Raw genomic sequence first — 121,896 nt, forward strand, 5'->3', positions numbered from 1 at the left:
CTCGGTCCTCCTTTTCCTGTAGTCCACAATCATCTCCTTTGTCTTGATCACATTGAGGGAGAGGTTGTTGGCTTGGCACCACACGGCCAGGTCTCTGACCTCCTCCCTATATGCTGTCTCGTCGTTGTTGTGTCATCTGCAAAATGAATGATGGTGTTGGAGTCATGCCTGGCCATGCAGGCAGTCATGAGTGATCAGGGAGTACAGGAAAGGACTGAGCAATACCTTTACCACCTGGGGGTGGCCCATCAGGAAGTACAAGATCCAGTTGTAGAGGGAGGTGTTTAGTCCCAGGGTCCTTGGCTTAGTGATGAGCTTTGAGGGCAATATGGTGCTGAACGCTAAGCTCTAGTCAATGAATAGCATTCTCACATAAGTGTTCCTTTTGTCCAGGTGGGAACAGGCAGTGTGTAGTGCAATAGAGATTGCATCATCTGTGGATCTGTTGGGGCAGTATGCAAATTGGAGTGGGTCTAGGGTTTCTGGGATAATGGTGTTGATGTGAGCCATGACCATCCTTTCAAAGCACTTCATGTCTATAGATGTGAGTGCTACGGGTCGGTGTCATTTAGGCAGGTTACCTTACTGTTCTTGGGCACAGGGACTATGGTGGTCTGCTTGAAACATGTTGGTATTACAGACTTAGACAGGGAGAGGTTGAAAATGTCAGTGAAGACACTTGCCAGTTGGTCAGCACATGCTCGGGGTACACTTCCTGGTAATCCATCTGGCCCTGAGGCCTTGTGAATGTTGACCTGTTTAAAGGTCTTACTCACATCGGCTGCGGAGAGCGTGATTACACAGTCATCCGGAACAGCTGATGCTCTCATGCATGTTTCAGTGTTAATTGCCTCGAAGCGAGCATAGAAGTAAGTTAGCTCGTCTGGTAGGCTCGTGTAACTGGGCAGCTCCCGGTTGGGCTTCCTTTTGTAATCTGTAATAGTTTGCAAGCCCTGCCACATCCGACAAGCGTTGGAGCCGGTGTAGTATGATTCAATTGTAGTCCTGTATTGATGCTTTGCCTGTTTGATGGTTCGTCGGAGGGCATAGCAGGATTTCTTATAAGCTTCTGGGTTAGAGCCCCGCTCCTTGAAAGCAGCAGCTCTACCCTTTAGCTCAGTGCAGATGTTGCCTGTAATCCATGGCTTCTGGTTGAGGTATGTACGTACAGTCACTGTGGGGACGACGTCATCAATGAATTTATTGATGAAGCCAGTGACTGATGTGGTATACACCTCAGTGCCATCGGAAGAATCCCGGAACATATTCCAGTCTGTGCTAGCAAAACAGTCATGTAGCTTAGCATCTGCTTCATCTGACCACTTTTTTATTGACCGAGTCACTGGTGCTTCTGCTTTAATTGTTGCTTGTAAGCAAGAATCAGGAGGATAGAATTATGGTCAGATTTGCCAAATGGAGGGCGAGGGAGAGCTTTGTACGAGTCTCTGTGTGTGGAGTAAAGGTGGTCTGGAGTTTTTCCCCCTCTGGTTGCACGTTTAACATGCTGGTAGAAATGAGGTCAAACGGATGTAAGTTTCCCTGCATTAAAGTCCCCGGCCTCTAGGAGCGCCACCTTTGGATGAGCATTTTCCTGTTTGCTTATGGCGGTATACAGAGAACAAGAGAAAGGTAGTGAAAATAGTTATTTAATCAACATTTAATCAACATTTATATTCATGAAGGCCCCATCCCATATGTGCTCTGCCCATGTCACATGGGCAGGGGCGGACTTGGTGATTTGGAGGACCCAGGTAGAGACCCCCCCAATGTCAAAATGTATTACCTTTTAATGTCAGTCTGATCCCCTCTCCCCCAGAGCTGTTCGGAACTGCCTCGGAGGATATTGAAAACGCAGACTGAAAAGACTTGAAATACCCTTCACTAGTAAAAGTCTTTGCATCGCCACATAGAAGACGAGGCAGTACAATAGACAAGAGGAGACAGACTATTATTCTTTTGAATTAATTTGATTTGTTTCATATGATTAATACTATTAATACATATGATATTTATTGGCTGGTCCTCTCTTAGGATCCTCTTAAGTGCTGCTTGGTGTGTGTGCTTTGCTGCCTGAGTGGTGATCTTCATCAGGTCTGTGTCCTGCAACCAATCAAGATAGAGAGGGAGAGGGCAGAAGGTACTTGACAAGTAAGAAACAGAGATTATTCCCTCCACTTCTGATATTTACCCCTTATACGTATCTTCCCTCATATTTTTTTTATTGAAGTTACTTTACTCTAAAGTTGAGAGATATAGACAGAGATATACAGAGAGTGCGATACAGGTGGCAGGTAACCTAGCGGTTAAATGCGTTGGCCCGTAGGCAAAAGGCTCCTGGTTGGAATCACTGATTGTCCACAAGAATACAATAATCCTTACACATTTTTTTATAATAGTTATTTTCCTTTACTCCTAAAGTTTTGAGTTTTATGGGTCCTAAGGGTTGAGAAGAGGGCAGAGGAGGAGGAGGGAGACAACAATTCAAAGACAGGATGAGGTGGGATGAATGAGTACTCACCCTGGTCAGTGAGCAGATGCAGCAAGTCAGTGGAGTAGCTGAACTCTAGGAAAGCAGTGTGAGGGTCACCTTCACAGGCTGAAAGGTCATGGAGAGGCCCTGGACAATCTTGGCCATTAGGCTCTCCTCCACCAGGGTCTTGTTGGCAGTGACCTCATCAGGGAGGAACACAACCATACTGACATCCTCCTGCATCTGAAAAATCTGCAGAGAGAAGGAGGGAAGGAAAAAGAGGCAGGGAGAAAATGGAGAAGGGGAGAGATCAATTGCAAAGTCTTTTAAACTTTTTATACCAGACTGAAAACAAATTTAATGTGTACTTACTGTGGAACCCTGGTCTGAGTTGATGCCCAATTTCACTGGGTCCTGGGTCATAATAGCAATGCTGGTGAGCTCTTACCTATCTAGCTGGATGTCCTCCATCCCTCTACTTTGACTGAACCAAGTTATCTATATATAAACATATATATATGCATCATCACTCACGTCATCATCACTCACGTTCTGTAGTAGGTCCACGTGCCGATCTCTTTGTGACTCAAGCAGAGAATGGGTGGGCCTGAAGCAGAGATATTTTATTTTACATTTTTATGCCCAGCTTATGAGGCACATTGATGATGTGAGGCCTGAGGAAGTTGCCTCTTCTGCCTAATGGTAAGTCCACCACTGCACTTGTGTGTTTGAATTTGCATCTATGTTTGGTACCTATCCAAACCTTGTGCTGTGAAGAGAACTTTGATGTGATTTATTTGGATGTATGATATTTCATATATCTGTGGTAATTTGTGTTTTTCCACAATGAACCTCTATTGTACTCAGGTTACCCCCGCAGGTTATCACACTAGGTCTTTGAGGAAGTTGGTTGGTTTGATATGATTGGATATATTGGTTGGTTTCGGTCTCTGTGGTTGGTCAGCTCTGGTTTCAATAAGTCACACCTCCGGATGGTTATAATAAAGATTAATTTATACTGCAGAGACGCAGGGATGATTGTCCCAGCTCTGATACCTCTAAAAATGTTCCCCACATGGCCGACATGCATTTTATACCGGTGCGATGGTCACTGACTTGAATTCTAAAGAATTTAGAATTTAAATACTTGTTTCCCAGGTAGCCTAACAAGTAAAGCATCACAAAAGGGATGAATTTCAATCAAATTAAATTCAAGTTCAATTTAATTAAAATCACTTTTATTTGCTGAGGGAACTTCATTTATGGAATTACATTTAATTGGAATTCAATGTTTTTACATTTCCCAGTTAACGGAAGGAATGCACTTAGTATCAACATGGACTGAAGGATTTGTTTTTAATAATTTCAACTTGTATTTCCAGTATGGCTAGGCTGTCTGAACAGTGACATGATCAGACTGAAAGCCTGAGGGAATTTAATTCAAATTGGAATTTGTGGAATTGTTTGGTATAATATTGAATTCGGAATTTAATTATTGGAATTTACCTTACGTTGCAATTGAAAGGAATTTAATTATCTCTGAATTCAAAGACTGACCTGGAACTCACTCTCTCAAACGTGTGATCTGTGTCATTGCACACAGGAAGTTGATAGGCTATAAAATAGACCCACATTAATTTTAGAGACAGTCAACTACAGACCCAGCAAAATGGAGTGCACTTCATAGGGTGCGCTACTCAGTACCATATGGTTTAATATTTCTGGTATATCCTTTGCATATGTACACTATTTTGTGTTGAGTGCTGAATATCCTGGTACACTCTAGACTCACTAAATGTGATAGTATATTTCTATACAATAATTTGAGTTTACAGTATATACATTAATTATGCTTCATTTTCACCCCTCATCTTCTCCAAATTTCCTTTATGCTTCTTTCCACATTCATTATTGCCTCCATCTTTTTCCTTTCAGACAAAATCTATTAGCAAGTCTTTACAGTAAGGATACATTAATCAACATGTGTTCATGAAGTAGTTAGCATGAATATATCAATTAATCAATTTACAAAGCATTAATCAATGTTTACTGCACTATTAACAAAGACACTCTCACAAACTACCAGTGTTAATTTAAAGTGAAGTGTCACCTTTTCTTCTCACTTTACTAATGGCTTATTGATATATGTATTCATTAATGGTATTTCAGAATTAAATCATTAACTTTTTGGACCCTATAGTAAAGTTGGACACATTCATCTTATCTAAAAAAAAAAAAGGGGCAGTGCAGTCAAAAATGTGGTTTCCTTTTGTTTTATTTTCTAAACAATAGAATGACATGTTTGGAGTTTAACTATGTTACCTCCAAATAAATGAATTAATAGTTCATTAAACAGAAAATACATACCAACCCCAATCACAGTAAACACACATTTTGTAGTAAGAATATAGGCCTAATGGAATATAACAAAATACAAATAATATTTTCCCCACACAACTTGTGTCACGGGAACGTGTGGAAACGCTGTCATATATTTAAAAAAAAAGTTATATTTTGAAACAGACCGCAAGCCTATGCTTTATTTTTTTTTACTCCCGTCATCTCCCCAATTGCGATCCAATTTCAATCTCGTCTCATCGCTGCAACTCCCTAACGGGCTCGAGAGAGAGAGACGAAGGTCAGTCCCCCGAAACACGACCTGTCTAACCTCGCTTCTTAAATCAAATCAAATTTATTTATATAGCCCTTCGTACATCAGCTGAAATCTCAAAGTGCTGTAGAGAAACCCAGCCTAAAACCCCAAACAGCAAGCAATGCAGGTGTTGATGCAGGTTGGCTAGGAAAAACTCCTAAGAAAGGCCAAAACCTAGGAAGAAACTTAGAGAGGAACCTGGCTATGAGGGGTGGCCAGTCCTCTTCTGGCTGTGCCGGGTGGAGATTATAACAGAACATGGCCAAGATGTTCAAATGTTCATAGATGACCAGCATGGTCAAATAATAGGTCTGGGACAGGTAGCACGTCCGGCGAACAGGTCAGGATTCCATAGCCGCAGGTAGAACAGTTGAAACTGGAGCAGCAGCATGGCCAGGTGGACTGGGGACAGCAAGGAGTCATCATGCTAGGTAGTCCTGAGGCATAGTCCTAGGGCTCAAGTCCTCCGAGAGAGAGAAATAGAGAATTAGAGAGAGCATACTTGAATTCACACAGGACACAGGAGAAGTACTCCAGATATAACAAACTGACCCTAGCCCCCCGACACAAACTACTGCAACATAAATACTGGAGGCTGAGACAGGAGGGGTCAGGAGACACTGTGGCCCCATCCGATGACACCCCGGACAGGGCCAAACAGGAAGGATATAACCCCACCCACTTTGCCAAAGCACAGCCCCCACACCACTAGAGGGATATCTTCAACCACCAACTTACCATCCTGAGACAAGGCTGAGTAGAGCCCACAAAGATCTCCGCCACGGCACAACCCAAGAGGGGGGGCCAACCCAGACAGGAAGATCACATCAGTGACTCAACCCACTCAAGTGACGCACCCCTCCTAGGGACGGTATGAAAGAGCCCCAGTAAGCCAGTGACTCAGCCCCTGTAATAGGGTTAGAGGCAGAGAATCCCAGTGGAAAGAGGGGAACCGGCCAGGCAGAGACAGCAAGGGCGGTTCGTTGCTCCAGAGCCTTTCCGTTCACCTTCACACTCCTGGGCCAGACTACACTCAATCATATGACCCACTGAAGAGATGAGTCTTCAGTAAAGACGTAAAGGTTGAGACCGAGTTTGCGGCTCTCACATGGGTAGGCAGACCATTCCATAAAAATGGAGCTCTATAGGAGAAAGCCCTGCCTCCAGCTGTTTGCTTAGAAATTCTAGGGACAATTAGGAGGCCTGCGTCTTGTGACCGTAGTGTACGTGTAGGTATGTACGGCAGGACCAAATCAGAGAGATAGGTAGGAGCAAGCCCATGTAATGCTTTGTAGGTTAGCAGTAAAACCTTGAAATCAGCCCTTGCCTTGACAAGAAGCCAGTGTAGGGAGGCTAGCACTGGAGTAATATGATCAAATGTTTTGGTTCTAGTCAGGATTCTAGCAGCCATATTTAGCACTAACTGAAGTTCATTTAGTGCTTTAGCCGGAAGTAGAGCATTGCAGTAGTCTAACCTAGAAGTAACAAAAGCATGGATTAATTTCTGCATCATTTTTGGACAGAAAGTTTCTGATTTTTGCAATGTTACTTAGATGGAAAAAAGCTGTCATTGAAAGAGTCTTGATATGTTTGTCAAAAGAGAGATCAGGGTCCAGAGTAACACCGAGGTCCTTCACAGTTATTTGAGACGACTGTACAACCAAGATTAATTGTCAGATTCAACAGAAGATCTTTGTTTGTTGGGACCTAGAACTAGCATCTCTGTTTTGTCCGAGTTTAAAAGTAGAACATTTGCCGCCATCCACTTCCTTATGTCAGAAACACAGGCTTCTAGGGAGGGCAATGTTGGGGCTTCACAAGGTTTCATTGAAATGTACAGCTGTGTGTTGTCCGCACAGCAGTGACTGTTAACACTATGTTTACGAATGACATCACCAAGAGGTAAAATATATAGTGAAAACAATAGTGGTCCTAAAACAGAGCCTTGAGGAACATCGAAATTTACAGTTGATTTGTCAGAGGACAAACCATCCACAGAGAAACTGATATATTTCCAACAGATAAGATCTAAAACAGGCCAGCACTTGTCTGTGTAGACCAATTTGGGTTTCCAATCTCTCCAAAAGAATGTGGTGATCAATGGTATAAAAAGCAGCACTAAGGTCTAGGAGCACGAGGACAGATGCAGAGCCTCGGTCTGACGCCATTAAAAGGTCATTTACCACCTTCTCAAGTGCAGTCTCAGTGCTATGAAGGGGTCTAAAACCAGACTGAAGCGTTTCGTATGCATTGTTTGTCTTAAGGAAGGCAGTGAGCTGCTGCGCAACAGCGTTTCAAACATTTCGGAGAGGAATGGGAGACTTAATATAGACCAATAGATTTTTAAAATATTTTCTGCGTCACGGTTTGGCTTTTTCAAGAGAGGCTTAATCACTGCCACTTTTGAGGAAAAACATTAAGATCCACAACATTTATTCCACGGGACAAAACTAGGTCCAGAGTATGACTGTGGCAGTGAGTAGGTCCGTAGACATGGACAAAACCCACTCAGTCGATGATGGCTCCGAAAGCCTTTTGGAGTGTGTCTGTGGACATTTCCATGGGAATATTAAAGTTACCAAAAATTTGAACAGTATCTGCCATGACTACAAGGTCTGATTGGAACTCAGTGAGGAACGCTGTACATGGCCCAGGAGGCCTGTAAACAGTAGCTATAAAAAGTGATTGAGTAGGCTGCATAGATTTCATGAATAGAAGGTCAAAAGACAAAAACTTCAGTTTTTTTTTTTGTAAATTGAAATTTGCTGTCATAAATGTTAGCGTCACCTCCGCCTTTGCGGTATGGTCACTATTGTAACCAGGAGGTGAGGCCTCATTTAACACAGTAAATTCATCAGGCTTACTACACTGACTGTGCTAGTGGCAGACTCCCCTAAGCTGGCAGGCTGGCTAACAGCCTGCTGCCTGGCCTGCACCCTCTCTCATTGTGGAGCTTGGGAATGTAGAGCCCTGTTCGTAGATAAGATGAGAGCACCTCTCCAGGTACTCATCAGCAGGCCAGGCTTGGTCCGGTTTGTGGGCGAGTCCCAAAAGAGGGCCAATTATCTACAAATTCTATATTTTGGGAGGGGCAGAAAACAGTTTTCAACCAGCGATTGAGTTGTGAGACTGCTGTAGAATTCATCACTCCCCCTAACTGGGAGGGGGCCAGAGACAATTACTTGATGCCTACACATCTGTCTAGCTGATTTACACGCTGAAGCTATGTTGCGCTTGGTGACCACTGACTGTTTCATCCTACGGAACCCAAGCGCTATCGTGCATAAATTTATTTTGCCCCCCCACACCAAACACGATCATGACACGCAGGTTAAAATATCAAAACAACCTCTGAACCAATGACATTAATTTGGGGACAGGTCGAAAAGCATTAAACATGTATGGCAATTTAGCTTGCACTTGCTAGCTAACGTCAATTTGTCCTATTTAGCTAGCTTGCTGTTGCTAGCTAATTTGTCCTGGGATATAAACATTGAGTTGTTATTTTACCTGAAAAGCACAAGGTCCTCTACTCCGCCAATTAATCCACACATAAAACGATCAACTGAATCGGTTCTAGTCATCTCACTTCCTTCCACGCCTTTCTTCTCTTGACTTTATATTGCGGTTGGCAACTTTCATAAATTAGGGGCATTACCGCCACTGACCTCATTCGTCTTTCAGTCATAACCGATGAGGAGATGGCACGTGGGTACCTGCTTCTATAAACCAATGAGGAGATGGGAGAGGCAGGACTTGCAGCAAGATCTGCGTCAGAAATAGAACTGATTCTATTTTAGCCCTTGCAACGCAGACCCTCCTTGACTCAATAATTGAATAACATAGATTTCACTGCGTAGTCAGTCTAACATCGTTGGTGCCGCCGTGGATAACAATATCCCTATACTCGCCAGTTTTAGCTATAGCCAGCACCATCTTCAGATTAGCCTTAACGTCTTTACCCCTGCCCCATGGTAAACAGTGTATGATCGCTGGATGATTTGTTTTAAGTCTAATACTGCCGGTAATGGAGTCGCCAATGACTATGGTTGGTTTTCAATTTGTCAGAGCTAATGGTGGGATGCTTCGGTGTCTCAGACCCCGTAACGGGAGGATTAGAGACCAGAGAAGGCTTGGCCTCTGACCGTTGCTTAATGGGGAGAACCGGTCGTAAGTTTCTGTCGGCTGAATGAGCGACACCGGTTGAGAATTCCTACAGCATTTCCTTCCAAAAGCCATGAGAAAATTGTCTGGCTGCAGGGACTGTGCGAGCGGATTTATACTACTATCTGTACATATTGGTGGCACAGACGCTGTTTCATCCCTTCCTACACTTAAATGACCCTTGCCTAACGATTGCGTCTGAAGCTGGGCTTGCAGCAAAGCTATCCTCGCTATAAGGTGATCGTTCTCCTGCATATTATGAGCACAGAAACTGCAATTAGAAGGCATAATGTTAATGCTACTACTTAGCTGCGGCTGGTGGAGGTCCTGACGAACCCTGTCCAGATGAAGCGTCCGGGGTGAAAAAGTTGAATGAAAAAAGTAAAGTGAGGGAAAAAATAAAAATATAAAACGGTAATTAAAAAGTAAAAAAACATAAAGTTGGCAGGTAGCAAAGTAAGGTTAGCAACAAACCGCACTGCAGCACGTAAAGAAGTCTACAAGTTGTGACCGGAAATTACGTCAAGCCAATAAAGTTAAATAAAGGTTCAATTAAAACAACAAAAACCACCCCAAATTCATACAAGCAGTACACCTAGGCTACTTAACACAGTAAGGTTTGACCCCTCTTTGAGGGGACTTGGTTGTGGTTTGATCTGATTGGATATATGGTTGGTTTCTGTCTGTGGTTGGTCAACTCTGGTTTGAAAAAGTCTAACCTTTAGATGGGTAAAGATGCAATGAAAGTCTTTATTGCTCTTCTTTATTGCTCTTCCAATCGAGAATCTGTGGAAAGAACTGAAAACTGCTGTTCACAAATGCTCTCCATCCAACCTCACTGAGCTCGAGCTGTTTTGCAAGGAGGAATGGGAAAAAATGTCAGTCTCTCGATGTGCAAAACTGATAGAGACATACCCCAAGCGACTTACAGCTGTAATCGCAGCAAAAGGTGGCGCTACAAAGTATTAACTTAAGGGGGCTGAATAATTTTGCACGCCCAATTTTTCAGTTTTTGATTTGTTCAAAAAGTTTGAAATATCCAATAAATGTCGTTCCACTTCATGATTGTGTCCCACTTGTTGATTCTTCACAAAAAAATACAGTTTTATATCTTTATGTTTGAAGCCTGAAATGTGGCAAAAGGTCGCAAAGTTCAAGGGGGCCGAATACTTTCGCAAGGCACTGTATATCAATGGTTCATTTTCTACCCCTCGTGTTAAACTGTGGAATACCGCAGGGCAGCTGCCTTGGGCCACTTCTTCATTTAATATATACCAATGACTTTCCCTATGCCTTAGCTGAAACTCAAGCTACTATATTTGCAGATTATACTACAATTTATGCAGCAAGACAATCGGTTCAACAGGTACAGCAAGCTTTACAAGGAGATTTGGAGAATATTAGGGAGTGGGTTTGCCAGAACAAACTTGTTTTAAACACCAAGAAAACCAAAGTTATGTTCGTCTGTTCCACTAGGAAAAGGCCAAAAAAGCATGGGATACAATTAAGTATGGGAGGAGTACAAATTGAAGAAGTGGCAGAAACCAAACTATTGGGAGTGCTACTAGACATCTGCTTATCATGGTTGTCTCAAATAATTAATCTATGTAAAAACAAATCTTAATACAGTATGCATAATCAGAAGGATGGCTAAATATTTACCAGGAAAAATTCTTAAGCAAATAACACAAGCATTAATTGAGAGTCAGGTGAACTACTGTTCTGTGGTCTGGGGAGATGCAACATCAAGTGAAGTTAGGCTGCAGATTGCACATAACAATGCAGCAAGGATTGTTTTAAGGTGGAGATATGGTTATTCTGTTGCAGTCATGCTCAATGTTCTTGGTTGGTCATCAATCGACAAGATAATTGAAAAAAAAATGCTTATTTTTTTCATAATATACATAATTTAAAACGGCCAAGTTCTATTCACAACGGTATTCAGTTGGTAAGAGACAGACGTTCCGTAAATACTATGAATAGATTGTCCACCATCTATGCGTTATCCAGACAGAAAAGAGAAATAGGCTAAATAACATTTTGATTTAGAGCAATAAAGAAATTGAATAAATTAACTGAGCAAACCAGAAACCTTTCAATATATAAATGTAAACATTATTTTAAGACCATTTAAATATAATACATAGAAATGTTGTGGGACTATAGTAGATGAAGAATCAATATTTTTTAGATTGAGTATTTATTAGGTCATTATGGTAGTATATTGTGTATGTTTGTATGTATGTATGTTTGTTTTTTGTGAAAATGTGTTTGTATTATTGTATTGTATATTGTATTTTAATGTTTAAGGACTCTTGGAAGATTAGTCCAAATGGGGACTAAAAGAGATCCAAATCAAATCTAATCAAACATAGGCCGGGTGGCGCAGTGGTTGCTGTACTGCAGCGCCAGCTGTGCCATCAGAGTCCCTGGGTTCGCGCCCAGGCTCTGTCGTAACCGGCCGCGACCGGGAGGTCCGTGGGGCGACGCACAATTGGCCTAGCGTCGTCCGGGTTAGGGAGGGCTTGGTCGGTAGGGATGTCCTTGTCTCATCGCGCACCAGCGACTCCTGTGGCGGGCCGGGCGCAGTGCGCGCTAACCAAGGTTGCCAGGTGCACGGCCTCCGACACATTGGCTTCCGGGTTGGATGCGCGCTGTGTTAAGAAGCAGTGCGGCTGGTTGGGTTGTGTATCGGAGGACGCATGACTTTCAACCTTCGTCTCTTCCGAGCCCGTACGGGAGTTGTAGCGATGAGACAAGATAGCTACTACAACGATTGGATACCACGAAATTGGGGAGAAAAAGGGGTAAAAAATAAAAATAACATTCTAATCAAACATAAGGCATAAAGGGCCACTCACCTCTGCAGCAGGCAGAGTGCTCGTTTAGGCTGCTGGTCAAGAGCAGCCATTGCCCATTGTGTGGGCTCCTGTGGAATTCTGGGTCGGGTTGATGGACCTGGAAAAAAAGCACAACGGGGTGTGTTTGAGCAGTAAGGTTAACGAAGTCAACTGTAGACCAAAGTCGGCGAGTGAAGTCGGGGAAGGGTGCATCTCTGACAGTCAAAAGTCGGACAATGTAGTGGTTTTCCAACAGTAAGGCTCAGATCAACATGGCAGTGTCGACGCTACACCTGCTCGAAGAATATCTCATTCCAAAATCATGGGTTGGAGTTGGTCCCTGTTTGCTGCTATAACAGCTCCACTCTTCTGGGAAGGCTTTCCACTAGATGTTGGATCATTGCTGAGGTGACAAGAGCTTTAGTGAGGTTGGGCACTGATGTTGGGCGATTAGGCCTGGCTCACAGTCTGCGATCCAATTCATCCTTAAGGTGTAAGATGGGGTTGAGGTCAGGGCTCTGTGCAGGCCAGTCAAGTTCTTCCACACCAATCTTGACAAACCATTTCTTTATGGACCTCACTTTGTGTACAGGGGCAGTGTCATGCTGAAACAGGAAAGGGCCTTCCCCAAACTGTTGCCACAAAGTTGGAAGCACAGAATCTAGAATGTCATTGAATGCTGTAGCGGTAAGATTTGTGTGGCCTACCACTTTGCGGCTGAGCCGTTGTTGTTCCTAGATGTTTCCACTTCACAATAACAACACTCACAGTTGACTGGGGCAGCTCTAGCAGGGCAGAAATTTTACGAACTGACTTGTTGGTAAGGTGGCATCCTATTACGGTGCCACGTTGAAAGTCACTGAGCTCTTCCGTAAAGCCATTCGACTGCCAATGTTTTGTCTATGGAGATTGCACGGCTTTGCGCTCGGTTTTATACTCCTGTCAGCAACTGGTGTGGCTGAAATAGCCGGAATCCACACATTTGAAGGGGTGCTCACATACTTTTGAATATATAGTGTAGCTGCTATTGTTTATAACGGTTTGTCTTTATAAATATCAAAATAAACTTTTCTATACCCCCATATCACACACTCTCAAACTGAAAGCATAACGTGTGTACAATTAATAGTTTAATAGTTTAGAGAGAGGTCTCAAATATCACTTGAATTAGTATCCCCTGTAGCTAGCTTTAGAATCACTGCATAGTTGGTTCCTGTTTCAGTCACATCTTTGGACACTTTTGTGTGGGTCAACCAAAACACTAATGATTGGTTGACAAATAGTCCCACAATGCAGGTGATGGCTGTATGGTGCAGTTGGTGAGAACAAAGATGATATATTATATTGACAAGATAGTCGAGTGACCGTTCTAACAATGGAAATACATAACCTCAAAAATGGAATACAGGTGGGAGGAAGTGAGATCAGGTGGGACTAGGGCTGTGGCGGTCACGATTGTCAAGCCAATAACTGCGGTCTCACGGTAATTGACCGTTAATGAACATAAACACATTTAGCATCTCCTGGCTTTCACACATAGTGAAGTATAATAAATACCTGTATTATAGCCTACACCTTCATAATAAATCCATTAATTATTTTACACAGGTCTAAAGAAGTATGATATCAAGAAAATGTAGTCTATTTCAGCAGAAAAGAATAGCATACTCTGTTGTCTTTATGTTAGGTCCTGATTATGTTAGGTCCTGATGTGGCTATGTTAAATGGCTGTGGGTTGCACTAGTTTATTTAGCAGACAAGATTTGCTTATAATTCCGTGGTATTATTTTATATTATGAAGAATACAATTGAACATATGGGAATTTGGGGAAAGGGGGTTAGTGGTATAAATATAAATATAAATATTTTCCCCAAACGATTTAAGGGAGTGCGCACATGCGGCTATTCTGTGTTGAGCGGTTAACAAAGAAATAGGTACTCTTATATGCTTAATTTAGAGTTAATGTAACTTTAGTTGTTCTTCAACCGTTGGGCTATATGTTTTGATTTTTAATATATTTTAAGGCTGCATGATGACACTCTAATGATGATTTGAAAAAAATAGCTTGAAAGGCATGAGCTCTGCTTTGTTTGTTTTTTGCAAGCTATACACACTACAGTAGTCTCTCATTCACAATATGACAAGTACTTGGTAATACCTTGAATTTCACGTAGGCATCCCCTTTGTGGCCGTAGTGCACCCTAAAAAAATCCATGCATTTTGTGGGCGGGAGTGCTGCTTTGTGACCTTCTCCCTGAGTGTGCTGTGCAATCCGAAGTGTCTCTCACTCACACTGCTCGCCATCATGTGATTGGGTCTTTCTCACAGCGCATCCTTATCCAATTCTGAGGTGCATATTGAAGGTATTGGATGAACTGTCCACACTTACTTTATGTCAGCCAACAAGATGAGTAGGCCTAACGAACAGCAAAAGCACTAGCCTATGTCAATCTACTATCCCCCATAGTACAAAAGTCGACCTATTCTATTCTGTGCAATAAATAAATATTCCAAACAGTCTGGGACAGTTGTGGGGTGCAATAGATCCCAAATGAATACAACCACTAGCGTTTTATGCAATGTGGCTAACAACAGATCAGAACATTTAGCTTAAAATGTTGATAAACTATTAGGATATTTCTTCACATTATAAGGGCAGCAATGCACACAATGCAGTAGGCTAATTAGCGAAAAACACCATTATTAAAAGTGACCACAAATGCAATTATGCATGTAATGCTTTTATTATAAAGGTGAATTTTTATGATGAAACTGATCTTCCCCAAATGTGATTATGCATGTAATGCTTTTATTATAAAGGTGCATTTTTATGGGGAAATGATCTTCCCCAAACTTGAAACTCACACGCTGCTTATGTATGCCAGTTAGGCTCTACACCCCTTGTAAAGCGGATTAATGTGCTTAATTTTAATAAGTTATTTGGACACTTTAGTTGTGATACAAACCTTATTAAAACATATAGGCATATGGGCCAGACTACATGAGGTGTGTTTTTGCTGAGAGACAGGACTTTGTTAAGTACTTTGTAGCTGCTGCTTTTAAGGTATGTGTCCCCATAGGAGTCAGTGTTTCTAATTACTGAAATGGTTTTGTATTCTGTTTTTGTTCCCAGGGGGGTAGGGAAAGTGCTTAGGCAAGAGGCCCGCGGGCATACATAACCCGTCGTATTCACTGTCTAAGCACACTAGGTTAGACCTGGGTGGACCACCCCTGTATTTTGGTTAGCGCACCAGGTGGTGCTAAGTTAGGGTAGTGGTGGGTAGGCAGGTAAGGTAGGATAGGGGCCTTTGACATGTACTTTTTTTGCTTTGGTTCCGTCCAGCCCCCTTTCCCCAAACTACCGTGGGACAGAACAAATTCCCAGTAAACGGTAATTCTCTGGTTTTGTCATCCTTACATGCACCTACAATCCCATACCTCTTTCGCTCCACAGGGAGCTGAGTTGTAGCAGGGTGTTGTGTTCCCTCTTCCTAGAGGCGTACGTAACACCATGGAACACCTTGAGGCATGAGCACAAGTGTTTACTAGGAAGTAAGGTATGCATGGCATCTTGGAAGTTATAGTTTTTATGGACTTGGTCTGGTTTTAGATAGCCAAAATTGTTTAAACTCTCAGGAACCACATCAGTATCATAGCAATCTATTGATGTGTGCATGCAGAATTCTATATCAATGTGATTCCTGAGAAGTGGAACTTACACAATGGCAACATGGGCAAGGCGTTGTTGAGACTCTTATGTGAACACGGGAGTGGTAGGTAGGTGCAAGGAAAGGGTCTAGGCTAGGGACCAAAGTCCAACCAACCATTGCAACTGACATGCATGTGGGTTAGAGCAGTGGAATCCTAACCAGGAGTACTAGGAACCTGGGGGTACTTAAGAAAACCCATGAGGAAAAGGCGGATACCTAGTCAGTTGTACAACTGAACGCATTCAACTGAAATGTGTCTTCCGCATTTAACAACTGAACGCATTCAACTGAAATGTGTTTTCCGCATTTAACCCAACTTATTGTGGGAAGCTTGTGGAAGGCTACCCAAAATGTTTGACCCAAGTTAAACAATTTAAAGGCAGTACACTCAATTAGTATTTGGTAGCATGTGAACTTCTGACCCACTGGGAGTGTGATGAAAGAAATAATGCTGAAATAATTAATTCTCTGTACTATTATTCTGACATTTCACATTCTTAAAATAAAGTGGTGATCCTAACTGACCTAAGATGGATTTTTTACTAGGATTAAACCTTTGGCTAAGGTGTATGTAAACTTCGACTTCAACTGTATGTATTCCTCTTGTTCAGATGGGATAGGGCAGTGTGATGGCAATTGCTTCGTTTGTGAACCTTTTTGGGGCGGTATGCAAACTGAAGTGGGTCAAGAGTGGCAAGTAAGGTGGTGATATGATCCTTGACTAGTCTCCTAAGCACTTCATGATGATAGAAGTGAGTGCTATGGGGCGAAAGTAATTTAGTTCAGTTATCTTTTCCTTCTTTGGTACAGGAACAATGGTGGCCATCTTGAAGTATGTGGGGACAGCAGACTGGGACTGGGAGGGATTAAATATGTCCATAAACACACCAGCCAGCTGGTCTGCGCAAGCTCTGAGGACACGGCTAGGGATGCCGTCTGGATCAGCAGCCTTGCGAGGGTTAACATGTTTAAATGTCTTACGTCTGCCACGTAGAAGGGGGAGGGCACGGTCCTTGGTAGCACTGTATTATCCTAAAAGCGGGCAAAGGTGTTCAGTATGCATTTGTGTGAAATGGCTAGCTAGTTAGCAGTGCGCTTGTAGAGTTTAAAGTAGTTATTTAAGGGCCGCGGCTTTTGTGGAGTGATAATTATTCATGGGAAGCAGTTGACGTGCCATCAAACTGTAATATCTTATCTTTCACGGAATCGTGGCTGAATGACGACATGGATATTCAGCTAGCGGGATATACGCTGCACCGGCAAGATAGAACAGCACACTCCGGTAGGGGGGGGGGTCTGTGCATATTTGTAAACTGCTGGTGCACAAAATCTAAGTCTCTAGGTTTTGCTTGCCTGAAGTAGAGTATATAGTGATAAATTGCAGGCCACACTACCTTGCATAGAGAGTTTTCAGCTATACTTTTTGTGGCTGTTTATTTACCACCACAGACAGATGCTGGCAGGAAGACCACACTCAGTCAGCTGTATAAGGAAATAAGCAAACAGGAAACCACTCACCCAGAGGTGGCGCTTCTAGTGGCCGGAGACTTTAATGCAGAGAAACTCAAATCAGTTCTACCAAATTTCTATCAACATGTTAAATGTGCAATCAAAGGGAAAGAAATTCTAGATCACCTGTACTCCACACACAGAGACACGTACAAAGCTCTCCCTTGCCCTCTAATTGGTAAATCCGACCACAACTCTATCCTCCTGATTCCTGCTTACAAGCAAAAATTAAAGCAGGAAGCACCAGTGACTCGGTCTATAAAAAAGTGGTCAGATGAAGCAGATGCTAAACTACAGGACTGTTTTTCTATCACAGACTGGAACATGTTCCGGTATTCTTCCGATGGCATTGAGGAGTACACCACATCGGTCACTGGCTTTATCAATAAGTGCATCGAGGGCATTGTCCCCACAGTGATTGTACATATATACCCCAACCAGAAGCCATGGATTATAGGCAACATTCGCACTGAGCTAAAGGGTAGAGCTGCCGCTTTCAAGGTGCGGGACTCTAACCCGGTATAGGGATTGATTGAATATGTCCGTAAACACACCGGCCAGCTGGTCTGCGCATGCTCTGAGGGCGCGGCTGGGGATGCCGTCTGGGCCTGCAGCCTTGCGAGGGTTAACACGTTTAAATGTCTTACTCACCTCGGCTGCAGTGAAGGAGAGACCGCATGTTTTCGTTGCCGGCCGTGTCAGTGGCACTGTATTGTCCTCAAAGCGGGCAAAAAAGTTGTTTAGTCTGCCTGGGAGCAGGACATCCTGGTCCGTGACTGGGCTGGATTTCTTCCTGTAGTCCGTGATTGACTGTAGACCCTGCCACATGCCTCTTGTGTCTGAGCCGTTGAATTGAGATTCTACTTTGTCTCTGTACTGACGCTTAGCTTGTTTGATAGCCTTGCGGAGGGAATAGCTGCACTGTTTGTATTCGGTCATGTTACCAGACACCTTCCCCTGATTAAAAGCAGTGGTTCGCGCTTTCAGTTTCACGCGAATGCTGCCATCAATCCACGGTTTCTGGTTAGGGAATGTTTTAATCGTTGCTATGGGAACGACATCTTCAACGCACGTTCTAATGAACTCACACACCGAATCAGCGTATTCGTCAATGTTGTTGTCTGAAGCTTAAAAGAAATCCTGCTATGCCCTGCGACAAACCATCAAACAGGCAAAGCGTCAATACAGGGCTAAGATTGAATCATACTACACCGGCTCCGACGCTCGTCTTATGTGGCGGGGCTTAAAACTATTACAGACTACAAAGGGAAGCACAGCCAGGAGCTGCCCAGTCACACAAGCCTACCAGACAAGCTAAATCACTTCTATGCTCGCTTCGAGGCAAGCAACACTGAGGCATGCATGAGAGAATCAGCTGTTCCCAGACGACTGTGTGATCACGCTCTCCGTAGCCGACGTGAGTAAGACCTTTAAACAGGTTAACATACAAAAGGCTGCGGGGCCAGACGGATTACCAGGACGTGTGCTCCGGGCATGTGCTAACCAACTGGCATGTGTCTTCACTGACATTTTCAACATTTCCCTGATTGAGTCTGTAATACCAACAGGTGCCATTAATGCAGGTAACGAGTGGAGGACAGAGGAGCCTCTTAAAGAAGAAGTTACAGGTCTGTGAGAGCCAGAAATCCTGCTTGTTTGTAGGTGACCAAATACTTATTTTCCACCATAATTTGCAAATAAATTCATAAAAAATCCTACAATGTGATTTTCTGGATTTTTCTTCTCATTTTGTCTGTCATAGTTGAAGTGTACCTATGATGAAAATTACAGGCCTCTCTCATCTTTTTAAGTGGGAGAACTTGCACAATTGGTGGCTGACTAAATACTTTTTTGCCCCACTGTACATACTACCTCAATTGGCCCGACCAAACAGTGCTCCCATACATTGGCTAACCGGGCTATCAGCATTGTGTCTCGCTACCCCCTCTTTATGCTACTGCTATTCTCTGTTCATCATATATGCATAGTCACTTTAACCATATCTACATATACATACTACCTCAATCAGCCTGACTAACCGGTGTCTGTATTTAACCTGTCTTTGTTTTTATTTTACTTACAGATTGTTCACCCAATACCTTTTTTGCACTATTGGTTAGAGCCTGTAAGTAAGCATTTCACTGTAAGGTCTACTACACCTGTCGTATTCAGCGCACGTGACAAACTTTGTGTTTATATGGTCCCTGATTCAAGCCCGGGTTGGTTGCAGAAGCAAGACTATTACACACTCATTAGCTGTAGAGGGTGCTGTGAGCCAACTATTCAACTACACAGACAGATTGAGGTGCGCTGAGCCTGCCATCGGCTGCATTTAGACAGACAGCCCAATTCTAATATGTTTCCTCTCATGAATTGGTCTTTTGACCAATCAGATCAGCTTTGAAAATGATGTGATGTGAAAAGATCAGATGTGATTGGTCAAAAGACCAATATCACAATTGGGCTGCCTGTCTAGACAGTCCATCATGACCTAGAATGAGTTGTGAATACACGTCATGAATAAATGTTACTACTTAAACCTTTAATATGCATGTCTTATTGGTTTAAGTTACCACATGTATTGTCCATTGCAAATTAGATGAACCTCCAGTCAGTCCATTGTCATGGATACCTGGAGTGATGTCACAGGACGGTGTGAGTTTAACCTGTTTTGTCAGGTGAACAATGCTTGGGTGTATAAGCACGTGTAAAACCACATGTATGCATGAGTGCTTGTGCATGTTGGCATGTAGTGTCAAGGGTGGCAGAAAAATACTAATATTAGTCCAAAATCATCACAAGAAAGAAATTGAGGCCATCATTGTTGAAGGATGTCGTCGTTTCACCACAGCATTTATTTTATTAGCAAAATAATGGAAATTAGTCCACTATTAGTCCCCATCCAATGGAAACAGAAGGGTTGGGGGTTAGGGGGATTTGTAACCTGAAACCATTATGAAACTTATCGTCAACATCATAACAGTGCAAATACACCCATTCGCCTCCCTTTGTCCCCCTCGTCTGCTACAAGGCTGTAGTTGTCATCCTCTTTTCAAAGTTTCTCTTTAAAATAATGATTTGGTGTAGGAATGTTACCACATGTCACACCAACCATGTGACGTCGCATTAAATGTGCCTTTTTGGTACATGTTCCAGAAAACCAGACTGAAAGAGGATGACAAGTAAAAAGAGTCCCTTTGTATTTATATCCACACATTCATGCATGCTACTCACTCACTCAAGCATACAGTCATGCAGCAAAGGCACTCACACACAGTCATGCACAAAGACACACATACAGCTCTCAGTATGTAAGAGTGAGTTGGTCTATCGAGAGCAAGTTGGTTAATCGAGAGCTTAATTGGTCTATTCCATCATTTCCATGGATGCAATAATTCTGGGATGTCAGTCATGGAAACCATATTTGGAACCAAATAGAGATAATATTTGGAGGGTGGTGTAATTAATTATAACATCTAAATACATCTATTACAATTTAGCTAACAAAAACAAACACACTGCAACTAAGGCATGCAAAGGCACAAGTACCTACAAATAGAAACAAAAGTGTCCATTCCTCTCCTAGAATGAGAAGAAACAGAATGCAAAGGCCCCCCTTTAAAAAAAAATAAAACCTTGACCTCTTAAAAGAAAAACATTTTAAAAACAGTGAAAAACTCCGGCCTTAGTGACAGTTGTACAAATATTTTACACAAACGTTTTCTACAAGGCATTTTTAAAACCTTTCAGAGATCAACATAAGGTAAGAGGTTAAAAGAGACGTCCTTTACAAAGTGTCCATGATCCGCCCCCCTCCAGTCACAGACGTCCCCAAGAAAGTCACTGAGCGCACTCTGGCCACCACACTGCCTGTACAGAAAGAGGGTAAAACAAAATGTTTAGATAACACCTCTGATATGCTAGGTGCCTTGTCATAATGCCGATACAATCCCTTCAGACATACACACCAGGTTAGGGGGGGGTTTATTTGGGTATCTGGGCAACTGAGCATCTGTCCAGGCCTGACTCCAGAAAGTCTTAAGGTCCCGAAGTTATTCCGATTCCCATGTAAAATAGCATTTTGAGTGACTGAAACAATCATCCAAAATATTTTTCCCAATAAAAATACTCACATTTTTTTAAATATATATTTTTTAAATGACTTTCTCGTATGTCAAATTACCAGGAAGTCTGAAAAGAAAGACTGAGTGGGCGGGGAGCTAAAAGGCTGAGAGCTCACCTTCTCTGACAGTTCTTTGAAAACACCTATGGTGAGCAGTATTGCAGTGAGATTATTTCAAGCAAATTTGCTGATACACAAAGCAACAAACATTACAATTGCATACATCATCCAATCCTGTCATACATCACATAAGGTTTAACACATGATTTGTTTATCCAACTGTTTGGTTATTCTAACAGCATCAATATAGACAAAATGTTGGCTATATCATTTTGCTAGGTAGCCCAAATGGAATTGTCAGCACTGTTTATCATGCTAGCTAGCTCGTCTTGGACAATTTTAGTTGAAAATTTGCAGGGTGAAGTCAGGGTACATGACATATATACAGTATATTGACTGTCAGACAATATTAAGATATACCGATTATTGGAGGACCAAAAAAGCCGATACCGATTAAATCGGTCAATTATATATATATTTTTTTGTTGTAATAATGACAATTACAACAATACTGAATGAACACTTATTTTAACTTAATATAATACATCAATAAAATCAATTTAGCCTCAAGTAAATAATGAAACGTTCAATTTGGTTTAAATAATGCAAAAACAAAGGGAGTTGGAGAAGAAAGTAAAAGTGCAATATGTGCTATGCAAGAAAGCTAACGTTTCAGTTCCTTGCTCAGAACATATGAAAGCTGGTGGTTCCTTTTAACATGAGTCTTCAATATTCCCAGGTAAGAAGATTTAGGTTGTAGTTATTATAGGAATTATAGGACTATTTCCCTCTATACCATTTGTATTTCATTAACCTTTGACTATTGGATGTTCTTATAGGCACTTTAGTATTGCCAGTGTAACAGTATAGCTTCCGTCCCCCTCCTCGCTCCTCCCTGGGCTCGAACCAGCAACACAACGACAACAGCCACCATCGAAGCAGCGTTACCCATGCAGAGCAAGGGAAACAACCACCCCAAGGCTCAGAGCGAGTGACGTTTGAAATGCTATTAGCACGCGCTAACTAGCTAGCCATTTCACTTCGGTTACACCAGCCTCATCTCGGGAGTTGATAGGCTTGAAGTCATAAACAGCGCAATGCTTGACGCACAACGAAGAGCTGCTGGCAAAACGCACTAAAGTGCAGTTGAATGAATGTTTACGCGCCTGCCTCTGTCTACCACCGCTCAGTCAGATACTTGTATGCTCAGTCAGATTACAGGGTACGCTAGATAATATCTAGTAATATCATCAACCATGTGTCGTTAACTAGTGATTGATTGATTGTTTTTTATAAGATAAGTTTAATGCTAGCTAGCAACTTACCCTGGCTTACTGCATTCGCGTAACAGGCAGTCAGTCTCCTTGTGGAGTGAAACGAGAGAGAGGCAGGTCGTTATTGCGTTGGACTAGTTAACTGTAAGGTTGCAAGATTGTATCCCCCGAGCTGACAAGGTGAAAATCTGTCGTTCTGCCCCTGAGCAAGGCAGTTAACCCAACGTTCCTAGAAACTCTTCCCCCGCTTTTGTTCCATGCAGGCTGAAGACCTAGCTAGCCAATAACTAGCGAACACCTGACCCAGATGAAAGTGGAACCCTAAAAGTATTCATGGTGCAGCGGTCTAAGGCACTGCATCGCAGTGCTAGATGCATCACTACAGACCCGGGTTTGATCCCAGGCTGTGTCGCAGCCGGCCGCGACCAGAAGACTCATGAGGATGCGCACAAATCGGCTCAGCGTTGTCTGAATTAGGGGAGGGTTTGGCCAGCCAGGTTGTCCTTGTCCCATCGCACTCTAGCGATGGCGGGCGCAGTGCATGCAGACTTCGGTCGCCAGTGTACTGTGTATCCTCTGAGAAATTGGTGCGGCTGGTTTCCGGGTTAAGTGAGCAGGGTGTCAAGAAGCAGTGCGGCTTGGCAGGGTCATGTTTTGTAGGATGCATGGCTTTCGACCTTTGCCTCTCCCTAGTCCGTACGGGATTTACAGCGATGGGACAAGACTATCTACCATATTTGATAACACGAAATTGGGGAGAAATAGGGGGTAAAAAGTACAACAATGTGTTGTTACAGCCTAAATTCTAAATGGAATACATTGTATTTTTTTCTCACCCATTACTGGAAATTTTCCAGTACATATGTGCCCATTATACATTTTGTAGTAGTCAGCAGGATAAGTGCACTCTGTGTGTGTGTGTGTCTAGGTCATTAGACGACACCATTGGACATGCACCTGTCTGGGGAGTGGGCATGTCTGTTTATGTTTGTACCATTGCTATGGCATGTTTCTATGCCCTAATGTGAAACCAAACTACAATTTGTGCAAGGCAAAAAGATAATGGTGGCTAAATCATTAACATAAAGAAGAGTTACTATGTGTGAGACGTAAGGATGAAACCTGTATAAAGTGTGTGCCAAGGCTGGAAAGGGAGTTACTTCATGAACCTGCTCGGCTTGTAATACTTTATACATTTATAAATTAATTGAGGACAGCTCAGACAAGAAAATAAATCTGTGGTTACTGCTTTATAAATTAATTGTAAATTGATGTGGCGCTCTGCAAAATCCCCGGATGTTTTGGAATTACTGAACATAACGCGCCAAAGTAAACTCAGATTTTTGGATATAAATATGAACTTTACCGAACAAAAAATACATGTATTGTGTAACATACATGAGTGTCATCTGATGAAGATCATCAAAGGTTAGTGATTCATTTTATCTCTATTTCTGCTTTTTGTGACTCCTCTCTTTGGCTGGAAAAATGGCTGTTTTTCTGTGACTTGGCTCTGACCTAACAATCGTTTGGTTTGCTTTCGCCGTAAATCCTTTTTGAAATCGGACACTGTGGCTGGATTTACAACAAGTGTATCTTTAAAATGGTGTAAAATACATGTATGTTTGAGGAATTTTAATTATGGGATTTCTGTTGTTTTGAATTTGGCGCCCTGTAGTTTCATTGGCTGTTGATGAGGTGGGACGCTACCGTCCCATGTACCCTAGAGAGGTTAATACTTATGTTTTGTATTTCTCATTGCTTTGCAAGTCTTGTGCTATCACTCTCTTGGGAACCAGAAGGAGAAAGCGGAGAAACTAAAGGCAGCTCAGCTGAAGTGAAGGAAGTCACCAGCTTCAGATGGAATATCATTCTGTTGTTTGATGAGAGATATAAATAAGATTGTTCTATGATCACACCATACAGAGGCCATAAGTCAGTTTTTAAACCTCACGGAAAGAAGGTGAAAACCTGAACAAAGACGAGAGGTTCACGGTCCGGTGATCCCAGGGGACCAGGTCTACATCCGAGTGTTCCAGAGGAAGTGGAACAAGCCAAGGCGAGAGGGTCCCTACAAGGTGGTCCTAGCAACACGAATAGGTGGAAGGAAGCACCACGTGGTAACATCTAAACCACTGCACCAAAGCTCCAGGGGTGATCGAACAACCATTGAGCCCGGAGGGAACGGAAGGAGAAGATGCTAATACACCTTATCACAGCCATTAAACTCTAACTGTTTTAAAGTCACCATTGGCCTCATGGGAATATCATTGAGCAGTTTCCTTCCTTTCTGGCAACTGAGTTAGGAAGGACACCTGTATCTTTGTAGTGACTGGGTGTATGATACACCATCTAAAGTGTAATTAAATGCATCACCATGCTCAAAGGGCTATTCAATGTATGCTTTTTAAAAAACCCATCTACCAATAGGTGCCTTTCTTTGCGAGGCATTGGAAAACCTCCCTGGTCTTCGTGGTTGAATCTGTGTTTGAAATTCACTGCTCGACTGAGGGACTTTACAGGCAATTCTGTGTGGGGTATAGAAAAAGTCATTCAAAAATTATGTTAAAACACTATTATTTCACACAGAAACTTATGTGACTTGTTAAGCAAATTTGACTCAAGACATTTCCGCTGTACATTTGTTAATTTGTACAAATTTCTAAAAACATCATTCCACTTTGACATTATGGGGCATGTGTGTGTTGGCCAATGACACAAAATCTAAATGTAATTCAGGCTGTAGTAACAAAATAAGGAAAAAGTAAAGAGGTGTGAATACTTTCTGAAGGTAATCTACTGTAGATGAGTAGAGGAAACCTTATAATTATATTTACTGACACGCTAAAGTTATGTAAACCAAGGCCCTTTGCGAACACGCCTTCTGTGATGTTGGTTACAAGGCGGTACTTATTCCAAGTGTTTGACATGGGGTAGGGAACCAGTAACTTTATGATCAAACTTTATCAGTGTAGAAGCATGTTAAGGGAATTTTTATCTATAATGACTAATTATGTATACATTTCAAATCAGGATGTACTAATCAGAATACAATTATGGTACTGTATATGTACTAATCAAAATACTAAATGTTACTGTATATGTATGAATGTTCTTATCTGATCCCAGTACTGAAGTGAATGTAGTCAGGAGTTTAGTAACAATGACAGTCTGTTCATTGGTACAAATGAATCAGACTGGCTAGAATGCTTATCTACACAAGAAAACGTAAATTATATTAAATTGGTAGGGAGACGGATGTGGGAAGGCTTGAGACACAGCCTTGGTACTGGAACGGAGGTGTGTGAACGTGGGCAAAAGTTGGAACAATGACGGTCTGTTCCTTTGTACAAATGAATGAACTATCTCCAGACTGTCTAGAATGCTTATCTACACTGACTGACCTTGGCTCTAGGCGAGGAGGGAAGGCTTGAGATCTATAGAGCCTTTCTACCAGTGTCAAGAAGAGACGGAACATTTAGAAAACGCTGACGTCATTTTCAGTTTATAACCTGTGGTAAAATGTGTATGAACGAGTACTCTCTTGAATTAAAGGCTGTTACCTGACTTTTGAGACCGGGGCTCTGTCCATTCTTATAAAATATAGGGTCTTACAAACCCTTAATGCATTGACAGAGTGTTTAATTTTGATTGGGAATTAAAACAGAGGAATTTAGAATTCCTTCAACAAAGCAACAGTAATTGCTCATACTTTGATCTGGTGTCTTCCAAGTATCATCAAATATCATGAAAAATATATTGACTGTTCGGGACCTTTATTACAACCTTTCTGTTATTACTGCACGTAATGAATTGCCTTTTATGAACAGAGTATTTATAACATTACGTTATACACGCTAAGTTATATTTAAGCAATAAGGCACCTCGGGGGTTTGTGGTATACAGTGGGGCAAAAAAGTATTTAATCAGCCACCAATTGTGCAAGTTCTCCCTCTTAAAAAGATGAGAGAGGCCAGTAATTTTCATCATAGGTACACTTCAACTATGACAGACAAAATTAGAAAAAAAAAAAGAGAATCACATTGTAGGATTTTTAATGAATTTATTTGCTAATTATGGTGGAAAATAAGTATTTGGTCAATAACAAAAGTTTATCTCAATACTTTGTTATATACCCTTTGTTGGCAATGCCAGAGGTCAAACTTTTTCTGTAAGTCTTCACAAGGTTTTCACACACTGTTGCTGGTATTTTGGCCCATTCTTCCATGCAGATCTCCTCTAGAGCAGTGATGTTTTGGGGCTGTTGCTGGGCAACACGGACTTTCAACTCCCTCCAAAGATTTTCTATGGGGTTGAGATCTGGAGACTGGCTAGGCCACTCCAGGACCTTGAAATGCTTCTTACGAAGCCACTCCTTCGTTGCCCGGGCGGTGTGTTTGGGATCATTGTCATGCTGAAAGACCCAGCCACGTTTCATCTTCAATGCCCTTGCTGATGGAAGGAGGTTTTCACTCAAAATCTTACGATACATGGCCCCATTCATTCTTTCCTTTACACGGATCAGTCGTCCTGGTCCCTTTGCAGAAAAACAGCCCCAAAGCATGATGTTTCCACCCCCATGCTTCACAGTAGGTATGGTGTTCTTTGGATGCAATTCAGCATTCTTTGTCCTCCAAACACAACGAGTTGAGTTTTTACCAAAAAGTTATATTTTGGTTTCATCTGACCATATCAAATTCTCCCAATCTTCTTCTGGATCATCCAAATGCTCTCTAGCAAACTTCAGACGGGCCTGGACATGTACTGGCTTAAGCAGGGGGACACATCTGGCACTGCAGGATTTGAGTCCCTGGCGGCGTAGTGTGTTACTGATGGTAGGCTTTGTTACTTTGGTCCCAGCTCTCTGCAGGTCATTCACTAGGTCCCCCCGTGTGGTTTTGGGATTTTTGCTCACCGTTCTTGTGATCATTTTGACCCCATGGGGTGAGATCTTGCATGGAGCCCCATATCGAGGGAGATTATCAGTGGCCTTGTATGTCTTCCATTTCCTAATAATTGCTCCCACAGTTGATTCCTTCAAACCAAGCTGCTTACCTATTGCAGATTCAGTCTTCCCAGCCTGGTGCAGGTCTACAATTTTGTTTCTGGTGTCCTTTGACAGCTCTTTGGTCTTGGCCATAGTGGAGTTTGGAGTGTGACTGTTTGAGGTTGTGGACAGGTGTCTTTTATACTGATAACAAGTTCAAACAGGTGCCATTAATACAGGTAACGAGGAGGACAGAAGAGCCTCTTAAAGAAGAAGTTACAGGTCTGTGAGAGCCAGAAATCTTGCTTGTTTGTAGGTGACCAAATACTTATTTTCCACCATAATTTGCAAATAAATTCATAAAAAATCCTACAATGTGATTTTCTGGATTTTTTTTCTCATTTTGTCTGTCATAGTTGAAGTGTACCTATGATGAAAATTACAGGCCTCTCTCATATTTTTAAGTGTGAGAACTTGCACAATTGGTGGCTGACTAAATACTTTTTTGCCCCACTGTATAGTCAATATACCACGGTTAAGGGCTATTCTTAGGCACGACGCATCACGTCCCGAATGTTATAAATGCCTTATTGCAATTAAAAACTGGTTACCAAAGTAATTAGAGCAGTAAAAATAAATATTTTGTCATACCCGTGGTATACGGTCTGATATATGGCTTTCAGCCAATCAGCATTCAGGGCCGAACCACCCAGTTAATAATTATGTTTTGCCTACCCTAGAAGAGGCCACAGTCCTTCAGGTTGTTCTTGATGATGACGTCGGTGACTGCGTCGAAGACAAACTGCACATTCTTGGTGTCGGTGGCACAGGTGAAGTGGGTGTAGATCTCCTTGGTGTCCTTCCTCTTGTTCAGGTCCTCAAACTGACACTGGATGTAGGCCGCCGCCTCCTCGTACGTGTTGGAACCTGGGAGAGACGGGGCAAGGAGAGAGGGGGATGTACTGTCTGTTTTTCCTTAACCATTAGGAGTTCCTGAGATGTTAAACACTTTTCCAGGTGTTGCAAGATCTAATAATCTGCACAACGCGACTGCAATTAAAACAACTTGGAACGCGCTGTGTTCGAGTCGATTGACCCGAGCAAGACTTCTGATTCACCAGAATTTGGAATTCAAGATGATTTGTAGATAGGGTAACAGATGGTGTGTGTGTGTCTCTTACCTGCGTACTCCGGGTAACAGATAGTAAGAGGACTCTTCTTGATCTTCTCCTCGAACAGATCCTTCTTGTTGAGGAAGAGGATAATGGAGGTGTCTGTGAACCACTTGTTGTTGCAGATGGAGTCAAACAGCTTCATGCTCTCATGCATCCGGTTCTGAGGGACAGAAAGACAGGCACACAATGCTTTTAGTTACATGTTCAGTGATCCCATTATAGCCTGGTCCCAGATCTGTTTGAACCGACTTGCTGGGAAAATGACCATTGTATTGGCAAGACAGCACAAACAGATCTGGGACCAGGCAGGCTAGTCTAGGCTTGGATGGTGTACCGTATACAGTGGCTTGCGAAAGTATTCACCCCCCTTGGCATTTTTCCTATTTTATTTCCTTACAACCTGGAATTAAAAAGGATTTGTTGGGGGTCTATTTCATTTGATTTACACAACATGCCAACCACTGTAGAGAGTATAGAGATATTGTTATCCACGTCGGCACCAACGATGTTAGGATGAAACAGTCAGAGGTCACCAAGTGCAACATAGCTTCAGCGTGTAAATAATCTAGAAAGATGTGTCAGCATCAAATAATTGTCTATGGCCCCCTCCCAGTTAGGGGGAGTGATGAGCTCAACAGCAGAGTCTCACAACTCAGTCGCTGGTTGAAAACTGTTTTCTGCCCCTCGCAGAATTTGTAGATAATTTGCCCTCTTTCTGGGACTCACCCACAAACAGGACCAAGCCTGGCCTGCTGAGGAGTGACGGACTCCATCCTAGCTGGAGGGGTGCTCTCATCTTATCTACCAACATAGACAGGGCTCTAACTCCTCTTGCTCCACAATGAAATAGGGTGCAGGCCAGGCAGCAGGCTGTTAGCCAGCTTGCCAGCTTAGTGGAGTCTGCCACTAGCACAGTCAGTGTAGTCAGCTCAGCTATCCCCATTGAGACCGTGTCTGTGCCTCGACCTAGGCTGGGCAAAACTAAACACGGCGGTGTTCGCCTTAGCAATCTCACTAGGATAAAGACCTCCTCCATTCCTGTCATTATTGAAAGAGATCGTAATACCTCACATCTCAAAATAGGGCTACTTAATGTTAGATCCCTCACTTCCAAGACAATGATAGTCAATGAACTAATCACTGATCATAATCTTGATGTGATTGGCCTGACTGAAACATGGCTTAAGCCTGATGAATTTACCGTGTTAAATGAGGCCTCACCTCCTGGTTACACTAGTGACCATATTCCCCGTGCATCCCGCAAAGGCGGAGGTGTTGCTAACATTTACGATAGCAAATTTCAATTTACAAAAAAAAAATGACGTTTTCGTCTTTCGAGCTTCTAGTCATGAAATCTATGCAGCCTACTCAATCACTTTTTATAGCTACTGTTTACAGGCCTCCTGGGCCATTGAGTTCCCTGAATTCCTATCGAACCTTGTAGTCATAGCAGATAATATTCAAATTTTTGGTGACTAATATTCACATGGAAAAGTCCACAGACCCACTCCAAAAGGCTTTCGGAGCCATCATCGACTGGGTTTTGTCCAACATGTCTCTAGACCTACTCACTGTCACAGTCATACTCTGGACCTAGTTTTGTCCCATGGAATAAATGTTGTGGATCTTAATGTTTTTCCTCATAATCCTGGACTATCAGATCACCATTTTATTAGGTTTGCAATTGCAACAAATAATCTGCTCAGACCCCAACCTAGGAGCATCAAAAGTCATGCTATAAATTCACAGACAACACAAAGATTCCTTGATGCCCTTCCAGACTCCCTCTGCCTACCCAAGGACGTCAGAGGACAAAAATCTGAGGAACTCAATTTAACCTTGCGCAATACCCTAGATGCAGTTGCACCCCTAAAAACATTTATCATAAGAAACTAGCTCCATGGTATACAGAAAATACCCGAGCTCTGAAGCAAGCTTCCAGAAAATTGGAACGGAAATGGCGCCACACCAAACTGGAAGTCTTCCGACTAGCTTGGAAAGACAGTACCGTGCAGTATCGAAGAGCCCTTATTGCTGCTCGATCATCCTATTTTTCCAACTTAATTGAGGAAAATAAGAACAATCCGAAATTCCTTTTTGATACTGTCGCAAAGCTAACTAAAAAGCAGCATTCCCCAAGTGAGGATGGCGTTCACTTCAGCAGTAATAAATTCATGAACTTCTTTGAGGAAAAGATCATGATTATTAGAAAGCAAATTACGGACTCCTCTTTAAATCTGCATATTCCTTCAAAGCTCAGTTGTCCTGAGTCTGCACAACTCTGCCAGGACCTAAGATCAAAAGAGACAGTCAAGTGTTTTAGTACTATATCTCTTGACACAATGATGAAAATAATCACGGCCTCTAAACCTTCAAGCTGCATACTGGACCCTATTCCAACTAAACTACTGAAAGACCTGCTTCCTATGCTTGGCCCTCCTATGTTGAACATAATAAACGTCTCTCTATCCACTGGATGTGTACCAAACCCTGGATCATTGTTATTCTAACTTCCGCGATGCATAAGGCCCTCCCCCCGCCCTCCTTTCGGAAAAGCTGACCACAACTCCATTTTGTTGCTCCCAACCTACAGACAGAAACTAAAACAAGAAGCTCCCACGCTCAGGTCTGTTCAACGCTGGTCCAACCAATCTGATTCCACACATCAAGACTGCTTCGATCACGTGGATTGGGATATGTTCCTCATTGAGTCCAACAACAACAACATTGACGAATACGCTGATTCGGTGAGCGAGTTCATTAGAAAGTGCATTGACGATGTCGTACCCATAGCAACGATTAAAACATTCCCAAACCAGAAACCGTGGATTGATGGCAGCATTCGCGTGAAACTGAAAGCGCAAACCACTGCTTTTAACCAGGGCAAGGTGACCGGAAACATGACCGAATACAAACAGGTCAGCTATTCCCTCCGCAAGGCAATCAAACAAGCTAAGCATCAGTATAGAGACAAAGTAGAGTCGCAATTCAATGGCTCAGACACAAGAGGTATGTGGCAGGGTCTACAGTTAATCACGGATTACAAAAAGAAAACGAGCCCCGTCGCGGACCAGGATGTCTTGCTCCCAAGACAGACTAAATAACTTCTTTGCTCGCTTTGAGGACAATACAGTGCCACTGACACAGCCCGCAACCAAAACCTGCGGACTCTCCTTCACTGCAGCCGACGTGAGCGTGTTAACCCTCGCAAGACTGCAGGCCCAGACGGCATCCCCAGCCACGTGCTCAGAGCATGCGCAGACCAGCTGGCTGGTGTGTTTACGGACATATTCAATCAATCCTTATCCTAGTCTGCTGTTCCCACATGCTTCAAGAGGGCCACCACTGTCCCTGTTCCCAAGAAAGCTAAGGAAACTGAGCTAAACGACTACCGCCCCGCAGCACTCACTTCCGTCATCATGAAGTGCTTTGAGAGACTAGTCAAGGACCATATCACCTCCACCCTACCTGACACCCTAGACCCACTCCAAATTGCTTACCGCCCAAATAGGTCCACAGACGACGCAATCGCAACCACACTGCCCTAACCCATCCTGACAAGAGGAATGCCTATGTGAGAATGCTGTTCATCAACCACAGCTCAGCATTTAACACCATAGTACCCTCCAAACTCGTCATCAAGCTCGAGACCCTGGGTCTCGACCCCGCCCTGTGCAACTGGGTACTGGACTTCCTGACGGGCCGCCCCCAGGTGGTGAGGGTAGGTAACAACATCTCCACCCCGCTGATCCTCAACACTGGGGCCTCACAAGGGTGCGTTATGAGCCCTCTCCTGTACTCCCTGTTCACCCACGAATGCGTGGCCATGCACGCCTCCAACTCAATCATCAAGTTTGCGGACGACACTACAGTGGTAGGCTTGATTACCAACAACGACGAGACGGCCTACAAGGAGGAGGTGAGGGGCCTCGGAGTGTGGCGCCAGGAAAATAACCTCACACTCAACGTCAACAAAACAAAGGAGATGATTGTGGACGTAAGGAAACAGCAGAGGGAGCACCCCTCTATCCACATCGATGGGACAGTAGTGGAGAGGGTAGTAAGTTCCTCTGCGTACACATCACGGACAAACTGAATTGGTCCACCCACACAGACAGCGTCGTGAAGAAGGCGCAGCAATGCCTCTTCAACCTCAGGAGGCTGAAGAAATTTGTCTTGTCACCAAAAGCACTCACAAACTTCTACAGATGCACAATCGAGAGCATCCTGTCGGGCTGTATCACCGCCTGGTATGGCAACTGCTCCGCACACAACCGTAAGGCTCTCCAGAGGGTAGTGAGGTCTGCACAACGCATCACCGGGGGCAAACTACCTGCCCTCCAGGACACCTACACCACCCGATGTCACAGGAAGGCCATAAAGATAATCAAGGACAACAACCACCGAGCCACTGCCTGTTCACACCGCAATCATCCAGGAGGTGAGGTCAGTACAGGTACATCAAAGCAGGGACCGAGAGATTGAAAAACAGATTCTATCTCAAGGCCATCAGACTGTTAAACAGGCACCACTAACATTGAGTGGCTGCTGCCAACATACTGACTCAACTCCAGCCACTTTAATAATGGAATTGATGGAAATTGATGTAAAAATATAAATCACTAGCCACTTTAAACAATGCTACTTAATATAATGTTTACATACCCTACATTACTCATCTCATATGTATATACTGTACTCGATTCCATCTACTGCATCTTGCCTATGCCGTTCTCTACCATCACTAATTCATATATCTTTATGTACATATTATTTATCCCTTTACACTTGTGTGTATAAGGTAGTAGTTTTGGAATTGTTAGGTTAGATTACTCGTTGGTTATTACTGCATCGTCGGTACTAGAAGCACAAGCATTTTGCTACACTCGCTATAACATCTGCTAACCATGTGTATGTGACAAATAAAAGTTGCTTTGAACTCACTAAAAGTGGCAGTAATAAAGCCTCTCTTGAAAAAGCCAAACCTTGACCCAGGAAATATAAAAAACTAAAAATCGGCCTATATTGAATCTTCCATTCCTCTCAATTTTTAGAAAAGGCTGTTGCGCAGCAACTCACTGCCTTCCTGAAGACAAATATTGTATACAAAATGCTTCAGTCTGGTTTTAGACCCCTTCATAGCACTGAGACTGCACTTGTGAAGGTGGTAAATTACCTTTTATAGGCAACAGACCGAGGCTCTGCATCTGTCCTCGTGCTCCTAGACCTTAGTGCTGCTTTTTTTTTTATACCATCGATCACCACATTCTTTTGGAGAGATTGGAAACCCAGATTGGTCTACACGGACAAGTTCTGGCCTGGTTTAGATCTTATCTGTCAGAAAGATATCAGTTTGTCTCTGTGAATGGTTTGTCCTCTGGCAAATCAACTGTAAATTTCGGTGTGTCTCAAGGTTCCGTTTTAGGACCACTATTGTTTGCACTATATATTTTACCTCTTGGGGATGTCATTCGAAACATAATGTTAACTTTCACTGCTATGCGGATGACACACAGCTGTACATTTCAATGAAACATGGTGAAGCCCCAAAATTGCCCTCACTAGAAGCATCTCTTTCAGACATTAGGAGGTGGATGGCTGCAAACTTTCTACTTTTAAACTCTGACAAAACAGAGAAGATTGTTCTAGGTCCCAAGAAACAAAGAGATCTTCTGTTGAATCTGACAATTAATCTTAATGGTTGTACAGTCGTCTCAAATAAAACTGAAGGACCTCGGCGTTACTCTGGACCCTGATCTCTCTTTTGACGAACATATCAAGACTCTTTCAAGTACAGCTTTTTTACATCTACGTAACATTGAGAAAATCTGAAACTTTCTGTCCAAAAATGATGCAGAAAAATGAATCCATGCTTTTGTTACTTCTAGGTTAGACTACTGCAATGCTCTACTTTCCGGCTACCCGGATAAAGCACTAAATAAACTTCAGTTAGTGCTAAATACGGCTGCTAGAATCCTGACTAGAACCAAAACATTTGATCATATTACTCCAGTAATAGCCTCCCTACACTGTCTTCCTGTCAAGGCAAGGGCTGATTTCAAGGTTTTACTGCTAACCTACAAAGCATTACATGGGCTTGCTCCTACCTATCTCTCTGATTTGGTCCTGCCGTACATACCTACATGTACGCTACGGTCACAAGATGCAGGCCTCGGTCTCAACCTTTAAGTCTTTACTGAAGACTCATCTCTTCAGTGGGTCATATGATTGAGTGTAGTCTGGCCCAGGAGTGTGAAGGTGAACGAAAGGCTCTGGAGCAACGAACCGCCCTTGCTGTCTCTGCCTGGCCGGTTCCCCTCTTTCCACTGGGATTCTCTGCCTCTAACCCTATTACAGGGGCTGAGTCACTGGCTTACTGGTTCTCTTCCATGCCGTCCCTAGGAGGGGTGCGTCACTTGAGTGGGTTGAGTCACTGATGTGATCTTCCTGTCTGGGTTGGCCCCCCCTCTTGGGTTGTGCCGTGGCGGAGATCTTTGTGGGCTATACTCGGCCTTGTCTCAGGATGGTAAGTTGGTGGTTGAAGATATCCCTCTAGTGGTGTGGGGGCTGTGCTTTGGCAAAGTGGGTGGGGTTATATCCTTTCTGTTTGGCCCTGTCCGGGGGTATCATCGGATGGGGCCACAGTGTCTCTTGACCCCTCCTGTCTCAGCCTCCAGTATTTATGCTGCAGTAGTTTATGTGTCGGGGGGCTAGGGTCAGTCTGTTATATCTGGAGTATTTCTCCAGTCTTATCCGGTGTCCTGTGTGAATTTAAGTATGCTCTCTCTAATTCTCTCTTTCTTTCTCTCTCTCGGAGGACCTGAGCCCTAGGACCATGCCTCAGGACTACCTGGCATGATGACTCCTTGCTGTCCCCAGTCCACCTGGCCGTGCTGCTGCTCCAGTTTCAACTGTTCTGCCTGTGGCTATGGAATCCTGACCTGTTCACCAGACGTGCTACCTGTCCCAGACCGATTATTTGACCATACTGGTCATTTATGAACATTTGAACATCTTGGCCATGTTCTGTTATAATCTCCACCCGGCACAGCCAGAAGAGGACTGGCCACCTCTCATAGCCTGGTTTCTTCCAAGGTTTTTGCCTTTCCTAGCCAACATGCTTCAACACCTGCATTGCTTGCTGTTTGCGGTTTTAGGCTAGGTTTCTGTACAGCACTTTGAGATATCAGCTGATGTATGAAGGGCTATATAAATACATTTGATTTGATTTGTTCAGGGGAAGAACGACACATTTTTACCTTGGAAGCTCAGGGATTTGATCCAGCAACCTTTCGTTTACTTGCCCAACGCTCCTACCCGCCAGTAAGAGATGACAAATGTGCAAAGCATGAGAGAGTGTAGGAGGGGGATGAGGAAAGGATGAAAATGAACAAGGATGACAGAGTGCACAATAACAATGACTGATGCGCAGGGGCTGAGAGAGAGAGATAGAATGAGGGCGAGGGAGGGATGAATCTCACCATCTCCTCGTCCTCGGCCAGCACCAGGTCGTAGTCACTCAGCGCCACACAGAAGATGATGGCAGTGACTCCCTCAAAGCAGTGGATCCACTTCTTCCTCTCGGACCTCTGACCCCCCACATCAAACATCCTGGGGAGAAAATATAAATACAGACTTAGCATGTACGCGCAAACACACATGAAAATTCAAAGTATTTTCAAACATCACACTACTCATTAACACTACTGCCAGCAAACTTCAGCCCTGAATTGAACACTCTTGACTATAGAGGGTGACACACCCAGAGGGTGTTGTGAGTTGGCTTAGACTATTGAGATAGACCCTTAGAGTGGGTACACTAGAGACTGTGTCTCACTTGAAGTGGAGGTCTTTGAAGGTGAAGTGCGTCTCCACAATGCCGGTGGTCTTCACCCTGGTCCTCAGCACATCCTGCTGGGTGGGTACGTACGCTCCGTGGGCTATCCTGTCCAGGTCATTCAGATAACTGAGAGAGAAAAGGCGGAAGGAGAGAGTGGGAGTGAGATGAGGGGGGGATAGGGAGGTCTGTCTGTTGTAGTTGTATGAAGGATGTTAGTGTACTCTGAAGCAGGAGTGTGTGCGCAAGGTTCTCCCCAAAGAATGTAAGAGGGGCACAACAACTCATTGTGGACTTGGCTGCGCCACCATGTAAAAACCTACCCTCTGAAAAAGATAATGTCCGAAAGTGCCCTGCATTTCTAACATACAGTACCAGTCAAAAGTTTGGACACACCTACTCATTCAAGGGTTTTCCTTTATTTTTACTATTTTCTACATTGTATAATAATAGTGAAGACATCAAAACTATGAAATAACATATGGAATCAAGTAGTACCCAAAAAGTGTTAACCAAAACAAAATATATTTTATATATTTGAGATTCTTCAGTAGCCACCCTTTTGCCTTGGTGACAGCTTTGCACACTCTTGGCATTCTCTCAACCAGCTTCATGAGGAATGCTTCTACAACAGTCTTGAATGAGTTCCAACACGTTGAGCACTTGTTGGCTGCTTTTCCTTCACTCTGCGGTCCAACTCATCCCAAACCATAGCACTTGGGTCGAGGTTGGGTGATTGTGGAGGCCAGGTCACCTGATGCAGCACCATCACTCTCTTTCTTCGTCAAAAAGCTCATACACAGCCTCAAGGTGTGTTTTGGGTAATTGTCCTGCTGAAAAGCAAATGATAGTGTGACTAAGTGCAAACCAGATGGGATGGAGTATCGCTGCATAATACTGTGGTAGCCATGCTGGTTAAGTGTGCCTTGAATACTAAATAAATCACATAATGTGTCACCATCAAAGCACACCACACCATCTCATCCATGCTTCACGGTGGGAACAACACATGTGGAGATCATCCGTTCACCTGCTCTGCATCTTGCAAAGATTTGGACTGGGCTTATGTCCATTCCTCATGTTTCTTAGCCCACACAACTCACTTCTTCTTATTGGTGTTCTTTAGTAGTGGTTTCTTTGCAGAAATTTGACCATGAAGGCCTGGTTCACACAGTCTCCTCTGAACAGTTGATGTTGAGATGTGTCGGTTACTTAAACTCTGAAGCATTTATGTGGGCTGCAATCTGAGGTGCAGTTAACCTCTGGGGTCGGGGCAAGTATTTTGACATCCGGATGATAAGCGTACCCAAAGTAAACTGCCTGTTACTCAGGCCCAGAAGCTAGGATATGCATATAATTGGTAGATTTATATAGAATTCTGTCTGTGAGTATAACAGAACTGTTTTGGCAAGCGAAACCCCGAGTACAAACCATCCCCCAAAAAATAAACATTTCAGTTTACCACTATTTTCAATGGCTAGTACTATAATTATAAGCCCAAGTCCTCCCAAATTGCAGTTCCTAAGGCTTCCACTAGATGTCAGTCTTTAGAAAGAGTTTCAGGCTGGTTTTTGGAAAAATGACCCAGAAATTGCAGTTTTTCTCGGTGGCTCCCATTTTGGCTGTAGTGTTTCCAAGCGCGTGGAGGAAAGCGCGTTCTTTCTTATTTATCTCCGGTAATGAACATACTATTCTCAGTCTTAAACTTTATAGTTTATTTGCGTATTAGGATACCTAAGGTTTGATTATAAACGAAGTTTGAAAAAGTTTATTAGTATTGTTTGGGATTAATTTTGTATGCATTTTGATGGAGGAAAACAGTGGATTATTGACTGAAGCACACCAGCTAAACAGTTTATGGATATAAAGAAGGACATTATCGAACAAAATGACCATTTGTGTTGTAACTGGGACCTTTTGGAGTGCCAACAGAAGAAGATCAAAGGTAAGGCATTTTTTATATCGCTATTTCTGACTTTTGTGTCGCACCTGCCTGGTTGAAATATGATTTTCATGTGTTTGTATGCGGGGTGCTGTCCTCAGATAATCGCATGGTTTGCGTTTTCATTTAAATGCATTCCAGGAGACCACCTCATGAAGCTGGTTGAGAGAATGCCAGAAGTGTGCAAAGCTGTCATCAAGGCAAAGGGTGGCTACTTTGAAGAATCTCAAATATAAAATCTATTTTGATTTGTTTAACACTTTCTTGGTTACTACATGATTCCATGTGTGTTATTTCATAGTTTTGATGTCTTCACTATTATTCTACAATGTAGAAAATGGTAAAAAAAAAAAAAAAAAGAAAACTCTTGAATGAGCAGGTGTCCAAACTTGACTGGTTGTGTGTATGTATATAAAAACAAGACATATGAAATTACAATATAGTGCAGTCGGAAAATATTCAGACCTCCTGACTTTTCCCACATTGTTACGTAAGAGCCTTATTCTAAAATTGATGAAATTGTTTCCCCTCAATCTACACACAATACCCCATAATGACAAAGCAAAAAACAGGTTTAGTAATTTTTGCAAAAAATATACATGAAGCAATATGGAATATCACATTTACATAAGTATTCAGACCCTTTACTCAGTACTTTGTTGAAGCACCTTTGGCAGTGATTACAGCCTCAAATCTTCTTGGGTATGACGCTACAAGCTTGGAACAAATGTATTTGGGGAGTTTCTCCCATTCTTCTCTGCAGATCCTCTCAAGCTCTGTCAGGTTGGATGGGGAATATCGCTAAATAGCTATTTTCAGATCTCTCCAGAGATGTTTGATTGGGTTCAAGTCCAGGCTCTGGCGGGGCCACTCAAGGAAAATCAGAGACTTGTCCTGAAGCCACTCATGTGTGCTTAGGGTTGTTGTCCTCCTGGAACATGAACCTTCGCCCCAGTCTGAACTCCTGAGCGTCATGGAGCAGGTTTTCATCAAGGATCTGTCTGTACTTTTCTCCATTCATCTTTCCCTCGATCTTAGGACTAGTCTTCCAGTCCCTGAATAACATCCCCACAGCATGATGCTGCCACCACCATGCTTCACCGTAGGGATGGTGCCAAGTTTCCTACAGACGTGACACTTGGCATTCAGGCCAAAGAGTTCAATATTGGTTTCATCCGACCAGAGAATCTTGTTTCTCATGGTCAGAGTCCTTTAGGTGCCTTTTGGCAAACTCCAACCGGGCTGTCATGTACTTTTTATTGAAAAGTGGCTTCCGTGTGGCCACTCTACCATGAAGGCCTGATTGGTGGAGTGCTGCAGAGATGCTTGTCCTTCTGGAAGGTTCTCCATATAGGTACTCTAGAGCTCTGTCAGAGTGACCATCGGGTTCTTGGTCACCTCCCTGACCAAGGCCCTTCCCCCCCCGATTGCTCAGTTGGCCAGGCAGCCAGCACTAGGAAGAGCCTTGGTGGTACCAAACTTATTCCATTTAAGAATGATGGAGGCCACGTTGTTCTTGGGGACCTTCAATGTTGCAGAATTGTTTTGCTACCCTTCTCCAGATCTGTGCCTCGACACAATCCTGTCAATGAGCTCCACGGACAATTCCTTTGACCTCATGGCTTGGTTGTTGCTAAACTATGGGACCTTATATAGATTGGTGTGTGCCTTTCCAAATCATGTCCAATCAATTGAATTTACCATAGGTGGATTCCAATCAAGGTTGTAAAAACTTCAAGGATGATCAATGGAAACAGGATGCACCGGAGCTCAATTTCGAATCTCATTGCAAAGGGTCTGAATGCGTACGTAAATAAGGTATCTTTCTTTGTAAATATGCAAAAATGTCTACAAACCTGTTTTTGCTTTGTAATTATGGGGTATTGTGTGTAGATTTCTGAGAAAAAAATGTATTTAATGCATTTTAGAATAAGGCTGTAATGTAATGAAATGTGGAAAAAGTCAAGGGATCTGAATATTTTCCAAATGCACTGTATATAAACAAATGTGGACACCCCTTCAAATTTGTGGATTCGGATATTTCAGTCACACCCATTGCTGACAGGTGTATAACAATTGAGCACACAGCCATGCAATCTCCATAGACAAACTTTGGCAGTAGAATGACCTTACTGAAGCGCTAATCCAAAATGTTATACTGAAACAGGAAAGGGCCTTCCCCAAACCGTTGCCACAAAGTCGGAAGCACAGAATCGTCTAGAATGTCATTGTATGCTGTAGCATTAAGATTCCCCTTCACTGGAACTAAGGGGCCTAGCCGAACCATGAAAAACAGCCCCAGACCATTATGTACACTACCGTTCAAACATTTGGGGTCAGTTTGAAATGTGTTTTTCTTTCAAAAACAAGGACATTATTTGTCCATTAAATTAACATCAAATTGATCAGAAATACATTTCAGACATAGTTAATGTTGTAAATGACTATTGTAGCTGGAAATGGCAGATTTTATATGGAATATCTACAGAGGCCTATTATCAGCAACCATCACTCCTGTGTTCCAATGGCACGTTGTGTTAGCTAACCCAAGTTCATAATTTAAAAAAGGCTAATTGATCATTTGAAAACCCTTTTGCAATTATGTTAGCACACCTGAAAGACACCTCAAGTCCTCAACTGGCAACTTCATTAAATGGTACCCGCAAAACACCAGTCTCAACGTCAACAGTGAAGAGGCGAACCTGGGATGCTGGCCGGCTTCATCAATAAGTGCATCGACGAAGTCATCTCACAGTGACCGTACGTACATATCCCAACCAGATGCCATGGATGAAAGGCAACATTCACACCGAGCTAAAGGCTAGGGCTGCCGCTTTCAAGGAGCGGGAGACTAATCTGGAAGCTAATAAGAAATCCCACTATGCCCTCAGACAAACCATCAAACAGGCAAAGCGTCAATACAGGCTTAAGATTGAACTACAAAACTACACCAGCTCTGAAGCTCGTCGGATTTGGCAGTGCTTGCAAATTATTATGGACTACAAATGGAAACCCAGCCACGTGCAGCCCAGTGACACAAGCCTACAAGACGAGCTAAATGCCTTTTATGCTTGCTTCGAGGCAAGCAACACTGAAGCACGCATGAGAGCAAAAGATCTAACGGACGACTGTGTGATCACGCTCTCCGCAGCCGATGGAAGCAAGACCTTTAAACTGGTCAACATTCACAAGGCTGCAGGGCCAGATGGATTACCAGGATGTGTACTTGGAGCATGCGCGGACCAACTGGCAAGTGCCTACACTGACATGTCCAACCTCTCCCTGACGGAGTCTAATACCAACATGTTTCAAGCAGACCACCATAGTCCCTGTGCCCAAGGAAGTGAAGGTAACCAGCATAAATGACTACCACCCCGTAGCACTCATGTCGGTAGCCAGTCAAGGCTGGTCATGGCTCACATCAACACCATTATCCCAGAAACCCTAGACGCACTTCAATTCGCATACCGCCCCAACAGATCCACAGATGACACAATCTCAATCGTACTCCACACATGGACAAAAGGAACACTTACAGTTGAAGTCGTAAGTTTACATACACTTAGGTTGGAGTCATTAAAACTTGTTTTTCAACCACTCCACAAATTTCTTGTTAACAAACTATAGTTTTGGCAAGTCGGTTAGGCCATTTACTTTGTGCATGACAAGTAATTTTTCCAACAATGGTTTACAGACAGATTATTTCACTGTATCATAATTCCAGTGGGTCAGATGTTTACATACACTTAATTGACTAACTTTAAACAGCTTAGATTCCAGAAAATGATGTCATGGCTTCAGAAGTTTCTGATTGGCTAATTGGCATCATTTGAGTTAACTGGAGGTGTACCTGTGGATGTATTTCAAGGCCTACCTTCAAACTCAGTGCCTCTTTGCATGACACCATGGGAAAATAAAAAGGAATCAGCCCAAATTTTTTTTTTTTTTTGTAGACCTCCACTTGTCTGGTTCATTATTGGTTACAAGTTCAACGCTCTAACCACTAGGCTACCTGCCACACCAACGACAATGAGGTCTACACCAGTTGTATTCAGCGCATTTTTGATTGGATTAGTTTTCTTTATTTAACCAGGTAGGCCAGTTGAGAACAAGTTCTCACTGCGACCTGGCCAAGATAAAGCAAAGCAGTGCAACAAAAACAGAGAGTTACACAAACAAACGTACAGTCAATAACAAAATAGAAAAATCTATGTACAGAGTGTACAAATGTAAAAGATTAGGAGGTAAGGCAATAAATAAGCCATAGAGGTGAAATAAGAGGTGAAATAATTACAATTTAGCATTAACACTGGAGTGATAGATGTGCAGATGATGATGTGTAAGAGAGAGATACTGGGGTGCAAAAGAGCAAAAATATAAAAATCAATACGGGGTTGAGGTAGTTGGGTGTGCTATTTACAGATTGGCTGTGTACAGGTAAGCTGCTCTGACAGCTGATGCTTAAAGTTAGAGAGGGAGATATACAGTGGGGCAAAAAAGTATTTAGTCAGCCACCAATTGTGCAAGTTCTCCCACTTAAAAAGATGAGAGGCCTGTAACTTTCATCATAGGTACACTTCAACTATGACAGACAAAATGAGATGGGAAAAAAATCCAGAAAATCACATTGTAGGATTTTTAAATAATTTATTTGGAAATTATGATGGAAAATAAGTATTTGGTCAATAACAAAAGTTTCTCAATACTTTGTTATATACCCTTTGTTGGCAATGACAGAGGTCAAACGTTTTCTGTAAGTGATCACAAGGTTCACACACTGTTGCTGGTATTTTGGCCCATTCCTCCATGCAGATCTCCTCTGGAGCAGTGATGTTTTGGGGCTGTTGCTGGGCAACACAGACTTTCAACTCCCTCCAAAGATTTTCTATGGGGTTGAGATCTGGAGACTGGCTAGGCCACTCCAGGACCTTGAAATGCTTCTTACGAAGCCACACCTTCGTTGCCCGGGCGGGTGCGTTTGGGATCATGCTGAAAGACCCAGCCACGTTTCATCTTCAATGCCCTTGCTGATGGAAGGAGGTTTTCACTCAAAATCTCACGATACATGGCCCCATTCATTCTTTCCTTTACACGGATCAGTCGTCCTGGTCCCTTTGCAGAAAAACAGCCCCAAAGCATGATGTTTCCACCCCCATGCTTCACAGTAGGTATGGTGTTCTTTGGATGCAACTCAGCATTCTTTGTCCTCCAAACACAACGAGTTGAGTTTTTACCAAAAAGTTATATTTTGGTTTCATCTGACCATATGACATTCTCCCAATCTTCTTCTGGATCATCCAAATGCGCTCTAGTAAACTTCAGACGGGCCTGGACATTTACTGGCTTAAGCAGGGGGACACATCTGGCACTGCAGGATTTGAGTCCCTGGCGGCGTAGTGTGTTACTGATGGTAGGCTTTGTTACTTTGGTCCCAGCTCTCTGCAGGTCATTCACTAGGTCCCCCCGTGTGGTTTTGGGATTTTTGCTCACCGTTCTTGTGATCATTTTGACCCCACGGGGTGAGATCTTGTGTGGAACCCCAGATCGAAGGAGATAAGTGGTCTTGTATGTCTTCCATTTCCTAATAATTGCTCCCACAGTTGATTTCTTCAAACCAAGCTGCTTACCTATTGCAGATTCAGTCTTCCCAGCCTGGTGCAGGTCTACAATTTTGTTTCTGGTGTCCTTTGACAGCTCTTTGGTCTTGGCCATAGTGGAGTTTGGAGTGTGACTGTTTGAGGTTGTGGACAGGTGTCTTTTATACTGATAACAAGTTCAAACAGGTGCCATTAATACAGGTAACGAGTGGAGGACAGAGGAGCCTCTTAAAGAAGAAGTTACAGGTCTGTGAGAACCAAAAATCTTGCTTGTTTGTAGGTGACCAAATACTTATTTTCCACCACCATTTGCAAATAAATTCATAAAAAATCCTACAATGTGACTTTCTGGATTTTTTTTCCATCTCATTTTGTCTGTCATAGTTGAAGTGTACCTATGATAAATTACAGGCCTCTCATATTTTTAAGTGGGAGAACTTGCACAATTGGTGGCTGACTAAATACTTTTTTGCCCCACTGTATATGGGGCTTTGGTGACAAAACGGATGACACTGTGATAGACTACATCCATTTTGCTGAGCAGAGTGTTGGAGTCTATTTTGTAAATGATGTCACCAAAGTCAAGGATCAATAGGATAGTCAGTTTTACGAGGGTGTGTTTGACAGCATGAGTGAAGGATGCTTTGTTGTGAAATCGGAAGCTGATTCTAAATTTAATTAAGGATTGGAGATGCTTAATGTGAGTTTGGAAGGTGTGTTTACAGTCTAACCAAACACAGAGCTATTTGTAGTTGTCTACATATTGTAAGTCAGAACCGTCCAGAGTAGTGATGCTAGCAATCGGTTGAAGAGCATGCATTTAGTTTTACTAGCATTTAAAAGCAGTTGGAGGCCACGGAAGGAGTGTTGTATGGCATTGAAGCTTGTTTGGAGGTTTGTTATCACAGTGTCCAAGGAAGGGCCAGGTGTATACAGAACGGTGTCGTATGAAGTTTCATATGAAGTGTGTGACTGACTGCCTTGCTCAGTTAGCAAGCTAGCCAACTAACAAGCTAATGCACATTATTAAACCTAACAAAAAAATGTTTTTATTCAAGCACAAAACTCTTTAGCTAGATGTAAAATATGTAAAGACTTGCTACAGAAGCTTTTAAGGTAAAACAAATCAATTGTTTACATTTAAAAAAATTATATTTGATATTCAAATTAGTAGTTAGTCTTGTCCCATTGCTGTAACTCCCGTACCGACTGGGGAGAGCCATGAGTCCTCCGAAACACATCCCCTGCCAAGCCACACTGCTTCTTGACACAGCTTGCGTAACCCAGAAGCCAGCAGGACCATGCATGCACCCAGCTGGCCACAGGAGTCGCTAGAGCGCAATGGGACTAGGCCATCCCGGCCGGCCAAACCCTCCCCTAACCCAGACAATGCTGGGCCAATTGTGCACCACCTCATGGATTTCCCGGTTGCGGCCGGCTTAAGAATAGCCCGGGATTGAACCAGTGGCTTAGACCGCTGCGCTAGTCGGGAGGCCCCAAGTTCCAACAATTCTGATGTCGGCTCCCCAATTGGCTGAAAGTCAAGTTGTCGTCCACTGCTGACTGCATTGCGATTCTACAGGTAGAAATGCAGCAGTAAATATTTCGTTCTAGCAAGATATTTAATTGCCTCCTATGATAAGTACCTATCAGCAGTCAGATTTTCTGTCTCACACTTAAGGAATGGAACACAAAAAGAATTTCCACACGTTTTTCTTAACAGAACATGGTTTTTCTTTGCCCGAATCAACGTAATTGGCTATTTAAAAAAAAATAAAAATGTATATACTGTGGAAAATATTTCAATAAAGAAATTAAATAATGTATTTGCACTTAATCACTGTTTGCTACTTTATTTGTTATCATTTAAGGCTTTAGGTTACAGGAAATGGCAGTTACAGGTGTTCATTTACACTTTAGTTTCTCTTATCTTGCATTTGTCAAGTGCAAGTGTTGGTTTAGGAGAGGAGGGTTAGGAAGGGGATTATTTAAGATACTCTTTGAAGAGATAGGGTTTCAGGTGCTTTGGAATGGGAAGGGACTGCTGTCCTAGCTTCAGGGGGAAGCTGGTTCCACCATTGGCGTGCCAGGACTTAGAAGAGGTTGGGCTGAGCGTGAGCTGCCCTCTCGTAGGGGTGGTAGGGCCAAGAGACCAAAGGTGGCAGAACAAAGTGCTCGGGTTGGGGTGTAAGATTTGAGCACAGCCTGAAGGTAGGAAGGGGCAGTTCCTCTTGCTGCCCATAGGCAAGCACCATGGTCTTGTAGTGGATGCAAGCTTCGACTGGAAGCCAATTGAGTGTGCGGAGGAGAGTGACATGGGAGAACTTGGGAAGGTTGAAAACCAGGCGGGCTGCAGTGTTCTGGATAAGTTGCAGGGGTTTGATGGCACAAGCGAAGAGCCAATCCAACAGCGAGATGCAGTAGTCCAGACAGGATGTTGTAGAGCTGGAACCTGCAGGAGCGAGTTATTGATTTGATGTTTGCAGAGAACGACAGGGTGGTGTCTAAGGTTTTTCCCGGCAAAAAATATATATTGTCGACAGAACGTTCCTTGTTCTTTTGACCAATCGATTTGATTTAAATTTTTTAAAACTTGGATTTTTCCATATATAAAACACACCCTTTGTGTTTTAATAAAATAAACTATATGCATTGAGCTCGTCTGATGCTTTACACACACTGATGAAATAAGTCTCAAATGGTCTCTGGCTCCCTCCTTGAGTCAAGACAACCAGAAGAAAAAAACCTTAACCTGACCCTCTTCCTCTTGGCTTTTGTAGATTCTGCCGTTACGCTCCTGAAGTTGCCGGCAACAGGTTACACGAGGAGTCTGCAACATTTCATGTGGAATGCCAATTTATCTTACCATTTCTACCGATCTGAGTTCCAGTAATAGTTTTCATATGCACATTTTTCACTTGAATTTATAATATCATCTTAATATCTCAAAATCATTGTCAGGTGGTTAATCAATATATAAATGAAAATGATACAAACCTAAAAAGTAACTTCTATTGTCAACTATGTAAAAATAGCCAAAAATGACAAGAAATAAAAACATTGCAGCCTGCGGCTAGAATATATCCTAATAAAAATAAATATCCTATAAATTACATTGGCTAATCATGGCCTGTCCGCAACGAACTTGAAACATTGTATCAACTATTAATTTGGGCCTGGGCCCTCAGAGTTTCCAGCGCCAGTGAGCTCGGGACAGACACAGCCGTAGGCAACTTGCGCAAGTAATCAGGTAGGCCTATTTTATGACGTTTCCACTGGATCAGAGCATGACATTTTTCCCCTTTTACGCTGAGTGGTTATCGAAAGGGAGAGAGCTGGAAATATTTTTCAAATACATTGAGGAGCAATTGTCATTCTCAATGGATGTAAAAACAGACTTTGCCTCATACATCAAGTATGAGCAAAGTAAACACAGCTCATTAGTACTGGTGCGTTAAGCCAATCAGAAATACTATCAGATCCCCAAATGGGCACATTTATATGCCTACATTTGTGAGCAGGCCATGCAGCCTATAGGCCTACTTCTATACGCAATCCTTACTCAACATTGATAGGAGCGCTCCAAACGAAAGACAATGACTAAATTCACAAAACTCATAAATGGAATGAAATAAACCAAAACTTGTTTTCACAAGTGTTAGCATACGTTCTGCAAACAATGTGTCCACTCCGACAATGAGATTGGTAAAAGACTGGAATAATAATATATTGAATGCATTAACAGAAATGACCGTAACAAAACAAACATTGTAGATTAGAAATTAAAGAAATGAACGGTAAATATACTACTACTGATGTGTGTAATTAGGAAATTGATTGACTAACAATCAAACAATTCACACAAGGAAGTTACAAAAAAAATGTATGTGCACAAATTGGTGGGAGAGAGCGAATTCTGGAGAGAGATATGCATTGTGCATTTTAGCCACACTTCCTTTCTTCTTGGACTGTGCCATCCCGTGGTCTCCGGCAATGGATTAGTTAAGTGAGATGGATTCGAATAAGACAGGTGTCTCGTGTGCCATAAAATATATAAATGTTCTGCTGGACAAAAATATAAATTCTAAAAAATATTTTGGCCAACAGCCTATCGACTAATTAGGGTCAGCCCTACCAGGGTCACACCAAGGTTCTTCGCACTCTGGGAGGGCGGCACTGGAGTTGTCAACAATGATGGAGGTCTTTGGGTGGGCAGGCCTTCCGAGAGGAAGAGCAGCTCTGTCTTGTTGCAGATGAGCTTGAGGTGGTGGGCCGACATCCAAGCTGAGATATCTGCCAGGCACACAGAGATGTGTGTCGCCACCTGGGTGTCAGAAGGGGGGGGACAAAAGTAGTTGAGTGTCATCCGCATAGCAATGATAGGAGAGACCATGTGAGGATATGACTGAGCCGAGTGACCTGGTGTATAGAGCGAAGAAGAGAAGGCCTAGATTTGAGCCCTGGGAGACACCAGTAGTGAGAGTATGTGGTGCAGACACACATCCAGGAAATTAGCTTATCAAAGTGTCAAGCTCATTGAGGAACTCTCCAAGGGCAACTAGTGGGCAATAGATGACAAAGTTGAGAGTGGAGAAGTGACATCATGGAATTCAAATGAGGATGGACAGGTGAGAGTGAGATGAGAAAATCTCCAGTTAAGAGAAATGAGTAGCCCTGTGCCACCACTGCGACGACCACATGCTCTTGGACTATGAGAGAAAACGTAGTCAAATGGAGAGCAGATGGAGTAGCAGTGTTCTCTGGGGTGATCCAGGTCTCCGTCAAGGGACAATGGCAGCATAGGCTGAGATGAACTCAGTGTTCTTCACCGCAGATCGGCAGTTCCAAACGCTGCCAGAGATACGGAATTCCACTGGAGTTGTGCGTGCAGAGTACATTAAATTAGAAGGGTTGCAGCCAAGGCATGGGGAGTGTCTGTAAAGCCTACAAGGAGGAGTAAACAGGTATTGAAAAACAGTTGCCAAAGCTACAAAAGAGCTAAATTAGATAAAAAAAATAACTAGGTAAGATACTGGTGTGGTGCCTTTCTCAAAGAACAACTTGTCAGAACAGTCTTAGTTTTGGCGAGAAGACCGCCACTGACGTGACCGCCACGACTGCTGCTGAAAAACCAGGGGAGACTGAAGTACTAATACTAATTGCCTAGCAGAGGTGAAGAGGACACCTCCCTGTACTTATTGTTGATTGCCTAGGAGAGGAGAAACCACTCCCCCTCCTAAACAGCCACTGATAACCCAAACAAGTCACAAATTGCCCTGCCCCTTAATCCTGGTTGATGTGTCAATCATCTGCAAGTTATGAGCAGTAAGTAGTCCACACACCCAGTAGGCCTCTAGGAAGACAGGCAGCACATAACGTAGACGGACCTAGCAGGCAAAAAGATAAGTACCATCACTCATCAGGGGTCCTCTAGTTATAGAATGGTTCAAAAACGCGCTGCCCCCCACCTCGTTACTCATCTTCACCACCTTGTTAAAGAACCTTGGGGCAGAACTCTGTTGTGTGTGTGTGTGTGTGTGTGTGTGTGTGGTACTCACTAGGCGGCGGAGTCGTTAAGCTGGTACTCTCGTGACCGGCTGAAGCAGGATTGGACCCCCCCGTCCTTCCAGAGGCGCTGGATGACTCCGGCCAGTTCGCCGGTCATGAAGCCCTCCTCTGCCGATCCCGCCAGCACAAACAGCTGACGAGCATCATCCTGGTGGGGGACAGGAGACACAACCAACGGTTAGGAGGCAAAAGCAGTAAGGTAGGGTTTATTCTGACATTCTCACTATTGTTTTAAACCTAATATGACTTGCAGAGCCTCTCCCACCCTAACTGGATGAAGTTTGGGCTATTCAACTATATTCGTAGAGGGGCTAGTTTTTAAAATGGTTATTAACTGGGGGGCCCAGACACTTTCTACATGGGATTACACTTCCTAAAACCGGTATATAAAACAATGCACAAATTACAATCTTATAAAGCACTTTTATTAAAATTAAATGTTGCTATAAGTGCTTTACAATTAGCCTAATTCTGTGCATCAAATTGTTTAAATAGTGGAACACATTTGTACTGATGACACACTTGACCTGTATCACATCACATGTCTGTTTTACATAACTTAATCTAAGTTTTTATTTACACACAGGAAACCTTTAACGCATGACATTTCTCAGTTGACCAGCATCATATCTGGCCGTGATTGGGAGTCCCATAGGGCATCGCACAATTGGCCCAGTGTTGTCCGGGTTTGGCCATCATTGTAAATAAGAATGTTCTTAATTAACTGGACTTGCCTAGTTAAATAAAAAGGTAATAGAAAAAAAAGTATATAAAAAAAATATGTATTTCTTTTACACAGAAACCTTTTATGCGTTGCATATCTCAACTGACTAGCTTTTGCAGAGAAGTCTCTCGCCCCCCACATCAGTAGAGAACGGGTCCCTATAAACAAACTGCACCACCTCTGTGGGGATTTAAACTGAAAGCTAACTTTGCAACAAGATTTGATGAGTTTATCTAAAAAAAACTCTGACATCACGGGAGTGATCTGTACTGATGGCTGAATATAGTTGTAAGGAAATTCAGTATTGTTTGGGCTCAAATCAGAGGAGAAAATAACATTTGTTTTTCAATCATGTCAATAACCGTTTTAAACTTCCCCTGTAGTCCATTCAATTGATTGAAAATGTCACTAAAAAATAAAACATCTGATACAAACTCATCAAGCATTTGCTAGATATGCATTGGCTGTCTTTTGGCGGCAATTGCGGAGAAAAGCATCTCCTCCCTAAGCTCACATAGGCTGCTCTCGAAAGCATTATTACCCTTGCTTAGCCACTGAACATTATGTAAAGGTAGATCATGATGCTCAGCAGACTACAAAACAAGCAATGTTGAAGGCTAGATGGTGTTTATAATAAACTGTGTCCAATCAACATGGAATCAGTTATGGCTAACTCACCACTGAGTAAAGTGTAAAGAACACTCTGGTATCAAGCAGTGTAGTGATCTCATCTGCGGTGAAAGAGCCAATAGGCAGGCAGACAGACCCTGTACACCTGTTAGCAGTTCTTATTGGCTGTAACTGGTATGTTGAGTGATACTGATTGTTGCACTTAAATGGGTGGGACTACAGGAAAACATCTATTTTTAAATTCATGTTTTATGATGTTGATCAAGGGCCATTCTATTCTGGATAGAGTCAATTTGCGCTGTTCTGTGAAGGGAATAGTACACAGCGTTCAAATCAAATCAAATTTTATTTGTCACATTCACATGGTTAGCAGATGTTAATGCGAGTGTAGGGAAATACTTGTGCTTCTAGTTCCGACAATGCAGTAATAACCAACGAGTAATCTAACCAATGAGTAATCTAACCTAACAATTTCACAACAGCTACCTTATACACACACAAGTGTAAAGGGATGAAGAATATGTACATAAAGATATATGAATGAGTGATGGAACAGAACGGCATAGGAAAGATGCAGTAGATGGTATCAAGTACAGTATATACAGTGGGGCAAAAAAGTATTTAGTAAGCCACCACTTGTGCAAGTTCTCCCACTTAAAAAGATGAGGAATGTAATTTTCATCATAGGTACACTTCAACTATGACAGACAAAATGAGAAGAAAAAAAATCCAGAAAATCACATTGTAGGATTTTTAATGAATTTATTTGCAAATTATGGTAGAAAATACATATTTGGTCACCTACAAACAAGCAAGATTTCTGGCTCTCACAGACCTGTAACTTCTTATTTAAGAGGCTCCTCTGTCCTCCACTTGTTACCTGTATTAATGGCACCTGTTTGAACTTGTTATCAGTATAAAAGACACCTGTCCACAACCTCAAACAGTCACACTCCAAACTCCACTATGGCCAAGACTAAAGAGCTGTCAAAGGACACCAGAAACAAAATTGTAAAATTGCATTGTTTAAAGTGGCTAGTGATGCATTTGTTTTTACATGTATGGCAGCAGCCACTCAATTTTAGTGGTGGCTGTTTAACAGTCTGATGGCCTTGTACGAGATATTCCGTTTCTCTGCAATTTCTCACATGGAATAGCCTTCATTTCTCAGAACAAGAATAGACTGTCCAGTTTCAGAAGAAAGTTATTTGTTTCTGGCCATTTTGAGCCTGTAATCAAACCCACAAATGCTGATGCTCCAGATACTCAACTAGTCTAAAAACAACAGTTTTCAGCTGTGCTAACATAATTGCAAAAGGGCTTTCTAATGATCAATGAGCCTTTTAAAATGATAAACTTGGATTAACTAACACAACGTGACAGGAGTGATGGTTGCTGATAATGGGCCTCTGTACGCCTATGTATATATTCCATTTAAAAAAAAATGCCGTTTCCAGCTACAATAGTCATTTACAACATTAACAATGTCTACACTGGATTTCTGATCAATTTGACGTTATTTTAAAATGGGCATTTTTTGGGGCTTTTCTTTCAAAAACAAGGACATTTCTAAGTGACCCCAAACGTTTGAATGGTAGTGTATGTGTTGCCACCCTAGGGTCACACACTACTCAAAGCAAATGTAGAACGTTTATTAAATCAAAAACATGTCAAACCGTCAAAAATACCATATGATTTATGTTGGCCATATCGCCCTAATCAACCCTACCCCATGCCGTTTAACCACATTGACTCACAACATCCTCGACTCCCAGTCACAGATCTAGGATCAGCTTTCCCCTCACTAAATCTTAACTAGGGCCAGAACGATACCAGTATCGCGATACTTGTTTGTATCATGGCGAGGAAACAAAACACGAAGTGGATTAACTTCTTTAGGAAAACAGCCCTAATGTTGGAAACCAACATCATTATGTTGTCATCCAGAGTCACATGTATTTATTTTCCATACTATAGCACACAATTTTATATACAGAAGGTTTTTTTAAAAGGACCAAAGAGTTTGGAAGGACCAAAGAGGGGTCTGCTTCATGGTTTTCATTTTAGCCATGGGAGAAATATTGCGATACTGGCATCTGCTCTTGGATCAGTGCTAGAACTCCCAGTGTCCTACTCCACTCACCGCTCTGGCTGCATCAGAGAAATCGATCTTGAGGCGCCCCATGGCTCTGATGATGGCGATTATGGACTGGATGGTGTTGCTGTACACCACCGCTTTGTACTGCTTACACTCTTCCTCTGAATAGCCCGCCTCATGGATGATCCTGGGAGGGAGGGGGGGGGGGGTTTGGCTCTGTACTCAAGCATTTTGGATTTGAAAATGCTACAATGACTATAAGGTTATTAAGGTGCAGACTGTCAGCTTTAACTTGAGGGTATTTTAATCCATATTTGGTGAACTGTTAAGAAAATACAGCACGTTTTGTACATAGTCTCCCCATTTTTAGGATACTAAAAGTATTGGGACAAATTCACTTGTGTATTAAAGTAGTCAAAAGTTTAGTATTTGGTCCCATATTCATAGCATGCAATGATTACATCAAGCTTGAGTCTACGAACTTGCTCGAAGCATTTGCTGTTTGTTTTGGTTGTGTTTCAGATTATTTTGTGCCCAATATAAATTAAATAGTATATAGTGAGTCATTTTAGAGTCACTTACATTGTTAATAAGAATTGATGTTTAAACACTTCTACATTAATGTTGACTCTACCACGATAACAGATAATCCTGAATGACTCGTGAAAAAAAAATAATAATCATACCCCCAAGACATGTTTACCTCTCACCATTAAAATAAACTTGAGAGGTTAGCATTTTTGGGGGGTGATATTTGTGCGTTTAACTTTCCTCACTCATTATTCAGGATTCATTCAGGATTATCTGTAATCATGGTAGATTGCACATTAATGTAGAAGTGTTTACAAATATATTATATTCTTATTTACAATAAAAGTACCTACAAAATAACAATTTATGATGTGTGAATGTCCCAATACTTTGTGTAGATAACGAGAAACTTACTTCATCTGTTTGACAATTGTACTCTTCCCTGACTCCCCAGCACCTGAGAGAGTGAAAGAGGCCAATTAGTGAGTGATAGGCAGACATTACACATTTAACACATTCATTCATCGTTGTTTTGACTTGAGAAATTGGGCTGATCATAACTTGTTGTAGGCCTAACTCACATTTTACACAATGCCCTACGGGAGTTACCTGCCCAGATACTGAGTAGCTAAAGCTATACAACGTTGAGAAACCAAGTGTCTGATCAGCTCTTATACAGGCATTAGTTTAAATTGGATTAATCAACTGGATCCTCCCACCAATGAGATTATAGCTCCAGCGTGGCAGACCTAAACTGATTTCACGTAGGATTTACGGTATTTTGTCGTGAAAAAAAATTGCCAATGTTTATATGACCACCTTACAAACCGGCCCAGTTTTACCACATTCTTGCCTGCATACGCCTTTAATACCTCTTTTATATCTCCCATACGGATGCTGGTGATGAGTGGTAGTAGTGGTGTGCAGATGTGGGTGTGCATCTATTTTAATAAATCCAGTGAATATACACCATCAAAAATAAATCCATTATTAATTTGTTTAGGCATGTCCTAAAACAAGACTAATAATGAAATCAATGGTTCATTAAAAAGAGACAAGACACACATACCCTGAACACACATTTTATAGTATGAATATAACACAAATATGTGTCACAGGAACATGTGGAACTGGTGTCATATAAAAGTGATATTTTGAAACAGAGCTCAAACACATGCTTTTTCGATCCACCTTTCCTCACTTCCCTTTGTAAGGGAGCAGGCTTAGGGTCTTACATTGAGAGTATCCTCATCATGACACTGTTAGAAAATAATAGCAATCCTATTTTCAAAAGCATGTGAGTCTCATGTACAACTAGCCTTGCACATCTTGGGGAATATTCAGAGGTGGAAACTTGCCATGGGAATTAACAGGAAAATATGCAAATTAATATTAATACCATTTTAAATGTAGATGTTTTTTGCAATGGATATATTTACCATAACATATGGAGACAAAAACCTTTCACATTATCATAAGTAGAGAATTGCAAATGATTAAATCCTTCCAATAGGAACAACAAAACAATTTAGTTACAAATTGAACTTTAATTAAACGAGTTGACTCTTCACATGGGATGATTTCACTGAACAACAAAAGGGACTATTGAATGATCCATCGCATCTCCCAAAAACGTTTTCAACATACATCTGTAAAATGACAGTCTAGAAGCTAAAGCTTTGGTAGTCCATGTCTTGTCCCTGGACCTCCTCAATGTCCATCTCTTGAACATTAGACTGAGGCCTCATCTTCACTGTCACTTTCCAACCTTGTTGAGGATGGCTCGTTATCAGGCTCAAAAAGCCTCAAATTTGCCCAGATGGCCCCCAATTTTTCAACCCTTGTATTGGTCAGCCTGTTGCGTGCCTTGGTGTGTGTGTTCCCGAACAATGACCATCTGCGCTCTGAGGTGGCTGATGTTGGGATTTGGAGGATGGAGGCAACAGGGGAAAGAACCTCAGATCCACAAGTCCCTTACCCAAGTGGCCAAATTGGTGAAGGTATACATTTTGAAACAAATAACTATATACAAAATACCAAAATGCTATTCTAACACACCCCCCCCCAAAAAATCATTGTGGGAAAAAAATGGGAAAAAATATAATTATTGATAAAAAAAATATGAAAAAAATATATAATAATAATAATAATAATAATAATAATACATATTTTGTAAATAACATGGGTAACTATTTACACACTTTCAATATTTGGAAGACCCTCAGTCCTCTATCAAATCTACGACTGCCTTCAGCTCATCTGCAATGTAAAGACCGTTGCCACTTGTGTCTGTGTGCTTGTAGAATACTGGTTAAGGGGTGAAGATGATGTAGTTAATTATTCTTTGCCCAAACATTCGACCACCCATCGGAGATGATTGCAATATAGTCTGCTTTATCTGATTTCCTTGACCTTCACTTGTACTCTGTTGAACTCTGCATCCACATCGATGGAACAGTAGTGGAGAGGGTAGTAAGTTTTAAGTTCCTCGGCGTACACGTCACAGACAAACTGAATTGGTCCACCCACACAGACAGCGTCGTGAAGAAGGCGCAGCAGCGCCTCTTCAACCTCAGGAGGCTGAAGAAATTCGGCTTGTCACCAAAAGCACTCACAAACTTCTACAGATGCACAATCGAGAGCATCCTGTCGGGCTGTATCACCGCCTGGTACGGCAACTGCTCCGCCCACAACCGTAAGGCTCTCCAGAGGGTAGTGAGGTCTGCACAACGCATCACCGGGGGCAAACTACCTGCCCTCCAGGACACCTACACCACCCGATGTCACAGGAAGGCCATAAAGATCATCAAGGACAACAACCACCCGAGCCACTGCCTGTTCACCCCGCTATCATCCAGAAGGTGAGGTCAGTACAGGTGCATCAAAGCTGGGACCGAGAGACTGAAAAACAGCTTCTATCTCAAGGCCATCAGACTGTTAAACAGCCACCACTAACATTGAGTGGCTGCTGCCAACACACTGACTCAACTCCAGCCACTTTAATAATGGGAATTGATGGGAAATGATGTAAAATATATCACTAGCCACTTTAAACAATGCTACCTAATATGTTTACATACCCTACATTATTCATCTCATATGTATATACTGTACTCTATATCATCTACTGCATCTTTATGTAATACATGTATCACTAGCCACTTTAACTATGCCACTTTGTTTACATACTCATCTCATATGTATATACAGCACTCAATACCATCTACTGCATCTTGCCTATGCCGCTCTGTACCATCACTCATTCATATATCTTTATGTACATATTCTTTATCCCCTTACACTTGTGTCATAAGGTAGTAGTTTTGGAATTGTTAGCTAGATTACTTGTTGGTTATTACGGCATTGTCGGAACTAGAAGCACAAGCATTTCGCTACACTCGCATTAACATCTGCTAACCATGTGTATGTGACAAATAAAATTTGATTTGATTTGGATAAACATGTCTGGTTGGAGGGGTGTATGCTGGGCGAAGAACATTCAGAAATCTCTTCCAATACACATTGCCTGTGAGCATCAGAGGTGAGCCAGTTGCATACACAGCTTGAGCAAGACATTAATCAGCATTTTTCTGACTACGTTCCTCCATTGAGTCAAACTCCTGATTCCGGGAGGACCATGAGCTGTTGCTATCGATAAGGTGTCCGATTCATCATTTTCCTCTCGAATAGAAGTAGAGGGACTTTCGTCAGAGGTTGCTTGTTGTGAGTGCTGAGGGAACTTGATGCACTTGGCCAGATGATTCTGCATCTTTCTTGGATGATTTGGCACAGTATTTGCAAATGTACACAGAATTTCCTTCTACAATAGCTGCAGTGAAATGTCTCCACACACAGTGCATGCTTAGTGGTGGGCTATGCGAAGAGATGGGAGAAGTGACATGCCTCTAAGTTTTTAGAACTGGAAAGAGGACGGTGCTGCCTAGCAACCATCAAGAGTTTAAAAGCGTAGTGCGTGCCAATGCCACCTTTAGCATTAGTTTCACACTAAGCTGTAGGCAGATGTTTACCGAAATGATTACTAGGTTGTTAGGCGGGGGAAAAAAATCTGCTTTGATACCGACAATACCTTTCAGATTTAAGGTATGGTAAAGTCAGAGAAACAGCTCAGTATTAAAGGTTGGTGCAGTTCAGATATTACCTAGCAGGGATATTCTACTCTTACCCTACGAGGTCCGGAGCCTGCTGGTTCTGTTCTACCTGATAATTAATTGGTGTCTGAGGTCTAAAATCAGTCCCTGATTAGAAAGGAACAATACATTTTAAAAAAGTGGGACTGGCTTCGAGGTCTAGAGTTGCGTTTGAAGGACCTAAAACATCCTTTAACAGTTCTGATAAAAGCGAAAGATAAAGTAGCAAACCTTAAAGTGTGGCCTCTCATCCTCTAAAGCCTTGGTTGGTGTATTGAGCTCCTCACACATTTTAATTACCTCCGCTCTGCTGAGGGCTTGGGTTCCCTGGAGAGCACTGCTCTCCAACTCGCTGTCCCACATGACAACACACACATCCCGTATAGGAAACACACATGGCTAATTTGTCACTTAAGTAACGCACAGTTAACTGTCTCACTCAGAGGTAACACACACAAGCACATGTCATGCACACACCTCAGTAAACCTCACTGATTACATTGCTATTTAATCTAAAAGTCTGTCAGAGCTCAAACACAGCCCAAGACACACTGAGTTGGCTGGATGGACAAATAAGACTGCAGGCCTTGTAGCTCAATTTGAGGCTCAGTTGGTAGAGAATAGCCGTTGCAACGCCAGGATAGTGAGCTAAATTTCCAGGACCACCCATATGTAAAAATGCATGCACCCATAACTAAGTCGTTTTGAATAAAAGCGTCTGCTAATTTGCACATCAACTCAGCAAAAAATGAAACGTCCTCTCACTGTCAACTGCATTTATTTTCAGCAAACTTAACATCCCTGAACAATAGGGGGGTCAAAATCAAAAGTAACAGTCAGTATCTGGTGTGGCCACCAGCTGCATTAAGTACTGCAGTGCAACTCCTCCTCATGGACTGCAACAGATTTGCCAGTCCTTGCAGTGAGATGTTACCCCACTCTTCCACCGAGGCACCTGCAAGCTCCGGGACATTTCTCAGGGGGAGTGGCCCTAGCCATCACCCTCCATTACAACAGGTCCCAGATGTGCTCAATGGGATTGAGATCCAAGCTCTTCACTGACCATGGTAGAACACTGACATTCCTGTATTGCAGGAAATCACGCACACAAAACAAGCAGTATGGCTGGTGGCATTGTCATGCTGGAGGGTCATGTCAGGGTGAGCCTGTAGGAAGAGTACCACATAAAGGAGGAGGATGTCTTCCCTGTAATGCAGAGCGTTGAGACTGGCAGCAATGACAACAAGCTCAGTACGATGATGCTGTGACACACCGCCCCAGACCATGACGGACCCTACACCTCCAATCAATCCTGCTACAGAGTACAGGCCTAGGTGTAATGCCCATTCCTTCGATGATAAATGTGAATCCGACCCCGAATCACCCCTGGAGAGACAAAATCGCGACTCATCAGTGAAGAGCACTTTTTGCCAGTCCTGTCTGGTCCAACGACGGTGGGTTTGTGCCCATAAGCAACATTGTTGCCAGTGATGTCTGGTGAGGACCTGCCTTACAACAGACCTACAAACCCTCAGTCCAACCTCTCTCAGCTTATTGCGGACAGTCTGAGCACTGATGGAGGGATTGTGAGTTCCTGGTGTAACTTGGGCAGTTGTTGCCATCCTGTACCTGCCCCGCAGGTGTGATGTTCGGATGTACCGATCCTGTTCAGGTGTTGTTACACGTGGTCTGCCACTGCGAGGACGATCAGCTGTCCATCCTGTCTCCCTGCAGCCCTGTCTTAGGCGTCTCACAGTATGTACATTGTAATTTACTGCCCTGGCCACATCTGCAGTCCTCATGCCTTTTTTTTGTGGTGTTTTTCAGAGTCAGTAGAAAGGCCTTTTTAGTGTCCTAAGTTTTCATAACTGTGACCTTAACCCCACTGCGCACGGAACCCGCTAGCGGGCTGAAATTCCACAACATACAGTGATCGCTACATAAATAGTCATATTAAACATTCATGAAAATACAAGTGTCTCACATGTATCGAAAGCCTAGAATCTTGCTAATCCAACTGCATTGTCAGATTTAAAAAAGGATTTACTGCGAAAGAATACGATGTATTGTAATATAATAAAGACAGATCTAGCTGGTCTGTCATAATATAATAGAGACAGTAGATCTAGCAGGTCATAATAATATATTCAACCTTATGTTCCCTGTACTCGCTCTCATATATATATATATATATATATGTTTATTATACCTGTTGATACAGGGCTCATATGTGAAACTATTCTAACTTAACATTTTCTTTCACAGTGACACTGAGTCCAAATGGGAGTCTTATCCGGTGTCCTGTGTGAATTTAAGTATGCTCTCTCTAATTCTCTCTCTCTGAGGACCTGAGCCCTAGAATCATGCATCAGGACTACCTGGCATGATGACTCCTTGCTGTCCCCAGTCCACCTGGCCTTGCCGCTGTTCCAGTTTCAACTGTTCTGCCTACGGCTATGGAACCCTAAACTGTTCATTTTTACTCGAGGCGCTGTCCTGTTGCACCCTCTACAACCACTGATCTCTACCCGGCACAGCCAGAAGAGGACTGGCCACCCCTCATAGCCTGGTTCCTCTCTAGGTTTCTTCCTAGGTTTTTGCCTTTCTAGGGAGTTTTTCCTAGCCACCGTGCTTCTACACCTGTATTGCTTGCTGTTTGGGGTTTTAGGCTGGGGCTATATAAATAGATTTGATAGAGGACTGAGGGTCTTCCAAATATTGAAAGTGTGTAAATAGTTACCCATGTTATTTACAAAATATGTATTATTATTATTATTATAATATTTTTTTCCATATATTTTTTAATCAATAATTATATTTTTGTCCCATTTTCTTCCCTCAATTTTTTTTTTGTTGGGGGGGGTGTGTTAGAATAGCATTTTGGTATTTTGTATATAGTTATTTGTTTCAAAATGTATACCTTCACCAATTTGGCCACTTGGGTACATTTGGGCTACTTGTGTGGGACACCTGGGTGACTTCATGATAAATGTCATGTAGCACACTCATTTTGGAACAAGTACTGTTGCCCTCTTATATTTTATTTTTCACTGAAATCGTCCTATCTGAATGTTTGTTTTATCTTGTTCATTTTAAAGATACAAAAATAAAAAACATATGTTTTCTTTCATTGTTTTATCTAAACCAGATGTATTGTGTTATATTCTCCTACATTCAATTCACATTTACACAAACTTCAGAGTGTTGTCTTTCAAATGGTACCAAGAATATGCATATCCTTGGTTCTGTGTCTGAGCTACAGGCTGTTAGATTTGGGTATGTCTTCAGGAGGAAATTGCACAAAGTAAGGGGGAGCTCTAAGAGGTTTAATTGCCTACCGTCTAAGCTGTTAGTGTCTTAACGACCGTTCCACAGGTGCATGTTCATTAATTGTTTATGGTTCATTGAACAAGCATGGGAAACTGTGTTTAAACCCTTTACAATGAAGATCTATGAAGTTATTTGTATTTTTAAGAATTACCTTTGAAACACAGGGTCCTGAAAAAGGGACGTTTCTTTTTTTGCTGACTTTATTGTAGGTCAACACGAACACCACTGGCCCAGGGGACGGAAATGTCCTTCTGAGCATCTGAAATAGAAACATTTCTTCTAAGCACAATACACAATGAGACAACTCACAGCTCCAACACACAATCTGTGACGATCCACCCATTCCAAACAGATTTCATCTGAGGATTCATGCCGACACCCCCAGCGCAATCCCTGGCATAGGAAAATCAATGTGCGTATGAGTCATAGTCTGACTGCACACACACACACAAAGGATATCCCATTTAAAGCATTGTAGTGGATCAACGTGTTAAAGATTTAAGATTACAGTCAACCAAATGTTCTGTTGAAGACACTTGTCCACATACCCCCTCCTGTGGAGTGCTTCTGAACTGCTCAGAGCCAGCCAGCCAAGCCCCCACACATGCCCCATGCAGGTGCTACTGTGGGCGAGGAAAAGAACCTGCCATAAAAATTCAAATTAGGCTCATCTCAAATGACGCGTAGTCTACACATCACCATCAGAGTATGTGAGAGGTCGGAAATCCCACTCATCACTCATGGAGTGGAGCTTGGTGCTCCACATTCTTTCCAACCGCTCGGCTAAACACTCCGCTCACAGGAAAGAGAGAGAGAAAAAAATAAAAAAGAACTGCCACTCAAAATCACTCCATTCATAAAACGTAAATTTAACCAACACCCATCTATTTTTGTGACTACCTGGACCTACCATTTGGTTTTGAAGTATTGAAACCAAGCCATATGATTTGAAAGAAAAAGTATTTTAATGTACATGAAAAGGTGAATGTAAGAAGCGCTCATCATTTCAAATAGGCTACATGTCGTATTAAAACGGCATATAAACACTAAATTAAGTCAGGAACCAGATAGGGAGCCTAAGGAACAAAAATGAATGATTTTGGGTATATTACTTCAAGGCTATAGCCTACAAACAAATACACTGAAGCACTTGCGAGTGCGACACTAGGCTGGTAGGGACATAAAGCACTCAGCATTTCATTGAACTCAATCATTATAGTCTATAAATTGCGCATATATGCTGTGACGTACTTAGAATTAAATACAAATTAAACAAAAAATGCCTTAGCCTGCAGTGCCTTTGAATTTATTTTTAGAAACAGAGTTTGGCCAGAGTCTGTGGCTTCAGGCTCAACAGTGCCTGGAGAGCAGGCCAGTAGTGGAGAACATCCTCTCCACACTTGGAGAACCACTGGGAATGCTCAACACCCTTCGGGCCACTCTTGCCAGGCTGGGCAGATAGGCCTACCTATATAAAAAAAATATGCATAAAGGTTTTAAGGCAAAATAACCCAAACAAAACAGAAAGCTCCTTGAAAGTGGGAATATGCCAGGCCTATTGGGCCAAAAACAATTACAGCCTACTGTATAGCCTACATAATAGAACAAAAAAATCTAATTTTTTGTTTCTAAAATACTTTGCTACAATGACACACTTAGCTACCCACCTCGTTCCTTTCTTTTAGCATGTTCACGTAGTACACCATCATGCTTTCGGGACAAGTGTCTTTCCAGATTCCACAATTCTATAGTTGGACACTACATCACTGCACTCGGTCCTCATCTTTGTAAGTCACGTTGATTTTTCACCTGTGTCTTGTATCAGTTTCTTTATAAAAACATTTAGTGAACTCCATGACAAAAGCAAGGGGTTATAGCAGCAAAGAAGTAAACTACAAATGCATGCTGGCCCAGACATGCCCTGAGCTTGTGATGTGAGCGCTACTGGAGTGAAAATGGATAGGCCTCTTGGCCCAGGCAAATTGGGAATACTTTGCTCCAGCTCTGCTCACATTCTCTGATCCCCATACTGCTGCTGCAGTGAGCGTAATGTGCAATGTTAAGGTCTCCTACACTGACCATGATGTTATCATATTAGCTAACGCAGGGTGGTGACAAAAAAAATACAAAAAAACTCTGGCTATTACAGACAGGAGGTTGGTGGCACCTTAATTGGGGAGGACAGGTTTGTGTTAACGGCTGAAGTGGAATGGTATCAAATAAAACACAAGGATTCCATTTGTTTGATGCCATTCCATTAGCTCCTTTCCAGCCATTATTATGGGCCGTATAAGGTCCCACAGTTGACAGTGCATGTCAGAGCAAAAACCAAGCCATGAGATCTGAAGGAATTGTCCATAGAGCACAGAGACAGGATTGTGTCCAGGCATAGATCTGGGAAAGGGTACCAAAAAACTTCAGCAGCACTGAAGGTCCCCAAGAACACAGTGGCCTCCATCATTCTTAAATGGAAGAGGTTTGGAACCACCAAGATTCTTCCTAAAGCTGGCTGCCCCGTCAAACTGCCCAATCGGGGGAGAAAGACCTTGGTCAGGGAGGTAACCAAGAACCCGATGGTCACTCTGACAGAGCTCCAGAGATCCTCTGTGCAGATGGGAGAACAACACTCTCCCCAGCAATCCAACAATCAGACTTTGATTGTAGAGTGGCCAGACGGAAGCCACCCCTCGGTAAAAGGCACATGACAGCCCGCTTGAAGTTTGCCAAAAGGCACCTAAAGGACTCCCAGATCATGAGAAACAAGATTCTCTGGGTCTGATGAAACCAAGATTGGCCTGAATGCCAAGTGTCACATCTGGAGGAAACCTGGCACCATCCCTACGGTAAAGCACGGTGGCAGCATCATCATGTTGTGGGAATGTTTTTCAGCGGCAAGGACTGGCACAATTTTGATAACACCCTAACTCTAAAACACTTTGGCACAGTAGGCATCAAATCACTTGTCAATAATGTTGCAGAAAATGTTTGAAAGGTCTATCATTTTCACCGAAAACAATCAAAGGTTAACATAGGCCCTAGGATGCTTTCAATTGCCCAAAGTATAGACATCTAAAAATAAAATACAAGTGATATTGCACTCCAAAGGGATAAGTTGAACTAACATGTAGGTTAATGAAATAATAAAAATAAGCCCAAGTTGATACGTATTTTGGCATTTCATGTGAATTAGACCACATGCGAAATCGTTGTCAAAATACTGTTGCATATAGGCCTAGATTATTTATGGGTCCGTCATTACAAAAGACCCCCCCCCCAAAATTCTACAACTACAAAGAAAGTCTGTCTATTGTGCAGGAACCAGACTCACTGCCTACTTAATATGTCGACTAGATGGAACTCATAACTAAAAAGAAGATTCATGCATAGCTTTTATTTTTACTCATACGAGTAAAATGTCTATTCTCAGTACTTATGACCAATTTTCTATACTTGAGCCACTTTGTGGATACAGCACCTGATACTGCAATTAAGCCCTGGCCTAGAACATGCCCGATATGCAGAGAACACAATAGCTGGGAAAAGCTGCTTTAATGTCAGAGACCCTACTGGCTAATTGGGGCAGCTTCACAGCAGTCAGGTAAATTTGGTTCACCCAATCTTAGAGCTACAGTGACTTCAGAAACTTTTCCACATTTTATTGTGTTACAAAATTAATTTAAAATGGATTACATTCAATATTTGTGTCACTGACTTACACACAATACCCCATAGTCAAAATTGAATTATGTTTTTAGAATTTTTGACAAATAAAAAATTTAAAGCTGAAATGTCTTGTTAATAAGTATTAAATCCAGGAGTAAAACTTTTCTTAACAAGTCACAAGTTGTATGGACTCAATGAGTGCAATAGTGTTTAACATATCTTTTTTAAAAGCAGATGGAATTAAAAACATACTTTATTGGCTGTGATAGGAGAAAACGGTTATGCCACAATACTAACCTAATTGACAGAGTGAAAAGGAAGCCTGTAGAGAATATAAATATTCCAAAACATGCATCCTGTTTGCAGCAAGGCACTGAAGTAATATTGCAAAAAATGTAGCAAAGCAATTAACACTGTTTTCAGGAAAAAAAGTTGTTTGGGGCAAATCTAATAAATTACTGAGTACCATTCTCCATCATGTTATGGGTATGCTTGTAATCATTAAGGACTGGGGAGTTTCTCAGGATAAAAAAAATAAACATAATGGAGCTTAGCACAGGCAAAATCCTAGAGGAAAACCTGGTTCATTCTGATTTCCAGACTCCGGGAGATTAATTCCCCTTTCAGCAGAACAATAACCTAAAACCAGTGGTGTAAAGTACTTACGTACAAATACTTTATAATACTACTTAAGTAGTTTGTGGTATTTATATTTTTTGCCAACTTTTACTTTACAACATTCCTAAAGAATATAATGTATTCCATACATTTTCCCTGACACCCAAAAGTACTCGTTACGTTTTGACATGAAAATGATCCAATTAACACGCTTATCAACACAACATCCCTGGTCATCCCTATGCCTCTGATCTGGCGGACTCATGGAAAATGTGCCGTCTGGTTTGCATAATAAGGAATTTTAAATGGTTTATACCTAAGTACATTTTAGCACTTCCATTTACTTTTGATTCTTAAGTATATTTAAAACCAAATACTTTTAGACTTTTACTCCAGTAGTATTTTACTGGGTGACTTTCACTTGACTCATTTTCTATTAAGGTATCTTTTACTTATGTATGACAATGGAGTACTTTTTCCCAAACACTGCCTAAAACAAGGCCAAATCTACACTGAAGTTGCTTACCAAGTAGACAGAGAATGTTCCTAAGTGGAAGAGTTACAGTTTTGACTTAAATCTACAGCAAGACTGTAGATATGATTGTCTACCAATGATCAACAACCAATTTCACAGAGCTTGAATAATTTTGAAAATAAAAACAAATGGGCAAATGTTGTACAATCCAGGTGTGGAAAGCTTTTGGAGACTTACCCAGAAAGACTCATCTGTAATCGCTGCCGATGGTGCTTCTACAAAGTATTGACTCGGGTGTGGGTACTTACAGTATGTAAATTAGATATTTCTGTATTTCATTTTCAATAAAATTCCAATACATTTCTAAAAACATGTATTCAATTTGTCATTGTGTGTAGATGGGTGAAAAAATATCAATTTTGAATTCAGGCTGTAACAACAAAATGTGGAATAGGTCAAAGGATATGAATACTTTCTGAAGGCACTGTAGGCGAGTTCAGTTTATCCCCAAGCCTTAGAGCCAGGTAAGTTTAATTAATAATGCCTAGGTCTTCCAGCAGCAGTCAGGTGAGTGGTTCATCATGCCCCAGTTGCGTTTGTTCAGCCCGCTGTTGACCTCACTGCTGGTAATGTGAACCAGCCTGTGCATGTTGACAAGCAACCGCCAACTACCAACTGGAGAGACAGGACTACCAAATGGGTGAGGGAGGTGACTAACACAATATACTCAAAGATATAAATGAAGTTCATGGGTAAAAAATAAACTTACATATTTTTCTAATTTATATAGAATATTATAACATCCCTGAAAGGCAATAATAGGAAATGATCAAAGTAATATGCTTGTGTCTCTGGTTGTATTTATTATACTGAACAAAAATAAAACTCAATGTGAAGTGTCATGTTTTTGTTTTATTTCACTAATTGGTAGTTAGTCTTGTCTCATCGCTGCAACTCCCCTACGGACTCGGGAGAGGCAAAGGTCTAGAGCCATGCGTCCTCCAAAACACGACCCTGCAAGCCGCACGGCTTCTTGACACGCTGCTCGCTTAACCTGGGAGCCAGCCGCACCAATGTGTGGGAGGAAACACTGTCCAACTGACGACCGATGTCAGCTTGCAGGCGCCACAAGACACTAGAGCACGAGTCCAGGAAATCCAGGACAGCCAAACCCTCCCCTAACCCTGACGACGCTGGGACAACTGTGCACCGACTCATGGGTCTCCCGGTCACGGCCGGCTGTGACACAGTCTGGGATTGAACCGGAGGCTGTAGTGACACCTCAGCACAGCCTTAGACCACTGCACCACTTAATGAGCTGAAATAAAAAGATCCAATGAGCACAAAAAGCTTATTTCTCAAATTTTGTGCACAAATTGATTTACATCCGTTAGTGAACATTTTTCCAAGGCCAAGATAATACATCCACCTGGCAGGTGTGGAATATCAAGACGCTGATTAAACAGCATGACCATTACACAGGTACACCTTGTACTAAGGACAAAAGGTCACAAAAAAATGTGCAGTTGTGTCACATAACAAGTCACGTGCAATTGGCATGCCGACAGCAGGAATGTCCACAAGAGAATGGAATGTTAATTTCTCTACCAAATGTTAATTTCTCTTATATGTCTAACCGGCTTCACAAACGCAGACGACCGCGTAACCACGCCAGCCCAGGACATCCACATCCGGTTTCTTCACATGCGGGATCGTTTGAGACCAATCACTTAGACAAAAATACTCCTCAGTTTCATCAGCTATCTGTAATAAAGCCCTTTTGTGGGTAAAGACATACTGATTGGCTGGGCCCGGCTCCCCAGTGGGTGGGCCTAGGCCCGACAATGGCTGTGCCCCTGCCCAGTCATGTGAAATCCACAGATTAGGACCTCATTTATTTATTTCAATTGACTGATATGAATTGTAAACCCAGTAAAACCGTTGAAATTGTTGCGTTTATATTTTTGTTCAGTATATTTACTTTTCTTTGGTCTTTGTGATATTTGTATATTGTTCTGTACAATGTTCGTGTGATGCAATAAAAATACTTATGGCCATCCAAAGTTTAGCCTAAATCACAAGTTTAGGGAAGAAAGACTGGGGTAGACATTTCCTACAGAGGCTTTGGGTAGCACTTTTTGCAACAGATGTGTGTAATGTAGCTCGTCATGGCCCTCAAAGGCAAGCATGCCAGGTACACTGGCCCCCTTCCAATTTGCCTAACACTGCAACAGATCCACGGAAGATGCCATTGCCATCGCTATTCACACGACCGTAGCACATCTGGACAAAAGGAACACCTGTGAGAATGCTGTTCATTGGCTACAGTTCAGCATTCAACAGTAGTGATGCACCGATATGACATTTTTGGCCGATATTGATATCCAATATTTCCCTTGCCAAAAAAAACCCATACCCAATATTTAAAAAATGTGCGGCCTTTTAACAATTTAACCTTTCTGATCTCCCCATCCCGGATCCGGGATCGTGAATACAGACTCAAGCTCATTACCATAACGCAACGTTAACTATTCATGAAAATCGCAAATGAAATGAAATAAATATGCTAGCTCTCAAGCTTAGCCTTTTGTTAACAACACTGTCATCTCAGATTTTCAAAATATGCTTCTCAACCATTGCAAAACAAGCATTTGTGTAACAGTATTGATGGCTAACGTAGCATTTAGCATTAGCATTCAGCTGGCAACATTTACACAAAAAAACAGAAAAGCATTCAAATAAAATCATTTACCTTTGAAGAACTTCAGATGTTTTCAATGAGGAGACTCTCAGATAGCAAATGTTCAGTTTTTCCTGAAAGATTATTTGTTTAGGACAAATCGCTCCGTTTTCTGCGTCACGTTTAGCTATGAAAAAACCCCTGTATCCAGGATTGTGTAAATCTATCAGCAAGCTCATTAGCATAACACAACGTTAACTATTTATAAAAATCGCAAATGAAATGAAATAAATATGCCATCTCTCAAGCTTAGCCTTTTGTAAACAACATTGTCATCTCAGATTTTCAAAATATGCTTCTCAACCATAGGAAAACAATCATTTGTGTAAAAGTAGCTAGCTAGCGTTAGCATTTCGCGTTAGCATTTAGCGTTAGCATTTAGCGTTAGCATCCAGCACGCAACATTAACAAAAACATAAAAGCCTTCAAATAAAATCATTTACCTTTGAAGAACTTCGGATGTTTTCAATGAGGATACTCTCAGTTAGATAGCAGATGCTCAGTTTTTCCAAAAAGATTCCTTGTGTATTAGAAATAGCTCCGTATACATCACATTTGGCTACCAAAAAAAATCCGAAAATTCAGTCCTCAAAACGCGAACTTTTTTCCAAATTAACTCCATAATATCGACTGAAAACATGGCAAACGTTGTTTAGAATCAATCATCAAGGTGTTTTTCACATATCTCTTCATTGATACATCGTTCTTGGACACATGCTTTCTCCCCTGAATCAAATGGTAAAGTACAAGCAGCTGGCAATTGCGCACCGAATTCGACGCAGGACACCAGGCGGACACTTGGAAAATGTAGTCTCTTATGGTCAATCTTCCAATGATATGCCTACAAATACGTCACAATGCTGCTAAGACCTTGGGCGAACGACAGAAAGTGTAGGCTCATTCGTTGCGCAATCACAGCCATATAAGGAGAGAATGGAAAACAGAGCTTCAGAAATTCTGCTAATTCCTGGGTGATGCATCATCTTGGTTTCGCCTGTGAGTTCTGGGGCACTTACAGACAAAATCTTTGCAGATTCTGAAACTTCAGAGTGTTTTCTTTCCAAAACTGTCAAGAATATGCATAGTCGAGCATCTTTTCGTGACAAAATATCGCGCTTAAAACGGGAACGTTTTTTATCCAAAAATGAAATAGCGCCCCTAGAGCTCTAACAGGTTAACTGTACTAGAATGCTCAACACACACACGGACACAGAGGTCTAAGGCACTGCGTGTAAACGGTGCAAGAGATGTCACTACAGTCCCTGGTTCGAATCCAGGCTGTATCACATCCGGCCGTGATTGGGAGTCCCATAGGGCAGCGCACAATTGTATAACATAACTGATATTGCAGGCGAAATCCTGAGAAAAATCCAATCAGGAAGTGACTCTTATTTTGAAACCCCTGTCTTTCTATGCATCCCTATTGCCCACTGAAAGGGATATGAACCAGATTTTCTGTGGCTTCCCTAAGGTGTCTACAGCCTTTAGACGTAGTTTCAGGCCTTTATTTTGAAGGATGAGCATAAACGACTACATTCCGTCAGTGGCCAGCTGAGGGCTCTCAAGAGTGATTCTTGCGTAAAAGACAGAGGTAGTCATTTTTCCTCTCGCTCCTACTGAAAAGCCAATTGTCCTGGTTGATTTATTATCGAATAGATATTTGAAAAACACCTTGAGGATTGATTATAAAAAACGTTTGCCATGTTTCTGTCGATATTATGGACATCATTAGAATTTCTTTCGCCAATGTCGTGACTGCTATTTCCGGTGGATTTCTCAACACAACGTGACCAACAAAAGGAGGTATTTTGGGTATAAAAATAATCTTTATGGAACAAAAGGAACATTTGCTGTCTAACTGGGAGTCTCGTCAGTGAACACATCCAAAGATCTTCAAAGGTAAACAGTTAATTTGATTGCTTTTCGTGACCAAGCTTCCTGCTGCTAGCTGGACATAATGCTATGCTAGGCTATCGATAAACTTACACAAACGCTTGTCTTGCTTTGGCTGTAAAGCATAATTTCAAAATCTGAGATGACAGGGTGATTAACAAAAGGCTAAGCTGTGTTTCACTATATTTCACTTGTGATTTAATGAATATGAATATTTTCTAGTTTTTATATTTTTTGACCGTTGCGCTATGCTAATTAGTGTAGTTGATGACAATTCTCCCAGATCCGGGATGGGTAGTTCTAAACATAGTCCAAACCTATTTCTTTCACTTACTTGCTGTGCTGTTTTGTTGTTCATTTGTTTAATTCTCAACCAGGATTTCTATGGAACACCGTTTGGGTCTTTGAGTGTCATAACACTATTTGACATGTCATATAACACTATTTGACATGTCATAAGCTTGTTGACCAATCAGGACCTGAATATGACTGCACGTCACAATTTAACACGTCATACATTCATACATACATACGTAGTTATTACACCATCACTCGTATACCATATGTCACAACGATTCATGCTATGATGCTGGTAAAGTTGTCTTGTGCACCTACAGTGCTGGTCATAAAAAAAAGCTAGCTAGCTCATGGACGCAGACAATGTTCCCCAAAAACATTGCAAAACGACAATCTAGGTGTCACCTAAAATAACCCTCATTTATAAGACAGTCCTTATTTGATTATGTGAAGATAGCCACAATAAGGATTAGCCACAATAGCGGACTTTGCGGTTAGCCTTCAAAATAAAATTATACTATTTGTATTCATTTGCATCACTGTCAATGGCATACTTTTCATTTGAATGCAAACCGCAAATTCCACTATTCTGCCTAATCCTTATTGTGGCTAGCTTCACAACACATAACCCGGTCGAGCCTGACTAGCCAGATAAAGTTAGCTTTGGGCAACAGGTTTAAGTAGCTGGCTAACTATTTATTTTCAGTTCAATTTCAAAAGGCGAACAACAAGTGGCCACCTAGCTAATGCTTACACACAATGATTCCTAAATCATTGCTAAGAATAATGAAAATGACTGCAGTTTCTACTGGTCATTGTTTTCAGGCTGGTTGTATTGGAGCTAGCTAGGTACCAAGCTAAAGCTAGCTACCCCAGAAGTTGCGGTCAAACAAATTGCGTTATTACCAACACGGTATTGTAAACATATCGTTCGTGGCTGGTGTTTGCAGACTTTTGTACAGCTTTGACAGTGCTACTGTATCTTTTTTGACACGCAAAGACCCAAACGGCATTCTATAGTATAGAAGTGACGATATTACTGTGCAACTCCGGTAGGTCAACATCTGAAAAATAGGGTGGTAGTGTGTACCGGTGCTCGACCAGTCGGCTAAAACCAATATCACCCACGACAGAGAACTGCTGATTGTCAAGGGCAATGAATTCTATTATCTTGGCTTTAATGGATTTTGCATTCAAGTCGTCTCGCTGAATTTCTCTTGCTCTTTCTAAATGACTGCTCGACTTGTTGACTGCTCGATCCACATAGCAGACATTGTGTGGGCTAGGTTAGGAATGCTGTGTTGCACAACATTTTACGTGGCGTTATTACGTCATGTACATTATATAGGCATGCACGGTAGCTTTGACATCAGTTTTTAACATCGGTGTTAAACTAGATAAAATCGGGCCAATACCGATGTTGCCATTTTCAGCCAACGATCTCCAAATACTACAGCTGCACCGTTGAGAGCGGGCCTGACCGGCTTGATCACGGCCTGGTACGGGACTTGCTCCATCCACAACCGCAAGGCCCTCCAGTGGTTGATGAAGATAGCCCGTGCTTCCACCCATCCAGAACATCTACTCAAAACAGTGCCTGAGGAAGGCACGCAGCATCATCAAGGAACCCCCACACCCCAGCAACGAGTTATTCTCTCCCTTAACATCGGAGCATGACGTCTGATACAAACATGCTTAGAAACAGTTTCTGGATAAGGAGTCGTGCAAATGGTTTAAGAAATATTTGACAGACAAGACACAGTGTGTGCTTTCTGATGGTGTCAAGTCCAGTTTCCTCTACTATGAAAGGTGTACTGCAGGGGTCAATTTTAAAACCTATTCTCTTCACAATTTTCATAAATATTGGTCTATGTATTATATCCTGTAATATTCATCTGTATGCAGAAGATAAGTTTATGTATGCCATTGCACCAAATGTTTGTTGACCAAGCTGTTAGAGCTGCAATCCGATTGTTACATACAGAAACCTTGTTGATTTAAAACTTGTACTTAATGCAGGCAAAACTAAATAGATGTTCTCTAATTCACAGAAGTATTTGTCAGATGGGCTACATATTCACTCATTGGATGGTTCTTTCATCGAGTGGGTTCCCGTCTATAAATATCTGGGTGTTTGGATTGATAAAGATCTAATGTTTAAAAATATATATATACTGATGCTAGTTAAGAAGCTAAAATTTAAAGTTGACTTAAGAAATAAAATGTTGCCTCTCCATGAACAGCAGGAAGCAGATTGTACAGTCAACATTCCTGCCAGTTCTTGACTATGGCGACACCATTTACCAGAATGCAGCAGCCACTACTCTTAAACCTTTGGATGCCGTCTACCATAGCGCACTTCGCTTTATTACAGGTGACAGTTTTGCTACTCATCATTGCATCCTGTATCAGAGGGTCTGCTGGACCTCACTAAAATCCCATAGATCACCTCATTACTCCTTTCTCGTTTACAAAGATCTGATCCACAAGCTTCCAACATAGCTCACAGAGCTCACAAAAATATGAGATACCAAACCCGTTCGAATGAGAGGTCCCGCTTGTCTCTACAGTTTGGTAGTTAACGCAGCAGTTATGGAATACCTTATAAAACAAATTACAACCTGAATTCCCTGGTGCTGATAGGGCAGTTTAAAACTCTTGTTGAATAAGTTCACTGAAGAGTGCAACGGTTTCAATTGATTTGTACAACTTGTTGTAATAACCTGATACAATGCATTTATAGCCATTTTAAAGTTATTTTTTGTTGTTGTATCGAATGAATTAGGGTACCTTAGGGTACCATTATAAAATGAGACAGGTCTCAAATTGAGTTCCACTGAACATGTAAAAGTTACTAAAAATGATCTACAAGTGAGACTGCTGAACACTTGAACGACGACCTGCTCTGATTCTCCGCACCTTAGCACACGTCACAACTGCTGCTACCAGACTCCTATTATACACTTGACCCCCACATCTCCAATACACATGTAAATATTGTTCTATAAAATTGTGCCTTCCTGTACTATACTTAAGCTAAAATGTTTATTATATTCTGCAATTTACTATGTTCGTATTCCTATTTTTTATTTTATTTACTATTCCTTATTGTTGCTGCATTGTCAATAAGGAACGTACAAGTAAGCATTCTTTTGATGATGTATACCATGCATATTCCGTACATGAACTAAGCAAAAATAGAAACGTCCTCTCACTGTCAACGGCATTTATTTTCAGCAAACTTAACATGTGTAAACATTTGTATGAACATATGATTTAACAACTGAGACAAAGTGAACAAGTTCCACAGACATGTGACTAACAGATATTGAATGTGTCCCTGAACAAAGGGCGGGGGGTCAAAATCAAAAGTAACAGTATCTGGTGTGGCCACCACCTGGATTAAGTACTGCAGTGCATCTCCTCCTCATGGACTGCACAAGATTTGCCAGTTCTTGCTGTGAGATGTTACCCCACTCTTCCACCAAGGCACCTGCAAGTTCCACATTTCTGGGGGGGGGGGGGGGGGGGGGGAACACTGACATTCCAGTCTTGCAGGAAATCACGCACAGAACGAGCAGTATGGCTTGTGGGATTGTCATGCTGGAGGGACATGTGGTACCCTTCCTGCAGGCTCATCCTGACATGAGGGAGGAGGATGTCTTCCCTGTAACACACAGCGTTGAGATTGCCTCCAATGACAACATGCTCAGTACGATGATGCTGTGACACACCACCCCAGAGCACGACGGACCCTCCACCTCCAAATCGATCCCGCTCCAGAGTACAGCCCTCGGTGTAACGCTCATTCCTTCGACGATAAACGCAAATCTAACCATCACCCCTGGTGAGACAAAACTGCGACTCGTCAGTGAAGAGCACTTTTTGCCAGTCCTGTCTGGTCCAGCGACGGTGGATTTGTGCCCATAGGCGACGTTGTGGCCGGTGATGTAAGACAGGTCCTCACCAGACAACAGGCCTACAAGACCTCAGCCCAGCCTATTGCGGACAGTCTGAGCACTGATGGAGGGACTGTGCGTTCCTGGTGTAACTCGGGCAGTTGTTGCTATCCTGTACCTGTCCCGCAGGTGTGATGTTCGGATGTACCGATCCTGTGCAGGTGTAACATGTGGTCTGCCACTGTGAGGACGATCAGCTGTCCGTCCTGTCTCCTAGTAGCCCTGTCTTAGGCGTCTCACAGTACGGACATTGCAATTTATTGCCCTGGCCACATCTGAGGTCCTCATGCCTCCTTGCAGCAAGCAAATGAGCAGGGACCCTGGGCATCTTTCTTTTGGTGTTTTTCAGCAGAGTCAGTAGAGAGGGCTCTTTAGTGTCCTAAGTTTTCATAACCATAACCTTAATTGCCTACCTTAATTGTCTGTAAGCTATTAGTGTCTTGACAACAGTTCCACAGGTGCATTAATTGTTTATGGTTCTTTGAACAAGCATAGAAAATAGAGTTTCAACCATTTACAATGAAGATCTGTGAAGTTATTTGGATTTTTACAAATTATCATTGAAAGACAGGGTCTGGAAAAAAGGGACCTTTTTTTTTTTGCTGAGTTTAACACTAGACTACCTGAGTTGTCAATGGACATTCTCTGGGAAGCCAGGGTGTGGAGGCGGAGTCTTTGCATGTAAACACACCACACAGACAGCACTCCTGAGCCCTATACTACAAATCAGGTTTGAGGTGTTGGCAAAGTAACTTTGGTCAACTGATTTCAAAATGGGATAACCTGTACCACAAAAGTGGCTCACCTTTTATCCAGGTACATTTCTATAGCAATGAATCCTTCAGAACTAACCTGTTCCGAGGCAGGCTAATACAGAGCTAACTCCACTTATCCTGAATGAAGTGCCTGAGACACAAGTTGAGGACCAATGAAATCTGATACCCTCCTGGTCACAAAGATTGTGTTATCACCCCATTCATTTGAGAAAGACAACAGATTAAATATGTTATTAATTAAATGTGTGAAAAAAATATTACTGTTAAAATACCTATCACATTACACATTTAGTTTGGAAGCAAATGCTGTCATTACTACGCTTTCACACAATTGCATTTAGAAATCTGAGAAAGCCAAACCAACAGTGGCAACCAAATATAGACATAATGGATGGCAGTTCCCATTCAAGTCAAGACTGGCAGCTATTGCTAGCGTACCCATGAGTTTAACAGTAAAAGTGCTAGTGTTACAGGTTCCACAACCCTTTTATGGATTACGTCTATGGCCACAACACAACAAGCTGTTCCACAGATAGGAGTGATAGGAGTGGGGGGAAAAGTGCTTGTGCATTGATAAGCACACCAAAGACTGCATTAACGATAACCTGAGTAAATTTTTTTTTAAAAGACACCACTTCTAAATGCCTATATCACACCATAGCCTGCTGAATTTGAAAGATACCCTTTCTTTCAGTTACAAGCCCCAAGCAATATCCACCGTTGTAGTACGGATGAAGCCTGACCTGGAATGTGAGGCGAACTGAAGCTGGCTATTAGGGTTGCAAAGGGTCAGAAACTCTCAGGTGAATTTCCGGAATTTTTCCATGGGAAGTTTAACCCGGGAATTTTGCTTAAATTCATCAAAAAAAAAGTTAGCTTATAACAGTGAACCTTTTTTGTGAGGGTACACAAGGCAATTCTAGGTTTTGTGGCATATTTTGGTTAAACTTCCCCAATTCAATGGAATTGCAACCCTCTGCATGCACAGTGCACTCTTACATCACATGTACAGCGGATTCTCAAGCGCTTGCACACTAATGAGATGCTATTGAGCACACACTAAACTCTGAGCCAAGGACTACATGCTTTCGGGTAAGTTTTGATTACAATACTTGGTGGGGTGAATATATTTTATATGACATACATTATTTTTTGTTAACTAGTAAATAGTAGCCTATGGCAAAGTGTAAATAATTTCTAACTTGTTAGTTTTTGCTACCATGTGGGCTTTTAGCTTGCTTGAGCCTGTTAACTGAGTGTTAATTGACCTGCTTCCATACATTTCTTACAAATGAGTTGTTTAATCTAACTGCAAAACTATTTATCTGTACATGGAATTGTATTTGGGTTTTTTTTACAGGAAAATGCCACGGGCACTATCTGATGTGTGGAGACATTTCACTGCAGCTATTGTAGAAGGAAAATCTGTGTACATTTGCAAATACTGTGCCAAATCATGCAACAAAGATGCAAAATAATCTGGCCAAGTACATCAAGTGCCCTCAGCGCTCACAACAAGCAACCTCTGACAAAAGTCCCCTCTACTTCTATCAAGGTGAAAATGATGAATCAGACACCTTATCGATAGCAACAGCTCATGGTCCTCCCGGAATCAGAAGTTTGACTCGAGCTGTGTATGCAACTGGCTCACCTCTGATGCTCACAGGCAATGTGTATTGGAAGAGATTTCTGAATGTTCTTCGCCCAGCATACACCCCTCCAACCAGACATGCTTTATCCACTCATTTGCTGGATGCAGAGTTCAACAGAGTACAAGTGCAGGTCAAGGAAATCAGATAAAGCAGACTGTATTGCAATCATCTCTGATGGGTGGTTGAATGTTTGTGGGCAAAGAATAATTATCACCATCTCCAACCCTTAACCAGTATTCTACAAGAGCACAGACACGGGACAACAGACACACCGGTCTTTACATTGCAGATGAGCTGAAGGCAGTCATCAATGACCTTGGACCACAGAAGGTATTTGCACTGGTGACAGACAATGCTGCGAACATGAAGGCTGCTTGGTCTTAAGAGGAATCCTACCCTCACATCACACCCATTGGCTGTGCTGCTAATGCATTGAATCTGCTCCTCAGGGACATCACGGCACTGAAAACAATGGATACACTCTACAAGAGAGCCCTGGAAATGGTTAGGTATGTGAAGGGTCATCAAGTTATAGCAGCAATATACCTCACCAAGCAAGGTGAGAAGAATAAGAGCACCACATTGAAGCTGCCCGGCAACACCATTTGGGGTGGCGTTGTCATCATGTTTGACAGTCTCCTAGAGGGGAAAGAGTCTCTCCAAGAACTGGCCATATCACAGTCTGCCGATATGGACAGCCCAATCAAGAGGATCCTCCTGGATGATGTATTTTGGGAGAGTGGTAAGCAGCCTGAAACCTATAGCAGTAGCCATTGTACGGATTGGGGGAGACAATGCCATCTTGTCTGATGTTCAGACTCTGCTTGCAGATGTAAGGGAAGAAATCCGTATTACCCTGCCCACTTCACTGTTGCTCCAAGCAGAGGAAACTGCAGTTCTGGAATACATCAAAAAGAGTGAAGACTTCTGCCTGAAGCCCATACACGCCACAGCGTACATGTTGGACACCAACTATGCTGGTAAGAGCTTCCTGTCTGGAGCAGAGATCAACAAGGCCTATGGTGTCATCACTACCGTGTCTCGCCACCTTGGCCTAGATGAGGGCAAGGTTCTTGGCAGTCTGGTGAAATACACTTCCAAGCAAGGGCTTTGGAATGGAGATGCAATATGGCAGTTGTGCCAACATATCTCATCAGCCACCTGGTGGAAGGGACTTGTGGATCTGAGGTTCTTTCCCCTGTTGCCTCCATCATCCTCTAAATCCCACCAACAGCAGCCGCCTCAGAGAACAACTGGTCCTTGTTTGGGAACACACACACCAAAGCACGCAACAGGCTGACCAATACAATGGTTGAAAAATTGGGGGCCACCCGGGCAACTGTGAGGCTTTTTGAGCCTGACAACGAGCCATCCTCAACAAGGTTGAAAAGTGACAGTGAAGATGAGGCCTCAGAATCTGATGTTCAAGAGGTGGACATTGAGGAGGAAAACATGGAAGCCTGAGAGGAAGACAACCAAAGCTTTAGTTTCTAGACTATAATTTTACAGATGTATGTTGAAAACATTTTTGGGAGATGCGATGGATCATTCAATATTCGTAACTAAATTGTTTCTTTTTTATTTCTATTGGAAGGATTTAATCATTTGCAATTAGGTCTACTTATAAGGTAAAAGATTGATGTTTCTGTCTCCATATGGTATGGTAAATATATGCAATGCAAAAAACATGTACGTTTAAATTGTATTAATATTCATTTGCATATTTTCCCATTAATTCCCACAGAATGTTTCCACCTCTGAATATTCCCCAAAATGTGCAACCCTACTGGCTATCTTTAAAATAAATAAAACATGTAATATTTTAATAGTACACACAAAACATACATCTATTCGAGAAGCAAACTGAGAAACATAATAAATTATAAAGCCTGACCATCACACAAATAACATGTGTAGTTGACTGACAAACAGACACATTATTATGCTGTGGGAATCTTAGAACTATTATTACAGCAAAAAGGAGGGTGGAAGAAGCCATGTCCATTTTCAGCAAGAGTTTAATGATTCATACTTTTATCTACTGCGATTTGTCATATGGCTCATACTAGTAGCCATCTATGTTACTGTATATGCAATTCCAAGTTAGCTAGCTATATGACTACTTAACCATTGGATGAATTCATTGCAGTTTTGTAGCCAGATTAGCTTGCCAGATACACTACATGACCAAAAGTATGTGGACACTTGCTCGTCTTACATCTCATTTCAAAACTTTGGCCTAACCCAGATCCGTCCGTCGGACTGCCGGATGGTGAAGCATGATTCATCACGCCAGAGAACACGTTTCCACTGCTCCAGAGTCCAATGGCAGCAAGCTTTACACCACTCCAGTCAATGCTTGGCATTGCGTATGGTGATCTTAGGCTTGTGTGCACTGCTCGGCCATGGAAACCCATTTCATGAAGCTTCCGCCGATCAGCTCTTGTGGTGACAATTTGGAACTCTCTAGGGAGTGTTGCAACCAAGGACAGACCATTTTTACACGCTAAGTGCTCCAGCAGTTGGCGGTCCCGTTCTGTGAGCTTGTGTGGCCTACCACTTTGCGGCAGAGCAGCTGCTGCTCCTAGACATTTCCACTTCACAATAACAGCACGTACAATTGACAGGGGCAGCTCTAGCAGGGCAGACATTTGACAAACTGACTTGTTGAAAAGGTGGCATCCTATGACGGTGCCACATTGAAAGTCATTGAGCTCTTCATTAATTAAGACCATCCACCCCCAATGTTTGTCTATGGAGAAGGCATGGCTGTGTGCTCGATTGTATACACCTGTCAGCTACAGGTGTGGCTGAAATAGCCAAATCCACTAATTTGAAGGGGTGTCCACATACTTTTGTATATATAGTGTAGCTATGAATCATTATTTTTCAAGCTATTTGAGTGCACACACAGCTGAAAATTTGAGAGCCCTTTGTTCAATAAATCAGTGTCAATCAGAAAAACCTGGCTGTAGTAGCTCAAACGGCTTCGCTAAGGCAGTGCAAATCAAGACAGGATACTTTGAATACTTTGGTTTACTAGCTAGGTATTGTGAACCACCTAGTTAATCTGATCATTGAGATTAACATTAACGTTAGTTAGCCGTGACACCTGAGTCACCTATACGGATTAGCTAGGCGTTTAAACTCAATTCCACCATTTACAATAGAGTTGAGCAGCAACTCGTGTAGGCGGACTGGTCACATAAAATATATGTTTTTATTAAAAAACTACTGATTTCATCGCCCAAAGAATTTTCTGCAATTAAACACGACATGGTTGTGTGTACTTGCGGGATGTTCTTTAGGTGCTGAAATGAGTACAATAGTATATGATAAAACAATTATGTGACGTCAGAGCTCTAGTCCGCTCACACTAATCCCCGCTCAACTCCATTGTATATCGTTGAGTTTAGTCGGCTAGGGATTAGCTAGCCAATAAGGCTAGGGATAGTTACCTAGCAAGCTTAGTTAGTTCATTGCCAGTAGGACTAACTCAACAGGACTAGCTAAGTAGCTAACGTTAGCTAGAAATTTGAATGTGTTCATTTTTATTCCATTCATAAAAAGTTGCCAATATTGGCACTATCAAACTCTTGTACACCACCTGTATAAAACTAGTTAACATTAGCTGGGTATAATAGCTAGCTAGTTAACCAAGGTTAGCGAACTAGCTAATTTTTCATTCAACCATTCGTTCAACACTCCGTCTTGGTCTCACCGAGCAGAAGCAGTTTAACCTCCCGTGCTGCTTTTTCCCCGTCGTCCCGTAAATTTCTGTCGATCATTTTACTGCGCTCCTGCGCCTGTTTATCATCCGTGCTCAGAGTACACCCCATCTTCAAGCCGATTCCCAAAACGTAACAGTTAAAAAGACCAAATATACACAATGCAATAACATGCACAAGCTAAAACAAGGAGGGTGTCTCCCTCTGCGATTCAAACACGCCCTTGCCTCGCACCCAGTCTAGCCAAATAAATTGTTTCTCAGCCTCACTTCTAAAATTACTTTCCTTCAAAAAAGCTTTTCGTTGTGGTTTCTATTTATCTTCTATAACGATTTAAAAGTACTCAGATGATCATTTCACGATTTAAAAAGAGCAACGGTTAAGCAGCGTTTTTTTTGCCTGTTTGAGCTGTTGATCAATGGACTGTTTCCCGTTGTTCACGTACCCGATGTCTGCGCATGCGTGATAGCGCGCAGCCCTTTGCTCAAAATTGTATTTTCTGTCGGCACAGTGGCAGCTGGCCCAAAGATTTGACTATATACCCTACAAACAGTGTAGATACAGTATCTGGATGAGGGTCCATTTCCCTGTTCAATTGCACTTTAATAGTCATTGATTTAACATCATCAATGTTAAATTCTAATTTAGAAAATGCTAATAATTCACAATGTAGTTGATTATGTGTTGATATGTGATTATATGCTTTATAATGTCAAATGCATGGGGTTGACTGTGTAGGGCCTATGGAGAGGATCCAGACAGGCTAGCCAGCGTAATCTAAAATGGATTATCGAGAGTTAACGGAGACTAATGGAGATTAGGTATTAAGTTAACTAATGAATGCCTTAATTTGCATGACTGATGTTTGTTTGTTTGTTGGCTGCTGCGGGGCATTGTGCCCAGTCAAGATGCTCAGTCATTTAGATGATGACATGTTGTAATGTTTTTATGGATCCCAAGACTCCCTGAAAAACAATGTTAATACATCTGAATGTTAATATATCTGAAGACGGTAGCCTATGTTTCACAGTCATATGTTGGGCCAAATTTCAAATCTCCATTCAATGTGTGCGTTTGTGTTCATACGTAGTAGATGTTTTGCGTGCAAGTGTTTGTGGAGATTTTAATTCATATTTAATTTATGCTGTCATAGTAACTGACATAGTTTATGAGCAGGAGTGGATTTGCATTGAAAGCTACAGCCATAATAATAAGAGTTATACACAGCAGCCCTATATACTGTCAGACAGAGATGCTATTCAGGGCTATTGGTTGAAAGCAAAAATAAGCTTTCTTATTGGACATGTTCAGGTAGTAGCCTAACTTCCTGTTTCACTGTTTCTACACCTTGCCTACTGACATGACCCTGACATAAGGGACATAACCCTTGGGTAGTTCTTCACTCCAACCACATCCAGAGGGATTAGACATTCAAATGACTGTATCCTGACAGATGCCTAATGGGTCATAGAATACAGAGAGAGTGAACCTCAATCATAGAAGTAGAATGAGTAGAATGGCAAAGGACGTTCCAATCTAAGCAACTATTTGTGGTGTGTGGACCACCACAGTCATAATGGGTCACGGCTGACTATTTGGAATGTTTGATTATCTCATCTTTGCTCAGAATACTGTGCCTCTTTCAGTTCTTCACACATGCAGCTATGGCATATTCCAGATCCATTAAATATTGTGTAAATAGGTGGCTTCATTCTATTGTTTATATATCTATGGCTTCACCATAGATATAGTCACACAGGTGCAATGCTTAGATATATAAAAAAGGCAATGGGAGATATGGTCATAATCCTCCTCCTTGCTTTACATGGCATTTCCATTTCAGATGGGGCCTTACATGCAAACAAGTGGCAGAATTTTTTCGATCCACTCACATGGAAAGATTTTCCTAAGCAACCACACAGGATTTAGAGAGCACAGACAAAAACAAAGACTTGGTAGGGCTCAACACAAGGGGCTTACATTTCAGCACAAAGTCTTATTTCCTTTTTCTCTGTTGTCACACATTTCTGTGCCCTCATTTGATTTATAATCTGAAGGGACAATTCACTGTCTTTTAGACCTCAAATTCATTATCTACAACACCATACCAGTGTCTACTTGCGTTTGAGTTAACAAACTTGTTATAAAGTATAAAGATGGTCCGTGATTTTTAGTGAGATTAACACCGTGAGTTAAATCTGTGAATAGGAGTTGTACCGGTTTCTTAGGGGGCGAAGACAGGGCAAGAGACTTGTTTAGTTATACACAGGCTTGCCATGTGAACAACCCTATCACTAAGGTTCCAGTTAAGCTGTGCTTTCTTTTAGCAGTAAGTGATTGCACCCCCAGTATGTGTGTATGTGTGAGGTTAATGGAGAGTTTAAATTAGTGCCTTGCTAGCACTGTGGTACTTATTATGCTCCCAAGAGAACATGATCTCCACGTGGGACTGACTAGAGTGTGTGTGTGTGTGACGTCTGTGTAATGTGCACAGGGTCCCACAGGGTGGAAAGAAATGCACAGACAGCCCAATATGTTTATATTCAATTTCCTTTAGGGCTCCTTTAGGGGTTACATAGTCTTCCCACTGAGGGATGAGATTCCTCATTCTCGACCCTCCTTCACAATCTCTCTCCACCCTTTCTTGATGCTCTGTCTATATCCATTTCTTCTGTCTTTCTTTCTACTCTACCCCCTTTGCTCCCTCACTCCAGGACCAGTAACTCCTTGCTATACAGCAGAGGTGGATAAACCAGGTCCAGAGGATCCACAGTATGTGCAGTCTTGTTCCAATCCAGCTTTAGAACATCTGAATAAATGATTAATTGACCATGGTTAGTGTATTATTTAGATCAGTTGTGTTAGTAGTGCCATAGCCCTCTAAAACCAGGGTTGGCCACAAAACATTTAACTGCAGCTTTAAACTATTTTGTTTAAACTATACCCATAATCCCATGTCATTATTCAAATACACTAACAAGGTGTGTTGGGGTTACCATGAGAACAAATCACTGTCTGAGAGAGTAACTCAGACTTTTAGGAGGTTGAACTGCTAGTTGCACCATCACATGGTGTTGTGAAACAATGTCCCTTTGTGGTAGTAATATGATTGATTTGTGAGTTGCCCCTTGCACACCCTATAATTCTGTATTTCTTTGTGACTAATTTGTATACAGGTACTCCAGAAAAACCACATGCCTGATTGGCAGAATAGTGGCAACCCTGATTAGAAGCACCTGCTGCTCATCTGTGGTTCTTTACAAATGCCTTTTTGAATTCAAAGAAAATTGTACCTACACACTGAAAAAGGCGATAAAGCTGAAACGCTATCCCTGATCTTTTTGAGTGCAAAGCTATTACACCTCTTTGTTAATAAGATGAACAACAGCCTGGTGAGCATTTGGAACTGAGGATGTCACCCCTTTTCACTAATCTTGACCATGTTTCTACTATAAATGGCCATGCTGGTCAAGAGTGTTAGTCTTGATATCAGGCTGGGTCTCTAGGTCTAAGTCTGGGTCTTGTCTTGATGAACAGGGTCTTGTAGGTCTCTCTGTGTCAAGAGGCTGTGTCTTGGTCTGGTCAGGTCAGGTCTGGTCTTGGTCAGGTCTTGGTCTGACTCCCATCTCCGCTGTCAGCTAGTGGTGTCCCGTCAGTACTAAAACACTTAAACAATTATCCACTAGATGGCAGTGAAGTCGGTGAAAGACAACTCTGATCTAGGCAGCAGGTCAAATCAAATCAAATTGTATTAGTCACACGCCCCGAAATATAACAACTGTAGATCTTACTGTGAAATGCTTACTTACGAGCCCTAAACCAACAATGCAGTTCAAGAAATAGAGTTAAGAAAAGACTTACAAATAAACTAAAGTAAAAACAAAAATAAAAAGTAACACAATATAGTAACAATAACGAGGCTATATACAGGGGTCATTGGTACCGAGTAAATATGTGGAGGTAGATGTTAGTCGAGGTAATTTGTATATATAGGTAGGGGTAAAGTGACTATGCATAGATAATAAACAGGGAGTATCAGCAGTGTAAAAACAAAGTGTGGGGAGTCTTATGGCTTGGGAGTAGAAGCTGTTAAGGAGCCTCTTGGACCTAGACCTGGCGCTCCGGTACCGCTTGCCGTGCGATAGCAGAGAGAACAGTCTATGACTTGGGTGACTGGAATCTTTGAACATTTTTTGGGCCTTCCTCTGACACCACCTAATATTTTGGTCCTGGATGGCAGGAAGCTTGGAAACAGGGCCGCACACACTACCCTCTGTAGCTCCTTACGGTCGGATACCAAGCAGTTACCATACCAGGCAGTTATGTAACTGGTCAGGATGCTCTCGATGGTGCAGCTGTATATCTTTTGGAGGATCTGAGGACCCATGCCAAATCCTTTCAGTCTCCTGAAGGGGAAAAGGTGTTGTCATGCCCTCTTCATGCTGTCCTGGTGTGAATGGACCATGGTAGTTTGTTGGTGATGTGGACAGCAAGGAACTTGAAACTCTCGACCCACCCTTCTACAGCCCTGTCAATGTGAAATGTAGCCTATATCACATGCATTCACTGATTTGTAAACTTATTCATCCAACCAATTATAACCTAAAAGAGTACACATCTCTCATCATTAGAATTTTTGTTATTTTATTGGGTTGCTTTGTAAGACTGGTTGATTCCACCCATAATAACAGAAGGCATAAACCCCTCACCCTTTTCATCTCCCTGTTGGTGTCTATGTTACAAAGAAAGATGATGATCCATAACAGTATTGCTTTAGAGCCATATATATAGTTTGGCTACCTATCTGGAATGTTTGCAAAACATTTTCCAAGACAATTACATTCTTGCCTATTGGTAACTTATGTTACCGCTTTGGTCTGGCACTGCATAACTGACAAGCATCAAACTGTCACGTTCTGACCTTTATTTCCTTTGTTTTGTCATTATTTAGTATGGTCAGGGCGTGAGTTGGGGTGGGCAGTCTGTTTTTTTTTTCTATGTTTTGGGTATTTCTATGTTTCGGCCTAGTATGGTTCTCAATCAGAGGCAGGTGTCATTAGTTGTCTCTGATTGAGAATCATACTTAGGTAGCCTGGGTTTCACTGTGTGTTTGTGGGTGATTGTTCCTGTCTTTGTACCAGATAGGGCTGTTTTGAGTTTTCACATTTCTTGTTTTGTTAGTTATTTCATGTATAGTTGTCTTTATTAAAAACATAAATAACCACCACGCTGCATTTTGGTCCGCCTCTCCTTCACCACAAGCAAACCGCTACACAAACAGTACAGAAGCCAGTGGCTAGTGGAAATACGAGGCCGGCTTTATCTTTTCTTATGAAGAGGAAGTCTGAAGTTAAATGTGGCCGCACTGCAATCAGATGCTGTGGATATTAGAGTGACCTCATTTCCTTTGGCACCTTGGGGCATTTCTCTATATAGAGTCAAACAGGAGAGCACTGCTTTGTTCACTGGTCTTTTCTACCTCACACACAGATAAGTGGACCATCATTTTTCATGGGAAATGTGTAATAAAGGGGCATCCCACCATAGAATGAAACCCATAGCACCACTCTTGAATTTAGACAACAAGAAAAAACACCCTGGTGCGTGGGGGATGTGTGTGTGTATCACTAAGTCTTGGATTATATTTCATGCCCCCTCGGCACTACTGCATCTCTTTTATACTGATCATGTGACATGTCCACTCTTTTACCTCTGAAAGCTCATTCATTAAAGCTTATGAATGTACACACAACACAGTAGTACACTCTTAGAAAAAAAGTGTGGCTATCCCCACAGGAGCACCCAGGTGGGTTCCATGTAGAACCCTCTGTGAAAAGGATTCTACAGGGAACCCAAAAAAGTTCTACCCTTCAAGGTATAAAAACAATTCTGAAGCCTATGGCCCTCTTGCATATGTTTATTATGGAATGACAGTGCTTCAGTGCCTATTGCCTATATGGCTAGTAGAACTGATGCAGGAACAGATTTCGTCCAAAAGTAAAAGGTACTTTTTGGAATTTATGTCACTCATAGTCACATAACACATTTATCAAAGAGCAGCCTACAGAAAGGCACTGTCACAAACACACAAGTTTGCTTTGGGCAATAATGCAATGAAAATCCCAGGTAGAAACCCAACAGAAAATAAAAGGGAGAGAAACCCAAGGCCTGACATTTAGTTGATTGGTAGGCTTAGATCAATCCTCTGACTATTCTAACCAACCGTTTATCAAATCTAGGAAATCTACATAGCTCAAGACTATTAACCCACTGATCTTAAGCCTAGGTGTAAGAGATGGCAGCTATCACAAGTCTTAAGGTCTCAGGCATAAAAGTGAATCAGAGAAACTACCTCTTTACACAAACACTGTAACAGAAAGCAAAACATGATGCACCTTTGGACATGTATCATTCATTGAATGGCAATGTGCATTTGTTTTGTCACAATACAATACCCAGCACCCTGGGACACAGTCTACACATACACAAGAATGGAAGCAGACAGATGCTCCCCTGGAGCAGTTGATGGGCTACATTTCTTGTTCAAGGGCACTTTGGCAGTATATAGCACCCGAGACAGTGATATCAGCAGCAACCCTCAGTTGCACACTTACATCCCAACAGATTTGTCAACCGTCCAGTCACTGTCCCTTTTAGACATACCATAAAGCTGCCCTTCTCAAATGATACGACAGTGATAAACAGGCATCAAATACAGTAGCTCTAAATATGGTTCTGGGTATCATATACCATTGTGCTGCCATCATTGAATACTGGTTAATGCTTCAGATGATCAATGCTCTGTGTCTAAAAGACCAATCACAAAGTGACAAAAGAATGGGCCAACGTTTAGCATTGTTTGTCACCGTGGAGAGACGAGGTCTTTGAATATAATGCTTACTGTAATAAAAATGACTGATCACAGACAATAAACACAATGTAATCAGAGATACATTCAATTATATGGTAATAATGATGTGTGGAGCACAGGAGGTTGGTGGCATCTTAATTGGGGAGGACGGGCTCATGGTAATGGTTGGAGCGGAATTTCCACGTGTTTGATGCCATTCCAGTCGCTCTATTCCAGCCGTTATTAGGAGCCGTCCTCCCCTCAGCATCCTCCACCAGTGTGGAGTCTAATGGTGTAACGTAGACACAGGGAGTCACGAAGCAGGTGCAGTGAGTTTAATAACGAACATGGAGCGATACAAAACAATAGAAGAGCCTGAGATAGAAACAAACAATACTACCTGATGACTAATAACAAAAGATTGCTATATAAAGGGTAAGTAATCAAGGGAGTAATGAAGTCCAGGTGTGACTGAAGATGAGACGCAGGTGTGCGTAATGATGGTTGCCAGGTGTGAGTAAAGATGGGTCGCCAAGACCGGTGGTTAGTAGACCGGTGATGTCAAGTGCCGGTAAGGGGGAGCGGGAGTGGATGTGACAAATGGGGTGGAAGCTGCAGACATGCTTGTGTTGTGGTCAGTAGGAGTCTCTGCAGAGACCCCAGCATGGAAACACTAAACCCCTTTTTTTACTTACTCATCTGTTATGTATGAATTGTATTGTGTGCATATTTGGGACATAACTACAAAGACCCATATCCAAAACTGAGGCACAATCTGATAGGATGTCAGATTACTATGTTACATTGTACAGAATAGTATGTAATATGCTACTATTAACCATGACTCGGGACGAGAATAACATGAGAATGATATGTGAGCTCTTCCATTCTCGGCCTGAATTATATTTAAGTGCCTGTTCGATTTTTGGTGTGTAATTGTTTGAATGTGGAGGCCATTATTCCCTCTAGTAATTCCATCAGGGTAAGGTCACACTCAGACTGGGGCAGTTTACGTCAAACATGGTGAAGGTCAAGACGACAGAGTTTTAAAGGTTAACATCCTCCGGCTAGAGAACAACTATGGAGATGAGCAGAGTCTCGTTCCCTCATTGTGCTGAGAGGGAAAACCAGACTGTTCTACATGGATCCATTTTGTGGAGCATTTTTCACATTCTCCATAACCATTTTTCTCTAACTACTTTTGTGAAGTCCCTCATATGATTGTTGGGATACAAGTAAGTGAGAAACAGCTAGGCCCATTAACATGGAATACATGGTTTATGCATTAAATAGGACTGATACAGGGATATATTTCATCCACTGAGTAAATGGTGTTTTATACATTTTCAGTCATTTAAAAAAAAATACAGTGCCTTGTGAAAGTATTCGGCCCCCTTGAACTTTGTGACCTTTTGCCACATTTCAGGCTTCAAACATAAAGATATAAAACTGTATTTTTTTGTGAAGAATCAACAACAAGTGGGACACGATCATGAAGTGGAACGACATTTATTGGATATTTCAAACTTTTTGAACAAATCAAAAACTGAAAAATTGGGCGTGCAAAATGATTCAGCCCCTTTACTTTCAGTGCAGCAAACTCTCCAGAAGTTCAGTGAGGATCTCTGAAGGATCCAATGTTGACCTAAATGACTAATGATGATAAATACAATCCACCTGTGTGTAATCAAGTCTCCGTATAAATGCACCTGCACTGTGATAGTCTCAGAGGTCCGTTAAAAGCGCAGAGAGCATCATGAAGAACAAGGAACACACCAGGCAGGTCCGAGATACTGTTGTGGAGAAGTTTAAAGCCGGATTTGGATACAAAAAGATTTCCCAAGCTTTAAACATCCCAAGGAGCACTGTGCAAGCGATAATATTGAAATGGAAGGAGTATCAGACCACTGCAAATCTACCAAGACCTGGCCATCCCTCTAAACTTTCAGCTCATACAAGGAGAAGACTGATCAGAGATGCAGCCAAGAGGCCCATGATCACTCTGGATGAACTGCAGAGATCTACAGCTGAGGTGGGAGACTCTGTCCATAGGACAACAATCAGTCGTATATTGCACAAATCTGGCCTTTATGGAAGAGTGGCAAGAAGAAAGCCATTTCTTAAAGATATCCATAAAAAGTGTTGTTTAAAGTTTGCCACAAGCCACCTGGGAGACACACCAAACATGTGGAAGAAGGTGCTCTGGTCAGATGAAACCAAAATTGAACTTTTTGGCAACAATGCAAAACGTTATGTTTGGCGTAAAAGCAATACAACTCATCACCCTGAACACACCATCCCCACTGTCAAACATGGTGGTGGCAGCATCATGGTTTGGGCCTGCTTTTCTTCAGCAGGGACAGGGAAGATGGTTAAAATTGATGGGAAGATGGATGGAGCCAAATACAGGACCATTCTGGAAGAAAATCTGATGGAGTCTGCAAAAGACCTGAGACTGGGACGGAGATTTGTCTTCCAACAAGACAATGATCCAAAACATAAAGCAAAATCTACAATGGAATGGTTCAAAAATAAACATATCCAGTTGTTAGAATGGCCAAGTCAAAGTCCAGACCTGAATCCAATCGAGAATCTGTGGAAAGAACTGAAAACTGCTGTTCACAAATGCTCTCCATCCAACCTTACTGAGCTCGAGCTGTTTTGCAAGGAGGAATGGGAAAAAATTTCAGTCTCTCGATGTGCAAAACTGATAGACATACCAAGCGACTTACAGCTGTAATCGCAGCAAAAGGTGGCGCTACAAAGTATTAACTTAAGGGGGCTGAATAATTTTGCACGCCCAATTTTTCAGTTTTTGATTTGTTAAAAAAGTTTGAAATATCCAATAAATGTCGTTCCACTTCATGATTGTGTCCCACTTGTTGTTGATTCTTCACAAAAAAATACAGTTTTATATCTTTATGATTGAAGCCTGAAATGTGGCAAAAGATCGCAAAGTTCAAGGGGGCCGAATACTTTCACAAGGCACTGTATATTTCACCTTTATTGAACCAGGTAGGCAAGTTGAGAACAAGTTCTCATTTACAATTGCGACCTGGCCAAGATAAAGCAAAGCAGTTTGACACCTACAACAACACAGAGTTACACATGGAGTAAAACAAACATACAGTCAATAATACAGTATAAACAAGTCTATATACGATGTGAGCAAATGAGGTGAGATAAGGGAGGTAAAGGCAAAAAAAGGCCATGGTGGCAAAGTAAATACAATATTGCAAGTAAAACACTGGAATGGTAGATATTCAGTGGAAGAATGTGCAAAGTAGAAATAAAAATAATGGCGTGCAAAGGAGAAAAATAAATAAATAAATACTGTAGGGGGAGAGGTAGTTGTTTGGGCTAAATTATAGGTGGGCTATGTACAGGTGCAGTAATCTGTGAGCTGCTCTGACAGCTGGTGCTTAAAGCTAGTGAGGGAGATAAGTGTTTCCAGTTTCAGAGATTTTTGTAGTTCGTTCCTGTCATTGGCAGCAGAGAACTGGAAGAGAACCGGTCAAAGGAAGAATTGGTTTTGGGGGTGACCAGAGAGATATACCTGCTGGAGCGCGTGCTATAGGTGGGTGTTGCTATGGTGACCAGCGAGCTGAGATAAGGGGGGACATTACCTAGCAGGGTTTTGTAGATGACCTGGAGCCAGTGGGTGTAAGGGTTTTCTTCCGCTGAAGGAGAGGAGGACCAAAATGCAGCGTGGTTAGTGTTAAACATCTTTAATAAAGACGATAACCGAGAGCACTACAAAAATACAAAACAATAAATGGGAAAACCGAAACAGTCCTGTGTGGTGAACAAACACAGACACGGAAACAATCACCCACAAAAACACAGTGAAACCCAGGCTACCTAAGTATGATTCTCAATCAGAGACAACTAACGACACCTGCCTCTGATTGAGAACCATACTAGGCCGAACACAGAAAAACAACCTAGACACACAAAACATAGAATGCCCACCCAGCTCACATCCTGACCAACACTAAAACAAGGAAAACACAAAATAACTATGGTCAGAACGTGACAGTGGGTTTGGTGCCGAGTATGAAGTGAGGGCCAGCCAATGAGAGCGTACAGGTCGCAGTGGTGGGTAGTATATGGGGCTTTGGTGACAAAACGGATGGCACTTTGATAGACTGCATCCAATTTATTGAGTGGGGTATTGGAGGCTATTTTGTAAATGACATCGCCAAAGTCGAGGATCGGTAGGATGGTCAGTTTTACATGGGTATGTTTGGCAGCATGAGTGAAGGATGCTTTGTTGCAAAATAGGAAGCCAATTCTAGATTTAACTTTGGATTGGAGATGTTTGATGTGAGTCTGGAAGGAGAGTTTACAGTCTAACCAGACACCTAGGTATTTGTAGTTGTCCACATATTCTAAGTCAGAGCCGTCCAGAGTAGTGATGCTGGACGGGCGGGCAGGTGCAGGCAGCGATCGGTTGAAGAGCATGCATTTAGTTTTACTTGTATTTAAGAGTAGTTGGAGGACACAGAAGGAGAGTTGTATGGCATTGAAGCTCGTCTGGAGGGTTTTTAACACAGTGTCCAAAGAAAGGCCAGAAGTATACAGAATGGTGTCGTCTGCGTAGAGGTGGATCAGAGACTAACCAGCAGCAAGAGCGACATCATTGATGTATACAGAGAAGAGAGTCGGCCCAAGAATTGAACCCTGTGGCACCCCCATAGTGACTGCCAGATGCCCGGACAACAGGCCCTCCGATTTGACACACCGAACTCTATTAGAGAAGTAGTTGGTGAACCAGGCAAGGCAATCATTTGAGAAACCAAGACTATCGAGTCTGCTGATGAGAATGTGGTGATTGACAGAGTCAAAAGGATGTCAATTAGCCTATCAGAAGCTTCTAAAGCCATGACATCATTTTTGACAATTTTCCTAGCTGGTTAAAGGCACAGTCAACTTAGTGTATGTAATCTTCTGACACACTGGAATTGTGATACAGTGAATTATAAGTGAAATAATCTGTTTGTAAACAATTGTTGGAAAAATGACTTGTGTCATGCACAAAGTAGATGTCCTAACCGACTTGCCAAAACTATAGTTTGTTAACACGAAATTTGTGGAGTGGTTGAAAAATGAGTTTTAATGACTCCAACCTAAGTGTATGTAAACTTCCGACTTCAACTGTAGGTAGTCACCTCATACAAGTACTTGGGAGTGTGGGCAGATGGTACCCTGTCCTTCGCTCAGCACATAAAGCTGCAGGCTAAAGTTAAATCTAGACTTGGTTTCATCTATGACCATCCTACCTCTGCTAGATTACGGAGACAGAATTTATAGATCGGCAGGTAAGGGTGATCTCGAGCGGCTAGATGTTCTTTAGCATGTTCTTATAGGACACATCACTGCACTCTATTCTCCTCTGTAAACTGGGCATCTCTGTATACCCGTCGCAAGACACACTGGTTGACGCTTATTTATTAAACCCTCTTTGGCCTCACTCCCCACTATCTGAGATTATTACTGCAGCCCTCATTTCCAATGTACAACACCCGTTCTGCCAGTCACATTCTGTTAAAGGTGTCACGGTCGTCCTCCTCTTCATCTGAAGAGGAGAGGCGAAAAGGATCAGAGGACCAATATGCGGCGTGGTAAGTGTCCATGGTAAATCTTTAATAAAGAAAGACTGAACACTATACAAAAGAGTAACAAAAACAATAAACCAAATTCGACCGTGAAGCTACAAAATGAGACCTGTGCTGACACAAGCCACTAACATAGACAATCACCCACAAACAAACAGTGCAACCCAGGCTACCTAAGTATGATTCTCAATCAGAGACAACTAATGACACCTGCCTCTGATTGAGAACCATACTAGGCCGAAACAAAGAAATGCCCCAAAACATAGAAAAACAAACATAGACTGCCCACCCAACTCACGCCCTGACCATACTAAATAAATACAAAACAAAGGAAATAAAGGTCAGAACGTGACAAAAGGTCCCCAAAGCACACACATCCCTGGTTCGCTCCTCTTTTCAGTTCACTGCAGCTAGCGACTATAACGGGCTGCAACAAACACTGGATAGTTTTATCTCATGGACACTCTTACTGACAGTTGTGGCTGTTTTGCGTGATGTACTGTTGTCTCTACCTTCTTGCCCTTTGCACTGTTGTCTGTGCCCAATAATGTTTGTACCATGTTTTGACCTGCCACCATGTTGTTCTGCTACCATGTTGTTATCATGTTGTGTTGCTGTCATGCTGTTTTGTCATGTGTTGCTGCCTTGCTATGTTTTGTCTTAGGTCTCTCTTTATGTAGTGTTGTCTCTCTTGTCGTGATGTGTTTTGTCCTACATTCATATTTTATTATTCTTTTCTTTTTTTTATCCCAGCCCCCGTCCCTGCAGGAGGCCTTTTGCCTTTTGGTAGGCCGTCATTGTAAATAGTATTTTTTTCTTAACTGACTTGTTTAGTTAAATAAAGGTTCAATTAAATAAATAAAATAAAAATGTCTCTAAAACAGGCTATAGGCTACATGTGCACCACCAAGTCAGAACAGTAGGCGAAATTAAGAGGGGAAAGGGGACATGGGCTACTACCAGCTTACTACACAACATACACTTAGTATTACTTTCTTAGCTACCATATACATATCTCCCTGGCATATTACATCATTTATGCAGCATCATACAATACATTTTTGGACTCACCTTTGTTGGGTTCTGAGAATATCAAATATACTTATTCATGTCAATGCGGGAGAGAGGGTAATGTATAACATTTACATTATATCATGAACCTAAAACCTTTTTGTGGCGTGGCGGCAAATTTCCTTTGTGAGCAAAGTTTGTCATCAAAGTTTGGCATTCTCTGCATTTGTGGTCCTTTCAAGACAATTGGGAACTCAGAAAAAAACAGGGTTGAATCATGATGACGTCAATGATCTTCAGCTTGTAGCTTTAGAAAGACTTGCAATTCCGAGTTGGATGACCGATCAAAATGTTTTTTCCAAGTTTTTTTTTTTTTTCAGAGTTTCCAGTTGGCTTGAACTCACTCGTGTCAGATTTCCCAGTACCGAATTTCCAGTTGTTTTGAGTGAGTCAGAAGTCAAGCTGGATTGACAGCATGGCCAATGTTGAATGTTTATAATTTTAAGCTTGGAAAAGAGACCCTTGAACCCAGACTTGGGACCACACACCCACTCCACTGAATAGCAGGCTAGTGATTGCCTTGCAATGTTTGCAGTTAGCCACTGATACCTTCCAAACCACTCATTGTTGAATTTGCGATTTACAACTTGTTTTGTAATGTTTATGTCCAATGGCTGAAGAGCACTAATATGTTTTATCTATAATTTCTCTTCATTATTTATCTTCATATGACAAGGATTAAAAAGGATTTGACAGTAGACTGTCAACTTGATTCATGATGATGACGGCTAGGTTGCTAGCTAAGATTTTTAAAGTATGATGTTGACATGATCAGTCGAATCAAAGTTACTGTAGATATAATGTGATTTGACGTCATTTTATAGGTGGCCATGACCTTGAGCCTTTTTGGATGGGCACTTCTAATGTAACTCTATGGCAGCACCCAAAGGACTTGAATTTTCAAACTCTACCCTTAGATTTGGCGGTGACGTAGTGTCCCCATGAGTTACAGAACACTGATCCAATCCAGTAAGGGTGGAGCAACATGGAGGACGTGGTCATTAAGGCTCTGATTGCTGCCCACCTGACCCTGAAGCAGAACTGCCTCACAGGCTTCCCCAGCCAGCTGGGGCCCAGATCCTGCTTTGAGATCCTGGGCTTTGACGTCCTGCTGGATGTCAAGCTCAAGCCCTGGCTCCTGGAGGTGGGTGGTGTTATGCATGGATTCCACTTCTGACACCAATTGTGGGTTTGTTAGGGAAGACACAAGGGTCATGAGTACGGTTAAGCCATGCCGTACGATCATCTGCCGGTCCTCATGAGGATAAATTGTGCTGGTGCTAAGGAGAATTACTGTGCACTATTTTCAAGATCAATCTCTATTACTAATCAATTAATTGTCTCAGCTAAGAATTGAGCCAACCCTGCTTCTTCTAAACTTGTTCAAATCACTACTTTATGCTGCCCCAACACACTCCACCCCCTGCAGGTAAACCACTCCCCCAGCTTCGCCACAGACTCTCAGCTGGACTGGGAGGTGAAAGATGCCCTGCTGACCGATGCTCTGACCTTGCTAAACCTGGTGGCCATCGATCACAGGAGGATTCTGGAGGAGGACAAACGCGTGACCAAGGAACGTCTCCTGCAGAAGCACCAGCCCTGCCCCAAGGCACGGTTAGTTCACCGCCTCATTCAACCAGTATGTATGACTGAAGTGATGTTTTTGATTAACATTCTGAATCCTAATGTGTAAGTGTGACTCAGACTTGTGTGTAAATGATTGAAAATGCAAGCTTTGTGGAACAAGTTGAAGTTTTGGATCTCAGATTAGAATTCTGCATACTATAATTGATTTGATCTTTGGTATGTGTTTTTACCAAAAGGGGGCAGCCTTGTATCACGTATTCAACTGGGACCAAACCATTATACTGTCCTAACCAAAGACTGGTTGAACTGTATCATTAATCTCACAGGAGGAAGCAGTTGCTCAACAGCCAGGAATCATGGATGGCTGAGCTGGAGAGGCATGAGCAGGAGCACTGTGGTGGCTTCCTTAGAATCTACCCCAGAGACGACTCCAACAAGTATGACAAGTTCCTCCAGCAGTCTGGGCCACTCTGCCAGGAGACCTTGGGCTCCAAAGCCAGGGAGGAGTGTGCCAGGTAGGCCTCTGAGTAAAGGGACACACCAATGTAGAGAGAGGAATGAGACAATGTAGGCATTGTACTGGTATCCTTGTAGTGGACGAAGAAAATAAAGACATATACAGTGCCTTGCGAAAGTATTCGGCCCCCTTGAACTTTGCGACCTTTTGCCACATTTCAGGCTTTAAACATAAAGATATATGTATTTTTTTGTGAAGAATCAACAACAAGTGGGACACAATCATGAAGTGGAACGACATTTATTGGATATTTCAAACTTTTTTAACAAATCAAAAACTGAAAAATTGGGCGTGCAAAATTATTCAGCCCCCTTAAGTTAATACTTTGTAGCGCCACCTTTTGCTGCGATTACAGCTGTAAGTCGCTTGGGGTATGTCTCTATCAGTTTTGCACATCGAGAGACTGACATTTTTTCCCATTCCTCCTTGCAAAACAGCTCGAGCTCAGTGAGGTTGGATGGAGAGCATTTGTGAACAGCAGTTTTCAGTTCTTTCCACAGATTCTCGATTGGATTCAGGTCTGGACTTTGACTTGGCCATTCTAACACCTGGATATGTTTATTTTTGAACCATTCCATTGTAGATTTTGCTTTATGTTTTGGATCATTGTCTTGTTGGAAGACAAATCTCCGTCCCAGTCTCAGGTCTTTTGCAGACTCCATCAGGTTTTCTTCCAGAATGGTCCTGTATTTGGCTCCATCCATCTTCCCATCAATTTTAACCATCTTCCCTGTCCCTGCTGAAGAAAAGCAGGCCCAAACCATGATGCTGCCACCACCATGTTTGACAGTGGGGATGGTGTGTTCAGCTGTGTTGCTTTTACGCCAAAAATAACGTTTTTGCATTGTTGCCAAAAAGTTCAATTTTGGTTTCATCTGACCAGAGCACCTTCTTCCACATGTTTGGTGTGTCTCCCAGGTGGCTTGTGGGAAACTTTAACCGACACTTTTTATGGATATCTTTAAGAAATGGCTTTCTTCTTGCCACTCTTCCATAAAGGCCAGATTTGTGCAATATACGACCGATTGTTGTCCTATGGACAGAGTCTCCCACCTCAGCTGTAGATCTCCGCAGTTCATCCAGAGTGATCATGGGCCTCTTGGCTGCATCTCTGATCAGTCTTCTCCTTGTATGAGCTGAAAGTTTAGAGGGACGGCCAGGTCTTGGTAGATTTGCAGTGGTCTGATACTCCTTCCATTTCAATATTATCGCTTGCACAGTGCTCCTTGGGATGTTTAAAGCTTGGGAAATCTTTTTGTATCCAAATCCGGCTTTAAACTTCTTCACAACAGTATCTCGGACCTGCCTGGTGTGTTCCTTGTTCTTCATGATGCTCTCTGCGCTTTTAACGGACCTCTGAGACTATCACAGTGCAGGTGCATTTATACGGAGACTTGATTACACACAGGTGGATTGTATTTATCATCATTAGTCATTTAGGTCAACATTGGATCATTCAGAGATCCTCACTGAACTTCTGGAGAGAGTTTGCTGCACTGAAAGTAAAGGGGCTGAATAATTTTGCACGCCCAATTTTTCCGTTTTTGATTTGTTAAAAAAGTTTGAAATATCCAATAAATGTCGTTCCACTTCATGATTGTGTCCCACTTGTTGTTGATTCTTCACAAAAAAAATACAGTTTTATATCTTTATGTTTGAAGCCTGAAATGTGGCAAAAGGTCGCAAAGTTCAAGGGGGCCGAATACTTTCGCAAGGCACTGTATATTAGCATAGTGACTCTCTCCCGATTTTTTTATATTTTTTAATTTCACCATTATTTAACCAGGTAGGCTAGTTGAGAACAAGTTCTCATTTACAACTGTGACCTGGCCAAGATAAAGCAAAGCAGTTCAACACATACAACAACACAGTTACACATGGAATAAACAAACATACAGTCAAAAAAGTCTACATTGTGTACAAATGAGGTAAGAGTGCCTCTTACTGGCCCTCCAACACCACTTCCAGCAGCATCTGGTCTCCCATCCAGGAACTGACCAGGACCAACCCTGCTTATCTTCAGAAGCAAGCCAGCAGTGGTATGCAGGGTGGTATGCTGCTGGTGTAATGGATGTGAAACGGCTAGCTTAGTTAGCTGTGGTGCGCGCTAAATAGCGTTTCAATCGGTGACTTCACTTGCTCTGAGACCTTGAAGTAGTAGTTCCGGCTTTTGTGGAGTGATGGGTAATGATGCTTCGTGGGTGACTGTTGTTGATGTGTGCAGAGGGTCCCTGGTTCACGCCCGGGTATGGGCGAGGGGACGGGACGGTCTAAAGTTATACTGTTACACTGGCTGGTATGCAGGGGCCTGGTTAGGCTGTACATTAGTCATGGAAGGACCTTATGGGGCTTTGTTAAGCAAGAACAACAGACTCACCCTACATACACACCCCTTAGTGATAGTAGTATAACTACTTAGTTATGGTTCAACATGTATCAAACACAGGAGATTAAAAACATGTTGAATCATTTTTGTATTTTTCTTGTCTTGTCGTACCGGTTTGACTGACAGAGAGGAGTTCAACTCAGGTTCTTACAGGATGTGACCTGCCTCCAGAACGGTTAACTACTGTAAGTAAATCCTATCTTGCATCTTTCTAATACCTCAGGGGGACCGAAAGCACATTATCTACACTTAATGCATTACAGAACCCCAAGTCCTGGGAGAGAGATGCCTCATCTCCTATCACAAATAGAAGAGTATATCTTTCTATGCTTATGGTACATATGCTGAAATATACAGGTAACTTAAAAAATAAAGGAACCACCAACACAAAGTGTCTGAGATTCTACAAGTGTCTGGAACAATATTGGAGGGATGCGACACCATTTTTCTACAAGAAAATCCATCATATGGTGTTTTGTTGATGATGGTGGATAACGCTGTCTCAGGCACCGCTCCAGAATCTCCCATAACTGTTCAACTGTGTTGAGATCTGGTGACTGAGACGGCCATGGCATATGGTTTACATCATTTTCATGCTCATCAAACCATTCAAGTACCAGGACATTTTAGCCCAAAACCTGGTTGCCTCTGCCAGGAGACTGACACTTGGCCGCAAGAGGCTCTTCCAGCAAGACAATAACCCCAAGCACAAATCAAAATCCACAACAACAAAAAATTGGATCACAAAATCAGCATTTTGCAATGGACATCTCAGTCTCCGGATATCAACCCCATTGAAAACGTGGTTTGAATTGAAGAAAGCAGTCCATAAGCGCAGATGAAAGATAACAAGGATCTGGAAAGATTCCTTATGGAAGAATGGTTTTAAGATCCCTCCCAATGTGTTCTTCAATCTCATAAAAGATTTTAGAAAAGGCTCAGTGTCATTATCCTCTCAAGGGGAGGGTGCTGGAGTATTTAAAACAGGTGTACCAATAATTTTGACCACAATTTATCTGTATTACTTGTTAAACAAAATCTTTTTCTCTGAGCAAATGTATTAGTACAGTAGCGATCCTCGCTATATGAGCCACATTACAATTCCCACCAAGCTGGTTAACCCTATTTGCACGATGCCTTTCAAACAAGTGACCCGCGTATGCTTCCCTGCCCCGCTGTTTGCTACATTGGTGTCAGAAGTGGGATGGTGGGTGTAAGGCCACTGGACTGAGTAGTCGAGTCATGGGGACGTGCCTTCCCATTCGGAGGAGGCAGTGTATAGATCCTCGCTGTATGAGCCACATTACAATTCCCACCAAGTGGCTTATCCCTATTGGCGCGATGCGTAGGGTATATGCTACAGCATATTTTGCATACTATATAGCTCAGCATTTGTATTATATGTTTTATACAGTCTTTTTTGCTCATCTTTATCAAGGTTGCCAATCATTTTGCACCTGACTGTATATAATGTCAGACTCGAGTATTTGACAGGCTTTTATGTGTAGTGGAATCTTACAGCTTGCTCAAGTTTCTCCCCTTTCAGTTTCTTCCAACACTTCATCAGTTTGTAAGTGTAACGGTTTTCTTTATGAGAAGGAGAGTCGGACCAAAATGCGGCGTGTAGATTACGATCCATGTTTATTGTGACTATAGCAACACGAATCTAAATACAAACAGTGCAAAATAATAAACTTAACGAAAACCGAAACAGCCTAAACTGGTGCAAACTAACACTAAGGACAGGAACATCAGGACACTAAGGACAATCACCCACGACAAACTCAAAGAATATGGCTGCCTAAATATGGTTCCCAATCAGAGACAACGATAAACACCTGCCTCTGATTGAGAACCACTTCAGACAGCCATAGACTTAGCTAGAACACCCCACTAGCTACAATCCCCATACATACACACTACATACAAAAACCCATGCCACACCCTGGCCTGACCAAATAAATAAAGATAAACACAAAATACTTTGACCAGGGTGTGACAGAACCCCCCCCCTAAGGTGCGGACTCCCGAACGCACCTCAAAACAATAGGGAGGGTCCGGGTGGGCGTCTGTCCATGGTGGCGGCTCCGGCGCGGGACGTGGACCCCACTCAATCAATGTCTTAGTCCCTTCTCCTCGCGTCCCTGGATAGTCCACCCTCGCCGCCGACCATGGCCTAGTAGTCCTCACCCAGAACCCCACTGGACTGAGGAGCAGATCGGGACTGAGGGGCAGCTCGGGACTGAGGGGCAGCTCGGGACTGAGGGGAAGCTCAGGAGTGAGAGGAAGCTCAGGAGTGAGAGGAAGCTCAGGAGTGAGAGGAAGCTCAGGAGTGAGAGGAAGCTCAGGCAGGTTGATGAATCTACCAAATCCTGGCTGGCTGGCAGATCCTGGCTGACTGGCAGATCTGGAAGAGTCTGGCTGACTGGCAGATCTGGAAGAGTCTGGTCGACTGGCGGATCTGGAAGAGTCTGGTCGACTGGCGGATCTGGAAGAGTCTGGTCGACTGGCGGATCTGGAAGAGTCTGGTCGACTGGCGGATCTGGAAGAGTCTGGTCGACTGGCAGATCTGGAAGAGTCTGGTCGACTGGCAGATCTGGAAGAGTCTGGTCGACTGGCAGATCTGGAAGAGTCTGGTCGACTGGCAGCTCTGGAAGAGTCTGGTCGACTGGCAGCTCTGGAAGAGTCTGGTCGACTGGCAGCTCTGGAAGAGTCTGGTCGACTGGCAGCTCTGGAAGAGTCTGGTCGACTGGCAGCTCTGGAAGAGTCTGGTCGACTGGCAGCTCTGGAAGAGTCTGGTCGACTGGCAGCTCTGGAAGAGTCTGGTCGACTGGCAGCTCTGGAAGAGTCTGGTCGACTGGCAGCTCTGGCTGCTCCATGCTGACTGGCTGCTCCATGATGACTGGCAGCTCTGGCTGCTCCATGCTGACTGGCTGCTCCATGCTGACTGGCAGCTCTGGCTGCTCCATGCTGACTGGCTGCTCCATGCTGACTGGCTGCTCTGGCTGCTCCATGCTGACTGGCTGCTCCATGCTGACTGGCGGCCCTGGCTGCTCCATGCTGACTGGCGGCCCTGGCTGCTCCATGCTGACTGGCGGCCCTGGCTGCTCCATGCTGACTGGCGGCCCTGGCTGCTCCATGCTAACTGGCAGCTCTGGCGGCTCCTTGCAGACTGGCAGCTCCTTGCAGACTGGCAGCTCTATGCAGACTGGCAGCTCCTTGCAGACTGGCAGCTCCTTGCAGACTGGCAGCTCCTTGCAGACTGGCAGCTCCTTGCAGACTGGCAGCTCCTTGCTAACTGGCAGCTCTATGCTAACTGGCAGCTCTATGCTAACTGGCAGCTCTATGCTAACTGGCAGCTCTATGCTAACTGGCAGCTCTATGCTAACTGGCAGTTCTGAACAGGCGGGAGACTCCGGCAGCGCTGTAGAGAAGGAAGGCTCTAACAGCGCTAAACAGGCGGGAGACTCCGACAGCGCTGGAGAGGAGGAGGGCTCCGACAGCGCTGGACAGGCGAGGCGCACTGTAGGCCTGATGCGTGGTGCTGGCACTGGTGGTACTGGGCCGAGGACACGCACAGGAAGCCTGGTGCGGGGAGCTGCTACCGGAGGGCTGGGGTGTGGAGGTGGTACTGGAAAAACCAGACCGTGCAGGCGCACTGGAGCTCTTGAGCACCGAGCCTGCCCAACCTTACCTGGTTGAATGCTCACGGTCGCCCTGCCAGTGCGGCGAGGTGGAATAGCCCGCACTGGGCTATGCAGGCGAACCGGAGACACCGAGAGCAAGGCTGGTGCCATGTAAGCCGGCCCAAGGAGACGCACTGGGGACCAGCTGCGTAGAGCCGGCTTCATGGCATTAGGCTCGACGCTCAATCTAGCCCGGCCGACACGCGGAGCTGGAATATACCGCACCGGGCTATGCACCGCACTGGAGACACCGTGCGCACCACTGCATAACACGGTGCCTGTCCGGTCTCTCTAGCCCCCCGGTAAGCACAGGGAGTCTGCCCAGGTCTCCTACCTGGCGTAGCCATACTCCCTGTTAGCCCCCCCCCAAGAAATTTTTGGGGCTGCCTCTCGGGCTTCCTTGCCAGCCGTGTTCCCTCATATCGCCGGCTCCTCTCTCCGGCTGCCTCTGCTCTCCTAAGTGCCTCCACCTGTTCCCATGGGAGGCGATCTCTTCCAGCCAGTATCTCCTCCCAAGTGTAACAGCCCTTGCCATCTAAAACGTCCTCCCATGTCCATTCCTCTTTACGCTGCTGTTGCTGCCTGTTGACACGCTGCTTGGTCCGTTGGTGGTGGGTGATTCTGTAACGGTTTTCTTTATGAGAAGGAGAGTCGGACCAAAATGCGGCGTGTAGATTACGATCCATGTTTATTGTGACTATAGCAACACGAATCTAAATACAAACAGTGCAAAATAATAAACTTAACGAAAACCGAAACAGCCTAAACTGGTGCAAACTAACACTAAGGACAATCACCCACGACAAACTCAAAGAATATGGCTGCCTAAATATGGTTCCCAATCAGAGACAACGATAAACACCTGCCTCTGATTGAGAACCACTTCAGACAGCCATAGACTTAGCTAGAACACCCCACTAGCTACAATCCCCATACATACACACCACATACAAAAACCCATGCCACACCCTGGCCTGACCAAATAAATAAAGATAAACACAAAATACTTTGACCAGGGTGTGACAGTAAGGCACAGGAGGTTAGTGACCCCTTAATTGGGAAGGACACGCTTGTGGTAATGGCTGGAGCGGAATAATTGGAATGGTATCAAATACATAAACACATTTTTTCTGCTATTGCAAACACTTAAAATAAATAGATTATGGTCAGGGAGTTCAGGATTAATTTATGTGTATGTAGGACATGTGTGTATGGTGTGCAGACCTTCAGAAGTGCAGGCTAGGCTCCTGCCTGACTGCCCCGGTGTCGTTGCCCCCACTTTGTTCTAATGACAGCAAACAAATTCTAATGACAGCAACAAATATTACCTGGTCACCCAGGGGCAAGGGGGAATTGTGATGTGTGCAGTGGGCCCTATGTTATTTCATGTCATTCTATTTTAATCTATTCTACATAATATTCAATTGCTTTTCCTTATACGTGACAAACTGACAAAACTGTGTAGAATTACTGATGCAAAAGAACTGTGTAGTTGAGAGTCATGGATATATTATGGTCTATGGTGAGAGTAATGTCATAGCAACATGATTAAAATCTGTCCAATCTTTTCCTTACTGATTATGTAGGATAGGAGACTAGGACAGGACTCGTAGTATATATACATTTTATGCAGTCTATTGTGATGACTTGATAATAATCTACAAGATCGTGTGAGAAAAAGTTAATTCAATGCTACTTCGGGAGGGCAGGAGGTGACTCAGAAGATTCCAAGCGAAGCAGACACACCCCCGCCAACACCCTACGGGGCCAACTAGAACTTCTGTCATCGCTTACACTCTACCATATATAATATTTGCCGTCTTTCTCCATAAGGCACCAAAGGCAACTGAACCATTGTAACGATAACACAATGGGTTGTATACAAAGCTTCAGGCAATGCTGTGACCGGCCGAAAAATACCTATGTCCGAATTAGTCTTCCAGCAGTGTGTTTCGTATGGCAAATTGCCATGATCATCTTATTCGGCATTTTTATCCGTTATAACGAGGAATCCGACGCACATTGGATAGAGCATAAAACATTTAATAACATATCCAGTAACATTGAGAACGACTTCTATTTCAGATATCCAAGTAAGTGACCCAAAATGACCTGCTCTTTTGCCTTTCAATTTTGATTGATGTTTTCTTTTTATATTGGTTTATTATTTTGATTTTATTTCACCAACCAAACATTTATGAAATAAAATGTGGTTGTTTTATTTAGAAACGTAGGCTATTAGGGTAGTCCTTTTCCACAAATGATCACTTTTTATTGTCATATTAAGAAAATTATTGAACACATAAGCTTATGAGAGCTGATGCTTCGCAATTCCATATGCTTATTTGTACTTGCATGGCAATGATCAGAACGTGAACATTATAGTTGAACATTGGATACAATTATTAAATTAAACTTTTGTTCCGCAATAACATGTCATGTAATAGTTGTGAAAAATATAGATTATAATAGGTCTATTACCCAAGAGGTAGGATTTTTGTATTTTCCAGGAATGTCATACTAACTTTCAATGATCTGTCACATATACACACAGGTGTACAATATATTTCCAGTGGGCTTTGTCCCTCTTCCTAAAGTTCGTTATCCCCCACACCCTCTCACAACAGGTGCATCTGCAGACTCCCTGATGCTCATATCATATGAAATTGCTAGAATTACAAGATTAATAATGAACATCAAGGCGGTGCGTGTGTGTTACATGTGTGTGTTGTCTGTGCATGGTTGTGTGTGTTGTTGAGCTTCAGTTCAATTCGTTGTATAGAATCTTATTTCACCTGTTATAGAATTATGAGGGTGTGGTTGAATTTAGCTCAGTACAGGTGTGGGTGTCAGTCCTACCGCAGGACCATCTCTTATAGGGTGTTGGATGTCAGGTGATAAATGATTTTGCTGTCACAGTCTGTTGTATAGAGACCAATCAAGCATGAGATCGAGGAGTAGGTCATTTGATCTCTGAAGTCAGTATGGGGACAATCTGAACTAGGCAGGGAGTTTCTTCAAGGGCCATATTGTTTGTCTGGTACAAATAGATGCTGTATTTGTTAACCTGATATTATATAAGAGTGGGTAACATGTAGGATCTTAATTTGATCACCCTGTTGCAGGGGAACTTTCCTGCGATGCAGGACATTTAAAACTTGCAGTGTATTTAAGAAAAACAAGTTTTATTGTCACATACACCAGATAGGTGCAGTGAAATGGTTGTTGACAGAGTTAGCCTGGAGCAAATTAGGGTTAAATGCCTTGCTCAAGTACACATACATTTTTCACCTTGTCGTCTCGTGTATTTGAGCCAGCAACCTTTTGGTTACTGCGCTAACTGTTAGGCTACATTATTTCCCTGCTGTAGCAAACTACCTCAAATTAAGATCCTAAATCTGTGGTAGTATATTAGACTGTTGTGTACACTTTTTATTTGAGTAACTAATGTTTCACAGTGCGAATGCAACCTGTTGTCCTCTTGAATGCACCAGACAGTTATGGCTGCTCATCTTGAAAATGATACTGGCTTGTTAATGCTAGTATTTATACATACTGGTGTGTCCTGTGGATGTAGCCAAGAGTAATTTCTGTTGGCCATATGATTATTTTGGGGCGGCATGTATCCTAGTGGTTAGAGCGTTGGGCCAGTAACCGAAATGTTGCCAGATCGAATCCCTGAGCTGACAAAGTAAAATTCGTTCTGCCTCTGAACAAGTCAGTTAACCCACTGTTCCTAGGCCATCATTCTAAATAAGAATGTGTTCTTAACTGACTTGCCTAGTGAAATAAAGGTTAAATAAAAATAAATAAATTCACTTGGATGATAACTTTCAAAGGATGATGAATTTGGAAGTCAGTGACAGGGGGTGCGTGCTCAGTTCCCTCATGTACTCTCAGTTCCCTCCTGTACTCTCTGTTCACTCATGACTGCATGGCCAGGCACGACTCCAACACAATCATTAAATTTGCCGATGACACAACCGCGGTAGTCCTGATCACCGACAACGATGAGACAGCCTATAGGGAGGAGGTCAAAGACCTGGCAGTGTGGTGCCAGGACAACAACTTCTCCCTCAACGTGATCAAGACAAAGGAGATGATTGTGGACTACAGGAAAAAGAGGACAGAGCACGTTCCCATTCTCATCGATGGGGCTGCAGTGGAGCAGGTTGAGAGCTTCAAGTTCTTTGGTGTCCACATCACCAACAAACTATCATGGTCCAAACACCAAGACAGTCGTGAAGAGGGCACGACAAAACCTATTCCCCCTCAGGAGACTGAAAAGATTTGGCATGGGTCCTCAGAACCTCAAAAGATTCTACAGCTGCACCATCGAGAGCATGGTTGCATCACTGCCTGGTATGGCAACTGCTCGGCCTCCGACACTACAGAGGGTAGTGTGAACGGCCCAGTACATTACTGGGGCCAAGCTTTCTGCTATCCAGGACCTAAATACCAGGCGCTGTCAGAGGAAGGCCCTAAAAATTGTCAAAGACTCCAGTCACCCTAGTCATAGACTGTTCTCTCTGCTCTATTTGCACTGCCCCCCACCCCCTCTTTATACCACTGCTACTCTCTGTTGTCATCTATGCATCGTCACTTTAATAACTCTACCTACATGTACATACTTCCTCAAATAACCGGTGACCCCGCGCATTGTACCCCCTGAATAGTCTCCCTATTGTTATTTCACTGCTGCTCTTTAATTGCTTGTTACTTTTATCTCTTGTTCCTATATGTATTTTTTGAAACTGCATGTTGGTTAGGGGCTCGTAAGTAAGCATTTCACTGTAAGGTGAAAACACCTACACCTGTTGTATTCGGAGCATGTGACTAATATAATTAGATTTGATTTGAATCTGTTTTCTTGTAAAAAATGTCAAATTAAGTATTTGCGTCTACCAAGTTCACAATAATGTTTTGCATCCCTTTTTACCTGTACATTATTTATACAAACTGTATATGTTTATGTATGGCCTCCATACATCACCTTCTATGTTTTAGTCTGTATATTGTGTCTATGCCCTTGAGAATGCTCATGTTTTCCTTTTGAACGTTGTGGAACTGCAATGTGAGTATCCCAAGAAGCTTAATCTTGAGTTTCGGTATGGTACGTTCTAGATGAGCCCTCGATGATTTTGCATGGGGGATGTACACATTGTAAATATGGGGCTTCCAGCATGGACAGAAACCAAAACTTCTATGTAAACAGCTTTCTACTCGTACTATGGGTATCTATGAGGTTATTTGTGTATACTGTATCTACACAGTTAGTAACACAGAGATGTCCTTGAACCATGTTTGCATCATTTTCACTCTTGACATTTCCATTATCCCCCATGTCACCCTCACACGCCATGTTGTGAAACAGGGTTTTTTGAAAGACGGGACAATCACAATTATTTTTCTTAATAATAACAGCATTAAAGATATATAGAGTACCAGTCAAAAGTTTGGACACATCAACTCATTCAAGGGTTTTTCTTTATTTTACTATTTTCTACATTGTAGAAAAGTAGTTTAAACATCAAAACTATGAATTAACACATGTAGTAACCAAAAAAAGTGTTAAACAAAGCTAAATATATTTTATGTTTGAGTAGCCACCCTTTGCCTTGATGACAGCTTTGCACACTCTTGGTAATCTCTCAACCAGCATCATGAGGTAGTCGCCTGGAATGCCTTTCAATTAACAGGAGTGCTTCGTTAAAAGATCATTTGTGGAATTTCTTTCCTCTCTTAATGCGTTTGAGCCAATCAGTTGTGTCGTGACAAGGTAGGGGGGGGGGGGGGGGGGGTACAGAAGAAAGCCTTTTTTGGTAAAAGACCAAGTCCATATTATGGCAAGAATAGCTCAAATGAGCAAAGAGAAACGACAGTCCATCATTACTTTAAGACATGAAGGTCAGTCGATGCTGAAAATGTCAAGAACTTTAAGTGCAGTCGCAAAAAAACATCAAGCACTATGATGAAACTGGCTCTCATGAGGACCGACAGGAAAGGAAGACCCAGAGTTACCTCTGATGTAGAGAATGAGTACATTAGAGTTAACTCCACCTCAGATTGCAGACCAAATAAATGCTTCACAGATTTCAACTTCTAGGAGATTTGTATTTCATATTTGAATAATCTAATGTTAGAATGAAACAATCAAGGCTTTTAAACACTTGTTCGAACAATAAATGTAAAAATGAAATTCCTCTGATGGAGTTGACATAAATCCAGTTACAGTAGGAGTATTTTATGAAAAAATGTTTTAATGTCTTGTTTTACTTTGGCATGTTTTTCAAGATTCAGAACGTAAAACAAGATTTATTAAGGAAATATGATCCTTTATGTCCAGTACAGCAAATACTTCAATAGTGTAAGCATATATTGCATGACAATGGTTAACATATATTTTTCTGAATATTACCAAAAAAAATTGATGTTAAGGGGGTTAGCAATCTGTGACAAAGCTGACAAGCCACTGACGGAGTTGACAATAGATACAGTTGAAGTTGGAAGATCACATACACCTTATCCTTAAACTCAGTGTTTCACCATTCCTGACATTTAATCCTAGTAAAAATTCCCTGTGAGTAGTTAGTAGAGAAAATGATTTATTTCAGCTTTTATTTTTATCACATTCCCATTGGCTCAGCTTTTCTCACATTCCCAGTGGGTCAGAAGTTTACACACACTCAATTAGGATTTGGTAGCATTCTTTAAATTGTTTAACTTGGGTCAAACGTTTCAGGTGGCCTTCCACAAGCTTCACACAATAAGTTGGGTGAATTTTAGCCCATTAATCCTGACAGAGCTGGTGTAACTGAGGTCAGGGCGTTGTGATGACCACTCCAATACCTTGACTTTGCCATTTTGCCCCAACTTTGGAAGTATGCTTGGGGCCATTGTCCATTTGGAAGACCCATCTGCGACCAAGATTTTACTTCCTGACTGATGTCTTGAGATGTTGCTTCAATATATCCACATAATTTTCCTTACCCATTTATTTTGTGAAGTGCACCAGTCCCTCCTGCAGCAAAGCACCCCCACAACATGATGCTGCCACCCCCTGTTACGCTCTTCGATGGAAGGATCGGACCAAGGTGCAGCGTGATAGGCGTACAGTTTAATTTATTAAATGAACACTGAAAAAACAACAAAATACAAAACGAACTGTAACGTCTAGTAGGGCTAAACAGCACAGTACCAAAAACAAGATCCCACAAACTACAGGTGGAAAAAGGCTGCCTAACTATGATCCCCAATCAGAGACAACGATAGACAGCTGCCTCTGATTGTGAACCACACCCGGCCAACTTCGAAATAGAAAACATAGATTTCCCACCTTAGTCACACCCTGACCTAACCAAATAGAGAATTAAAAGGATCTCTAAGGTCAGGGCGTGACACCCCCGTGCTTCACGGTTCGGATGGTGTTCTTCGGCTTGAAAGCCTCCCCCTTTTCCATCCAAACATAACGATGGTCATTATGGCCAAACAGTTCTATTTTTGTTTCATCAGACCAGAGGACATTTCTCCAAAAATTACAATCTTTGTCCCCATGTGCAGTTGTAAACCATAGTCTGGCTTTTTTTATGGCGGATTTGGAGCAGTGCCTTCTTCCTTGCTGAGCAGCCTTTCAGGTTATGTCGATATAGAACTTGTTTCACTGTGGATATAGATACTTTTGTACCTGTTTCCTCCAGCATCTTCACAAGGTCCTTTGCTGTTGTTCTGGGATTGATTTGCACTTTTCGCAACACATACGCAGCAAATAATCTATAGTATGACAGCTGCGTGGTCCCATGGTTTTTATACTTGCTTACTATTGTTTGTACAGATGAACATGGTACCTTCAGGCATTTGGAAATTGCTTCCAAGGAAAATCAGACTTGTGGGGGTCCACAAGTTCTTGACTGATATTTTTTTGATTTTCCCATGATGTCAAGCAAAGAGGCACTAAGTTTGAAGATAGGCCTTGAAAAACATCCACAGGTACACCTCCAATTGACTCAAATTATGTCAATTAGCCTATCAGAAACTTCTAAAGACATGACATAATTTTCTGGAATTTTCCAAGCTGTTTAAAAGGCACAGTCAACTAGTATGTTAAAACTTCAGACCAACTGGAATTGTGATACAGTGAATTAATTGTGATACAGTGAAATAATTTATTTGTAAACAATTGTTGGAAAAATTACTTGTGTCATGCACAAAGTAGATGTCCTAACCCACTTGCCAAAACTATAGTTTGTTAAAAAGACATTTGTGGATTGGTTGAGAAACTAGTTTTAATGACTCCAACCTAAGTGTATCTAAACTTCCAACTTCAACTGTACTCAAAACAGAGATATTCTTGTCTCTAAAAATAAAAGTTAATTACAAATATTTGTAAAACATGGACATTTGTTTATTTAACTTTCCCCAAGAAAAAATAACTATTCTACTGGATCTTTCAGCACTCTGACCGAGTGTATTGTTCTATAAAGTTGACAAATTGCATATTTTTCTTCTTTATTCAAGTGGTATACTACATAGCAATTTTGTTTTTCCTCAGTGACTGTAACTGTATGACTGTAAAACCTAATTAAAATGAATATGTGTCACTTTCTGAATTTCGGTCAGGGCGTGAGTTGGGGTGGGCAGTCTATGTTTGTTTTTCTATGTTTGGTTTCTGTTTCGGCCTAGTATGGTTCTCAATCAGAGGCAGGTGTCGTTAGTTTTCTCTGATTGAGAATCATACTTAGGTAGCCTGGGTTTCACTGTTGGTTTGTGGGTGTTTGTTTCCGTGTGTGTGTTTGTCGCCACATGGTACTGTTTCGTTTTTTTTTGTAGATTTCACATTATCGTTTTTTGTTTGAGTGTTCATTTGTCTTTATTTAAAACATTATGGACACTTACCACGCTGCATCTTGGTCCGATCCTTACTCCTCTTCAGACGAAGAGGAGATCTGCCGTTACAACATGTTTGAACCAAAAATCTTATTCTATCTTACTATATAAGGGAGATGGAGTTGACAGGTTACAGTTGTGACCATGGTGATTGCAATAATGTTTGTTTAAATCGCTCAGAAGTGGAGAACTTTTCCGACCATGAGTGGTCTTGTTGCACTATATTTAATCAGCAGGTGAAGAAGGGGAAATCATATGAGAGTGTAAATTTACTCATCAGACATTTTACTACATAGTTTCCACAGAGGGTGGATAGCCTAGATATAAAATCAGCATAAAAATAAACGTCCTCTCCCTGTCAACTGCGTTTATTTTCAGAAAACATAACATGTGTAAATAGTTGTATGAACATAGCAAGATTCAACAACTGAGACACAAACTGAACAAGTTCCACAGAAATGGAATAATGTGTCCCTGAACAAAGGAGGGTTCAAAATCAAAAGTAACAGTCAGTATCTGGTGAAGCCACCAGCTGCATTAAGTATTGCAGGGCATCTCCTCATGGACTGCACCAGATTTGCCAGTTCTTGCTGTGAGATGTTACCCCACTCTTCCACCAAGGCACCTGCAAGTTCCCAGATTTTTCTGGGGGGAATGGCCCTAGCCCTCATCCTCGATTCAACAGGTCCCAGAAGTGCTCATTGGGATTGAGATCCGGGCTCTTCGCTGGCCATGGCAGAACACTGACATTCCTGTCTTGCAGGAAATCACACACATAACGAGCAGTATGGCTGGTGGCATTGTCATGCTGGAGGGTCATGTCTGCAGGAAGGGTACCAAATGAGGGAGGAGGATGTCTTCCCTGTAACGCACAGCGTTGAGATTTCCTGCAATGACAACAAGCTCTGTCCGATGATGCTGTGACACTCCGCCCCAGACCATGACGGACCCTCCACCTCAGATCAATCCCGCACCAGAGTACAGGCCTCGGTGTAATGCTCATTCCTTCAACGATAAACGCGATATACGACCATCACCCCTGGAGAGACAAAACCGCGACTCATCAGTGAAGAGGACTTTTTGCCAGTCCTGTCTGACCATCAACAGTGGGTTTGTGCCCATAGGCAACATTGTTGCCGGTGATGTCTGGTGAGGACCTGCCTTACAACAGGCCTACAAGCCCTCAGTCCAGCCTCTCTCAGCCTATTGCCGACAGTAAGCACTGATTGAGTGATTGTGCATTCCTGGTGTAACTCAGGCAGTTGTTGTTGCCATCCTGTACCTGTCCCACAGGTGTGATGTTCAGATGTACCGATCCTGTGCAGGTGTTGTTACACATGGTCTGCCACTGCAAGGACAATCAGCTGTCCATTCTGTAGCACTGTCTTAGGCATCTCACAGTACTGACATTGCAATGTATTGCCCTGGCCACATCTGCAGCCCTAATGCCACATTCACACAGATGAGCAGGGACCCAAGGCATCTTTCTTTTGGTGTTTTTCAGAGTCAGTGGGAAGGCCTCTTTAGTGTCCTAAGCTTTCATAACTGTGACCTTAATTTTTTTTAACTAGGCATGTCAGTTTATAACAAATTCTTATTTTCAATGACATCCTAGGAACAGTGGGTTAACTGCATTGTTCAGGGTCAGAACATTCAGCTCAGGGATTCAACCTTGCAACCTTTCGGTTACAAGTCCAACACTCTAACCACTAGGCTACCTGCCACCCTTACTGCCTATTGTCTGTAAGCTGTTACTATCTTAATGACCTTTCCACAGGTGCATGTTCAATAATTGTTTATGGTTCATTGAACAAGCATGGGAAACAGTGTTTAAATCCTTTACAATGAAGATCTGTGAAGTTATTTGGATTTTTACGAAATATCTTTGAAAGACAGGGTCCGGAAAAAGGGACGTTTAGTTTCCATGTCTAATTCATTCTCTTTGTAGAACAAGGATTAATATGTAACTGATTACAATTGACCCTCTCATTTCCCTAAGTGTTGATCTGCACCTTATACTCTTCCCTACCTCTCCCCCACCTACCACGCCTCGCCCTCTTTTTCCCCCAGGTTTCCAGGATGTCCATGTGATGATCTTTGTGGGCTTCGGTTTCCTCATGACCTTCCTGAAGCGCTACAGCTTCGGTGCCGTTGGCTTCAACTTCCTCATCGCCGGCTTCGGCCTTCAGTGGGCACTTCTGATGCAGGGATGGTTCCACTCTCTGGACCCAATGGACGGCAAGATCAAGATCGGCGTGGAGAGGTTAGAGTCCCTCGGTTTTGGTCTAACAGCGTTAAACTTGTTTCTTTGAATCTACTGTCCTTTGTGACTAATGAGATCAGTGAATGCTGGTGTCATATTTGATAGGTGAAAGTGATGTCACCACAGTGGTCACCTGGAAAGACGAAAGTGAATATTGTATGGATTTATATAAAAAAAAACACTTTACATTGTAATGTAAGTAACATAAACAAATCTCAACCCATCCAACAATGTATAGAGCCCTTCTGGATGACCGTTCACTGACTATAATTGGACAGATACTTTGCATATTATGTTTAACCTTATGAATGAGTCCTATGTGAATGAGTCAGTCGTGCAAAACATATGCCTACATCATTGAAATCAATCTATAGAATAACATGTGTGGATGGAAACGAATCCTGTATGCGTGCATGGTGGGAGTGCCAGAGAGAACCTATCGTGATGCCAGAGAAGTGGAGGAACCGGTCTGCATTTGAAAATCCCTTATGTATCACCTTTTACTGTTGATCCTCCTGGCTTGTGAGATATACTGTCTGTGGACACAATAATGTGAGGGCAAACAAAAACACAGTACTACATGTAATCACGCATTTATGATACTGTTGAAGTATTGTATTAACAGATAACACTATGTGTGGGTGCTTGTCTGTGTGACGTGTGTGTGTGTAAGCAAACGTGTGTGTGTGTGTGTGTGTGTGTAGGGGGGTTATGTGAGATCATAGAAATACTGTGCTTAGAGGGGGTGCAGCTCTGTGTGTGGTTTAATTTGTAACAAACTACTGAAGGATACAAATTGAACAAGTCAGTATACTGTATCATAAAGTTGGACTGGCAATTTAATAACAAGGTTCTTAAATGATTATTCAACTATTGGCCTTTGAGGATGAAGTCATTGTCATTATTTTCTGTGGCCATTTTAAAGGGACAATGATATGGTCATGCTACACTTTTAAAACATAGACTCACCAATATCCCGTTATTATTTGGGATACTTTAGTATTCTGTTTTTGAGTTGATGCATATAAACATAATATCCCGTTTACAATAACCATGAAAAGCTTGTATCCCGGTTATGAGAAACACGGATATGATGCCTGGGATATGCTGATCTTAGATGGGATACTGTGGCATGTCAACACTTTATTCCCTTTACTGTTGTTTTCTGTGGTCTGTGCAGGCTCAGTTTAGCATGTCATGGTTGTTGTGTTATGATGTTTTCATCTGATTGTCAAACCAATTAACATAAAAAAGCATGCTATACCTGCACAGTTCCATCCACCATAATATTTCCAAAATAATGTATTTTGCTGATTCTCCTTACTGGACCATATAGCCTACCGGTTAAGGCTACTTTCACCACAAATGTATATATGTTTCTGCTTATAATATCCAACATTTGGTAGGCCATATTATAATTTCTGACATTTGGTAGGCCATATTATAATTTCTGACATTTGGTAGGCCATATTATAATTTCTGACATTTGGTAGGCCATATTATAATTTCTGACATTTGGTAGGCCATATTATAATTTCTGACATTTGGTAGGCCATATTATAATTTCTGACATTTGGTAGGCCATATTATAATTTCTGACATTTGGTAGGCCATATTATAATTTCTGACATTTGGTAGGCCATATTATAATTTCTGACATTTGGTAGGCCATATTATAATTTCTGATATTTGGTAGGCCATATTATAATTTCTGACATTTGGTAGGCCATATTATAATTTCTGACATTTGGTAGGCCATATTATAATTTCTGACATTTGGTAGGCCATATTATAATTTCTGACATTTGGTAGGCCATATTATAATTTCTGACATTTGGTAGGCCATATTATAATTTCTGACATTTGGTAGGCCATATTATAATTTCTGACATTTGGTAGGCCATTTGTTTGTCAACTATAGTTAGATACATGCAGCTTATCTTCTGTCATAACTTGTTGCCTCAGAAGACTAAATAAAATGTTCACGAGAATAATTTCATACATCGACAGAATTAATGCATTATTAATCAAGTTAATTAACACTGCTAAAGTTGAATGTTTCGTTTAGGGGCCGGTGAGAAAGATTGGAAAGATTGTTCCATTGCAGAATGTCCAAATGTCATCAGTTTGACCGGTTTAAAGGAAATGAAAAGATGAGAAAATGATAAACACGTTTCTGATAAGACTGTGTGCATATTTTATGTGGTTGAAATACTGTCTGACATCATATCTCTCCACTCCTGTTCCCAAGACAAAATGTAATATTTGTTGTATAATTTCACTGCAAGAAATGCATAGTTCTGCAGGAGTTAATATTACATTATTTTACATGTGAGAGGTTATAGGCCCACCCACTGTCAGTGTCCACATTTCAGTTACTATTCCATTTAACCCATATGAACTTCAATTAGGAATATTCTGTTTATTTCTGGAGACAGGGACACTCGTGAGCAGGATATCAAAGGTGCATGTAAACAGTTTATCCCAAATAAGCCGTTCAGGGGGACATGAGCTACTATCCGGAACACTGTGCACTTGTAAATGTAGTCAGTGACCAAATGACAAAATACAGCACAAACATATCTGCTACCAGGCTGACACTGACCCAGTATACATTCTAATCTTACCCTGCTTCTGTCCTTCTCAGCATGATCAATGCAGACTTCTGTGTAGCCAGCTGCCTGATAGCGTACGGGGCGGTGCTAGGCAAGGTGAGCCCAGTCCAGTTGATGGTGATGACGCTTTTTGGAGTCACTCTGTATGCTGTGGAGGAGTATATCATCCTCAGCCTCATACATGTAAGTCTTTACTAAATAATAAAGGCTTTAACATTAAGTCCTGCATAAAACCTGCATACATGGTTCTCAAGAATGGCACACAGTGATGCTGTGTCATGGTACGTGCTTGTTTGATTGATTGAATGCATTTACCTTTACAATAAAGCTTAATGGAATAGATGCAGATATCTATACTGAACAAAATTATAAACGCAACATGCAACAATTTCAAAGATTTTACTGAATTACAGTTCATATAAGGAAATCAGTTAAATTAAATATATTATTTAGGCCCTAATCTATGGATTTCACATGACTGTGGATACAGATATACATTTGTTGGTGATAACTTTTTTATTAAAGTAAGGGAGTCGATCAGAAAACCAGTCAGTATCTGGTGTGACTACCATTTGCATCATGCAGCGTGATGTATCTCCTTTGCATAGAGTTCATCAGGCTATTGATTATGGCCTGTGGAATGTTGTCCCACTCCTCTTTTAATGGCTGTGTGAAGTTGCTGGATATTGGCGGGAACTTGAACACACTGTCATACATGTCGATCCAGAGCATCGCAAACATGCTCAATGGGTGACATGTCTGGTGAGTATGCAGGCCATGGAAGAACTGGGACCTTTAAAGCTTCCAGGAATTGTTTACAGATCTGTGCATTATCATGAGGTGATGGTGGCGGATGAATGGCATGACAATGGGACTCAGGATCTCGTCACGGTGTCTCTGTGCATTCAAATTGCCATCGATAAAATGCAATTGTGTTCGTTGTCCATAGCTTATGCCTGCCCATACCATAACTCCACCGTCACCATGGGGAACTCTGTTCACAACCCTGACATCAGAAAACCGCTTGCCAACACGGTGCCATACACGTGGTCTGCGGTTGTGAGTTCGGTTGGATGTACTGTAAAATTCTCTAAAACAATGCTGGAGGCTGCTTATGGTAGAGAAATTAATATTAAATTGTATTCAATATTCTGGCAACAGCACAGGTGGACATTCCTGCAGTCATGCTGACTAAAGGAATGCTACACCTGTATAATAATCATGCTGTTGAATCAACTTTTAGAAATGCCACACCTGTAAGGTAGATGGATTATCTTGGCAAAGGACAAATGCTCACTAACAGGGATGCAAACAAATTGGTGGTAAAAATTTGAGAGAAATAAGCTTTTTGTGCACATAAAATTTTTCTAGGACCAACACTTTATATGTTGCATTTATATTTTTGTTCAGAGTACATACTAATAAGGTGGCTGGTTTACTGGATGTCATTCTACATTATAGGCCAGGGATGCTGGTGGCTCCATGGTGATCCACACATTTGGGGCTTATTATGGTCTGTCCATCTCGTGGATGCTGTACCGGCCCAACCTGGACCAGAGCAAGCATCGGATTGGCTCCGTCTATCATTCAGACGTCTTTGCCATGATCGGTGAGGCTGAGCCATAATGGTTGACACTTTTCACATTTGCCATACTCATATTGGTGAAACTGTATCAACATTGATCCAATCCTGCCCCATAGGAACCCTGTTCCTGTGGATGTTCTGGCCTAGTTTTAACTCGGCCATCTCGGACCACGGGGATGGGCAGCATAGAGCAGCCATCAACACCTACCTGTCCCTGGCCGCCACTGTCCTCACCTCCATAGCCATCTCCAGTCTCTCCCAGAAGACCGGCAAGCTGGACATGGTAATGTAATGGACCCACATGGTGTGCATTACATACATTAGCCCGGTCCCAGATCTGTTTGTGCTGTCCTGCCAACTCCTATGATCATACTGTACCTACTAACTTTTATCATGTACTGCATCTCCACTCAAGCTATTGGCCAACTCCTTTGTTCCAGGTTCACATCCAGAACGCCACACTGGCCGGGGGAGTTGCCGTGGGAACGGCAGCGGAATTCATGCTAATGCCTTATGGGTCTCTGATTGTAGGATTCTGCTGTGGCATCATCTCCACCCTGGGCTACATTTATATCACGGTAACGTAGAATATGGAGTCACATCAGTTTCATTCATGAGTTTTCTGTCTGCAACATTTCACTAAATGTGCTTACTGAATGCAGTGAAGGAGTATAGTGGCTATTCGCTAGTATAATTGGGACTAGTTAGTGGCTTATGACTAGGCTACTCCTATTTGATTAGTGGTCATGTAGCTAGCTATGTGTCTTTGTCCCCTCAGCCATTCATGGAGAAACATCTGAAGATCCATGACACGTGTGGCATCCACAACCTCCATGCCATGCCTGGGGTCATAGGGGGCATTGTGGGCGCCATCACTGCTGCAGCCGCCAGTAAAGGTGTCTATGGCAAGGAGGGGTGAGTTCACAGGTTACAACTGTATACCCAAAGAATGGCCTGTTATTATTTCAGTCTGCACCAGTTTTAGGCCTAATTGGCAGCTTGAAGGTGGTGAACTGTAATTATTATGCACATGCAGTGGTGGCACAGAAGATGGGCAACAAGAATACTGCGGCAATGAAAAGAATGTCTGCTCAGTTGTTGCCGCTTCTAAATGTGATATTTTCCTTAGACTTACTGATATAGAGTAACAATATTGTTTTTTAAATAGGTTGACAAACACGTTTGACTTTGATGGGAAATGGAAAGATATGTTGCCGACCCAGCAGGGAGGACACCAGGCAGCAGGGCTCTGTGTTGCCCTCTGCTTTGGAATCGGAGGAGGAATCATTGTTGGTGAGAGTGGTGTCCCGATTAGTGTGTGTGTGTGTGTGTGTGTGTGTGTGTGTGTGTGTGTGTGTGTGTGTGTGTGTGTGTGTGTGTGTGTGTGTGTGTGTGTGTGTGTGTGTGTTTTCATGAGAACATGTTACAAGATAGCTGCCAAGTTACTGTGATATTGTAGTATTGTTTGGCTGGGGTTGAATCATTTCTACATGTACTCAGTCGTGTACTTAATGTTGGTGAGATGTTGTGTTTGTCCCCAGGCTGTATCCTGAGGTTACCAATCTGGGGGGATGCTCCTGATAACAGCTGCTTTGATGATGACATCTACTGGGAGGTGAGATACTGAACTAAACCATTAGTCTAAATAGCACGAAGACCGTGAAGCCATGTTGGAGCTATTTTTCTGAAGGTGATTTCTTAGTTTTTCAGTAATATTGTACCCCTTTTATTTTAACTGATTTATGTCATTGTTAAAGGGAAGTGTATGTTTCTGTCACCCCACTTTCACCTAAAAAACAGTGTTTCCCTCATACTGTCACATCCTACATGGAATGGCCAGTACCAGTATTTAGCTATTAGCTTGTCTCCAGTCCAATAAGGGTTGTTTATTGTTATGTCTAAATGGTCTTTGGTTTGAAGAGGCTGAGGAAGGAAATGGTAGTGGAAACTATGTTTACCTCTTCTTTTACATGATATTGGAAGTTCTAATAAAAAAATGTTATATGATGATGATGATTTCTGCCCCCAGTTACCTGAGGATGAAGAGAACAATCCACCTACCGTGGAGTACAATAACCACATGCGGAACAAGGACTTGTGAGTAGCAGATTTGTGCAACAGTATGATTATGAAGTTTCAAAATATATTTTTTAAGGTTTATGTTTCTTACACCTCATGGTACAGCATGAGAACTGCTTTGGTTCTCATAAGATGTGTTATGTCAAGTATCATCAAGATGGCAGCAGTGTATGCCCTCCGCTAGTTCAAACAATCCATGTTTGGGCCCACACAATACTGTGAGTATCGCCTCAAATGTGTGGAGACAGCATGGCACCATCGCCTTCTTTGAAATGCTGTGGGTGTGTCCAGTGGCCTACCCAGATAGGGGTGCTCCATAGCTCTGCATGGGTGCTTTCTGAAAGTGACCTCTGAAAGTGACCTTGAAGTTACACAGTAACTCTTGTGCTTGGTCTGAAAATGACAATGATCCTGCTTTTAGAATAAGGGATTTTTTTTCTATTTAGGAGGTATTTGTCTATTTGATGTAAAACAATATAGAAAAGAACAGGAAACAACTTTTTATTCCATTTAAGTGAAGCAATTTGAAAATAGAAAGAGTGTACTGGTCATAATTTATGAATTAGCTGGCTGGCTGAGGCCTTGACATGATACCGCGTTGGAGAAGCTGTGCAGCCTATATATTTACTTTAATTTGATGGTTGATGTTTAAATATGTGTTTAGGGGCTGTATCAGTTTCACACAAAGGTTGTAACCTTAATGTAACCTTGTCATTTACAGAACAGAATCGAATATATCTTTGGAACGGAGACAGAACTGACGCTAGAGCCTGATGTCATCTCCCCCCTGCACTTTCAACTAATGGTCCTATCCTACACTGACTCCTGCTGGACAGAAACCAGTCATCTCCTCTTCACCACTCTTTATACTGTTCTGTTCATGGAATGTATAGAAACACTGATACTTGTTATCTTTAATGAAATCACATTGGAAAATAATAAAATAGACAGATAAAATTGATGGTGGCATGTTTTATCACCAGTCAGGCATATGTCGAATCACAAGCAGACTCTTAATCATTCATATTAACTGTAAAATAGGCTACTGTATGTGACTGTACACAATGTCTTTATACAGCCCACACCTCCGGTGATGCTGGTGCTCCAATAATTATTGCAGTTTTTTTAGGTCCCTTTGCTGGGGTGTTTCATAGGGGGGCCAAGGGGGGACCAAGAACCGTTCATGGGTGGCAATGGGAAATCAGCAAATTGGCTTCAACTATGATGTATTGAATAGCTGTTTCAACTGGTCATTTTCGTCTGCCCTAATCTATTTAAATAAAACAATAATTCACAAAAAAACTTTACTTGTCTTCTAGCACTGACTTTAGTGATAATTACTTTATAATTGTAGATTTTTTTAAAACCTAAACCTTCCAACTCTGCACTTCATTCAACTGACAGCTGGGATCCACTATCCACAATGGGTGTGATGAAACAACGGAAGCCCCATTCATTTTCAACGGAGGGAAAAAAAAGTGGGCAGATGGACCGCTGGGTAATGCGAGCATGCATGGGCAAGGGAGCGTGAACAGAGTTGGATTTAAGTTGGGTAAAGTTTAACTTTATGCAAATACTTTGCGA

General features: G+C 42.2%; 2 protein-coding genes across 2 annotated transcripts; one reads left to right on the plus strand and one right to left on the minus strand.

Annotated features, from left to right (window-relative positions):
- Positions 1-20,168: 20,168 nt before the first annotated feature.
- LOC110497556 (guanine nucleotide-binding protein G(i) subunit alpha-1) lies at positions 20,169-81,645 on the minus strand. The gene is made up of 9 exons (XM_021573719.2): positions 81,166-81,645; positions 54,308-54,350; positions 53,408-53,549; positions 49,901-50,058; positions 36,804-36,932; positions 36,448-36,577; positions 28,973-29,126; positions 28,527-28,718; positions 20,169-21,217 (listed from the first exon to the last, which is right to left on the minus strand). Exons 1-8 carry the CDS (start codon positions 81,281-81,283, stop codon positions 28,528-28,530), a joined length of 1,065 nt encoding a protein of 354 aa, XP_021429394.1. The 5' UTR covers positions 81,284-81,645; the 3' UTR covers positions 20,169-21,217; position 28,527.
- Positions 81,646-104,686: 23,041 nt separating this feature from the next.
- On the plus strand, positions 104,687-121,606 carry rhcg1-b (Rhcg1-a). Its single transcript, NM_001124577.1, is given in 11 exon segments — positions 104,687-104,980; positions 113,841-114,033; positions 116,681-116,831; positions 118,110-118,257; positions 118,350-118,516; positions 118,674-118,811; positions 119,012-119,148; positions 119,402-119,526; positions 119,775-119,848; positions 120,263-120,330; positions 121,034-121,606. Coding segments are annotated over 11 exon segments (1,464 nt in total). The 5' UTR covers positions 104,687-104,757; the 3' UTR covers positions 121,074-121,606.
- The last annotated feature ends 290 nt before the right edge of the window (positions 121,607-121,896 follow it).

Source organism: Oncorhynchus mykiss, chromosome 2, assembly GCF_013265735.2.
Source record: "Oncorhynchus mykiss isolate Arlee chromosome 2, USDA_OmykA_1.1, whole genome shotgun sequence".
Lineage (NCBI taxonomy): Eukaryota > Metazoa > Chordata > Actinopteri > Salmoniformes > Salmonidae > Oncorhynchus > Oncorhynchus mykiss.

What these genes read in the sequence shown, in the direction of transcription:
- LOC110497556 (XM_021573719.2), bottom strand. Translation starts at nt 81,283, where the DNA reads ATGGGGTGTACTCTGAGCACGGATGATAAACAGGCGCAGGAGCGCAGT. An exon ending in ACAATTGTCAAACAGATGAA is followed by an intron (nt 53,550 to 54,307) that starts GTAAGTTTCTCG and finishes CCTCCCTCCCAG; the next exon opens with GATCATCCATGAGGCGGGCT. An exon ending in CTTAACGACTCCGCCGCCTA is followed by an intron (nt 36,933 to 49,900) that starts GTGAGTACCACA and finishes TTTCTCTCTCAG; the next exon opens with TTATCTGAATGACCTGGACA.